Below are 136,920 nucleotides of genomic sequence, written 5' to 3'. Positions count from 1 at the left end.
GAACAGAAACACTGACACGTTGTGAGCGCTGAGGATGTGAAGCAGCGATGAGCAGTGACAGGACCAAAGCTTCTGCTGTCACCGCTGGACACTGCAAGGACAGGCTGACGACACACACACACACACACACACACACACACACACTAACTTAAGAATTTTTAGTCTAAATGCTGTGGCCCCATTAAGTGATTGTTTTGACACAATTGCTGAATCAAATAACTCACTGTGGTGTGTTAGGGTTGCTGCTGAGATGTGTTTAAGTCGTGAGGACCAAGTTCAAGTCAAGTCTCAAGTCTTCAGAAATAAACTGTCAAGATTCTTCAAGATTAAGTATTTTAAGTCTCTCAGTCCTGACCTTTAAAATAACACGGTATTTAAGCATTTTCTCTTCAAACGAGCGCTAACACGGTGCTGCGTGAAGCCTGCCTGTCACTGTGTTATTTCTGTTTGTTATTTATTCTTTGTTCTGGGGTTTTATCATATCATATCATTTATTTATTTATCGACCTGAATTCTTTTACTTTTTAGTCTTAAGCCAAATTTATAGGAAGTTAAAGGATAGAATTGCATTTTTTTCAAGTGTGTCTTAAATTTCACATGCCCATATGTGCAACCAAAGTGTCACTGCTAACTGTGATTGTTCCTACTGTCCATCGTTCTATGGCAGATTTGTAAATCTAAAAATGTGAACCTAAACTAAACAAGTCTCAAGTAGGAGTCAAGTTAGAGACGAGCCTTCATGTTTGGGTCTTCAGACTCACTCAAGTCCTGAGATGCAACATTTGTATGGGACACTGAAAGCTTCCAGCAAAGGTGAACCACAACCAATTCATTTGGAAAATCTCTGACATGACATCCGTCTTTCTGAATGCTTATCAATGTTGTTATACGTGTCATTTGGTCAGATTTGTCACTTTAGGTCTCAAACTCTGAATTGTAGTATGCAAAAGCCACTGAGAATCTAAAACAAACTCTTCAGCTGTAAGCACTTTCACCACTTTTATCTCACTGGTGTATTTCATTTGAACAGCCATGATTGTTTTTTGGTTCTTATAGCCTGCCATGCAGCTTTGCATGGGAACCTCTTGAAAAGTCTTAAAACTGATCCTGATTTTATAGACAAATTGCAGATAATGAAGGGACAAAATTACGTGTTTTGGGATTGACTGTTGGTGGGCTAATAGTTTGCAACAGGCCTTCACTGTGTTGTTTTGGAATATTTTCACCCCTGAGGGCCAAATGCTGCTGGGTGCAGCTTTAAATAGACTCTATTACTGAATACCAAAGGTCTTCCTGAGTTCAGAATTATAACATTTGGGTTTGCTGTGGGGAAGTGACATAGGGAGCTACAGAAACAGAAGAGGGGTGATGGGATGAAACCAATCTCATTGGAGTTCGAGAGTTTGACCATCAGTAATTTAACCTCTAAAGCTGAATATTCTTCACATATAGTAGCTTAATTTTATATATTTGAGGACATTTTACATCTAAAATATATTCACGTTTGTACATGAAGCATTTTGAGTACAAGAACATGAACTGTATTTCCTCTGATTAAGAATGCATAGTGTGGGAAGACAGAGTCATCACACACACTGTGCTGAATGTGGCACTGTGCTGTGTTGGTGAGTCTACCGCTGCCATTGTTGTTGTGCTCTTTGTTCCAGTTCTATCAGAGCAGATCCTTGAACAATGACCTGAGACCTTGACTCAAAAGAAACTGACTGTGTATGCGTGAATACTCTGTGTGTGTGTGTGTGCGTACGCGTGAGTGTGCTGGTTCAGGCTTCCTCTTCCATTTCCTCTTCCATGGTAGGCTGCTGCAGGATGTACCAGGTGCAAAACACACACACACACACACAAAGGGACTGTCTCTAAACACACAGAGAGAGCTGAAGGATGTACACAAGAGAAGACTGACTGAATGAATGCATACATGAATAAATGAATGAATGACCAATCAGACTTTCTGCCTGTGTGATACCAACACCTGTGTCACTCTCCTCTTCTTTTCACTTGATCTCTTCTTCTCTTAGATTAGGTAATATGTTAGATATTTTTCATTCAAAAACAAAATATTGCTGCATATTGACTAGCTTTACATGCAGGGAGAGCTGCAGCACAATATTAGATGACGTGAAATATGAAACTATCTGCATCATTATTCATGGAGCTGAAAAACTACTCACAATATTAACTCTTATAAATGATGCCCCCCAAAAATACTTGTTTATACTGTATATCAAATGCAGCAGGATGCAATTAAATGACATGTTATTAATACTGTGAATGTCAAAGACGTCAGCTGCAGTCTGAAAATGTTGACAGGTTGATTTCTGAAAAATAATCTTGTCCCCAGAGAGAAATATAAAACCAGTTTAACTAAACATTTAAATTGGCCGTTGTGAATGTCTATAAATCTTGAAGAGGACAGGGCCTTATTGTTCTCCTCTAAACAATCACTCACTGCTTCTCTTCACAGTCCTCCTGAGTGGTGAAACAGGCCCTTCAGCAGCTCTGTCTTCACTCTTTTTATACTGTTTCATGTTTGATGATTACAGACTGACAGTAGGGACACAAAGAGCTCAGGGCTTTTAGCTGCATGGACAGGAGGAATCCACGATGCTCTTATCAAAGGAAAGAACACCACTACAAACTTACATCTGAGAAAAGTCGATAGTTTTTTGATTAAAGGAAAATTGCTGATTGTTTTTACAACCTAGGCCTGATTTTGTTAGGTTGGCTGTTATTCCTTTGGGTTTTGATAGTAATTTCGCCGCTACCCTCTGCAGATGTAACAAAGATGTCCATCAGGGCAAGAAACCCAAGGCATGAGTCAGACATCTCATCCTCATGCCTCTTTTAAGGTATTGCAGAGTGCAGTTCCAGAAGCTGTATGTACACATCAAGAGATCACATCAGAAGAAAAAATTATTTTATTAATATGTCTGATGTTTTTCTATCTCCATGTTTACATTAAAGTGCTGTCTGGTTTGTCTGTTTGTGCAGGTGGTGGTTATAAAGGTGAGTCAAATGCACTGGCAGGTCATAACTCGCAATAAACACTTGAGGTGTTACTGTACTTAAATCAACTACACAACATTTGACAACAATGTAGAGGAATGGTTGGTTCAAGAAGCTGAAATGAGGGGTTGTCTGTATGATAGGTCCTCATTTAACTCCAAAAACCTAAATCAGGTAGGCAGACTGCATTATGTTCAGTGTGTTCTGCTTGTCTTGCTTGTCACAGACTGTTTAGCTTTTGGTGATGCAAACCAGTCAATGCTATTTGAACTACAAATGCAAACCAGAATGCTTCTGATATCAAAATCTTGTCCCACACCCACAGATCCTGTCTTCATGTGCAGATATCTGTTGCAGAGATTTATTTCAAGCAGGACAAAGTGGCGTTTCCAAAATGTGTAATGGCATAGAGATTTGAAATCTCAAAATTGGTGAGCTAAAAATAATTCAGCTAATCAGACATTCAGACAAAGGAGAAGAAATACCCCACTGCAGGATATCATATTTTAATTTAGTAAGGCAGGAATGTGAAACACAGTCTTTGGTTGTGTCAGTGCTACAACATTATGATCATGAATGTTTCACTATGCCATGCTGATCAGGATCACTGTGCAAGACCTGCTTGTGTACAGCTGCTGAGCAAACCTAACACTTCTGTCAGTAGTGTAACCACAGAGCAAACAAGGGAGAGAGAGCATCCACAGGAAAGCAAAGAGGAGGAAAGAGGACGGGGTTTATTCTGGTAAACACTGTCTGAAGTGATGTGCAGTGAGACGCGAGAGGAGAGAAGTAGAGGCTGCTGTTATAGATAATGTCTCTCCCCCTTCCTCTCTCTCTTTCTCTCGACTTGTGCAGGCACTGAATAATTTAAAGCTTTACAGTACAGCCGGTGATAAAGTCAACCAAAGCTAAGCTCTGACTGAGACAGAGACAGACGAAGGTAGAAGCATCACTGCTCGATATTTAACTTGCTGTGATAAGCCGAACATGCAGCGCGCATTGTCCACACAATTTCCTAGATTACCTTTTCAGATAGAGTTGCAGCATTACCTGATTACATCTTAATTCTGCATTGTCATTCAGGGGAAGCACATCATTTGAGCTGTGTCTTAACACTGCAAGAAAATGCTTCTTTGTGTTATAGTATATGTGATGTTGATATAGAGAGTCAGCTGGGATATAATGCAGGGAGGGCCTGGTCAAAAAAATATGTGACTGTGTGTTGAGAGTCTACGCAGGGGAATTATTTCCAGGAGCTTTCCAGGAAAGGAGGGTTTCAAGGTAGACTGAAACAGCAAACCTGTGTTTATACGCAATTAGGCAGTTATTTTCCTGTACTGCTACACTACACTCACACCACTACTTCAACAAGTGGAGTTTAAGGGGAGATTTTAAGGTTGAAGTTGGAACATTTTCAAAATAAAGCTGTCCGTTTGTTTACAAATCTTGGAATATCAGGTTATTCTTGAAATATAAGGACTTATTTTAATATATTTTTCTTACAAAATATTAAAATTCATTTTTGGAACATCAAGACCTTTTCTGGTAACAGCTTTAGTCTAATAAAACTGTAACTTGTTCACCCACAATAGTTCATTTATTTATGTGCATTTAGTGTGACTTCATTTCAGTTCAAAGCATCCAAAAATGAAGAAGCTCTCTTAGCATTTAGTCCAATAAATAAACAAAACAAACTCACAAAATGTCATGACAGGAAATATTCCTCCACCTATTTTCCTTACTAAACAGAAAAAAAAGTCTTGTGTGTGTGAGAGAGAGCTAGTGAAGTGGAGTGAGGGGAAAGCAGAGACTGACAGAGAGACAGAGATTAGCTGTGATAGCAGGCTAATGTGCGTTTGACCTCCTGAGTGGCTGTAAGCAGCAGATAAGCTAAAGACTCGATTGTCTGTGGACCTCCGCAGACATCCGCTGTAATTAGCTCATCTATCTGAACATGTAAAGACAGAATTTACACAGACCACCTCTCTGTGCTCCGGTGACCCCCGGGACTCCAGACGCTTGACCTCTGCAGAACAAGCTGCTGGGGTCTCAGAGAAGTTCCTATGCCTTTCCCTCCTCAGTTAATACCTCTATACATGCAAGCCACCACGCATATGGACAGAAAAAATGTCAGAGAACAATTTTTGGATGAAAAGCAGAACTATTTTAGTGAGAATGGAACAGAAGCTGGCTCAAGAGACAAGCAAGCAAATGCTATCAACACTAACTCCATCATGAAGCTGGTTTGAAACTCAGGGAGACAGAGTCACACCTAATCAGGGTTCCCACCTCCAGAAGCTGGCAGGAGCTGTATTGAGTTTGGCAGCCTGAAACGACCCAGAACACCAGGAAACAAACGGCAGAGAATCACACCTGTCCAAGAGCCGCACAGTGGGAGCTCAGGGTTCCTGTGTTCACCACAAACACATCATGAGTGCACCAAAGCACTCAAAGATGTATAAAGAACATTTATTGATATTTTATGTTTATTTTTTGTTATTATTTTTAATTGGACTTCAATGTTTATCTAATCCAGAAAGTCTGGTCTTACTAAGAGCACTGCTGGAGAGGGATCAATATTCAGTGTGTGTGTGTGTGTGTGTGTGTGTGTGTGTATGCGTGCGTCCGTGTGTGTGTGTTTCCTTTGCTTCGTTTCAAATCTAAATGCATTGGGGTATAGGCAACCAAGCACGGAAACTTTGATATGGCAATACTTATACTGAAAAATTCTTTGAAGTACTCTTGTTAGGAACCTTCTCTGGAATGAGATGAGAAGATGGGTATCAGTTTAATCTCTGTGTGTTCAGCGCAGAGATAATTCCAGGATGTGTTCAGTCTAGCTGTAGGCTATAGCTACAGAAGCACAAAGAAACCACACAAGCTTAGCTTAGTCAGAAGTGGAAAAAAAAAACAATGCCTCCAGAATTGTCTGATTTAATTGTTATCGTCTTGTATATATTTAACTTAAGCAGAAGGAGAAGAAGACCTAGTGACTTTACAAATAGTAAAGCTGGATATAGGGTTGTGCTCTAACACACATTGAACAAAGACTTTTCCTGAAAATTCTGCTTGCTGCTCACCAGCCTCAGTTACAAGGAATGGAAGAACATTTGTCCTCTGCAATAAGACAAGGTGGACCTCCCCATTGTGTCTTTCCATCACAAAGTCAATAAAGTAATGCTACTATTCTGGAGATTTTTGTTGGACGCCGTGACTTCAGACAACATCTCAAAGACCTGTCCTCATCGTGGTCATACATCGTGTCATGCAAATTGACAGTTCTGGAGTTGCTGGAATGTACCATTTTTCAGTAGCTGGGCAGATTCTCTGAACTGTCAGTTCACTTCCTAAACACATCCTGGTCCTCTGAACTGAGTGCACATGAATGAAATTAGATTGATATGTTGTCATCAAACTCTGGGGCAAATGGAAAAATCTGTATTTTCTAAATGTTTACAACCTGCTTCCTTCATGTTTGCCATAAATCTAAAAACAATCAACACACCATTTCCATTAGTTCCATGTGTCGACAAAGGTGGTTTCTGTATGAACATATGAATGTCATGCTTCTAATCTACTGCAATATCCATCTACAAACCAACTCAAATTTGTGACTCAAATTTCGAAACAAGCAGATTTTAGTTTATTTTTATATTTTTAAATCATTGTGTTTGGTATGAACTCCAGAAGCTCAGACTGATGACATACGTTGTCAAGTTACTACAAAAGAAAAGGAAAAACGACAACACAGCTTTCATAATTTAGAATGAACCAGATATACAAGAATAATATTCCTGCTCACACTGTTTTGGAAGTCATAGAGCTGATTTAGCTTTTACATTCTTCTTCAGGAGAGGACAACTGAAAGCAGCAACTAGCTAATTCACTATGTTATAACAGTTTCACCTCATCATCATCATCATCATCATCTTCATTGCCACTCTAAAATGATGAGGTTTTAAAAGCATTTTTCACTTACCTCAAATAGATAACCCAGCCCTGATGTACACTTCTACAGCACTGCTGCAAAGCTATAGAGAGACAATCCCAGTATCTCTTGGAATGGGAGGATTTTGCACCTCATGATTTATAACCAGTGCCAATGGAGGAAGTACTATGCCCTCTATAAAGTGAAGCAGAAAATAAAGGTGTTTTAGCTCAGTATGGTGGGTGGTGCAACATGTCTGAGTTAATGTAGGAGACTGGAGTTGCAACAGACAGGAGTTACCATTGCAGTTGCCATTCATGTATTTACTATCCAAGAAATACTCTGGGAAGTCATTAACTACTAAGTAACTACAACAGAAGACAGACACAGTTAGCAACTAGCTGGGGAAGATAGTGGAGCAGTTAGCAGCTCAAGAGACAGATTAACATCTTAAACAGGACCAAAGAGACCAGAGACCAAATCCAGAGCTAAAAGAGAGAGGATATTGGACTAAATTAATGATATGTTGTTTTTCCTTAACTGCCAGATGTGTAAATTGGTAACTGTTAGTAGCAAGTTTGTCAACTTAAAAGGTGAGCGTATGTCAGTGTTGTGTTCTTGACTTGTTTCTGCCTCCCCCAAGTAGTCAAGAACATTAGTTATTGCAGAAGTCAACATGTGTGCAGTATATAGCAAAACTTTGCCATTTAACATTAAAAAATGCTTGCATGGACAGCAATCTGAATTATCACCGCTAACATCCAGAATTAACAGTCTCAGCTTACAGTAGGGTTAAATGGTAAAGTCAGGCCTTGTGCATTGGAAAAGCTGCTTTTGTTCTTCACTCAGCTGTAGAGATATTTTTCCTCTCTTTTAGTACAAGACAGCATTATATGGATAGTTGGTGGTGGGCAGCGGTCTAAGAGACACCCAAATGAGCTGACATGGTCCTTCTGGGAGATAAGTATAGAATATGCCAAGGGGCAACTCACCACATTTCTGTTTATTTGTGCTGTGAAGGAAAGCTGATGATTGCTGTTTCTGTAAACACTTACCAACACTACACAAGCTAATGCTGCTGAATAAGATTATAAACAGCTCGCTCGCCTTCCTTTTCTACCTCTGACATGAACTGAATAAGCTTGCAAAACTTCAAAATGCCCACACTAATCATCATTGTGAATTCCCATTTTCTAGCCAACACAGCCCACTGCTGAGAAATGATAATAATCCCCTGTGTTGGCTTTGCTGAAATGTCTTCATCCAGCATCTAAAGCACTCTGTAAGCAAAGAAAATATAAGCATGTGCGGAAGTGCAAAGTCTGTATTTACAGAAAAGCCAAGCGACCAGTTAAGATGATTTAAATCGGTGGAATGAATATTGAGTCTGTCCTGCCAAAGGAATACAATCACACTTTGCTCCCTTTTAATTAGTTAATTAGCAATTTCTATGTAAGAGGACAAACTCACAGAGCAGATATGCTGCATGTGAGCTCCCTTACTTCTGCTTAATTGATCCCCAATTAGCCATTAATTATTTGATTACCTCATTTAGTCAGTATGTCATTGGTTTCTCTGTGAGCTCAGTCAGTGACAAGTTAGCTCTAATTAAAGGCCAGGACACTATGAGCAGGAGAAGGAGAAGCCATTTACTGGCAGGGGAGAGCAATAGATATTCATGAGATTGTTTTAATCTGTAATAAAGACCTAAATTACCAGCAGTGTTGAGAATATGAGCCTTTCTGTTGTTGTAATGTGATGCTAGTTTTCCGTACGTCTGTGCTCTTGCCAACAGCTGGACAGGATCTGTCCATCTGCCTGAAAATGGTCATTAAGGAAGAATAACGTCCTACCATGTTACTCATAATTAAAGTCAGTCATCTGTGTGTCCATAAAGGGGTGATTTCAGTCAAGGTTACATTCTGAGATGTGTGCCTGCCTCGTCAAAAGTGAAAAGAAAAGTATGCAAACTCTGGTGGTACGAAAAGGCTGACAGTTCTCAAACTGAACCCATTTAACATGCAAATGATAAAAAAAAACAGCAGAAAAAAACACATGACAACACATTAGATGGATTTTTTTCTCTGAGTAACTGTTTAAACTCATGGTGGACATAAATGGATTATGAATGTTTGCAGAAGTTTACGGGTATCTGAAGTTTACGGGTATCTGAAAGCTCAGTGGTTCAATTTAACTGTACTGTGTTGAAATGCAACATTTGCAGAGCTGAAATGATCAGTCAGTTAAGAGAAAATTATTTGGCAATTTTTTTCATTATAAATTAATTTCAGGTTTTGCCTCATTTTATGTGATCATAAAATTAATATCTTTGGGTTTTACACTGTCAACTGAACAAAACAACAGCAATCTGTAGGCAAATTTTTCCTATTTTTCAAGCCAAGTCATATCAAGTGTGTCAGCTTTCTCACATTTTATCACTAATTTATTGATTGCGAATGGATTCTGAAGAAAATCATTCAAATTCCTGTTCTTGCTGCTTTGTCAGGTACCTTTTTTTTGCCACCTGTTCTTATCCAACCCGTCTCTTCTTGCCTCTGATCCATTTTTGCATTTTGAGGTGATGTATGTTAAAGCTTGAAATTAGACAGTGTTGTAAACCTGTAATGCCTTGTGTCAAGACAACACCAACCTGTGGGTTGTAAGGATCGAAAGAACATTTCTTTTAGAATACTTTGTGGTCAAATTAATACAATAGTTACTGTAAAGGAGAGAGAAAAACATCCCATAGTCTTATGTGCAAAATGAATTCCAAAGTGGGGCTGACCCCAATCAGCTAGAAGTACCCCAATATGACATGTATTTACGTTGGTGTAACAAAACAGTCCAGCAGCTGTGATAATAACGAAGTCAGGTGACATTTTAATAGAGCAACAAATCTGTATGTGGAGGTCAGGATGTCAGCAAAATGTCAGACTTTAACACAGGAGACTGCTGTTTGTTTCCTGTTTCAACGCGCATATCAGTGTAAGTTTCTATTTCACAACTGCTCACCTTAACCATAGCAGTGTCACATCATGGATCATGGATTTAATTTACAACAGGGCAAGTTTTAGAGGACAGACAAATCACGTCCCCAGCTAGTAATAATTTCAGCTTGAGCTGAACTTCAGAATGAGGACTATGGAAAGAAAGATTACATTAAACTGTCTTAATGTTTTTTTTTGTAGCCTGTTCAGACCCCACCTGCAGAGCAAACACTGCTGTCACTGCACTAAACAAGCTGAACTTAGCTCACTTCGCTTTTCACTCAGTTATGACCTTGCCATAAAAATGTGAAAAAGCAGAAAAAAAAACAAACACAAAAGACTGCCAGTGTTTGGTTTGTTGATTCTAGGCTACTGTAGAAACATGGCAGCGTTACACGGAGGACTCTGTGGACCCACTCGCTCTGTGGATGTAAAAGTCTCACTCTGAGTATTGAAAACAGAGCGATTATTAGTTTCAGGTGATTATACACTAATGAAAACATTACAAACCTCTGATGGAACAAAATACGAGCGAGCCATGATCAGATTCTACCATTTATTACACATATTACATTCTTAAATAAAAATGCTCCACTTAACAGTTCTTGCATAGATATCTTACAATACCAATTTAGAAAAGAATTATGAAACAGACCAGTAACAAAAATAAATTTTCTTCTTCCTTAATAAAGAACATTACCATACTAACATTATATAATACAAATAATATTTTAAACACTTTGTACAGCAAAAAATTGTAAAGTAAAACAAGAGAATGCGAAAAAAAAACAAACAAAAAAAACTGAACAGAAGTGATGGTGACAGAGAAGAAGGCAGGTGTGGAGTGAAGGTTTACAGACTGAAGGATGATATGAAAGGTATGAGAGTAACGGGGCCCCTGCACGACAGGCAAGAGGGAAAATCACATCTGCTGTCTTCTCTTTTCTTGACATTTCAGCTCATCCCAGGAAATGAATAGTACTGATCCCTTAACAGTTGTGGTTTGAGTTCATTGTGTACACACACTGGATGATATTAAGGTGCTAAGATACAGCCTTCACTAAATGATTGGTCACTTATCCCAATATGTGGCATGAGGATTGACACCAAAATGCTGTCTGAGTGCTACTGTTAATTATTTTAAAGGTAAATGTCATTTTTCTTTTTAATGTGAGTCTTATTTTTGGCCATCATTCCTGTTGATTACGGGAAATATGTGGCAGATTTATTTAATTCAGTTTAAAAAAAAAAAAAACAAAAGCAAAATGAGCATATTTATAAAACTTTAAATTTAACCAAACTAACCTAAAAAAATGGTTTGGCACTTGAACCTGAAGGAAACATTTAAAGTTGTCCTGTGTCTTCTCCATCATGTCCCAGATCTTTGAAAGGCAACATAACCAACAAGAATGATGGGCAAAGGTAAGAAAATAAGACTTACATTGGCAGACAAACAGAACATAATTTTAATTTTAGGTAAATAAGTAAGTCCATCATAAATCACTTATGAAGGACTTTCATTAATGATTCACTTATATATTGACTGTAATGGTTTACAGTGTGCAGGTGATTATTTTTCATGTTTTACCCCTGAAACATAATATGAACCTAGAGCAGGGTGGCCAGATGGTTAGTCAGCCACACATCAGAATATTTTTCAGGCTTGTTGAGGATTGTAACACTTGAAATAACACATTTTTCAAGGCAGACGATCTGTGAACCTGTGAGAGTTAAAGCACAGCTTGTTTTGTTTGCGCAATAATTAATACAAGTTGACCAGCAAAAAGTACGCCTAATTCAGTTTGTTATATGAGCTGTTACACTGTTTGACAAAGCAGAGCATTTTGGTTACCAATTCTTTTGCACATACTGAGAGGGAGAACAATTAGCCAAATTCCAAGAAGTTGGTTCTTAAACTCTAAGTACCCTACAAAAATGTATTCGGCATTAGGGTCTAACTAGGCAGATAAACTGACAGAGATAGAAGAGCACCTAAAAGCATGGATCCACTGAACTAAAACAAACTGTACTCACTGGGGACATTTAGCTGGAAAGGGTGAAAAAGTTATTGCAGTCTCACCAAAGAACTGCTTGGAGCTCCCAAGCTGCATAGTTCTTGAGAATGCTTTCCAGTACAGATGGATATCTGAAGACTATGAGCATGTTCTGCCCCAGAGGGCTCTGAGCTGTGGTTTTGGTGGAGAGGGTTTGGTCAGGGTGAAGTGAAATATACAGACACAAGGAGAGGAGTAAAGATCTGTGAATCTCTTATATACTGACACAACAAGCATGGACGGACACAGTAGTTACAGACAGACAGAGTCACTCCGGGATGCCACTGATACCAAGAAAGTTTAACCAAGTCTCAGCACGACTGAATGTCTGTGAAGTACAACATATTCCCCCAGAACAACAGTGATGAAAAAGGCATTTCACTGGAGGTTTACGTTGATATGTCACTCTGATCTGTTGTGAGTGGACCTGTAATAAATGGTTCTTGGTGGCATCCTGGATGTGTAACAAATGTTAAGTGGATATTTGACAGAGTGCTCCAACAGACTATGCTAGCAGTGCGTGCACATGGAGAGTGCAATAGCTAAGTATGATCATTTAGTGCAATGTTTGCGAGAACTAAAGCAGATCTATAGAAATGCTGAAATGTCTGAGACGGTGCTGTCGCCACATACAGTTAGTTTCACACAGAGCGGTCTGTATGAAAGATCTCACGCTATTTACAAAAGCTGCCTAAAGTGACAATCCTTCTTCAGGGTGATACGGTGGAAACTGAGGCCTGGTCCCTCAAATGACTATGTTCAAACAACTGCTCATAGTCAAAGACAATGTCTGAAGACAGTTTTCACACTGGGTTTGTTGGTTCTGAGTTACTTTGCTTTCCGTCTCCTTACCCTGCTGGCCTGCTTTCACACTTGTTTACTGGTTCAGGGGTCCATTTCACAGAAGCAATTTGTGAGCACTGCTTGTGAAACATCCCAAAACTAACTCAAGAGGAAATTATCTCACCTTGCAAAGTGCAGCTTGGATGTTGCAAATTTGTTCCAATGGAGCCATTGTACGTTTGTGTAACTCCCTCACCAAAGTTCTACTGTTTTATACGAATCGTTCCCAGATTTTGACTAAACCACCAGTGTGAAAACGCCTTTGATACATCCCAAACTTCTCCTCTGGATTTCATCTGAACTCGCAACATTTGATGTTTGGGATGGCAAACTTATTTACCGATGTGATGTTGGTTTCCACAATCAATATTTCCAAAGGCTCCAGTCCACCTATGACTTTAAAATATGAGACTTAATAGCGCTATTTTCACTGTGCCTAGAAGCTAACTTAAACTAAAGCTTCATCATTCCTGCTTAAGCTGCTAGCGCCACTATACTGGGCACCCTATAAAACCATGAGAGCGTTATTTTACATTTGTGAACAATGAGTTCGGCTCCAGCTGACAGTTGCAAGAGACTGAGAATGTTATGAAGCATGAAGAGTCAGAGCATACCGGTAATTAAGATTTAATGGGACTATCACGTAAGAAAAACAATCCCTCTCCCTCCGCCTTCTAACCAATATTCTTTTTCTGTGTCTCTGCCTCGCCGCTCTTTCCTCTAAGTCTACTACATTCACAGCAGTTAACTTGCAAATATGCAAATCTTTGGGCAAAATGTGTAAAGTGTGCATTCAGCATTCCTGCAGCTGATAGTGCATGGATGACTGCTGTGGTCAGAGAAGGAGAGGATGGGGTGAGGATGGAGAGATGGAGGGAAACAAGGATGGCACTTGGGGGGTACCGTGGATTAAATATGTGTCAGAAATTTGCAGATAAATGGTAATTCACTTTATCTGTAATCCATGAGATACAATGCAGCGTCTGATTCTATAACTTGGAAACTCGTGGGTAAACGATTATTTTAAAAATTGCTTTTCATCACAGTTTTGTCTTTTTGACAAATATCTTACTGTCTCTTGGCATTTCTCTACGCTAACAGGCTCTTTTGTTTGTCCTACATGAAATCTGTCCACTGGGTATGGAGCACTCGAATGAGCCCTGCTCAAGGTCCCTGTTGTTTTTTTTCTCCAGACCACTCAGTTTCCCTGTGGCTCAGAGCTATCTCATTAGCTGAACAGCAACTAGAGAAGAGAATTCGATCGTGCTAATGCTAATCAGAACTGTGGGACAGCATCTAGCTGGCCTAGAGGAGCCTGGGAGTCGACAGGAAACCTGGAGCAACGCTGCCAGAAAACCGACTTCAACAAGCTGAAAGACATGAAGGAAATGAAATGTGAAATTATTTCTGAAATGACTTTGAGATCTGCTGGATGCCAAGAGGGATTTTAATTGAAGAGGAGAAGTATGGTTATTATTTACAGCATGCTGGCCAGCAAGGCATTTTGCTTTGCATTTTAGTTTAAGATCTAAAATGGTATTTGTTTAGAGTGTGCTTAAGGCGCATCATCGTCATTGTTTATTTAATCTCACCTAGGAATACCATGAGTTTGTAAAGAGATTGTTTTAATCCATTTTGCCTTCTCTTCCTTTTATTTTTGTGCCACAATGCATGCAACACTGATCCTGTCAGTTTTGTGTAAATTAGGTCTTCTTGAATTATTAGCAGAAAATGAGAAAATGCTAAGCAACAAGGCAAATGGGGCCCGAACGTCAGAAAAAATACTGTTCAATTCTGACATTATTGGGAAGGAGAAAAGGGAAGAGAAAATAATAAACATCTTTAAGAAAACTGTGATTTAATCTGGCAGCGAGGAGCCTGGTTTCAGCACGCTTTCATACGAAGTGCAAGTTCTGCATCACTTTGACTCAAGTCATCAAGCTCTATGACGTATATGAATGAATGAATGAATGGACGGATGAACGAATTAAGGGTCTACACAAAAATCTAATAAACATATTTTCAGGCATTGCTTAGATTAAAAGCATTTTCCATCATGTATCAACCCACATCCGTCCCACAAGGTTGCACACATGTTCGGCAGTTAAAAATCTGTAATCAACCATTTTGCTGAATCACTGCTCCCCTCACGGTATGCCCAGCGGAGACACACACATACACACATACACACATTCATGCCATCAAAAGCCTCACAAAAGTGCTACGATCCCCATCCCCCTATGATTGTACATCCTATGTAGGAGGGCTCTTTTTACATCCCATTGCATGTCTCAACATTTTGGCATGACGTTGCATCATCCAAGCTGAAGAAAACAACAGTCAATACAACATTTGTAACAGAAACCTAACAATGAAATGAAATCAAAAGTGAAACACTGGATTCATCCCAAACGTGGGTTGCTTTACGTTGCGTTTAGCCGTAGAGAGTTAGTAGAGAAAAGCTGCCGCAGGACACAGAGACCTCATATGGAGGCGGTCTCCCACTGATCTCTCCTGACTGGGGAGACTCTGCCCGGAGCTAAAGGGCAGTTCCACGCTGGAGGTTTTTGGTATCGATTGTTCGAAGCTGCACCATAAACCCCCTTGGAGGGGAATGTTTTCACTGCTTCACCTAATGAAGGCTGGCAAGGCCAACTGGCACAATGACTGGGCATGCTGGGATGTGAAATCCCTCACCAGCTTTGGGAACTCTGCACCCTCACCCTCAACCAGCCGCACCAGTCAGTAGCAGCGAGTATTAGACTGTTTGCATGTGCTACAGGGCATATAGGTGGTGGTGGGCGGATGGAGCAGCGGCATCAGTGTTGGTGTTGGCGGTGTAAGTAACGCTCTGATTTTTTTTTTTTTTTTTTTTTGCAACCAATGAACAAAGGGAACAGGCACTGTAGATGTGTGCTTGTCCCAATTTTCATGTCTGATGTATTGTTTTTTTCATTAGAGATTTTAGCATTAGTGATTACATTCAGGTCACAGATAAAAGTCACTGTTTTCATCCAACATTAAAGGTCCAGTGTGCAGTATTTAAGGCAGAAATGGAATATAAAGTTCATAATTACATTTGTATTGGTGTATAATCATATGAAAGTGAGAATTATTGTGTTTTGGTTACCTTAGAGCGCGACAGCCGTGATGGGAGAGGATGAGATGAGAGGTGTTCAGGTGGTTGCAAAGTGGAATCACACTATTAGGTGCCACTAAATCCTACACACTGGACTTTTAAGAGCAACTGTTAGCAAACCAACCCACAGGCCTTTCACACTCAAATGTATTTATTTACTTCTTTGTTTTTAAAAGTTTCTCTTATTTTCTCTTTTCCGTTTCAGTCAATTTTGCCATTTTTTTTCATTATTTGAAAGCTGGCTTGTCAGATTTCTACAGAACCTGATGGCTTCTAGATGCTATCACATTTGGATCAAGAGATTGGGATTCATCTTGATGATTCAAATCCACTTTACAGGAGAGGCAGAACAGAGAGGCCTATAGCAGATTACGGACATATTTTCAACAATGATGTGAGTTTAATAAAGGACTGCATTTTTGATGAAAACAGTGGCTTATACCATCAATTGTAATGAACAACAAAACCAGAGTCTCTGAAGTAAAAACGCTGATTAAATGAGAGGCATAAACTGTAGCGAGGGATATGTGGGAGATTGTTGGAACTGAGAACAAGCTGATTTCTCACTTCAAAGGATTTGGAATCGTTTGTTACCTCCAGCCGAGAGCTAAGATACTCTTCTACTAAACAACAGTTGCTAAATTCCTACTGTGAAAAAAGATCTGGGAGCAGAACATATAATTCCAGGCAGAGTGTGTGTTCGTGTATGTGTGTGTATGAACTGGTGTATGTGTGTGTTTGCAATAAAGCCTGCCATGCTGTGTTTTGTTTTCCAACTCTGTTCATTAGTTTAATAATTATATTTCTAAATCTTATTAGTCTTATCTCAAGAGGAGCCGTGAGCAAACTGCAGTGTAAGTCTGTGTGTGTGTGTGTGTGTGTGTGTGTGTGTGTGCGTGTTTGCTGACGAAGTACGTGTGCTTGTTCTGTATATAATGTGTAGAGCGACACAGAATTGTTTTTGTGTTGTATTTTTTCAAGTCTTTTTATGATTTTTTTTTCTTTGTGTTGTTTTTTTTTTTTGCTGTAGGAAAAAAAGCACAGGTAACATTGAAAAAAGTCAGTGCAGTCAATGGATAGGAAACAGGCAAATGTGACTGGGCCGATGAGACTGTTCCTGTCTGTTCGGCACCACCACACAAGTCGGTTGGCATTATAAGTCCCACGTGAATAACCGAAAAGCAGCTCTTCAACCTCCGTCCTTGCCCTGCAGTGCTGCCAGGAAGATGTGATTTAAGAGTCTGTGAAAACGCTCCAGGATGACTTTCAGAATCAACAAAAAGCAAAAAAATGAAATAACAGGTTTCCAGTTCTTAGCGAGTCCTCCACCTGACTCTGGTAGAGTGCGAGACGATGGAGGGTCATGCAAGGGTTTTGTTGTTCAGCTGGAGTGAATCGCAGGGCAGAAAGAGCAGCACAAAAAAAACGAAGACCTCTCTGCTTTCTGCTTTTAATATGGTCCACAAAATACAAATCCCGTTTCTGAGAGTTGGTGTGATTTTGTTTTTTTGTTCATCCATTGCTTGCTTACAGAATGCAGAAGCACAGCCGGAGCACATGGGGATTACAAGACCAACAACGTGCTTCTTTTCATCCCACACATTCTGTTGAAGTCATGTTAGACTTTCTGTTTTTTTTTTTTTCCCAAACACAATTCAGCGAGTTTTAAGACATTTTCCTCTAAGAGAGAAAAGAACCAAGTGTCATTCTTTGTAATAACAACAATAAGAAGAATTATCGTCCTCTAAGTAGAAAAAAAAAAAAAAAGGAAGAAAGTGTCGCTGCGCATTTCTGTCAGATGGCCTGCGGAGGCGGCAGGCGTCTCAGTGAAAGTGAGAGATGCGAACACCCACTGGAGGAGAGCCTGAGAGCTGCAGCGGCACCTCGCTGACCGAGGTCCCATGGGTGCATCGAAACACCCTGGGTTCGATTGTCAGCTATGCTAGAAGTCAATCTGTATGGACTCTCTCCTGCAGATTTGGCATTGTTGTTTTCTTCACATGGATTATTGAAGCTGACTGCGGCAGATGATGGTTTCTTATGTTCCGTATATGAGAACCATTAAAAAAAGAAAGAAAAAAGTTGAGTATTTGATTTTGTAAAGCTCATAATGCACAAACAACTGACTACATGAAAGTTTCCCCACTGAACTTCTCACCCAAAGTGACTCTATGGTTTAAACACACTGAATACAGAGAAAGAAAAAAGGCGGCGTAATGTTTCATCAAGCGAGTTAAGTATATGTTAGACTGGCTGTGTCCAAGGCCCCAGAGCCACGTGAGAGCAGCCGAGGTTCACCGGGATGATGCATTCAAAGACGGGTGTGTGGAGTGTTCACTATTGCGACTGTGTGAGTGTGTAATTTTAAAGAAAAACAACAAGCTAGCTACTCCTCATTTCCCTCCAATCCCCGTCTCCAATGAGAGGACCGTCAGTTTGTTCGATCTTTATGGCCCTCTCAGATGGATGCGCTGCCCAGCAGGCGTCATGGCCGCGACTGCTTTACAGACGGGGTGAGCGAGGTGGGCGGTTGGTAGACCGACTGCCCGTCCCTCTCTCTTCCTATCTCTCCTCCTCCTCCTCCTCCTCCTCCTCCTCCTCCTGCTCCTCCTCCTCTTTCTCCTCTTGATTCTTCCCTTCTCCCACGCCTTCTCTTTCTTCCCTCAGATGTGCCTCTTCATGTGCAGGGCCAGGTGGTCTGACCGAGAGAAACACCTGCGACAAGAGTGCAACAAAGAAGCTATGTCAGAAAAATTCCAAATAACATCTCATATATGCAAAAAATACATATGGAGAAGTAAATGTAAACTTCTCATTACAGTAAACGAGAGATAGGAAATGTTAACATGAAACATGATTTCATTGCAGCATCAGTGTAGCAGCAAAATACAAGACAGAACATAAAAATTAAAATACATTTAATTAAGAATAAAAGAGAAAATATCTTACATAAAGGTATATAACTGACCACGTAAAGACATGTGCAAAAGTACAATTGATCCTATTTTACTGGAGACACAAAATAACCATAATATGTCAAGTAACTGTTGCTGATCAGTGCCTCAGGCTCTGTATTTTAGTTGTGAATGGGCCACATTCCCAGGACCCCTGAAATACCCACTGGCTCTGTGTACTTCTTGGAAACTCCCCATATAACCTCAAGCCCCTTGAACTTCCTACTATGTGTATTTCCTGGAAGTCCTCCACACTTGCCACCTCCCTATACTACACATTGGCTTTGTGCATTTTCTTGAAAGTCCCACTGATCTCTCCACCATGTGCTCTGGTTTAGTTCTTTACTAAAATTTAAGTGAACACTGGTGGAGTATTTAGGTGGGAACTTTAAGATTCATGCAGAGTTGGCAGTCTAGGTGACCTATGAAGCGCTAGTGTTGGCCATTTAAGCTAACGAGCTGATGTTGACAATACTACACAATTTCAATAAATATTGAGCCCCAACAGTACACTTCCTGCTGTCTTGTTAGCCTATTCAATTAAACCAAAATGAAACATGGTGACTAAAGTGTGAATATCAGGCATGCTAAATTCAGCTTCTAATGCTGACTCAACCAGTGTGACGACCGGAGTTAGTTTGTGGTGGGAAAGATGTGGATATTGACATTTCCCCTTCAAAAGTGGTAATATGTCAAATCCCAATAATTACATTTTTAAAAGTAGTTTATATGGCAGCCACAGGTTTTGATATAGTCATATTTAACTGGATGAGTAAACCCTACTGGGAAAGTGTTATTTGAAGCCAGAGATAGAAATTGTAAGAATACAACTACAGAGATCTGAAACCACTTCATTTTAAATGTACTGTAAATTTTGGTAGTCTGTCACACCAGTGAAATCCATATGTGAAAGCTTTGACTTCAAGCTCAGTGACTTCCTAAATACGACTCAAACACAACCATAAATCACAACCAGGTCACTCCAGCTCTGCTGTCAGTTCTCAAGCTCTGAGTAGAATACTATTGTAGAGACTGTATTAGATATGCATGGTGAACATAGACACTAACGCACACAGGCTGGCAGTACTTTGTGATGTCGGGTCATTTAATTCAGCAGTTGCTGCACCTGGTGTGAAAGAGACATAAAACCAGGTGCTGGTGATGTGTAGTATGCGAATGGCAATGTCACGAGCATTTTGATTTCATTACACCATTGTGAAGACATTAAAGCTGAACATCCACAATAAAATGAATCACAAATGATATGACTGAAGGAGAGGCAAAACAAAATGCGGGTGAGAATAAAATGGGGAATTAAAAATTCAATTTGCCAGAGGCTTTATTCATTATTAATTAGTCAAGGCTATTCTGTGTGTGTGTGTGAATGAATGTGTGTGTGTGTGTGTGTGTGTGTGTAGGCAGGCTGTTGTTCTATCCAGATACAAGCAGACAGAGCTGAATGCAATAAAGTACAATAGAAATTTTGTTATGCTGCAGCAATACCTTCTGTCTTTCAGATGCCTCCACTGTGATCAATTCTCTTAAACCTTATTTTAAATCAACATAATTGCATAAAGTGTATATGCCAATCTTTGCAAAGTCCTACAAATAAATGCTTGGCTTCTTTAGTAGAGGAGTTTGTAATTCTGCGTCTTTTTCCTGGTGTGTCACATTCAATGTCACAAATGTGCAATAGGAAGAGGAAACATGATGTCAGTTATTGGGGGACAGCTTTTCACTGAGCCTGACAAATTCTAAAGAAAGAAAATGTTTCCACTGTTTGTGACATCATCAGCCTACTTGACTCCTGCTGTTTTAGTGTTTCAGTGTTGATAGTGAAAACATTAGTTGAAAACATGTAATGTATATAGAACCCTGCTCTGACATATTAATCCACACAGGGTTTATAGATTTCAAAGCATTACTGTAACCATAGTGTCAGTGCACAGTTGAACTTTGCTCTGTTGTCGAGTGTTTCCCCTCAACCTTTAGCTGGCCATGTGGTACCTACTGTACACCTTCACCAATCTGCGTGCATGTGTGTGTGTGTGTGTGCGTGTGCATGTGCATGGCTGGACAGATGGCCATGCCAGTTACTGTGTCGCTGCTGGGGGTGCAGAGCAGCCAGACCAGCTGGTAACACCCCTCCCACACCACCCCCCACTCCCCTCCTTCCCAATTCTCCTCTTTCTCTTCCTCTTAACTCTCCCTTCTTCTCCTCACTTCTTTTTTGTCCTCCTCATCACTCCTCCTCCTTCCAGCTCCATGGAAACATCAGGGGGTCCCTGCTTGATTAGGCAGGATTAATGACAGATTGCCATGTGTGTGTGTGTGTTTCCCCAGGAGAAATTGTGTCAGATTGAACATTCTATCTAATGTTAACCTCTCCATGGCTGCCACTTTTCGCCATTCTCATGGTAATATTTGGTGGGCTCCCCCACCACTACTGTGTATGTGTGTGTGTGCGCGTGTGCATCCTGGCTACGTTAAGCATGTTTCCATCCATCTTGTAATCTGAGCATCAAACAGCCTAGAGGGAAAAACTGGAAATGTGAAAACAGGATTAAAGCTGCTTTCAGACAGCGAGCAGTTGCCGCACCAACATTGGTGGACTTTGAATCAGTGGCAGCAGGGCCCAATTCCACTGCTGTCTACCTCCATCTAACGTCTGTACACTACAGACTGCTACTATTCACCTACTTTAATCTCATTATGCACCTTAAACTAGAGGAAATTGTTCACACTGTTAATAGGATGGACAAAATCTGATGATGGCATGAGATGAAATGCCAGGGGATCACCAAAGTTCACACGAGTGTCTGCACCAAATTTACTTGAGATACTGCATCTGGACTAAAGTGGTGGACCAACTGGCCAGCCCACACATCATCTCTAGTGCCACAATGCTAACTTAGTTAAAAACAAGTGGATGTAAAAAAAAAAAGTTCTCCTGGCTGAGGTGGAAAACCTGGACTACCTGGCATTGATAAAGGAAGATTTGATACAGGTTGATGGAAACAGTTAATTATGGCTCTAAATATTACATTACCCATCAGTGGTCTCTGTTGCTATAGTGAAGATGCTGGACAGAGGCCAAAGCAGAGCTGGGAAGCTTCAGTTTGATAAACACACAAACAACTCTGTGACTGGATCTTTCTTCCTTAAATTTTCCTTAATTTTCCTTAAAACTTCCTTAAAGTTTTAGAAAACAAAAAGGACCTTGTCCCTCCTCAATGTGAAGACTTTGAGGCAGAGCCCCAATAGTGACACAGCATATGTCAGTGATACTGAGCGTCCAAATGAGTTGTTGTTACGTCTGGACCTTTAAATGTTTGCATCTGTCAGTATGACTTTGCATACAAACGTCTTTGTGTTCTGTATGCATGTGTGTTGTGTGTCTGTGTACTGTGTTTGTGTGCATGTGTGTGTGTATGTGTGCCAAAAAGGAGCTAATACAGTCCCAGCTCTCGGCCAGGATTAGAAGCTTCCAGCAGGTTTCTGGAGGGTTTTATGTCTAAAACCCAAACTAGGGGAAACCCACAACAGCCAATTACACTGTCTCTAGGGCAAAAGTGTGTGTGTGTGTGTACTGTTCATCAGAAAGGTAGTGCAGCACACACACACACACACACACACACACAGAATGTATGTTAAAGCAGAGCTGGCATCTGGTGCCACTCAATTAGCTGTGACCAGGCTGCCAATAGCCAGAATCCCTTTAACTGCCAGCACTGGGGCATGAGTAAGCACACACACACATACACAACCACACACACTTCCTTGAGTGACCAAACACCAAACAGAGATGATGTAAATGGCTGCATTTATACTGCACTTTTAAACACAACACCAACAATGGGCTACCATGCAAGGTCTGACGATCCGGATCAATTTCAGGTCCCAAGTCTGGTGTGAACATGTGGAAATAGAGACTGAACTGCCAACCTGTGATCACCGGACAATGAGCTCTGCTTCCTTAGCAACAGACACACTATGTAACTTCCCTGTCACAGAGTCGATCATGAGCATATGCATCGCTGACTAAAATCTTATACCACTGGCCAGATAACATGACTTGAAAGCCAATAATAATTTCCCAACCTATTTCTGGGCAGAAATATGCATTCTTGTGGCTGCCACACAATGTGAATCCATCGGGAACTAACTTAATTTCAGATAGCATTCCTTATCTTTAAATTGACTGTTGTCTTGAACCTTTAACATTAAGGAGTTCAGATAAGAAGTCACCTGAGCTCCTCCTGTACACAGCTGCTGAAGGAGGAAATCTTTAAGAAAAGGATCACGTTGCCTCTAAACTCCAAACTGATTAGTGTGCAGTATTTTGCGTAGCTTAGCACAAAGTGTGTAAGCAGAAGGAAACTATTAGCCTAGCGCTGTTAAAGATGCCCAAGTGATCTTATTTTTGTTGTATTTTACACATCTAAAAACAGAAAACGACTTTCTATTTTGACTTGTTATGGTAGAAAAAACACAGATGTTAATAATAACAAAGGATCCGTTTTATTCAAGGGTCCCACGGGGTGTGACGGTGAGCCAGGACCACAAAACTGAAGCGGCTAAATGGAATTGATCCATTATTTTTGTTATTTATGCCTGTGATTTTCCTGCTCCGATGTGACAATATAAAACATTAATTGCCACCTTAACCATAACCATGAACCCCAAAATTGTCAAAATGATGACTTGACAAGAAGATTCTACTCTCACTTGGAAACGCAGGTCCTTGACAGATATGGTGCATCAGCGTCCAGTAAATGTTAAGCATGCTGTATGTTTACAGTTACTGTTTGTTTACCTGTCGCAGTGGTTGCACTTGAATGGCTTCGCTCCGGTGTGTTTACGGTAGTGTCGTGTCAACTCATCACTGCGGGCAAAACGCCATTCGCAGCCCTCCCATGAGCACTTATAGGGCTTCTCACCTGACAGAGAGAGAGAGAGAGAGGGGGGGGGTGAGGGGGCAGGGTGACACATTTTATTAGAATTTTCACATTTAATTTCACATGTCTAAACTACAGCTGTTCACTAATACACAGGTTACCACTCCTGGCTTTTTCCAAACTGAGACACACACACACACAGCCCAGGGGCCAGACAGGCAGACTAGTTTAACACAACAGCCATTTCAATGAGCCAATACACTCAATTAGCTGTAAATGAAGTCTTTCAGCACTGCGGCATGTTAATTCATAATCCCAAATTCACCCTGAAATGAATCTCGTTTTGTTCCTTCTATCACCACACCTCTGCCCCCCCGCCCCCCAACACACATGCGTGCACACACACACCCGGAGGTGGTTGGATCTGAAATGTAAATGAAGTTTCATCCCCCACTTCACCAGATGGGAGAAGAGATGGTCTATTGTTCTCAGCCTGTAGTTATCTCTCCATGATAGAAAGCCTTCCAGCTGTGTGTGTGTGTGTGTGTGTGTCTTTTGGCTAGAGGGGTGTGTGTTTACGTAGTGTGCATGAGCAGACTGTCCTCAGATGGGACGTGATGATGTCTGTAAATGCTTGTATGACAGTGTGTTTCTCTCTGTGGGTGTGAGTGTGTATGTGCACTCAGCAGTTAAATGCACCGTAATCATGCACTGCCCCCCCAAAATAATACCACGACAACTACTACTACTACTAGTAGTAATAATAATAATAATACAAAGAATTTTGCACATCTGTCCTGTTCCCTGTTGCTCAGTTTTCCACAGGACATCCTGAATGGTTTCTTTTTGTGTTTTTACATATAGTTGGTGTGCTTAAAGTGCTAGAACCAAAGGCAACTGGATTTCTTTTAGATTGTCTTCGCTTCTAGCACTTTAACTACCATGACCCAGATGACTGAGAATCTTTATGGACATATAGTTGGTGTGGTGATTTTGGGTATATCACTTTGTTCAAAACCTTAAGGAGCCATAGTGATTCCTGATTTAAAAAAGGGTCTATGTTGCTCCAGGTACTAATGAGAAGATGACACACATGCCAGGTAGTCCAGTTTTGCAGAGTCTGACTGCTTATCGGGTTTATCATTACCTCAGCTAAAGCTTTTTACGACTCTAGAAGGTTGTTAGAGCAGCAATCATTTTATCCTCAGTCACCATTAAACAGTAGGCTAATGCTGTTTACATCACCAAATCCAACAACAGAATGTAACCTTGAAATATGCGTGATGCTGGATGTTGTCAGGACTCCCAGTGCCTTAGTGCAGTAGACTTATTTAAATGAATAGACATGGAGTGTGATGCTGCTCATAAACCAACCAAACTGTTAATTAAATCAATTTATTTTCAAATATTTCAAATGTTGATAAAGAGGAAACACTTTAAAAACAGGCCTTTGTCCACCGCATGAACTGTTTGAACACTGTCTGAAAAACATATGCAAACCTAAGTGCTGACCCCTAATGTGTGTGTGAACTGGTGGGTGTAAACTATAACTGAGGTCCTGATGACTCATAATGGGGAGTAATACAGCAGCTTACAGTCAGTTAGCCAGATGTCCAAGCACTCCCTTTGCAGAATGATCAAACAAACTCACACTAATATATGGCAGGACCAACGAACTTTGACAAGAAAAAACAGTATTACAGTATATCCTGTTTGCAGATCTCTGTATTGCCACCCATCATTGTTTTTTTGTTCTTCAGTGATTTAAATAGGTCAGGTATCTGATGTCTCTTTCCCTGTCTGGAAAAACAACCAAGCCAATCAGAAGTTTGTTGACATCACTAGCAATTTATTCATCATCTTCCTGTAGTAGAGCCAGAACAATTATGACAAACTTGTATAAAATTAAGAAAAGTGGTGCCTAGCAACATCTAAGACAGCTTCTGTTTTGACTAAAAAGATGTTGCTTGAACAATTAGATCACTTGCTTGTGATTGGTTAGAGAAATTAAGAGTTCATCCTAAAAAGAAAACAGCAATAATGAATACAATGTCAGACAAATAACGCAGTGAATGGAAATTCGGTTTGATTACCAGGCTATGTGCCACTTTAGTTAAAAGGCAAGGTAGTGAAATGATTACACACAATAACAAAGAAGTTACTGCTGTTTTTATTTTAATTATGTGATCATGTTACACCTTCTTGAGAATATTATCATGCACTATTTGATGGAAACACACTGCTAATTTTTGAAATATGAAGATCAATGCAAAAAATTACAGTACATCTGCAGGTGCAGCTCTCTATTTTCATTTAACTGTTTATCCTTAAGTCCCCAAACCATAACATAGGCCATAAGCTTTCCATTAGCTACCAACAGGTGGAAATGCGAGCTTGCTTTTCTAAACTTTAATTGCCTAAAGTCACAATCTTGAATCATCATGACACAATAACAGAAGCTAGGAAAAGGAAAGTACACCTTCACATGGACGAATATCTGAAGCAGAGCAGTTCTGAGAGCAAGGTGATGCAATGACAAGTAAAAGATGATGCGCTACAGGAACATCCAACTGTGAATGGCGCCCCATTCCCCTCTATTTCCCCCCGGTTCCAGTGCTTCTTTGATCGGAGTCGTCTTTCATCCATAGACGCAACATGACTACAAGGTGACGCAGTTGTTCCTGCACTAAATGAATTCCAGATTATGAGCTGAGCTCTCCTGGATTTCCATATTCAAATTCTCCAGGCAAATCTCATGCAGTCAGTTGCTGATTTCCACAACAGGGATGAGGTTTTTGTTGATGTCTCACCGCTGTGGAGACAGGCCTTCGTCTGCCACCTTGTCTATAGTTTCTGATTTGAGTTCAAATATCTTCTGTTCGCGCTCAGCTCTGGATTTTTGTCATCAAGGGTTGCTTCAATGGATCTTTTTTAAAAGTTGGAACATGATCTTGGGGGTTTCTGTCCATATTATAGCAAATTTACTCAAAAAGAAACACAAAAAGCATTGGGATTTTTGATGGGCAATGCTAAATCTGCGGAGTGCTCTTTTACACATTGGGAAGCTGTCAAAGCTTCATTGTTGAATGGGTTTTTACAAAGGACTGTAAGCTTGACTACCAATTAGGTGCATCAGCTGCAGTAATGAAGGCTTTGTATTTGCCCATGCTAAAGAAGGAGGAAATCTGGTCACATATGGCAACAGGGTTTGTGTGATCACCAAAAAATCTGAGAGATACAAGCGAATCAGATGAGGTTTCTCTGCAGGGCAGCTGTGCTTTAAGTAAGTCCTTTTTATTGACGTACTCCTGTTTCTCATCAGGAGGAACCAGCTGAAGTGGTTCATACACCTAGTAACTCTAAAGTTTAGCAGGTTTTGCTGATCTAGTTCAGTGTACAAGCTTAAACCAGTTTAATTTCAGGCAACCTGACAGAACCGGCAGGCAAGGATGCCGAGAGTTGGCAGCATGGGGCTAACAGTTAATTAGCAGGAGCCCCAAGATAGACAGGTTAGCTCAGTGCGGCAGTGTGGTGCTCTCCTGTTTTGTTGTGAAATACTATAGATGACACATCCACATACTACTATTCTGACCAATGTTCACCAGAGAGAATTTTCATCAGTAAGGAGCTGGTGCAGGTTATGTTGTCTAACGTTATGTTACACGCTACAGCAACCTTGTTTTGATCTGCTCCATTTGCCTTGTTAGTTTCTGCAATACACTGTTAAGACAAATCAACAATTCCTGTATTTGTTTAAAATTAAAGGCCCTCTAGCTTTTCAATGGAAAACACACACATAATTATATCAGCAAGGATTTTATTATAAAACATATTTAGGAAAACTCATTGAAGGTTGAAGTCCCATTTTATTTATCATTTTAATGTTAAACTTTGGTGGTGGTGGTGAGAAATACAAACAGTGCTGCTACACTTCTATTTGTGGGCTCAACTGCAGCGGCTGCGGAGTTAAAAGCAACACCTAGTGGCAAAATTTGGTATACCAATCTCTTCCAGTGTTTGACTTTTCATCAAACCAGTTTGACAATTTTTACGCCAGCTCAACCGTAGCAGCTTAAAACTTAAAAATCAAACTTCCCTTTGGAGGAGAAGGACAAACTTGGAGTAAACCCAGAGAAAGACTCCAAACAAGCCAGAGAGACTTCATTTACCAGCATGTGTCAGATCACCCAGGAGTAGCTAGAAGAACTTGCTGGAGAAAGTGTTCTACAGTGTTTCACAGTTCTGGTCATTTTATTATTGTGATTATGATTGGACAAGTGAATTCAAGAATCAGTGTTCAACTCACAGTGGATTTTTGAAGCCTATATTAATACTCAAAACTTACACAGGCCTGTTCTTTTTTCACATGACAGTAGCAGTAAATATAATGTGTTGAATCTTCAGCTGTAGTAGTATGTGTGAATCCTCCTACTCACTCCACAGAGTCCCTCTCACTCAGGACTGAATACAGGACCAATATTTTCAACATACAATAGCAAACCACTTGGCAGATTATCCTGTTGGAGAAATGCTACACTCTCAACCTGTGCATGTGTATGTGTGTGATATGGGGTGAGTGGGGGCCGCAGGTGCCAGACAGGCGGCCGTTTCACACCCGTCTTCTGTAATTGGCCAGAGCACCCCATCTTCCTTCAATAGGACCCCCCCAGACACACACACACACACACACACACACATACACAGGAATGAAGCAAGGCCAGCTCGGGCCTGACGCCACCGCAACCATGACGCCAGCCAATTATAGCACCGCAAGGCAAGGATGCGTGATAAAGTCACCTAGCAACTGCGAGAAAAAAAAGAAAGGGGGGTGGGGAGAGTGAGAGTGAGTGAGTGAGTGAGTGAGCAAGAGAGAGAGAGAGAGAGAGATTAACAGGCATGGACAATCAACCAGGCACCAACCAATTATGGAAGAGTGTGATGCAGTTGCTTGGCAACCCAAGATGAATGAGCAAGTGAGAGAGAGAGAGAGAGAGCAGGTTGGATTCAGTGAGTGTAGAGGTATACAGCATGTGTGTGTGTGAAGGTCTGAGGTTACAGCAGGGTTTTTCCAGAATCCACATGAGACTATGGTGGTACCTGCTGAGGTTGGGGGTGGGGCAGAGGTTGAGGTATCAGGAGTCAAACTCAAGCTGGAGTGGCCATGCTAGTCACATAATTATACTTTACATCACATCTAGATGTTTTATATATTTTTTATATTTGAATGTATTTTTTGTTTCCAATTCCAATTCTACAACTTACATAAACAATTGCATTAAACAGGAAGCCTGCATTAAATTTTAATTAATCTGTATAAAACTGTATAAAAACATAAGTTATATGATTTTTAGGACAGGAAGTGCTTATTATTAGAGGACACTGTTTAGTGAGGATGTAGCATTTTTTAATGTTAGAATAAAATATGTTTGCAAACATTAAATGTCAGCGGGTGCATTTAAATGTCATCTAGCACTGTGAATTGTCTGAGGTTTCCACTGCTGTCTGAAAATTTAACAGGTTTTAAAAAATGTCCCTACGAAACACAAAAATCAGTTTGTGTGTAGATGATTTAAATTTGGATGTGTGGCCAAATGACTGGTTTTGAGATCATTACTGTGCTTGCTCAGACATTTCCTCTTCATCTTCTTTATTCTTCTTCTTCTGAAGAAGAAGTTTTCAGTGTTGGGTATAGTTTTATGTAGATAAATAGTGTAACAAACCTCCATTATTGTTCAGCTTAAAAATTCTGTCTAAATTCTGTCATTTTAACTTAAAACTTATTAGAAAAATTAAAAGGGTAAACAGTTATACATTTACATATAATGAGGATTCTAAAAATTTTGGAAGGAGATATGCGTATTTCCAAAATATTTGGAGTGTCCGTTTGAGCTGCAATGTACATCCAAATATTGCATCAGGTACGCTTTGCAACCGCAGAAAAACGTGCCCGCACACTGAGTCGATGCTCCCCTCAGACATTTCATTCAGTGCAGCCGTTCGAAAGAAAAACTCTCATCTTACACTCTTTCCTAAACTGCTTAGCTATTCTGCTACCTCAGATGCCAAGTATGTGATGATGTATATTGTTTTGGACCGCTGCTTGAATAAAAATGAGAATACAATTATTAGCCCTCTACGGTTTTTAGAGATCAGATTAGATCCAAAAAACAAAAAACAAAAAAACAAACACTGACTCAGAGCAGGTCTGACTGTGTGCTTTAGAGGTTTAATGAATTAATTTGTACATTTTTTAATGTTACAACTCATCCCTAATGGAGCACTTTCATACAATACTGTATAAGAAAATAAACCTGACTTCACATCACAGCTGCAGTTGAGAGACACTGTACAGAGGAACATTATCACTAACATTATATGGAATTGCAGCACATTCTCCTGACAGAACTCACTATAATGATGTTTCTAATGGCCTCCAGTGTGCACTATGTAAGTGGCAATAAGTGTATTGATGCTGTGCAGGCTTTCTGCTGTTGCTCCTCCGTACATTCTCTGCTACGTTAATCCCTCCCTACATGTATGTTCAATGATTTATGGTTATAATAACCCAAAAAGAGGATTAAACTAATTAAACCACAGTGCTGCGCTTGTAGAGAACACATCGGGAGGGAATACTCCGCCCCCACATTTTACCACACACGCACACACACACACACACCAAGTGAGGAAGCTGCAGTATCTTCAGGGTGTATTTATTTCTGTGAAAAATTCAACCTTTAAAAGCTCATCGTTGGTTAGCATGACTTGACCGTAGAATCATCAGAAGATTAAAGATACTGCAGCTAACAGCCAGGCTACCAGAAAGCTAGCTGCTCCATTCTGGATTAGTTATAATAAAGCTACAGCTATGAGTTCCCCCGGCTATGCTAGGTGCTGCCCTGGAATGTAATACTATACTTAAAGCCATGTGATGGTTGGTGGGATCGTATAAGCCTGTATCACGCTGGATTAATGATTCCAAGGTTGCTAGTATTAATACAGTGGAGGTCTAGAGGCTATGTACCGTAATCCTGGTGAACACCAAGGAAACTGCTAACAGTGGATGATGACCACTGGGGGCCATGAAGCACTCCTCATACTATAAATGATGCTGTAGTTAAAGCTAAAGTTGAATAATGCTAGCTTCCGGTGGTACCAGTCTGCACAGGCCTCATGGTGCAGATAACTGATGGATTCAGCCTCAGCCTCTGAGGCTAAGATATGTCCAATCCAGAAGGCATTTTGACATGAAAACAGATGAATGGATTTATAAGAATACAAATCTGTCGTGCACTGTTTGCGATTACTTTAAACATACTGAAGTTGCTCGAAGCAGCGATGAAAACAATTTCCAGTAACAATGTAATTCATGAGCTTTCTCTTCTAAGGTATTTTCGTGAGTTCTTTTGTGGTTACCACCTGTAAACACAAAATGTCATGCTCAAACAGACAACAGCACTGTCTGAAAAACACAGCCCCTTCACTGATGTCCAACAACTGTATAAACAAAGTGGGAGAGGTCAGACAGAAGACTCCATCATAAAACTGTCATGTAGCAAGTAATCTGAACCTGGGAAAATTTGCCAGTACATTGATTACTCTGCCAAATTAATGCCATATTTCTATTGGCCTGCCAATAATTGTGACTAATGCTAAAGTGATTGTCCTTGTGATAACTTTTTGAGATTTGTAACATTGTGCCTCATAGTATTGTAAACCACTAACTAGCATTCAATATCTTACAGTTACCTAAAATAGCAACACCTTTTTACTGTATGCCAAACAAAAAAATTGTTAAGAATAGTTTGACACAGGACTTCATACATAACAAACACAATGAAGATTTTCTGCTTGCTGTACAGACTTTATTGTGGAATTGATTAATAGGTTTAGTTTCTGAGCGAATCTGGTTTCAGAAAAATATAACAAGCTGTTGCTTATCGAATAAACTTCTTTAAGATGATGTAGGTAAACATATTTACTTTGAGTTCAGGTTACTTCATTCTGTTTGAACTGAAGAAAATTATGAATTCATCAGAATCTGCATCACTCAAATTCATCTTCATCTTCTCATGTTTCTCCTTCATTAACCCACAGCCTCTCTCCACTTGCTAACACTTTGGAAAGCTCATGGCAAACAGCCCCAGGATTAGCCCGGTGTGTGTTCTGTCTGAGGGTCACTGAGAGGCCAGCTGTAGTTAGCAGCTAAAGCTGCATGTCAGACCCAGTCCGACACGGCTGAATTAGCATTGTCATTTACTACCAGACTATCAATCATCAGGCAATTACTGAGCCACGGCCTTTTGGCACTGACGTGGTACCAAGACTCAGAGGAAATTAATAAATCTAGAGGATAATCTGAGAAGCTAAAGAGCAGAGGCCCTAATCTCTTTGACAAAACTGAAAAATCTGATGTTTACTTTGCAGATTTCTCCTGAGCTCAACACACTCACAAGGTTATGTGTGAGCTGGGTGTTATGCTTAGCCTTAGTCAGTGGTCCAGGTTTAAGCACAATGAAGTTACTACATCAACAGTAACAATGCTGTCAATTCAGACACTTGCTTTTTTTCTTAAAAACTGTAAAATCCTGAATAAAGTAATCCCCTACAACACGTGAAGTCTCACAGCCATCATCACACACTATGCGCTGTTAGACCTGTACTACAGCCAGCTCTGCCTCTTGTTCTTGTTTTGGGCTCTTCTGTCTACAGTTTCCTCTTCAGCGGTGAAACACACCATCAGTGGGACCGAGGCCACATTTTTTGGTGACTCAATACAAATGACACACATGGATACAATCCTCCAATATTGATGTGAATACCCTCAAATTATTGCTGAAAGTCAGCATTGCAATGTCATAATCATTGTTTTTTCTTATTAAATTCAAAGAGCGGTAGTACCAGAAATATTAGCATCTCAATATAGAGTAATTGTGCTGAAGGTAAAAGTAATGAATGTAATAAGGGTCTTACCAGTATGAGTCCTCTGATGTGCCTTCAGATGGGAGCTCTTGGTATAAACCTTCCTGCAGCCATTGAACTGGCACCGATGGACTCTCTTTTTGTTTTCTGGTACATCTCCTCCCAGACTTCCTCCTCCTCCCTGCTCGCTGTCACTGAGGGCTCCTCCTCGGCTTGGCGGTGACGGTAATGCTCGTGCTGCCACCAGCTTAGCCGCCCCTAACCCTACCTTCTTCGCCACAAGTTTGAGAGTTAGCGTGCCATCTGCAGACGCTGTCAGTGTTTGTGTGGTTTTGACAAGGTGGCGGCCGAGCTCTGGTGACGATGGTGGCGTTAGGGAAGTAACGGCGGCGCTAAGTTGTGCAGCACTGACTCCTGTGAGGACTTGGTCCTTAGGTGTGAGGCTTTCAGTCCCTGCCTCTGCTTGGATCTTGCTGGGGCTGGGCACCTGGAGGATTTTGGTCTGGACCTTCGGGAGAGTTACCAGTAGTGGAGGTGGGCTGGGCTGGTCAGGGAGACTGGGGAGGAGGGGGTCCATCAGATCCTCATCACTGTCACCGCCCTGCATGAAGGCAGGTGTTAACAAACAGTCCAGCTCCTCATCAAAGAGCTCAGAGAGTCGCTTGGGCTCCGTCTGTAGATACCGCTCCAACTCTAGACATGTCTGCAAGAAAAGGAAGCAAATGAACATCAGTCAGACATAGATATACTTTACACCTGTTAGTTCAGCGTTTCTGAAAACTCCAGTCACACCAACTACATATGCAAGATACTGTGCCAGTGAAATGTTTAACACAATTCTCACATACAGTACATGGCAGTGGATACGAGTAGGCAGAAATCCTACTCGTATCCACTGATTGGCCACAATCATATTTCATATTTCAGCAAACATGGCCCATTGAGTCAAGCCAAGTCAATTTTATACAGTACAGGATGGCCTTCATAATCTGACAGGCTTTGTTGCTGTTATCTCAATGCAAACACCATTACTGTTGTTGAAGCACCCATCACCACTTCAAACTTATTATGTATTGAACTTTTTACTATTGCTGACTTTGCTATGATCTAATGTTGATGGATACAGCACTCTTTAACCTCACTACATTATAATTAGGTATGATATGGTTAATATGTTGGAGGATTTTGGCAAATGATGCATTAGAGGACAAGGCACTATTTGCCTCTTACAATTTTCTCTGACAATAGTATATTCAGTAGTTTCCCCAGACTGCAGACTTTTCAGAGACTATAGTCGATATAAATTCAAATATCCACTGCAGGCTTTATATTTCTGCAGCTGTTGACCATGTCACCTGGCACACAGCAGTCCTGAGAGAATGAGGGATTTAGTCTGATTGATCGTTGCTGCCTGGCCAAGCTCTCCAGAGCCCTGAACTGTGGAAACCTTGCCTGTTTCCCTCTGCTCACCCAAATCAACCAGCCATGGAAATTATATCACAAGATAAAGGAAGGAAGGAGAGCAATATGACGGAGGGAAAGTCAAGCAAAGAAACAAAGGAAAAGGAAGAGAGATAAGGATAAAGGAACAAAGAAAAATAAGCGACCACTTCTATAGTTGTTTATTCAGTCTTTATCCAGAAGTAACACAGACATCTGTGCAATTTTTCAGCATCTATAAAGTCCAAATTTTGGCAGCAGGGCAGCATCACCACAGTGTTTGGTCTGCTGGCCTTCAGTGTTTTGGTCAAGTCCAAAGCCTTCCAAACCACCTAAAAGAACTGAGCCAGAAACCTTTAGGTCATTACTTATCAAACCAAAGGCTACTCCTCTCCTCTCTAAACTTTTTTGTTTGGTGTAATGCCTGACCCTTCTGATCCTTCCTTCGACAACTGCGACTATACTTTTGAGAGACCTTTATAGCCAATCTGAGTTCCACTTTGATCGCTCACACCTGCAGCACAAAATCTAAATCGTGCATGCGTCATCCCACAGGGTAAATAAGACACACAAAGCTGTTGCTTTTGAAAGGTTTACATTTGAGAATCAAGGGACCCTTTTGTGATTGCTTGGTTTTTATTAAGAGAGACAGCAGGTCACAGCTCTCTAACAGTCCACTCAACATTTTCTTTAAAAGGTACCTGGCTGCAGCACTATCCTGCAGCATAGTGCTTTTACTGTATCTACTTGGAAAATGAATTTCCTCCGTTTGGCCAAAGGCCTTTGGCAGCTGAAGGTTCTCATCCTGATCCTCTGGCTCTTTCCACCTCTACCATTGGAGAAAATTACAGCCGCTATACAAATGTGTTTTTCTTAGCTGCAGCTGGTTGACTCGGTCCATTCAGACAGGCCAGCGCTGGAGCTTTGCTCTGCTCAGCCTCAGTGACAAGACAGACAAACCAACACATAGTCTGAACATCTGTTGAGTGGTGATAAGCTGAACTTCCCTCTCTCCCCATTTCTCCCTTTTCTCCCTTTTCTTCTTCTATTAACATAATGTCTTTTTTCTTCAGGATGCTCATTTGCATATGAATATAAATCAAAGATATCTCTCCTGGGGTTACACTGCTTCATAAGTAAACTTGTACAGAAACACAGAAGAGGCCTAGTCAATGTCTTCTGCAAAACTGATATGATGTGAGGAAAACCTTCTGCTTAGTCTTTTGTCTAGATTGTTGCTATGATTTGTTAACACTGTTATTCCTCACAGTAATTACTGTGTGTAACATGATATCAAGTCAAGCATGCTAATGGAAGCTATTATATCTCTGTTTGAATTAGATCAGTCATTGAAAATACATCTAGAATCCAATATAGAGATTATCCAACAGACATCAGGTTATCTGAGTGGAACTTAACAAAACCAAGCAGTCAAGTGCTTTATGATGAGTACACCACTTGTGGGACACAAATAAGAATGCCTGGGGTGAAAGTCTGTTTGACCCACCCATGCACATAAGAACTCCACATGACAACTTTGTCGCTCTTTATACCTCGATCAGTGGAAACACTGAAAACATGACTATAACAATATAGTCATCTGCAATATTCATTAATATTAAAATATATCAAATTTATTTGATACATTATTTAATTAAGCTTCAGTGAAAATAAATACCTATTCTCATGCAACTGAAGTTGGTCACAGCAAAGTGGATACATTTGAAAAAAAAAAAAAAGCTTATAAGTCAACCTTGAGTACAGAATAATGTATCACAGATAGAACAATACCACCAGCTCTCAAATACTTAAATACAAGTCAATGTGCATGTGGGTAACTTGGCCATTTGGGCCAGTACTGTTAGAATGAATTTCTTTCATTTCCATTTTGTTTCACACAGCAACAGATTCAAGATACGTCTTGAGGACATAAGGGTCACAAAGAGAAGTACTATGATATATAATTTATGTAGTCTTTCTTGCTAACCTGTAGGATCCAGACTGTTGCTGCTGTTTAATTAAAAAATATATAAAATATAAGATCTTTTTCTTTCTTCTATCTAAATATTTCTCCTTATCTGTACATGTTACATTTATTATTCATCATCCTCAGACACACCTGCAGCACCACGAATATTAACTAACTAATAATATATAATAATAACTTTAATACAGTATTTACAGTGATTTCAGATGGAATACTGTATCACATACTGTATGTGCTAGGATTAGAAATCTAAAATAGAAAGATCTGTGTGTCTGCTGGCGGGGACTTGACTGATGCTAAGGATTGTGGGAGGTGGGCGGGGAGAACAGAGTGCAGAGAGAGCCTGAGGCTGTGGAAGAGGAGCGAGTGGCAATCAAACCCACGGCTGCCAGTGAACACACTACCTCTGACATCACAAGTATGACCTTCTCCTTCGTCTGTTTCTCCTACAAACCCAGAATATCAGGTAACAATGACATGTACGGCCTGCAGCATGTGTGTGTGTGTGTGTGTGTGTGTGTGTGTTTGTGTCAGTGGCTGCTGGATAACAGCTCAGACTGATAGCATGTGTAGGGCTCACCTCCTGTCCCCCTGCTCAGTCCCACACCATATGGAGAAAGGTCACATCAAAAAATAAACTCACACGCACACACAAACACGCACAGCAACACTTCTTTTCCCTTTTCACATAAAAAATATTCTTTGACTGACTGTGGGAGCATTTCAGTTGAAAGGTGAAAAACATCTGCTTCACTGACAAAGACAAAGACAGTGGCAACATAACAGAAGGAGTACAAATGTCAACTAGAGTCCAAGAGACCACTGCAGTAAGAACCATCCAATCAGAAGGCCGCAGATTCTGCTGTTGACCAATTATGGCAAGTTAGAGGAAATAACTCATAATTTTTTTTCCAAGTTTTGTTTTTTCAGTTCCAAGCAAATCCACAAAGAAATAGTGCTTTTCTCCTTTTATCTGAATCAAGTGTGTTAGTATTTATATTGGACGTCATCTGTATGTAACCATGAACCCATTTGGCCCCCGATTTGTTGATGACACAACGGTAAACTTCCAATTCAAAGAAGTGAACATTTTTTTTCAGTCTGTATGACTGAGGTGAATGTGGCATAAGGTGGAGAGGTTTGTTCCTAATTGCAATAAATAAACTTGAACTGTGATTTCACTGGATTGCAGATTCTCCATAGAAGGTCCCCTGATGCTCATGAATAATGGTGTTATTGCCTGTAGTATATCATATACCAAACACAGTGGCAATACTGTCACTCTAATGTTCATTTCCAGTTATAGAAACACTTATTGGAACTCATATTGCTTGATGTAACTGAGTATTTGTTTTACAAGTTCAAAGGCAAATGCAGAACTACCACTGAAGTAAAAGTCTGACGCTGACGGTTCGTAGCACACTGCTTTTAAATCTGTAAATATCTACATTGAAACTTTTTTTGTGCATGATTGGTTTGTGGATATATTTCATACACAGAGCTGAAGGTAAAAACAACGGAAAAAGTCTACTTTCATCCAACATCCTCTGTTGCCTCAATTAATGTTTTTTAATGTTTGATTCAATATCTCAGCTAAAACAGCTACCAGTGTGCAAGTCCTGCCTATGTGTGTGTGTGTGTGTTCTCAGCCTGCAGAGGTCCATTAATAATGAATGCAGAGAGCAGAGGGCTCTGGATGGAAACGCTAAGAGCTTTTGACAGACAAAAGATCATTGAGGACAAAGCTCAGCAAACAGACTGAAGTGGGTTCAGCAGGAGATGCTCCGTCTGTGTTTGCATGCACGCAGTAATGTGACTATTTCCAACATTTCCATTAGGACAATGGTGAAATTAAGCCATTTACGTGATTCTGTAAAGTGACACTTCCCATAATGATCTGACTAACATGTTACTGCCACAAAACATGACTGACTGAAAAACAAGAGGAACATCCACAGTTTTCTTTTACAATTATCTGCATTTTCACAAAGCGTAGAAACAAGGTCAGTGACTGATTCAGCCCATCTCATTACGTCCTACACCAATCAGTAAATGTTAAGAATGTGACATGAAGCATCCTTTTGTGACTTCCTGATTTAGCATCTTTTACTCATCATCTCAGTTTAATTCAGATTCTGAATTTGGTGTAGGTGCACAAGACAAATTTGATACTTCTGGAACCGTCCCTTTCTTTTTTCAATAAAAATCAGAAGCAAAGATTGAGTAAAATGGTTGTCTTATTTAGGGTTGTGACACCAAGGGCTTTCTCAGACTAAAATACAACTTAGAAACAGTTAAATCAGTTAATGGTTTCAACTTTTTTCTACTCATGGCATTCACAAAACCAGTACAAGTCTCCTTAAAACTCCTGATACTTCTAAACAAAGGTCTACAAACAGAAAAAGTTCTACTTCAAGTGATTTTGAGCAGCTTACCTACCATACTGTTTACCAGCTATAATAATTCATGAGTTTCCGTGTAGAGAGGACAAGTGACTCACCCTACTCCTCAGATTATGACAGACAGGTGAAGCAGCAGCAGCTCACTCAGAGGATATTTGGTGGGGATCATGTGATGTAAATCTGTACAACTGTACATCCACATTTCACACATCATCTCTGTTTTTTTTTTTGTTTTGTTTTATTTAAATTTGCTGACCAGTTTTAAATGCTGAGATCCACTCTGACATCAGCAGCCACAGTCGGTACTGGTGACGAGACAACCCAGCAAGTTTCTTTGTGCAAATCCCCAGTTGTGCACATACAAATCCAACCTAACCCAACTGCCAGAATAAGTGTCGGCATTGTATGTTTCTGCAAACCAGGGCTTATGAAATGACATACTGGTTGCTTATCTGTACTTTGTAGATATTTGGTAAAAAGAAGCAAAAAATAGTGGTATTATATTCTTTTACCTAAACATGAACAAAGTGTTGACAGATCATAACAGGTCTTCATTAATTAACACTTCCTCACATTATTGCCGTTCATTTTAATATAGCCATGCCACAGTTACATTCACGTGAAGATTCTCCATGAATAAACCGAACACAGCGGTAAACTGATGTTCCAGTGTTTAGAGTCACTTTCCCCTGAAACTGCTGCAGAAAGCTTCCTTGCGCGGATTTCATCTCCTCCGCTGTAATCCTTTCAGTTTGTTCCTGTCTCTCTTTATCTATGTGTGCATTAGTGTGTGTTTATTTTCCCTCCTTATTATACAGCTTTGGGCTTCAAATGATGTTTTTCTCTTCACTTTCTCGTACAAATAGGTCCTAATTAAAGTGCTCTGGCGTCCATAAACTGCTTTTGAAGCTCTACCTCTTGATGGATCTCGCTCTCTCCACACAGCAGGCTCTGATCGCTAATTAGCCACTCAAAAGAAAAGGCAAAAAGAGGCTCTTTATTCAGCTAATTTGCTGATGCGGCTGTGTACACGGCGGATGTGTGTGTTCGTACGAGTGAGAAGAGCATAATGACTTTTAACTGATGTGTGTGAATATGTAATGCCTCATGCTAGGGAGTGTGTACAATATCAAACGGGTGCTACTGGCAGCGAGCTGCTTCCTTTATGTCTGAACAGGCATCAGTGCTGCAGAGTGTGTTTGGTGCTTTGTTAGAAACTGAAGTGCAGTTTGTGTGAAGCTCTCTGTGATGAAACTGTCTGAGTTACTGCAGCAGCATCTGTGTGGAGTCACATCGAGTTACAACTGCCTATCGTGTAAGCTGATCAAAATAACGTCAAGCAGGATACATTAACACTCACCTAAAATACGCTAAGTCGTTCTAACATCATTTCCTCCTTATTCGCATGGTGTTCAAATTCACCGCAATTATTTTTAGCTGACATTTAAAGTGTGTATTTTTTAAATTACGCGCAATAAAAGTCAGGAGTAATGTTGCTTCCTCTAATGTACCTCATGGAGATAATACTACGCAAGTAATTAAGGATTTAAAAATGCTAGAAGCAGACACCCTTGAAAGTGGAAAATAACGACTCAACTGCAGATTTTTATACTTAAAGTGAGACAAATCTGTTTGCTTTTACTTTACTGCAGTGAAATCTGCAGATTTCCAGATGCCAAAGCAACCGAAACAGCTTCAGCGTCTAATGCTAAGCATGAAATACTCCACATGGCCTAAATGAACACGGACACCGTTGTGCTGCAGTGTTGCTTGATTGATAAGACCTTGTTCAGAGTCAGTGTGCCAGTTCATCCCAGAGGTGCTGGATGAAGCTGAGGTCAGGACTCTGTGCAGGCCAGTCAAGGCCTTCCACACCAACTGGGAAAATCACTTCTTTGTTGACCTGTTTGTGCATGGGAGACACCATCATGCTGAAACAGGAGATCCTCAAACTGGAAGCACAGCAGTGTCTAAAAGGATCATGGTATGCTATGCCATACTTAGACAAGAAAAACTGCTCTAGACCAAATGTTTACAAGCAGGGATGTTTAACATTATAGCATTTAAGCATGTAGTGCAGCACAGCCCCATAGAATTCATAAACTGTCCTCTAATGCAGCCTGAATTTCAGCTTCCTTATACACAGCTGTCATTTTAGAGACGCCAGTTTCCCCATATACACGGCAATGATTTCAGATCCAGCTGCAGATACGAGCCGGTATCATTCTGCTGGCTGGAACCGTTCATTTGAATATCCTGAAAACATCAATAAACAAACAGAAACCGAGTAAGTAGTGTGCATTTGCTTCACTGATCAAGTATATTTTCCATTGCTTCCTTCTGAGTTTATGTGACTCAGTGAAACCAGTCTCTGATCAGCTGCTTGGGTTGAGTTACAAAGAAACAGAAACAGAGACTGTTTGTTGTTGCCTGATCCAAATATTATGAGCATCACTTGTCACATGTAGTCATTTTTAGTGTTGTGGTTATTAATGTAATTAATGAATATTCTGATTGATATGTTGACAAATTTTAATCCAGTCCAGTCTTTTCCACTGTTCTCCAAATTTTTTTCTCATGACACCATCACATACATGACACTGCTGCCTACTAACAACAAGTCCTGACTAAATGCTCTTTTGCTTTGTGTGACACTCACAACAGTGATGCAGACGCTGACACATTATTGCTGCAGTGACAGGACCAACAGCGTGTTCGTGTGAACGCCTGTGTGTGTGCCGTCAGTGTGTTCAGGTATCCTCTCGCTCTTCCCTTAATTGGAAAAAGCAGCACCACAAACAGAGGAAGAGTCCTGATGTGAAAAGCAGGACAAGACTTCAATAAAAGATGTTAATGGAGAAGGTGGAAGAACAAGGCAACATCACTACAGATGAATCAAATGTCTGAGGTGTTGAAAGGGCTGACATCTAATGCAGCTGTTTTGATGATGTAACAAAATTCAGATTTCATTCTCATTGAAAATTTAAAATGGATCCAACACTTAGTTTACATGAAAACATGCTTTACAAATTTGGCATTTTTACCTGATATGCAACTTCATGATTCAAGTATATGAATATATATAAATATATTACTGTTATCATTCAAGGGCCAATTAGAAAGCAGTGAGCTCAAGAGACAAAGAAAGATAATTAGCCAATGAGAGTACGAGTACAGACTGAGCTTTACACACACACACACACACACACACACACACAAAGAGCGTCACCTCCGACCTCCAGCCTCAGCCAATGAAATTTTAATCAACAGTTTCTGATGGAGGAGAGCACTCAGACTCTCCTGCTGTGTAACTGCTCTCTCTCTCCCTCCCTCTCCATTTTCTCTCAGTCTCTCTATCTTTTCATGCCTTTGAGCACTCCCACCTCCTCCTACTCCTCCCCCCCTCTCCCCTCTATAAACACCTCCTCCCTCCTTTCTTTTCAATTCATTGCACACATTTTCACTTGCTTCTTCCTCATTCACAAAGCAAAGGTCACCTGCTCCTTTTTCTCCTCCTCTTTCCCGTTCACTTTTGTCTTGTTCACTTTCTTCTCACATTTTTCTCCACATCTCATCCCACCTTCCAGCTTCTCGGTGAAACAGATGCACCATCTAATCATTGCAGCATGATAAACTACAGCAACCATCTTACTGTTTAATATAAAATCTTTTTTTCACAAGCAGTCTCAAAGAAAAACAGTCAACTGATGATTCTTAGAGGTGACAGTGATTTACAGTACATATGAATATGAACGCTGCACTCGGCTACACAGGCAAATCACAGTCAAATGAAAAGGAAATCTATATGCAATGAAATAAACAAAAACAACCCAATGTGGATTTTTGCATGCAATTTGAATTAAAATTATTGAGCCCAGCTTGGTGATCTAAGTATTTAACATGTGACTGTCTCCCCCCTCAGAGTTTTATCTTACTTTTCAGTCGGCATATTAATCTAGATTAATTTAGGGTTAAGTCTGCTTTCTAAAACTTTTAATTTATTATCGTATATAAAATCATCGCCTTGCTGTCCACTGCAGCCAGCTGTGCTCATCTGTGATCCCAAACATCAGACACAGTTCCTCACTCACACATCATCAGCACATCATCCTGCTACGATTTCACATCAGCAAACAGTAACGTTGAAGTATTGTGCAGCCCTTGTTAGAATTATAAGCGAGCAGCTTCAGCTCACAGTCTTCTTTGTCAAATGTTAATGGTGGAGTTGGATGCAGTTTAGAGACGCAAATTCAACCTCTTCACAGGTGAATGATTAAAAACCATCTAGAAAAACTTCAGAAAAAGTGTCTGTGTGGATTTTTACTCGTGCTCTTTCCCTTTCTTTTTCAGACAAGACTGTAACAGCAGAGATGTTATCCAGAACACACTCACTCATCCTGTCTCACACACACACACACGCACACACACACACACACCTCCACACATAATTTTCACTGTCCACGGTTATTAAATACAAGGACATAAAATTAATTAACAGCTTAATCACTCACATGCACACACACACAGAAGCATACACACACACATGGAGCTCTGAAAGGACAAGGCAGGTACGGCCTTTTAATTTGAAGAATAATTTAATACTGCTTAACCAGGCTTACGGCCATCTCTCCCCCCCAACCCTCTTTCTGTGGGTGTGTGTGCGTGGGTGTGTGTGTTCAAGCTATTTCATTAACTGGCAGAATCATCTGTTCCTCTGTCTGTTGTGCTTTCTGGTAATGAAGCTACTCTCTCTCTCTCTCTCTCTCTCTGTCTGTCTCCCACTCTCTGTAGGTCATTTTTCATGTCGGACAGCCTGTCCTCTACTATGAAGCATTTGTCCAGCCTGGAAGAATGATGTGCTTGCTGTCCACGCATCACATCCAGACAGTGCAATTAATGAAAGGATCTGCTACGAAACATCCCAAACATCTGAGAGCTGCCATATGCGTGTCATGGGTTCAGAAATTCTTTCTTACTTTTACAGCTGTATGTCAAATCTCAGTGCACAAACACTGATGATCTGTTGCACTTGAAATGTTGGGTTTATTTTCTTTTAAAATTTTCTTTTAGTTTATTTTGCTTGCAAGAACTGTATTATTTTCATGTACACATACTTCCTCCTTTCGTCCTTTGACCCAGTGCGTCTTGCTGATGTTACTACTTTACTATTGTGTAACTGTGCAAATACTGTAGTGTTAGTGTATTGCAAGATGTTATTTCAACATGTTCTTGGTTTGAAATATAAGAATGTGATATAATTAATCCCCTCCTTAACTACATTGTTATTTATATTTTATAGTTATTTTATATTCTATAGCTTTTTCTGTATCTCACATCAGTGTTCTCTCTACAATGACTCTACTGGCCCATAGGGATCATTAATGCTCGGTTCTTATCTAATTTGAGGATAAAGCATTTGAATAAATCTCATCAGTGATTTTCCTCTCATGTAAATAGAGTTTTTGTCAGCCACAATGTAGCTGAGATACTTGAAGCACTGAGTGGTTTTCACTCTGAGTGCTTCTGTTAACTTCTATTCAGAGCCACAGACCAAAAGTGAATGTTAAACACTCGACTAGAGGAAAACCATTGACTCCCAAACTTAAATAAAAGTAAATGGGAGAGGTAAAGAGACACTTTCGCCAAGTGCTTTGATAGAAACTTGTCCTAATAGAAACAAAGAATGAACATAAACCACATGATGATGTTCAGCTTGGATGAAACACACCTTGTGGAACTATCTTGTAATTCATAAAAACATTCACATTTACATTTACATTTTGCACTCACATTTTTAAGGTGTTGAGCTCGGCCCCTTTCTTCCATCTCATCTTAATGCTTCAGCATACCAAGACACTTTGGACAATGCTATGCTTCCAACTTTGTGGCAACAGTTTGTTGAAGGCCCTTTTCTATTCCAGCATGACTGTGCACCAGTGCACAAAGCAAAGTCCATAAAGACATGGCAGGATGAACTTGGTGTGGAAGAGCTTGACTGGTCCACACGGAGCCCTGACCTCAACCAAAAAAATCTTCTCAGAAGAGAGGAAGCTGTAATAGTTGCAATGAGGGGGACCTACTCCATGCAATGTCATTACAGTCTCTGTTTTTAGTAATGATCAGGTATCCCAGTACTTTTCTGTATATAGTGTACTACCTCAGTAATACCTGTCCATTATAAAAAATATCTTTCTGTAGTACATATTGCCATAAATAAAAAATAGGCTTTTATCAAAGACTGAGAGAGCTCCTAGTTTTCCCATCACAACCCCCTTAACATAAGCTAGTAAACTTTTTTTGCTTTCCCATCATATATTTCTTCAGAAAAATTTGTTTTCTGAGGCTTAATTAGAAATGTCATTTTCTGAATTGAAGTCACACATCCAAATCTCTGCCTTTTAACAAAAAAAAAAAAAAATCCACTCTTGACTCAAAATGTTATTAATAATTGAAACTCTGCCTTCAGATGGCACACGCAAGCAATCGCATCATTAACACAGTGATAGAAAAAACATGCCTGTTAGTATTTGCCCCTTGGGGAAAGTCATATTTTCAGCCTTTCAGCAACTTGTAATCTGATATTGTAAATACTTAATATTTTCATAATTTATGTAACAAGTAAAACAGAAATGTGCTTTGAGAAGAGACTTGCTGACTTGCTTTTGGAAAAGGTTTAACAAATATGCTACTGCTTCAAGGTTTTGTAAGTTTAAGATGCATTATATAACTTTTTCTCATAAACATCAAATCTAATGACTCAAGGATATGTGAAATTAGTGCCAGCGTTCCTGTTACCACTGAGAGTGAACACACCAGCCCTCCCCATGCGGCTATCATCTGGCTTTCAGAACAGCAATAGATAACTATACTACCTGCAACAGTGAAAAACACAGGCCGGCAGCTGCTCTTAGCACAGGAGTACAATCTAAATGTATGCAACCTGCCTAGCATGAAATAACAGATTTCTGTCTTATGATTTACACCACAGGGTTCATTGAGCCATTAGGGCTAACACTGAACTGCTTGTTTTTTGCAAACTAAAAATATCCTCCGATGAGTGTCTGCCGCAACAACTCTCTGAGGGAAACTACAGTAATGCAACAGAGAGAGTGGAGGGGTGGAGTGTTTCTGTGTTTCTGACACAGGGAGCAGCATGTATGACTTACAGAATATGTTTGTGTGAGGAAGGTGTGCAAACTGAAGATATTTCTGGCCATGCTCAGCTTCCTACAATAAAAATACATACATTCATAACCATATAAGTCCTAATGAGTTTGGTATCGCAAACTGTAATCGTATCTGTCTGTACAAGTGTAAGGCTGAATGCAAAGAACAACTTTAAATACCAATGATGAGTGAATGGATGGATGAACAGATAAGGCCAACATTTAGTGATAGAACTTAACAAGAATATCAAATACGACTGATGTCCATATCCTATAAAACACATCAGATCCAAATGTCACGGTGCATCCATCATCACAATCCATGCACAAGTGTCACAATGGAAGGTACAAAGGACTCTCTGAAGCGTTCTGTGGAGCATCTGGTTATCAAGTCAGCCAATAAAAACGTCCCCCCACCACCAATCCAGACAAAGTGCCTATCAAGCTGCAGTCTGAACTGTCTTATACCTCTTCCTTTAAAATAATTTTTGTTAGATAAAAACACCAGCAGTAATTGTAAGTAAGTGAAATTTCTCACCAAAATTGATTGGTGGATTTGCGAGAGAAGGTAAAGTAGCTTTCAGATAGGGTTTAACTGCACTGACCTTTGAGGGGATGGAAAACCAGAGTCAGAAATGATGAAAGACATTATTATTACCTGTGTCTCAACATCCAATTTTGTATAACCCTGTCATGCCCTGCTTAACAAAAGAGATGCGGCACCGTCTGTTGTCAAGCGTCAGACAGCAAATAGTACAAATACATTCCGCTAAATAAAATGCATTAACTAAACATCCACTTAGCAATCGAGGGTGCATTTAGTCCATCCATCCACAAGCCTCGAGCACCATCTATTTGAGAGCGAGAATGAATTTTGCTGCACCACTTCTTAGCGTGACCAGGTAATACATTTGTTATCAGTACATCAGTGGGTTGCTGCATCTTCCCTTGATTCTATTTCTTCTCACAAAAAACCAAGTTATAACACATCACTGAAAGCTACTTGAGAGAATAAGAACACTGGAGCTACTGGATCTGGAGCAACATTTTAAACACAGGAAGAAGGTAGTGGAGAAAACCCAGTGTGCCGATGTTACTTTGTCGCTGTTCTGGGTCAGACTTTGATTTATCTCTGCAATGCGCACCTGGTTGTGGTAGTCATTTAGCACAAACCTGTGCATCTTGTAGTTAGGTTATATTAATGATTGGATGATGAACCCACCACAATCGGAACACTTCGTTTGTGACTACTGAAGAGATGTCCTCTAAAGGGTCTCAGTGTTGTTGTTATGGTCAGCACTTGTTTGATAGCTACATTCAGATCTTCTTCTTGTATCAAAGGGTAAAAAGACCAAACAACAGATGATATAAAACACCTGGTCACCCCTTTTGGGAAACTATCTGCAAGTTCTCAGTCTATTAAATAGCATGAGCAAAGTGTCCTGAGCACAGACTATGACCTCACAGCCACCGAAATAAATACTGGACACATTTTCACAAGTCACATTTTCCACGTATTCTGACACTAAAATGCCATTTTTCGGAAAGACAAATTAGAAGACAGATAACTTTGTTCGAGACCTATCTATGCCCCAGCAACACTAATATATAAAACCCTCAAGGGTGGCGCCATCTTGATATATTGGAAGATGAAAGGACATTCGACCTCACTTTCAGTCATCTGTGTAATAGCTGACCAAGAAGGTAATAAGATGGTTCCGTAGAGAGCATCAGCTTTCATAAAAATAATGTAAAACTTTATTATTCACTTTGACTATAGGTCACTATTTGAACTGATGTTAGTCCTTCATTCTAAATGAATGTTTGGTCAGGTATGTTGGTATATGATTGACAGCATATTTATTATTGATCAGAATGTCAGAATCACAAGTAGTGCCGCTCAGGATAATATTGACCAAAAAATGTGTAACCCTGTCTAAAGCTAATAAGCTCATATCACAAACACAAGCACGCACGCACTCACGCACGCACTCACGCACGCACTCACGCACGCACACACACACGCACACACACTAACCTCCCATATGAGGCCTCTGTCCTCTCTCTCCCTTCCTAATTGAGCATGAAAGTACCCCATAAATCGAGTTACTGCATTGTGCCTGTCTAGTCATATAAAAGTGCTTTAATGGTTTTGCTAGGAGCTCTGTTGGGAACATTAGGCAGAACTCTCCACATTCATTAGCCCATTAGCCTGTTTCAATATTGACACTGTCTCATTTGTCCCATCCCCTGTCTGTCAGGTCCGAGACACTCTGGGACCAGGTCTGAAATCTGCTCTCTGTCTCTGCTTTGGTCTGAATCAATTTGTGCTGTTCCACCTTTTGCTAACAGTTTCAACAATATTGCTTTTGGAAAAGACGTGAAGCCAAACATTGTCCAGAAACAAAATGGAAACTGGCCTGGCTAGTTTGTACAGTTTACATGTGGTTTAATCACATAATAACCAAGTGTATTGTGTTTATAAAGCTTTGTTCCCAATCATCTACTGATTTTAACTTTCTAACATTCTCTAAATCAGTGGTTCCCAACCTTTTTTATTTCTTGGAGCCCCGCCCCCAACACACCCTGATCTTTTCTTGGCATTTCCTGGTGTTTTCCCTCCTGGTATTGTTTTTATTTTGCTTAGCTTCATGCTTGCTAAAGCAAGCTCAATATCATCAAAACCAGCAAGACTGTGGTGGACTACAATGCTTCAAATATGGATGTTGCTGCAAAAGGGCACAAATTCTAAAACGTGGATGCCTCACACACATCTTCAACCCAGAAGCACAGAAGATCTTTACAATCAGCACAGTTTCAAGGTGGACCTCAAGATTAGTGTCACCAATTCAGTATCTGACCAAATGTGAAATATGGTCACAATCTGCCCTTGTGTTCCTGAGGAATGAATGAATAATGACAAGTGGGAAATTCTGTCACATGAATTTTTCAGATATAGCTTGCGAATGTCACAGTGACCTTTGACCTTTAATCACCAAAATCTAATCAGTTCATCAATTGAGAGTCCGAGTGGACACTCCTGCCAAATTTGAAGACATTCCCTCGAGGCGTTCCTGAGATATTACTTTCACAAGAATGAGACGTAATGACCGCCATCCTGGGTGTCGAGGCATAAATACTGATGCTCTGACTGGAGGATGTGGATGAGCTAGTTAGCCACCTGACAACACAGACTGAGATCACAGGTCACAGAGGTCTGGCTAAGTAGCCTACTATTTTTGAGAGATGACAAAAGAAATGTAGCCAAGTTTAAAATGGTTCTATATAAAGATAAGAAAATCATGATCCAGTATGTGTGTCAATATGATTTTAGGTAAAATTTGGCAACCCCGGAGCAGTAAAAGCCTTATGACCCCGGTTTGGGAACCCCAGCTCTAAATGTCACAGAACTCAATCATCCTGAAGACAAACAGATAGATAGATACTCCCAAGGAACTTAGTAACAGATGAGATAATCCAACTGGACTGGACCTTTTTTGTTTTACTTTTATTCAAAATGACTGTCTATCATAGCAGCCAGTGGCTCTTCAGAAGTGTAGAAATCCAGTTAGAAATCTAGATAAACAACCAATGACCTTGGTACAGGCAACCATCACACTTCATTATGTTGTTATATTCCTAAATTGAAAATGACCTGCAGTCAGAACTACAAGAACTGTTTAAAGCTACTGCATACCACAAGCGACCCTGGATTTCCCAAATGTGTCAGGTATGCCAGGTGTGTATATCTGAGTGTTGAAATCGTGCAGTCATTAAACTATGGCTTCTTGGGTTTTAATATTCTGTTCAGTCTATCAGGCATTTTGTTTTAATGAGGTACTGATCAAGCAATCTGTCTGCAGATATAGCATTCCTACAGCAAAGAGCTCTTAAAAGCACAGAGAAATAATAATAATGTAGTATAATATAATATAGGTCAGATTGCTTTTCCTACTTATCAAGATATCAAGGCATTTCAGCTTTGTAAATGTTGTATTACTGATATTTCTCAAAAGTGTGCCTCATGAAATCTCTTTAGAAATAAAATGCTAAGAGAGGACTAAAGCTGCTCCAACCTGAAATGGTGTAGCAGTCTTTTTTGTAATGCATAAAGGATATATGAATATATTCATAATATTTTCAAGGTAAATCATCATTATTACAGTGTATAATGTATGTACACAAAAAAAAGTCAAAACATAAGCACAGATAAAAAGAAGTGTGTTACAGGGATCATTTCTGTACCCGACAGCCTTACTGAATAACACTGCAATGAACTCAATGAACCCAGTGAAGTAGAACATTATGTTAATGCTGAGACATGAGACTGCATTCCTGCCAACTAGCCAGAGAGGAGACAGCATGCATGTGAATGTATGTGCACACACACTCTTCACACTTACACATACACTCACACATTATATCTTCCATTCAAATCCACCCGGGGGGGGGGGGTTCTGGCTTTATTTAGCTGTATGAAAGACACATGGTGTGTGCACAGCAGCTGGTCCAATCATGATAAGTATGCAAATTTACATTTGATTACTTTTATACTTGTGCTTTGTGGAGTGAGGTGAGTTTTACTTCAGTATCAGCTGCTGTCAGCAGGCAGTACTGCTTTGAATCCTGCTTTGGAAAATGCTGATATTACTGCTGCATTTTCTACACACTGTGACAATATGACAACACATCTATAACTATGTGTGTGTGTGTCTGAGAGAGTGTGTGTGATGGAGTACAAGTCTGTTTAAGGTCAGTCAAGCTGTGTCGAGCATGGCCTTTACCATCCCGCCCCCCTGTGGAGGGTCCTGCAGGGCAGTCTGCATTGCGTGACTGAAGTTCATGGACATTTTTTAAGTCGTATTGATGTCACAGGAAAGAAGTGAAAGCATCGTCTGTTACCATAATTCTATGACTGTACTACCCTGCTGCTCCCTGACTCACTGACTTTGTGGATGCCAGGTTCAGGTAGATAAGCTATTTATGCCACAGATACCCTCTGGATTGGTAACCCTTCTCTTGGACTGAGGAAGCAACAGTATGTAAGGTGAGAGGTGCAAAGGTCACTACAGGTTCTAAATATTGGACTAAAATGATTACCTTTAATATAAAGAAAGATCAGATCTGTTCTAAAATTCTAATAAAATAAAAGATGCTCGAGTCTAAGCCTATTTGAAATAATGTTTTAAATAAAGATCCTGTAATGATACTTTACAGTATGATATGTGAAGTTTCCAGGGTACATGCTTTAGAAAATCACAGAACTTAACCTTGACTGAATATTTGATAATTACCTTAACAGCATATTAAGATGCAGAAATGCAGATCCATACCTGTCTTGTAATGTGAAGTAAATTTTGTGAATTAATCATGGTAAGTTTATTATGGGCTATTGGTCACAACAATACAGGACTCACTTAAAGCAGAAAACAGTAACTTCAGTGAAAATAATGACTGTCTCACAATTACTGGATTGATACATAGACAAATTTACATGCCTGAAGCGGCTCTTAGAAGCTGCAAAGCACAGAGCAAAGTTGAATGATTTAGCTATTCTTAGCTCTTAGCTGAGCCTTACTAGAGGTGTGATGTTTTCTGTGATGGTGATGCTATGGGAAAGGTCATGCATAGGGTTAAATCTGTGGTGGAGCATGAATTAACTCTGTAAATGTCAAGGAAATGCACCTGTTGGTATTAGCAATTGTGATGAATCAAAGTAAAGGGGAATATCTTGGCAAGATGATGGCACTAACTGAGAGGTTAGGGGGTGGCCACAACATTAGGGATTATCCTCAGAGGACTATGAATATAAACAGTGCCATTCAGAGTTAAATACTATTGCTGCCATCAGGTCAAATTAATAATTTTTAGCTTTCCCTTTACTTACCAGTGCAGCTGAGCTTATTTACATAAAGCATTTTCAACCTGTAGTCAGTGATGGAGATATAATCACAAAAAAGCAGAAGCATATTATTAATCCTGCTTTTGCAGTTCAGTTGCAGCTCCAACTTCATATTATCATCTCCACTCTGGCAGAGAGCTCATTAGCTCACCCAGCAGTTATTTGGTGCACTGTCGCTCATCGCCCATTTCTCATTCAGTTAAATGAGGTTATTGTTGGTGACGATCGTTTAGTTTAAATGGCTGCTACTCTGAACAACAAGCTTGATTTTATCACCCACACATGAGTCTGAACACAAACAGACACCACAAGCTGTTAAATGATGTTCTGGATGATGATGGTGTTTATATATGATGTCAGCACCACTGTGCTTTGCGTGTGTGTGTGTGTGTGTGTGTGTGTGTGTGTGTCTAAGGACAGGCTGTGAACTACAGCACACATGCTAACCTTTACTTCCTGATGTATTTGTGGTATATTGATGAAGCCTGCAGTATAATACATCAGCTTAATGATTGCTCTGTGTGTTTGTGTGTGTGTGTGGGTCATGTGTGTCTGTGTGTGTGTATCACTGAAGTCAGTAGATCCAGGCGTGGAGGTCACAGCACACACACAAACTTTTGGGATCGTATATTTTATTGCAACAGATGGAGTTGATTAAATTTCCTAAACACAGCAGATAAATACATTAAAATGTTAACAACGCATCTGTTTGACCACAAACTTGACCAGAGAATTAACAGTTTTTATGTTGACACTGAAAGGATTTGAAACAGTTAGTTTCAAGTTGTGAAAGTGAGACTGTTTATCAACTTCTCTTGTGGCTTGAGCAGTGAAGGAAATAAGTATATTTACACAAGGACTGTACTTTAGTGCAATTCTGCAATTCTTCTTGCATTTCTACTCCACTATGTTTGGGAGACAAATTTCTGTACTTTTTCCTCCACTGCATTTATTTTGACTTTGTTTACTAGTTACTTTGCAGATTGCATGCTGCATCAAAGTATTTGCATTTTTAATTAAATAAAAAAAGATTAACTTAATTAAATGATTTTTTTTTAAAACATTTGGATGAAAAAAAACAAAACACTGATTAAATAAAATGGAAAAAAATGGACCTGATAATCATTCAGGCCAATAATCATTCAACAGTCTTATATGATCCTAAATGTCGAGTTGAATTAACAGATTTGGCAGTTTGAAGACTTACCACAAGTCAAAATGCTGCCCAGCAGTTAATGACGCTATGACTTTAGAACTTTGGAAAAAAATTATTTTATCCAGCGATTGTCTCGGCCAGGATCGATTGTTTGCATATACTTGATTGATGAGAACATGTTGTGGTGAAAACTGAGACAGGTTCAGTCCTGCCTTCTTTTCATAAAGCTCATTGCAAAAATCGAAATAAAATACAGGCTGTTACTGTGCTGACATAGTGCTAACAACGCTGTATTTTATTTTGATTTTTACTTTGTTTGCACACAGGCCTATTGTTAGTATGAATCCACTGGGTAAAGCTGCAGTCCAAAAATGGACGCTGCATGGCCATACATTCTGCACGCAGATCCTTGTTGCAGACCCATAATCTGGGTTTCCAAGTTCAGACAGACTGTGGAAAAGGTGTAAAAAGTTTAAGATAAAAATTGTTTTGCAGTGGGTGAATATTAGGTTGTTAAGTTAAAAATAAATACATCAGATTTTTAAAGGGACTGATGTACTCCAAAGACTCTCCACATTTCCTGTCACTCTGTACTGTCAGTTACCAAAACATAAAAGGAGAATAAAGGCTATATAAAGACATTATCAGTGTTAGTCTTTGTAGCACATCATGACTGTGTTTGATCATGAAGAAAAAGTTACATCCAAAACCCTGAAAAACCCAGAAACACAGAGATGAACGGAGGGTTAACTAAATAAAATACACTGGGAGGGATAAAAAGAGAAAAATATATCTCCTGTTCAGTCCTTTTGAAGTGCTGCAGACAGCATTTGTGTGTGTGTGCATGTCTGTGTGAGTGTTTTTGTCTGTTTGTGTGTAATCTAATCAGGATATGGAGATTACCATTAAATCGTCCGGCAGGGATTACACTCCCTTTCACCAAGCTGATTCAAAGACTGCACTTATAAATGGGGTTAACGGCTTGTTATGAGATGCTGGACTGTGTGTGTGTGTGTGTGTGTGTGTGTGTGTGTATGTCCGACGTGCCATGCCAAGCTAATCTGCACTGCTCAGAGTAATGAGAGGGCCAAAGAAAAGCAGATGAACAACACTGAGACAAAAATGAGACAAAAGATGGGAGGAGAGAGGGAAGCAGAGACACACACACACACACACACACAGAAAATGATAGAGTCTGATGCACTCACTCACCTTTCCCCTGTGTGAGGTCACATCAGCAAAATCTGTTACTCTGTATGTATGTGTGTGAGTCTGAGTAAGTGTGTGTCAGTGCACTTTCTCTGTCAGAATGTATAACACTGTGAGCTTGAGATCACACTATCTGCTATTCACTGCTATTTTACAAATCAGGATGTTCAAGTGAAATTCCCATTTCAGGCCTTTGCTCCAAATCACGTTGCTTATCAGTCGAATGTTTAAAAATACGAATACAAGGGCAGGACGATGTCTTCAGCTTAGTGACAGTTAAAGAGGATTCATGCTGATGTCACACATCTCTAAAGTCGCAAAAACACCACCTTTTAGCATGCCTACGTACACCTGTCCGTGCACCATCTCCTCTGCAGACTCTGCACTTGGTACAAACTGCTGCTCTCCTATCTCTGCAGGAGTTGCACTCCAGTGCTGTAGTTTGTGCTATAACCAAGAAAGACAACAACGAGTCCCTCATATTCTTTTGTATGACTCTCCTCATTGGGGCTTCCAGAGTTTATCTCAGTATTTGTTTAGCATGGTTCCTTTAGTGGGCTGTCAAACTGTGGCCCATTGAGAACCATAGGAAGAAATATAGTATTAAGATTGTGTTCTCAAGCAAGAATGTTGTCCCATTGCCGTAATCAGCTAATTTCCACTGTAAGTCACCATCATAAACAATCAGAGTGACCAAAGACAGTTTCAAGGTATCTCAGCACATCAGGCAGCACAAAGCACATGCTGTGGCCATAACACTATTGAAGCGCAGGTGAGTCTAATAAAATAAAAAAAATATTGGTCCTGTACTGTGCTCAGCTGATGCTAAACAGATCCTCCAGATGCCGTTACTCATCTATTTGAGGAGGTGGGAGGGTTTTGCGGTTGCAGTTTTTTGTTGTGATTGCTTGCTGAAGCTTTTCCTGCACTTATCAAAAGCAGAGCTAACACAGAGAGTGTGCAGAGGATCTGCTGATGTGTATCAGAGGCACAGAGTCAACAATGCTGCTGACCAGCCATTGATGCTGTTTGGTGAATTGAAACAAAGTGAAGCAGAGAGAGAAGCTTTAAAACAGCACTGGAGCCAAGGAGAAAATCATTGGTCTGCAGCTCAGCTGTGAGTGCACTTCAAACAGAGCACACTGTCTCATCAGGAGCCACTCGGCTGATACCAATACAGCTCATCATTTAAAGGAAAACAAGAAAAGTCACAGTTCATGTGCCACATAGACCTCTGTGCAGTGCAAACCCTAGAAACCCAAACAATCCCACTTCAGTTTGAGCACATTTTATGTAAAACTGTCACTTATTTTCACTACAGCAAAGCACATCTGTGCACACATCTGCGTCCTGACTCACAAAAAAGCTTCATTACACAACATCACCTGGCAGACACATGCTGCTGCTAGATGCTTAATAACAGAGAAAAACAGACTTTCCACTCACTTTTCACATAGTTGCATTTTGGCTAAAAATGCATTAGAAACTTATTTCGTTGCTAACAAAACATACATAAGCAGCATTTCCATATCGTTCTGTTGCACCGCTCTGTTTTACAGCCTGAGGTTACACTGACAGCATTTCTAACAGAAACAACACTGATGAAGCTCTTATGAACAGACACAGATTAAACTGATAATATTTCCAGCTGACAATGGGTAAATCATGATGATTTTCTAAAACGTTCCTTTAGCAGAAATTAAAAAAAAAAAACATCTTCCAAAAGTGCATATAGTGATGAAGAGATGCCCTGATGGTAAAGAGAGTTGCATGAATAGATAATGACTTTTCTGCACGATCACAGCAATAGACCAGAAAATGAAATTCTCATTTTGTCTCTTTGAACTGAAAACACACACCCAAACACTCTCTCTGCTTGACGTGTAACACTGATCATAAATAAATGCATAACGAATGAAGTCATCTCTTATACACACACGCACATGCACACACACACACAGTCTCCCAACTGGCTTCGTTTCACACACACACACACAGTCACGCATGCTCACACTACACAATGACCTCATCCCTCACATCATCCCTCCTCCACCCTATCTCACACACACACATATACGCACACCCTCATATATTGAAAGGGTCAATCCATTAAGACACAACAGCAGCTGATCCCTTCCTTTGTGTTCTGCTTGTTTAAATTCATCAATTCATTTCATTGCCTGTAACAGATTAATGTAAATTTATCAAAGGGAACCAAGTCATATCAAGATTATTAAGTGACTTATTATATTCTGCATTGTAACATGAAATCATTACACTTATGACAGTCACAGGAAGAGACACTAAAAATCACAGCCACAACAGAGGAAATGCACAGACTAAATGCACCACCAAGGTTCAAAACATCCGAATCACACGCGACAATTTAAGATGTGTAAATTTATATGACTCCAAGAAGATCAAACATCCTGAAACAGAAGAAACAAATTCACCAAACAATGTCTTTGTTTTGTATTGTTCTAGAGAGAGAGAGAGTAAACAAGTCTATGAGGGTCTCATAAAGGAAGAAAAAAAAACAATTTTCAACTTTCATTACTTTCCAAGGCTCCTTGGTTTTTCACAAATATCCTCAGAAACTAAAACAATAAATTGAACTTCAACAGCAACTCATTCACCAATGCACATTAAGCATATAATACAAATGTAGAATTACTGCAGGCTTCAGTTCACCTATGAGTTTATATGAAGGAGAGATTTACTTTAGTCAGTGAAAAGCCCTCCAAAGGATAGATGAACAACAGTATGTGTGTGTCTGTGTGTGCACACACGTGTACACACATGACTCCAGGCGGGCTTCTACTGTCATCACACCTTTTTTTTTTACACCAGGGTCTCTCTCTCTCTCTCTCTCTCTCTCTCTCTCCTACTCTTTGTCTCTCTCTCCTTTACCTCCAGAGATCCTGGTATTTTGAGGAAACCACTGATCTCATTGGCCTTGCTGGAAAGAAAAGTGGGTGTACACATGACTCATACATGCCTCTTTGTGTGTTTGTGTGTGTGTGTGCACACTGGTGTGTGTGCATGTACCTGATGAAGTCCTCTCTGCATTAGAAAGTTGTCTTGGGGGTAAAAGAGAAACACCCTCTATTTCTCCACATTGCCATGTCCAGCAGTTCAACCTTAAATAATTCAGATGTCTCCCTCCTTCCTCTGACACACACCCACACACATGCGCGCGCACACACACACACACACACACACACACACACACACACAAATTGTGTCTACAGTTGGCATCAAAGTGAAGTTTGCTTTTCATCCAGCTGGAAACTGAAGCCATGTCCATGCTAATGCGCATAAATCTGAAAATGCATGCATTTTGTCTTTGCTGTGGGCTGTCAGTTACACTCTCTGTGGACACACTGGTCTCGTGTTGCTTTGTGGACTAGGACAACCATCCCAGTTACAGTGAATGAGTGATTTAAAATGGGCCTGCAACTACTATTATTGTCTTTATTTGAAAAATCTGCAGATATTTTTCTCGATTCTCTAGTGAATTGTTTGTCTGTAAAATGGGGAAATCGATATGATTTTTTATATTACTTTCAAATTTTATCCAACAGTCCATAATGAAAACATATTATATATTGTGTAATATACCTTCACATATGATCTGGGGTTTTTTTGGGGTTTTTTTTTAGGTTGAACAAGATATTTGAGATCAGAAACACATAATAAATGTGCTGTCTTTAATATATAATCATTGATATTCTTTGTGTTTTTATGGTGCCCCACCTGCTAAGAATAAAGAAGTGAGTCACACCAGGGTCTCAAACAGCCCAACAGCCCAGAAACTAGCCTAGGTTAGGGGGTGGCATTTATGACACCCAGTCTAATCACCATGTCTTATTTGTGCAGTAATCTACAAATAAAAAAAGCAGAAAGATACACCTTGCTAATAACAGCACCTGTTCTGTTCAGATACATTGGAATACAAAATAGCAGAGACAGAGGCAGCAGAATAGAGTTTCAAGATACTTAAACAAGTTAAACTGTCTGTTTCCTATTTTTCCATCTAAAAAGTGTGTGTGTGTGGGGGGGGGGTGGTATAAATATTCCTTTATCTGTTTCTTTATTTTTTAGAAAATCATAACCGCTGTTCAACATGTAAGCCACATTTTTAAATTGACTTACACACCTTTTAGCACATTGTCTTTCTTTGCTTTGTCTCTGCTCATGTCTGTGAACACATTCATATGGATCGGGAGCACATTTCTACACACACATACACACACACACACACACAGACTGCAGCACTGGTCTATTCCCTCAGGTATTCCTGGCAACATTGTGGATTAAAATAGCTTACGACCCACATATCCCAGTATTGTAGTCATGGCACTGCTGGGGTAGACACCACAACCATTTGTCCACATATAGCAGCACCTACCTGGCCTGATTTAGAAAAACTTGCATAACAAACAAGTATGACATATATTGAAAATTGCCGACCTGATGAGTCACAATTCAAACAATCATGATTAATTGTGCTATTATAATTATGGAGAAAAGACACTGGAGAAGGCCTGAAAGAACCAAAGTCTGATTGGTGCTGACTTTAGTCAGAGGCTGAACTGCCAATTTAACACAAATTGTACATTTACATACATGTACATTTTTGTACAGTGACAACAAAGACTCTTATATTATCTTAAATGACCCTGCAATCAAAAAAACAACTTTCAAAATTTACTTTGCTCTCTGTGTGAACCTATTTACTGTGTAAAAGCAGCCATAGCCTAACTTTTTAGCATTGCTTACAGCATGTTGCTGCTAACCAGCAGTTTTCTTCCTCTAACATGTCCCAGTTATTTGTCCCAGTGACAAACTCTGAGAAAAACAGATCCAAAGGGTACAACCACAGGGAACTTTAAGTAAAACTTAAAGTTTCCACAAGTAAAACCTCAATGTTCTACCATACACTGATATCATAAACAACAGTCTGCTCCCAACTTCGTAGTAACAGTTTGGGGAAGACCTTTTCATTTCCTGTCAACAAATCTAGCTTTGGGTATCTGTTGACTCTGTTCTCTGTCACTGCATTTCTATCTCTCTGTCTCTGAGACAAAGAACTGCGTCGGCAGACTTGTGAAGAAAAACAGGACAAATTCCCAAGGTCATCCTCCTCCACTGCACATGACCCATTTATTTGGTCCCACTCTGCATGCACGCACACACACACACACACACACACACACACACACCAACCATGCATGTACAAAGGCACATTGGAACGCTGGCACACTTCGTCCTCACTGTAACTGTGTTTCACACACACACACAAAGGCACACATGCACACACCCACTCAATGTATTATGCTCAAATGCCCTAAAACATTGTGACATTGCTGATGAAACTCTTTAGCAGGTGCTGGCTTCATACAGACATGCTTTGACTGTGTCTCTGAGAAGGGTTTGGCAATAGTTCAACATTATTACATTTTGGCATTATTCATTGTGATGACATGATTATATAGTGTCAGTTTACACTTGTTTTATGTTACACATCTGAAAAGTTTTATCTGGTGTAATACATACAGTAAGAGTGAATCAGTCTTCCGTGCATTTATCCAATCATGATTTATGCAGCTTTGGGAAAAACTGTCCTTTTTTCATCAGTTAGACAAGGATGAAGTTTATCCAAAAGGACTAATCTGATAAAAACTCTGAGCCATTTTTTTCCCATCTTTTTTTTTTTTTTTTTTCGGAAAAGGTCATGTTGGTCATTATTGAGATAGACATGTAAACTTATTAGGATTAAAAGTAGCTATAATTTATTTTGTGTAGCTGTTTGACGGACTTTATACTGAGTATGGTATAATCTTACACATGCGCACATGTGTGTGTGTGTGTGTGTGTGTGTGTGTGTGTGTATCCTGGATGGTGTACTGCCAGCTGTAGACACTGCCAAGCTAGGACACACACTCACACACACACTCACTTCCTCTGCCTCTGTCAACATCCTTTGCACACTGTGAATGATGTCATTACCGAAATACGGCACATAGCTGTGCCCTGGTGGCTGTTGGTTCAGCACAGGAGCTAAGAACTAAAGAGACAGGAAATATGTGTGTTTTGGACCAGGTGTGCCGATATGAAACAAATCTGCAACTGAACAAAGTGTGTGAAATATGAATCCGTGTAAAACAGTCATAACAAGACAACATTATAAAAAGAGCTACAGTAACTCTTGTGGTACACTGTGACATTTCAAAGCTGAATATGTTTTGTTCTCCTGCCAAACATACCATGATTTTGTCCATCTCCCTTTTTGGCAGTAATGAATGAGAAGAAGAGAAAAAAAATAGGAAGCAGATCCTAAAGTGTCATTGTTTGGAAAATATGTTTCCATCAGTCATTATTGCATCTTTTTGATATATTTAAGTTTTTTTTTAAACTTCTAACTTTTCCATTCATTTTTTTTTAATTGTACTAAATGCACATAAACAAAAGGATGTTCAGGGGAGAACAGAGGGCAAAGATGGAGGGAGAAGAAAAAAAAGACAGACAGGGGTGGGGGGTGGGGGTGGGAGGGTTGGATGGATGCCAGGTCACAAGGCTTTATCCCTGAGCCAATCGGTCTGCAAACACTGGCTCAGCAGGATGTCGAGACACAAACACACACAGCACACCTGTGTGTGTGTGTGTGTGTGTGTGTGTGTGTCATCACTGCTGAGCCTGAGCTCACCAAGAGGATTTCTCTTAAAAAAAGAGATATCCAAAAATCAAACAATCAATATCTGTTGTCAAACTCCCCAAATACAAGTATATTTGACCAGCATACCCAATCTCATAACAGAAAGTAGAGGAATTATAAATTAAGATACATACAAGATATTATCCATTGTATGCATATTATACATAGATACAACTTCTTAAGACCTGCTGAGCAAATATCATCAGTCAAAAATAGTTCACTGTCCTATAAGCATTAAAAGTATGATGATTGTTTAGATCTGTTCAGACTGAAGTGCTTCCCTGACATAGAATCTATATGGGGAGCTTGGGATTTTAATTAAATGTAAAAGTGCCAAAGTACAAAGTCAAAGACTGTACAAAATACAGTCGTTGAAAGATGAGGTCTGTCACTCTGGAAAGTGGAATAGCACAGGAGATGTTGCATGTTTCCTGTGAAACAGTTAACACTCCTTCACAGTAATATTAATAGCTTTCAAAGGTTAGCATTGTCCTCAGTTTGCAATTGGTCGGGAACACAGACTTTTTCAGCCAACAGTAAGCTTGAATCAGATAATGAATTAAATTAATAATCAATTATAGATTAGTCATTACAGCTCTCTAGTCCACCAAAATTGAACTCTATATGCTAGTTTTGCTATGCTTCCATAAGCAAATCCTCTGCATCTTGCAGTGTTTCCATTGGTTCATCATGCTGTTGTCACTCAGCTTTGAGTTGGAATTAGTTTTAGCTTAATATTGGTGATAACTCTCGGGATTTAAACTGTTGGAAACATAGCATCTTCCCTGATATATGACAATAGAATTAGCAACAAAATTATCAGATTTTAACACCAAATCCAGGTGACTGATCTACTCTGCTAACTTAGAAGACACATCATGTAAATTAGACAGCTCTGCAGTCGTGTCGTTGGAAGCTTCACTTTTGGTCGAGCTGTGACACCAGTTTGCCCATCTTTATAGTCCTTGCTAAGCTAGAATAACCACCTTCCTCTACTGAAGCCACTTTTCTCATTTGACAGCTTGTATTGCAGTAAACAAGCATATTTCCTACAATGTTAGACTTTAATCAATATGTGTATAAGAGACACAATAGGATGATACACTACACAATAGTTCATATCCACTGTGTGCCTGAAGCATGAAGAGACGAATGGGTAAATCTCCTTGTAAACTGTAGTAATCAGGCTCCATGGTGAAGAGCGCTGGAGAGTTGCCCTCCATAGAAAACCACTCATGTTGAAAGATCAGGACTATGGCTTTCACAGTATAAGCTCTCTCCATCACAAGTGCAGTTCATTTGTTCTGCTTTCCTGCCGTGGCAGTCTGACTGCTCACTTTCTTATCTAATCTCTGCCACCGTAGACTGAACGCCTTATTCACTTACTGAATTATGTGTTCTCGGGCGAGTGTGTGCGTGTGTTAGACTCAAGTGATTTCAAATTATGAGGAACAGACAATAACTGTGTGTGTTTGGGACAATGATAAAAAGAAAATGAATGAATGCAGTGACTAGAGTTGCACGTAGTGAGGAGAATATTGGCACAAGCTTCCACACTGCAAGAAGTGAAGAAGGATGTTTGCGACTAAAGCCTTTCATTTTAACACATCTGACTTTTACAGCTTTGAATGTTTTTCATTGGGCTGTAATATCAAAAATATAGTTCTCTAAGTTATGACTAAGGCAAAATTTGGGTTCCTCATAATTATGTGCTTAGAAATCATATTGTAAGCATCCATCCACCCAGTTTTTACAAAGCTTTTCATGTTCAGGGTCGCAGTGGGCTGTTAGTCAGTCCCAGCACGCAGTGGGCAAGAGGCAAGTCACCCTGGACAGGTTGCCATTCAATCACAGAGCTGACACATTGAGGCTGACTCAACTTCTACTAATCGACCTGAACCTAGTGGGTACAGTTCAAAATGAAATTACAAGCAGCTCAGAGGTAAAGAAAAAGAAAATCTCCGTTAATGATATGGGTCATTTCTGACAGCTTCATGAGGAGAAGCGTCAACAAACCATGAGAAAAAAATCAGCAAAACCATCTTAGCTGGTGGTTCTAAATCTAAAATAAGATCAGTTGTAACACAAATACAACTGAGTGAGCTGAGCAGCAATATGTCAGGTTTATATAACATGTTTCATTTGTTAATAAACCTCTGCTTTAGGCTTCATTTCCATGAATCTGACAGTGTGGAGTAACCACCTTGGTGTAACCCACAAATGTTCTTAAATCGAAAGCACAGTAGTTTTTTTCTGGTTTGCGGGCAATGCAGCAACACTAGTATTGTTCAAGTGGAAGCTCTGACCTATTGGTGACACTAAATGAAAAGTCAGAAGATCACCAGTGTTACTAGTATTCATCCATTAGGGTGGAGGGCTATATCAAACTTCATAGCAGTCCATATTGTAGTAATTACAATATTTCACTTTCGACCAAAGACAAACATTACAGTCCTTAGAAGTGTTGAAGCCTTGTGAGAGCCCCATTCTCAGAACCCATCAGCTATCATCTGTCAACAGTTTAGCCTCTGAGGGTAAGGGCCAATGTTCTGGGGGATCTGGTGTAGCCAGCATCCATCTGGACAATGGCTATTCAGGCCAACCTACCTCCCCTGTGCGCCAGTCACTGATTACAGTCTGATTAGCAATCTTTATAGCCAATAGCTGTTGGCTGATGACAATTTTGCTGTGAAAATGCAAATAATTTTTAACAAAAAGCTAACATTAAGATTATGATTAAGACTACATTAAATGAGAAAAGCGGCTAATGTATTCCACTTAAAAAGCTGTAACCAGCATTTTGTAATTTTTACAAAATAAGTTAAATAAAGTTTTCATTCATTTAACTGGTTGATTAAATGCTTTATTGTTCAAGTGCTAGAGATATGTTGTAATACTGCCATACGACAACTGTAGTAGTAAGCAACCGTAGTAGTAAAAGTTCCTGTTGATGTTTTCAGGAAACTTGATAAATTCAGTTTTAAGTTCCCTTTTAAAGGTGTGTTTTCTGACATTTGGATCAGTTGTTACATAATCAGTGGCTTCAGTCTTTCGTGTCTTCATCTCTCTGTCTGTCTTTCCCTTTGCGACTTTTCTGTCTGTCTCTTTCCTCCTCTTCTCTTCATTCCATTGTTTTTCTCCATAGTCTTCTTATTTTTTTGCCCTCTGCTGTGACTATGAGGAAGCAGCTGTGCACCACAGACAATTACATAACTCTGTGCGTGTGTGTGTCTATGTGCATGTCTGTGGTAACACAGGACGGATGGCAACGGAGACAAAAATATGGAAAAAAAGCTCTAACTTTCACCTGAATTTGTTCATCTTACCTCATGTATTGTGTCTGCTGGTGTTTTCTTTCTCTCCCATCCTTCTCTCCATCCCTACATACAGAGTTACTGGGCCATGAAATGTGAAAAACTGCAGCATGCATGGCAATTCATTATCTTGTCAAACTTCCCAGGGCCAGCCTCAAGCCAGGAGAGAGAGAGAGAGAAAGAGAGAGTAAGAGAGAGAGAGAGAGAGAGAGAGAGAGAGAGAGGACTCAGTTCATGCAGGTCCCTGCAGTAGGTTAACAGGTTACCAAAGAGAAGATGGGAAGGGGAAACAATAGACACTGCACATGAGAAGCTGCACAGCCAGACTAGTACATTATTACTGTTATGATCAACATCTTGGTTGGTCAAATAGCGGTGCCAAAACCAGCTAAACCAAACAAAACCCAATTTAAATTATGAAACTTGATAGCTTTTTGCATCCCTTTGCAATAAACTGTTTTAATATGCATCATGGAATTTTACGTCAGTCAGTGGAAAATGTGACAGATTAAAGAATTCAATAATAAAAATAATTTAACCTATATGGCGGTCCAATAAGCTCGATAAGTCGTGTAGTTGGGCTGAGTCATGTGCTTTTGATGACTGAGTTTAGGCAGTTTATGCACCTCTTCTCTGTACCTCAGGGAAAGGTTTTGGTTGTGTTTGACCTGGGATTTTAACAGTCGTTTTGAACTGGATGATTTAGTGTAAAACATAAGAGTGATTGGTGGTCTATGAGCAATTCTTTTTCAGAAATACTCTGAGGATTGGACAGATGGTTGATGGTGTTGGTGCAAAAACATAAACTTTGGCTGGGACAATACTGTCAGAATGCACTCTTGAAAAAGATGCAAGGCTGTAGTTTGCAGGCTTGCCAGGCCTAATAGAGACACTCTAGTAACACGGAGCTGGTTGGTCTAGCGTCGTGCTGTAATGACACCGCACCAAATAAATCAATCAGCTTGAAAAGTACTACAGACACACAGAGTACGTAAATTAAGAGACAAAAAGAGAGAGTGAGAGAATGAGCTAGTTTAAAGTACTGCTACCTGCATGCAGTGACTATTTACAGTGTAAATGCAGATCTGTATTCACAACAACCACATGACAACCACCACTGCTTCAGTTTCACCTCTATCAACCCTTTGTTTTCACTGTCTCTATTTTTCCAATCAGACTTTGGCAGGGCTCTGCTTTGAACTAAATGGATTATATCTAATTGGGATGTCTGGGTTTGCCATTTTATCCTTGGACACTCAACACACACACACGCGCAAATCCCTAAAGCCCATCACATCATTCCAAACCTGCAAAGATGCAGCAATTATATGCAGAACATGGGCTTGGTCTGTCAGAGGCAACAAGGCTGATAGACAGGCGAGAAAGAGAGCGAGAGAGGGAGAGAGAGAGTGTGTGTGTGTGTGTGTTTTCCACATGTTTAGTCATGATGCAAAGCAGCTGATAAAAGAAGCCTGTACAAGGAAACAAAGACCAGGAGCATGATGCAGGGACAGACAGGAAAGATAAATGACACACACAGATCTGGTTGTTTGTTTGTGTGTATGTGTGTGTGTGTGTGTGAGTGTATGTGTGCGAGTGTGTGTTGCTCTAGTCCGTCTGACAGCAAACGGCCAATTACTGTCGAAAGTGGCGGGATGAGTCCTGCCAGACCATAGCTTTCCATTAGTGCATGCCAGCCAAGCATGTGTGTATTTGTGTGTGTGTGTGTGTGTGCGTGTGTGAGATGGAGTGAATGAGAGAATAGAGGGAGACAGAAGGAGCAAGACTGGAAAAAGTGTGGGTGTGCCTGGTCTCAGTGCATGTGTGTGTGTGTTTGTCTCTATTGCCTCTCTGTCCCCACTAGTGCAGATAAATTAGAGAAAAGACATTTTGTCTTCTCAGTGTTGTCCTGTTCACAATAGCCCAACATTTTCCACTAGAGTAGGACACCAAATACACTACTGTTATGGGTGCCGATCGAATTACGTCAGCACTACTGAGTACCTATTCACATTAAATCAACTAGTGTCAAATTTCATTACCTGTAAAAGAGAGAGCAAACCACCCTTGCAGCTATGCTACACTTTATTCACTCGATGCTTACGCTGATATTCTTACTCCAACCCTAACTAATCCACACTCGTTATGCCTAAACCTAACCAATCCAACCAACGAAGCACAAGCACGGTAAGTCGAGTTATTCCTTCACCATCCTTGGAAAAAAAAACACAACAGCCGCAGTTAACATCACCATGGCTGCAGCCAGCATTGCGATTGTTCATGGAGAGCTGAGTGCTCCTTCAACTACAAAACTAAAATAGAGACATCAACACCCTCATTTATTTAACTAGCTAGCTTGATAAGTTTTTGTTGGAGATAAATGGGCTTTATTCACAAACACTCAGCCGCTGATTGTTGGTCGACACCATGTGAGATTTTTTTGTATGTCTAAAACCTGTAATATTATTTCTGGGGAAATAGTATGCAAATACCATTTTAGTGACAACAACAACATGACCAGGTGATACCTTCTTCTTTGGATACTGACTACAGAGACAAAAGCAGGCTAGACACTGCCATGATCTATAGCTGGCCTCGACTGTTTCTTATTTATGTTCCTTTTGACTGTCATATTTTTATTTAATTCAATACTGTACTAATATTTCATTAGTTTTTTCTTTTTAGTTCAGCTATCCAGGTTCAGTAAAGTTCACAGTAAAATCAGTTTCTCCATCTCCCAGGTCTTTGAGCAACTTCCTCCTTTGAAGTAATGTGTTGCACCATATTAGATGACTTTTTCTTCACAACTGAAACTACATTTTTGTTATTACACAGAGAGTAAAGTACAAAAAAAGATACTGTTACCAAATTATTCTAGGGACCGGTATTGGTATGTGAATGGTAGTCCCTATTTTCTATGCAGAAAAACAAGCTTATAAAAACTGGCATTATTAGGGGTAAAATAATCCTATATCAAGCAGATATACCTTAGACAAATCATGCTTTGGAAGATGGTTATGGCTAAGCTGCCTTTTTACACATCCTACAACAACGAAGCAACGTTAGAATTCATTAGCAGTCATATTTCTGCCCACTTGATGAATGCAAGCACAAGACTCACTCTCTTAGTTGTTCTGCTTTGGCCTCCACCAGCTCCTTAAATAACAACTGGACGTTCTGCTTTTTTCACCAGCTAATCACTGACTGTCTGTCTGTCTGCCTGTCTGTCTGTCTACTGTTTGGTGCTAAGCATTTAGTACATGTACAGTGACTTATCTAAGTTCATTTGGTGAAAACGTCAACTGGAAACACTGACTGGACCACACAGCAAATGTCTCATAAAGCCAAGACTACAAGGTGCAACTAATTTGATTCACTGTTAATATAAAAAATACTGAAGGAGTAAGACAGCTTGAAAGCTAGTGAATCACAACTTTTCTGGCATTCAGCTACCAGTTACCCCCTGTTTCACGTGTCTGTGTTAAGCTAAGCTAAACATATCATGGACCAGTCTCTGTACTGGACATGCAGATATAGTACTGGTAACCACCATCTCATTTTATTGCAACTAGTTGCAGTCAAGCTAACAAATAACAGGGATCCAAATGAACAACAAACTCTGAGAATTTGAGCATGTCATTTTAGCCACTGACACAAAGCAGGTACCGTCATTCAATTTTGGTACAAGTACTGCGAGCACTGCTGTCAAATTTCAAGTGATACCTTAGTACCTACCAATACTCTCAGTTTGGTGAGGCAGCACGTGCATTAGGCTGAAACATGTAAAACTGTTGTCTGCAAATGAAAGTGCAAATAAACAGAGTGGAATTACATTTTCCTCTTGTCTGCATTACTGTCTCTAGGCACCAATTTAAACAGCTTTTCCAGCCATTCTGTGGAAAATGAGACTTGACATCAAAACCTGAAACTCTATGAAACCTCTCAATCAATTAACAATATGCTTACAGACAGAAAAAAAATGGGCTACAGGGGATAAAACTATGTGCCTAAAAATAGGACAAGGCAGTATGAATTTGTGTCAGTAAGACAGTCAGGGAGGAGAAATGCAGTCTGGGTGTCATTCAGGCCTATAAAAATACACACATGGAAGAACCTCTACAGATACCCACAGTGGTCCCACCCAGCACCATCCGAGTAGATGCTGTCCCATGCAGGAAGTCTTGCAGGGACTTTGGGTCAATACCAAACATTACATAGCAAGTGGACGCGCACTATAACACACATTCACACATGGAACTGAAGATGGCTTCCAATTAACAGCCTCCATTTATCAAGTTCAAGGGCAGAAACTTGAGGGAAAATATTTGTGTCACCTGCTTCTTTATTATTAAATTATTATTGACAATAAAATTACCAAACGTGTACTATATAATGAACTGTTTAAAATCGCTGCTTCACATTGCGACACTTTCATTTTATCCTTAAAAATACAAAACTTCCACTTTTTTTCTTCCCACAGACCACGTGTGTTTTGTAAATGGTCCACCTAAAATCATCATGATTTCCCGTTCATCTGTTTCAATACAAGCACAGTAAAGATTTACACCACAGACAGTCTGTGGGCTCTCGTGCAGACTCAAGTAAATGTTCTATAGTGGGTGATAATGCATAATTCAGCAGGATTATCTGCAAACAAACAGTGGCAGATGCGGATATATTATTTAAGGGGAAGTCACTAGCTATTAGACATGTGTCCATCTTCCATGACCTGTGTGCGTGCGTGTGTGTGTGTGTTTGAATCCAAACATATCAGGCCGACAGGCTCGTCTATCGATCTGATCAGTCGCACCAAAAACCATCTCCATCTCCTTCAATTACAGGGCAAAACATTTACACCTTAGTGGAAAGTTGAAGCAAATGTTTTAAACCCTACAACACTGTCAAACTTTTCCTATTCACGTGACGGTAAAATATGCATCAAATAAGTTACTTAAAGGCATAAAACAGCTAAATTTGATTCTCGTGCCATCAACGTGGGGCCCTAAATGTTGCTCATTCTCTGCTTGGTAAAATCCTCTTATCGCCAAACCGTCAAGTTTAAAATTTCTTCTGCTTATTATCTGCTTTTTGGACTTTTATCCAGTAATAATAGGTATTACCATTAAGCGATGCATGAGATAAAAGAGCTGAATTTGATCCTTATCAGACCAAAGTGAAAACCTCTAATCCCCAAAACGTCAACCTATAAGGAAAAGCAACATTTTCAGTTTCAGTCTTTTCCAGCTGCATTTAAAAGGTTTAAAAGGTTTTATTTAAACTCTGAATATCATCATAGGGGATTTCTCAGGACAACGGCGTCACGCTCCTGCTTTTACATTAATGATTAAAGGGTGTTAATTAACCCCTAAGTATGCTCAATATACATTTAAGCGGTCTATCGTTCATAGTAAGGGACGTGTGCGTAAAGATAAGATCTTCATACGCATTTTTAAGGCTGTTTGACCATTAGAGTTTTTAATGCGTAAATCTCAATCTGTATTCTCTCCCTTCTCCTCCCCCTTCTCCGCGTGTGTGTCTGTGTGTGTGTGTGTGTGTGTGTGTGTGTGTTGTCTCCTGTCAACGGACCTCGCCGTGCTCCATGTGAGCAAAAAAAAAAAAAAAAAGAAAAAAAGAAAAAAAGAAAAAAAAGACGCAACTACACTGGGCTGCTGCTGCCGCTCTGGAGCGCTCTCATGCAAAACACTTAAAACACACTCAGAAAACACCAACCAGCGCACACATGACATTTCATCTCAGTTTGTAACCCCATCAAAAAGAAGAAAAGAAACGCATCATATCCGACCTGCTGCCAGTTCTCCTCCAGGGAAGGCATCGCAGAGAAATAACCAGTGTCATGTACGAGTTGGAGTTCCTGGAAAATACTGTAATTCGCCAACACATCCATGCTTGATGCAAAAAACAGGAAAACTCAGTAAAGTCCTGAATCCAAACGATAAAACGTACTTCTTCTTTCCTCTTCTCAGACTTGTCAAATAAAAAAACAAATGCTGGAAAAATCCCAGCTGGTGCAAATGAGCGCACCTGAGCACTTTAATTAAAAAAAGAAAGAAGCTAATAGGAAAGAAAAAGAGTTGCTTATTTTATCTTTGTCAATGCAATCCCCGCTCCTCTCTGCTTGCTCTGTCACGCCTCTCTCCTCAGTCCGGGCTCTGGGGGTGCCAGATCTATTTCCGCATTGCCAGATTGCCAGTCGGTCTCCGTACAAGCTGCCAGGTTGCCAGGTTTGCTACTCCAGCAGCAGACTGGACCCCGTTGCAATCCAGGCGACCGGCGCGAGAGGGGAGGGAGGCATGGGAGGAGCCACCCGTCAATCAATTTCATGCGTGACCTAATAAGGTAAATAGGGTTGATGATGTCACTGACGTCCAATTAAGGAGGCGCTGAGACTGGATGAGTGGGCGGGGCTTTCCGGAATGCAGAGACGCTATTGGCTTCAGGAGGCTGTCAGTCCGGCCGTAGATGGCGGTGAGGAGTGAGTTATTTTTAGAGGACTATAAAGCACCAGCAGCGTTCCTGTCTCAGTCATAACAAGCTGCGCAGGCAGAGAGGAGAGAAACCGCGGAACACCACGGAAGAAACAGCGACTAATTCACCTAACAGTCGTCCCAATGTGCAGAAAGAATGAGCTGAGTGTCAGAAGCAGCAGCGGTGGGGATGTTGGAGATATGTCGTTGTGCTGTTTGTCTCATGTGTGGCCGCTTCACCGCAGAGACTCCTCCATGTGGTTTCCATGTGGTGATGTCTGCGGAGAGCAGGGACGCAGTGGAGGAAGAGATCCTCCCACCTGTTCGGTTTACAAGAGTTCACCTTCCCCTTTTAGTCCATTTGAGAAATAAATCCACATTCCTTTTTCAGTTTTATTTTGTTTGCAACACTTTTAATATAAGCTGCTCTGTTGCAAAATGTCGCTGTATAAACTAACAAAGTACTGTGCAGTTATAGTGGTGGAAGAGGACTTGGGGAAAAAAATACTTCATAATAGACATAAAGTATTTGGTGCTTTTTATTCATTTTTTGTTTGTTTACCAATATGTTAGAGACTTACAGAGACAGATTATAAAAAATGCACCCCTCTTTGTCCATTGTTGCTGTAACTTCCTGGCATCTGAGCAACATCAGCTCTTCTAGCTTTGGTGTTCATAGTGATGACGCTTGCTAGGTGTGTTCAAACGAGCCTCATTTTACATCACTGCATCTAACAAGTTATTTTTGTCAATTACTGAGTCCTAAAAATCTCATTTTCCTCTTCTGCCAGTTAAAGTCTGAATTCTTTCCAAAACAATTTGGTGTATTTATTTTGTAAAATGAAATGTCTGGGGGAAAATAACATCACTGAGTTTTCTTTTCTTTTCTAGCGATGTGTTTGATATGAACAGATGATCACTGAGTTTTTAAGCAGTCCTGACCTGACTCCTGAGGACACGGACAGACATGATGGTTCCTCTATTTGGTTTGTTTAGAGGTTCATAAACCCTTTTAAAGGATCAGATGTCAGATGTTTTTGCTGTATTCTCATCCTTCCTCATTTCCTCTTCTTTCCTATCTTCATTGCACTTCTTCTTTTCTTTTGCTTTCACTTTCATCCATTTCTTTTTCTTTCTTTGGGTTTTATTTCTCACTTGCTTCTTTTTTTTTATACAGTCCACTACTACAGTATACAGTATTATAGTGAAGTCATCAGAAACCTTCTACTTTTTTATCACCTCAGTTCTGAAACCTAAATCCACCTCTGACATTCTTAATGTGACTCGCATCCAGCTGCTCTTGCAAATTACATTAATTGGATTAATGAGGATGCAATAAATAAAGGTCAACATTTGAAACTCAGATGTGATGTCCCAGACAACACTGGTCTAATTCTGACAGAAGCTGGACAGTGATGCATCTTGACACTTTGTTCTGACATTGAACAGAAAGCTTGACTACTGATGGAGGTGGTGTTATGAAATGTCAAAATGTCACTGGAGAGTCTGCTGCTTGTAACTCCATTTCCTGCTCAAGTTCAATAAAAGTTGAGAAAAGAAATCATTAACTTGTCTTAAATAGGCTTAAATATTTTAGGTGTACTTGTGTGAATCTGAATAAAGTAATTGCTATATAGTAAATTAATTTGTTGCACACCACACAACAAATAACTGAAGGACTAGATCCAATGTTGCCAAAATAGGTTTCAAAACAAGTATTTGGGTGTGATACCAGTCTGTCTGTCCACTGTGTGCTTGCACCTATTTGCCTCCCATGTGACGGCCACGTGATGTGCAGCCCACACTGAGAAGTTGTTGGGTTAACACTTGCTTTGTGTTGTTGTGTGCTTGAGTGTCTCCCTCTTTCTCTCCCTCAGCTTCTCCTCCGTGTGGTGTGTCCATCCCTGGGGGACATGCTGCGGGTCTCCGAGGACAACAAGGGCCAGATGGCTTCTAGATCGACTGTTCAGGACATTTTCCCCATTGATTTTTACAGCTCAGTCTGCCACTGGAGAAACACAGGAAGGAAGAGAGTAAGGAGGAGGGAATGGTGAAAGTGTGTGTGTGTGTCTGTTATGGGGGTGGGGGGTTGGATCAATACCACTGATTGCTTATAAGAGGCCCTTTACACAGTCACATGCAACATCCTGATGAGATTCAATATTAAACATTAGAAGAAAACAATCATTGTCATGTTTCATACTCAGAGAGTCAGGAGATCAGCTCCTCCTTGTTCTCCTTCTCCTACTACTGGTTCTCGTCCTATGACTCATCCAAGTCCTTCTCTATCATGAATACTATTTGTCGTCATCCTCCTGATCCAACTACTATTACTACCCCTCCCACTACAGACATCTCCTCCTCATAGTCCTCCTCCTCATTATAGTCCTCTGAATACTGCTGCTTTTCCTACTGCTAGTCCTAGTTCTACTACTCATTCTCCTGCTCCTACTAGTCCTCCACCTTATTCTGCTACTCCTGCTCTTTGTTCGTCTTTTACCCTCAGCTCTGCTCATTTTCTTTCTGTCTCGTCTCTTGTTGTAAATAACAGTTGAGAAAATTATTAGAAGGACACTAAGAGGAAGAGACACAGAGAGAGAAAGGGGAGACAGACGGAAGAAATTTTACAGTAAAATGGATCTCCAGTGTAATTCCATGTTTTCGGTTTCTGGCTAAAACCACTGAACACCTTGAGAAGAAAATAGAAAAGCTGTGTGTGTGTGTGTGTGTGTGTGTGTGTGTGTGTGTGTGTGTGTGTGTGTGTTGTAATCTTATTATTGTGTTGTGTTGTTTTGGCTCAGAGAAGGCCTAGAGAGAGAGAGAGAGAGTGGGAGGAGAAATGGGTGGAGGAAGAGGAGAGGAATTTTATCAGTGTTTCCATCGTGAATCAGGGCTGGATGGTACGATGGAACTTGGGATGACATTTCTGGTTATTTCTGTTCAAGAATACTGTGCCTCATATTTTGCACATATTTGTATTAGTCTGTTTTTTGTCTTGTATGTGGTTAATATGTAGGAAACCTATTTAAATATGGGCACATGGTACAAAATATAACCTTCTTGGTAGCAGTGAAGGTACAGTTTTGATCACAAGGAGGATGAAAGGTCAAGTAGAAATAACCTGCTACTACTCCCATAAACTCTTAAAACCATCCTGGTTTCAATACTGCTTTTAGAGTATTCATGTTTGCACATGCTTATATCCGGGCTTATCCTGTTTTTGACAAATATGCTGGCTTGGTTACAAGGAGACTGTAGCATGTACACATCTTGTCCAGGTTTCTTATCGCTGTCTCCGTTCAGGTGCAGCTATCAGCTTTTTAATCTTCAAGACATATGAGTGCGCATCCAAGAGCTTTCTTCAGTTCCACTGGTTGGTGCAGAGCCCCAGGTTATGTGAATGTTTCATTTACAATTCTCATACTCAATTGTTATTATTATTTCTGTCTTGAGAAAACCAACAGTTGGAGGAAAGGGTGTTTAGATACAATATGTGAGGAGCTGACTGAAGAGATCTGAGGCAATCAGAGTGTTTTGTAGTCAGGATGGTGGCAGGCTGAGCATATTTAATGCTCGACTCTCTCTACTATAAGCTGTGTGGAAACTGATGCAGCTGGGAACAGACCCTGAGACTGTAAACAGACAACACTTAACAGCTGTTTCCATCCACATGCACACTGTTTTCAGTCGTGATAATCAAAAGGAGCACATATTGAATGACTCAGGACAACATTCAGTATGGCAAGCAGAGTTTGGTTAGAGTCCAGGAAATCATCCATCCAAAGCATTTTGTCAAGTCAATTTAGGATGCGACAGAGGAACAATGCTGAATTCAGATACGGTGGTGGATGGAGACATGGGCAACAAAGGCTGTAAAGTCTGCAGAGAGAGTCAAGTGATCTTCAGTAGCTCTGCAGTGAAACCTGAATGATAAAAGCCACGTCAAAGAAATAAATATGTCAGGTTTTGCACCCTCACAGCAAGAGGGTTCTAGGTTCAAATCCCGTTCTGGGACCTTCTGTGTGGAGTTTGCATGTTCTCCCTGTGCCTGTGTGGGTTTTCTCCAGCTTCCTCCCACAGTCCCAAAAACATGCACATTAGGTTAACTGGCTACTCTACATTGGCCCTCAGTGTGGGTGTGTGATTGTCTGTCTTTGTGCGTCAGCCCTGCAATTGACTGGTGACCAGTCCAGGCTGAACCCCACCTCTCACCAGTAGTCAGCTGGGATAGGCTCCAGCCATCCCATGTTTGCATCTTGTACATACAAGAAATTTACAGATTACAATGGCAACATTTCTAATACATGTTTATTATAAAATATATGTAAAGAAGGTGGATCCAGGAGGATGACTGAGCAGCTTGAGGTGTTGCCAAGTGGCATCTCTGAGAGAGAAAGACCCACACAGCTTGGTGGCTTGTGGGAAACAGAAACAAAAACAACAGAGGTAAGAGAAATGCAGGGGTTCTTCAAAAATTTATACTTTTACTCTGTTAAGCAGGACAAACATGGAGTACAGGTATTTGGGTTAAAAGATTCATTGAGACCACTCCACTGAAATGATAATGGTAACAGGTGTGAGGCCTGAACTGACTGGAGAATAAGTACTAATTGAAAGTTAAGCTGAAAAAAATTAGTTTTTAAAGAATTGAGCAAAACAGTTCAGACTGTCAAGTAACTGAACCATCAATCCTGTGGGCTTGGGTTGTTAGTACATCATGCATATAAATATATCCAATAATCAATGCGAGGGCAAACCTTAAAAAAGTTTAGAAGATATAAAAACTGGAGCATCTGAGCTTACAGACTGGAATGCATATAACCCAGGGTCAAGGTGTACAAGACACCAGAAAACACACAAACTCTCAGTCACTCTGTGACCCTGACAGACGGAGGCGACACAGAGTCCATGTTCTGCTGTGTGAACCACAGCTGGATCACTGAAGTGCACATCAGGTTGCAGCAGAAAATTTCAGTCTGACCGAGAGAAACAGAGGTGAAACCACAAGCTGTGAACCATGAGCAACCAAAAGGTTTGAAAATAACACAGGGATAGTTTCTTACACAGCACAGTAACAGCAATGGAAAACAACTAAAATAGTGTTCAGTAGGCCTGTTATAATTGTAAATTATATCCCTGGGCTTTCTTAGTGCATCTTGACTGGGTCTGACAAGGCAAAAGTTTGCTTTTTACTTTTACATATTGGTTAAATTGGGGCCAAACATTAAAATATTTTGTACACAATCTAACTTTTAGACACCTCTGACTGTAATAAAACAATAGAATAGAAAAGACCAACTTTGGAAATCAGTGGAGGATTTTTGTTGGCCCATCTGACAGCTTATTAAAACATTAAAACACACACAAAATCTTTTGTTAACGACACATTTTACATTGTGTGACCATCAATTAAGCATGCGTGTGATTTAAGCATGTGTGTGTTAGTTCTTCTTGTGTTAGAACATACCAAATACTCACACACAGCATTAAAGGCAAAGATACATTCAGTCTCCCATTCGCAAACACACAGTAACAGCTGCCTTCTTACCACTAAATAGAACTCGTTTCCCAGCCTCCACTTGTTAAACATGTAGCTGTGATATTTCCTGTCTCTTCTCCTCCTCCTTTCTTTTCTGTGATATTTTTAATAATGGAGAGGAAGAAGCAATATATCCTTGAGCTGAGGGAGTGATACAGGGTTAAGCAGATTCTGCCGCTAATTGCGCTTTCTGGTTTTTAATAAAGAAAAACCACACGCCTGCAGGCCTATGTGTGTGTGTGTGTGTGTGTGTGTGTGTGTTTTCAAAGCAGCACCAAACGTGAGCAAATGTTTGAAAAGTAAAATATTATGGTCCTGCAAATCCTTGTCCAGAACTGATATTGTGATTTTTCTCTGTTTTTTTTTTTAAAAAAATCATTTCGCATTTTTTGATAACTGACTCAAAGGGGTGTGCAGCTGCAACTATTGCTCATAGCATTGCTTTTTAAGATTAAAATCAAAAAAGTGTCGTTAATGGTCCACACTCAAGTGATTCACTTTAAACTAAGTGTTTTTCTATTGTGATACAAACAGGTGAAGGATTGATTTCATGCATATTTGTATCACTAAATAACACAAGATGGCATTACTTATGTGTCCACTGTACAACCAGAGTGTATGAGGAAGAAATGTTTTTATTGAAGGTTTGCAAGCATGATGAATCTCACAAAATTCATCACTAACTGTGTAAACTCCATTTCATCATTCCATTATCTACTAGCTTACACTAGCTGGCTGTTGCTACAGGGCTCGAGTGATTTAAGACTCCAATTGCAGGAATAAAAATTTGTGGGTCTTAATGTTTGTTTTTGTGTGGGTTGCAATGTAGCCACAGTCTCACCTGAAGGGAATCCTAAGAAACAAGTAGGGAGTAAGGCAAGTGTGGGAAAGGAAAAGCCCTGAAACTGAATGGTGGGTGGATGTTGGACCGTTAAAGAGCCCATGGAGACATTATGTTTTTTATGAAGCCGTAAAACAAAAGGCTGCTGCCTTTCCCTTCATCCCGTCATCACAATGACCTTCGTTTGATGATCAACCCTCGTCACTGGCTCCTTAAAGGCCTGGGTAATGGATGTTTATACATGCTAGACATATACTCCCACAAATAACCACATCATCACCCTTAGACGGCCACGGTGCGCTGGGCAATAATCTGCCTCAGGCTCCAGGGTTTTATGATTGACAGAAGTGAATAAATCTTCTCATTTGGATATGCTGTGACAGGAATTAATTACCAGGCAATTGTGTCTAACATATTAATTTAGAGGAGATTATACAATGCATTAGCCCGACACTTATTAAGCATGGTTATGTACGCCTGCGTTTGTGTATTGAAATCGCACAGGCGGAAAATTCAGTCCAATTTGCCATGCTTGGCTCTCGTTAACACACTGCTGTGTCTCTGAAACCCTCCCTCCTCCCTCACATCCTGTTCCTTCTCTCCTTCTCCTCTACTCTCTGTTCTGTCTCTATTCTCGTTCATCATCTGGTTTCCTATATCTGAGCAATACGAGTTTGGTCTAACCCTGAGGTTCAAACTGGTTCCATATGCAGAAATACATTTTGGCAAAGCTTGTGGAAAGAAAATGGAAAGAAATACTATTTTGTTCCTTCTTTCAAAAACAGCCTATATTTTCTTGCTTGGAGCTGTCATTATATTTCTTACAGAAGGCAGACATCATCTAAACTAACCATCTCTATATGTTCATGGTAGAAAATTATGGTATGCAGATGAAACAAAATCATGTAAATATATTTCTGCTTATTTTTGGAATTTGGAATATACCAGACAATATATTGCAAAACCTCAAAATGTTATCAAGTATTGTATTGTCCTTTATTTCTATTCAAAATATCTTCTTTTTGTCTTCTGTTTTGTTTTAACTCTCAGCAATAACGTAAAATACCACTACCCCACTAATGTTGATAAAAAACTCACTAAAGTTTATAAGGGATCTTTTGAGGAGTTGGACTGGAAATCACACAGTGACATTGATCAAACTGCAAGACAGTCGACCAGAGTTTCTGGTATCCACCCAATCAGCCAGCAGCCAGATCACTGGTCACCCAGACCAGATCTGGCAGTAACTTCACCTGATTCTCAAGTTACTCAAACTGGACATAATCTGTCTGTCAAACACAACAGCTTCCAACTTTGAAAAGCTCATATAATTTGTTTTAAATTTGTAATAGTTGGTTGCCAAACCAAAACAGAAGCTCTTGACTGCACTGAGTTTTGGTGACATTGTCAGAAAGTTTAGAGCTAAATATCCACAATGTTGCTGCTACTATGACTCACATCTACAGAATCAGATAATATTAAGAAATAAAACATGAAATCCTGCAGAATAAACTGATATAGCATATGCAAAGCACATTGTGACATTGTGTGCATTGATTGTGACCAGGATTTATGCTATCACTGTCCCCTGAAGCATTTTGTTCCAAAGAATAGAGAAAAGTCATGTTGTATGACGTCTAACAAATGGAGCTGAAGTTTAATGTGTATGTATCTTCAGTATATATGTATGTATGTATGTATGCATGTATGTATGTATGTATGTATGTATGTACTGTATGTATGCATGTATGTATGTATGTATGTATGTACTGTATGTATGTATGTATGTATGTATGTATGTATGTATGTATGTATGTATGTATGTATGTATATATGTATGTATGTATGTATGTACTGTATGTATGTATGTATGCATGTATGTATGCATGTATGTATGCATGTATGTATGTATGTATTTATTTAGCTAGGAAGGTCCTGCTGAGATATGACATCTCTTCTTCCGGTCCTGGTCAAGATGGCACAGTATAAGAAATTTTACATATAAACAATCACATAAATAACAATTTAAAACACACAGAACACATAAAAACAGGAGAAACAGTAAAGAAGAGAGGCATACAGGTCATACCACTGATAACCATAATGCATTCCACCAGTCACTGTAAACTGATGTTCTGCTGGTTTTTGTGTTCACTTCTAAACAACTGACAAACAAATGAAGGTATAATTGGAGGCTCTGCTCATGCTGAGAGACGACTGCTGCATCACTGAATAGATTAGCTGTTTGCAGACCGTTGCTATGGTGGTGTACTCTACTGGGATGTGTGTACGCGTGTGTTTAGTGTTTTTCAGTTGCCTATTATGGAACTGAATGCTTGTTGTTCCCAAAGTATTCCTCCATGTGTATGTGTTCTGGTTTTGGTGCATTTCGCTGTACTTTTTGTGTGAGTGTGAGTTTTCTGTCTGTCTGTGTGTTTGTGTGTGTGTGTGTATGTTTTCCCGTCTCTGCGTGTCCCTGGTGTGTTGCTAGTAAAGCGTGGCGTGTTGCTCTAACAGGCTTGTCCTCCATTAATGGCTCAGCACTGGGCTTAAAACTGGGAGGGAGGAGAGAGGAGGGACGATGGACACACACACACACACGCAATTTTTAAATTCTACTTGGATCTAGTTTAAAAATAACAGTGGGACCTCACTGCAGCTAAGTGTTGCAGTTACCTTTTCTGTGTTTGCAGGTGATGGACGACAAAAGCTGATCAAACGTACCACCCTTCAGGGGCAAGAACTGTCACTAAAAGTATCATCATATGAAGAAATTTGTTAAGCTTTGTTAAGATTTAGACATAATTACTGTATATCATGATATAATTTGTTTTAGCCACAGACAAACAAATTAGCAATATCTCAGCTACTTACAAGAAATATATATCCTTTCTTTCCTCTCATAATCTTCCTGTCATCCTTTTCATAAACCATGAGATCCTGATTCAAACAATGCCACACCAATGCAAATCTGGTACATGTTGAATTTAGTAAGTAATTAGCAAGTAAGACTCAGGTTACAGGCCTACAGCTGGAAAGCTAAATGGTCCTGAGCAGGGGTGGCCTCACTTTTCCCTCGAAGGGCCAAATCTGCACTGTAAAACCCTCTTAATGGTGGGCCATGGCCAAAAGCAAACACTTATTGTGTTGTATTGTTGCAAATGCAAAATGGGACGAGAAAAAGTTCCTTAAGCTGACAGACCTCCTGTGCAAAGTGTCACTCTGTGTGCGATGCTCAGAGAGTATATGTTAGGGAACCTACATATATGATTTTAACTCTATTAAACAAATTCACATAAAGTTTTTCAGAGTTCGTTTTTTTTTTTCTGAAGAGACAAGTTGTAACTTATGGTAGACCAACACTGGTCTGAAGACTGTGAGCACTATTGCCTCACAGCAAGAGGGTTCAAGGTTCAAACCCTTCTGTGTGGAGTTCTCCCATGTGTGCATGTTCTCCCTGTGCCAGCGTGGGTTTTCTTCTGGCTTCCCCTCACAGTCCCAAAAACATGCACATTAGGTTAATTGGCAACTCTACATCGTACATTGCCCTTAGGTGTGAGTGTGTGCGTGTGTGGTTGTCTGTCTTTGTGTGTCAGCCCTGCGATTGACTGACGACCAGTCCAGGTTGAACCCCGCTTCTCATCTGTAGTCAGCTGGGATAGACTCCAGCCCCCCACGACCCTGAAGGATAAACGATACAGAAAATGGATGACGAATGTTTTGGCAAGTTTTATCCAGAATGTCAGATTTTTGAGTAAACCCATCAAACCTAACAATTTTTCCCGAAAAATAACCACAAAGAATAAATAGATGTAAATGAATGTTCACAGAATCAAAATGATCTATGAAAAAAGTTGAATTGGTCAAATTCAAAGAGTATTGATTTTAGATTTTGTCTTATGATTGAATCTTAACACTAAGCTAGGCTAAACATCTCTTTGTACAGTACAGGTGAAACTATGATCCATCATCCATCTGACTCTGGGTAAGACGAAAACCAAGCCTGTTTCCCCAATTTCCCAGCATGTCCCTTTTAAAGCTTCTTTAATTGTCAGACTTTTGTCTCTCCCTGCTTTCTGATCCTTCAAAGCTGGTTGTACTGTGCCGCTGTCCATAATAAAGGCCAGTGAGAAAGGAAAGCAACACACATATAAATACTGTATATACAGTATACTGTGGTGCCTCGGGTCAGTTACTGTTAATCCTGTTTTTTCAGACTGTGAGGAAGCTGTCAGTCAGACAGGACAGTTCATCGCACCATTAAACACACGCTGCTGATTCTGTGTCTCTGTGAATGTATGAGACTGGTGTAACTGGTGAGGGCTTGATGAGGAAGAGGAGGTGTTATCATTCTCGTGATGTTTTTTGAGGGGAGAGAAGTGAGACGAAGCAGTGGCAGAGACATGAATAACCTTTTGCTTTTACTTTTTTAAACTACTAAACAGATTTGTTTTCACAGTTGCAAACATGAATAGACTTTCTAAAAGGTTAAAATATTTGACTATGACAGTCACTCTCTCTTGGCTTAAAGGTGGCACTGAAAAGCAGAAATGTGCTGTGAATGAAGAAACAGCTAACAGTGCAGCTTCAAATGGGAGTTGTGTTTCTGTGAATGTTCTGATGTTAATTTGGGTTATTACATTTATGTTTTGCTCTGTAATTCCTTAGTGTTTTGTAAACAGAGCTAAATAAACTGTACATATTTGTTTGCCCATTTTGTCTGTTTATATGTACATGTAAATTGAACTCCCACACTGGTGGTTTGGTTTACTCCAGTAAGCTCCTGAGAGGGTATTTAAGGGGCAGTTGTATGTTGTTTAACATACAATAATGCCCACATAAGGGGCGAGTTAATCTTTGCCAGAGTCTTTTTCCCATCCTTATGTACAAGCCATATATACATCAGAATTATACATAATAATACTTTTAGGGAAAAAATGAAAACCATACATAAATATATCTCTGAAAACAAATTTAATACATGTTAGAAGCAGATTGCCTTACAAAAAAGGTGGAGCAATGACAGAAGAGAAAAAAGAGAGAACACAGTAGGGAAGAAAGTGCTTGTCAGAAAGATGAATCCTAGAAGACAGACTAAGAGGAGGAGGACAAGAAGGGGAAAATCCAGAGACGGAGAGAAAGAGACAACTGGAGGAGAGAAAGAATTCGACCCTTTTCTCCTCTAACCCTGGCTCACACACACACTTTCCAAAGGTTAATGTGATGCTAATGTGGCCTATATTGAAAGGGTGGTCATTATTTTCAGACCTTTGCTTTGGAGCTCACCTGTGTATAAAAACTGTTTGCAGAGGCTGAACAAGTGTTCACAACCTTCACTCAACTAAAAGTGGAAACCTTACAATACAAAAAATAATAATTCAGGGTGTTTACCAAACCAGCTTCTAGTTGGTTCACTTGGTGTTCAAGTCAGAAAACAATATTCAGTATTATTATTTTTTAAAATTATCATCAACAACAAATTCCATGCAAAGATGAGTATCAATAATGGTTCTACTAATATGTGTAGCCAAAGCATATGTTCTCTATGTCCCAGTAACATAGAGAACATGAGCACCTGAAATGATTTTGGGACTCACAACACCAAGCAATGACACAAGGAGATAAAGTTCAATGGTTTAATCAAAACTATATCTAAGTATTTACTCAAAAACACAGTACTTGAAATGTCCAAAGCGTTAAGAGTGAAAACAAGGTGTATGGTCAAGAAGGCAGGGTAAAACAGGTGATCCAGGAATCCTGGGAAGAAACAGGAAAATCAGAGAGATTCAAGGAGGCCACAAGGAGGAGCTGGGCACAGTGGAACAGAAGAGGGAGACTGAAGGCAAAATGTTAGATATCTCCAGAAGGCAAATATCACAAAGAGAGCACAAAAATATTAAGACTGATGCTGATACCACAGCAACAGACAGAACAATCTGGCAGAAATGTAATGGAAGAGCCAGTCTTTCATACAGCAGGCAGGAGGTGTAATTGATTGCAGGCAAAGAACCACAGGTGTGTGGGTGAGGATGCAGCAGGAGAAGGTAAGTAACCACGCCCAGCTCCAGACAGACACACAGTGCCAGTGAACTTAACTGCTCTTGCAAGTTTCTTGTGAACTTTTCTTTTCTCTTATAATATTTTATCTTATTTTATTTTATTTATTTATGTTTTTCTTTTTTTTGAAGATAGAGCTGATGTGTGGGAAACCTTGAAACAACTGGGTTTGCAGTACCATTAACTTCAAGGTTACTGCTTCTATAGCTATCATATTTATATGCATTTTAACCCCCCCTGCTTATTTTTAAGCTGTTACACCAAAAAAAAAAAAAACAACTTTATCAGCGGGAAGCACTTGTGATAGCTTGATATTTTGGAGCCTTTGCAGCCTGTCCTGTGGAACTGAACCTTGTTACCAGAGTATATCAGTCACCAGAAGTTCACTGATGCCTTGACCATAGTTGAATGTATCAGCAAGGGCCATGAGACTGAGTACAGGGCTACGGTGGACAGCTTTGTCAAATGGTGTGAGCAACACCATCTGCAGCTACATGTGACGAAGACCAAGGAGCTGGTAGTGGACCTGAGGAGGACCAAGGTTCTGAGGCACTCATCTTTATCCAATTGACCGCGGTGGACACAGGAGAGGAATAAAAATACTTGGGATTGTACATAGACAATAAACTGGACTGGACTAAGAAATCTGACGCTGTCTACAAAAAGGTCCAGAGCCTCCTCTGGTTCCTAAGGAGGCTGAGGTTGTTTAACATCTGCTGGACAATGCTGAGGATGTTTTATGAGTCTGTGGTGGTCAGTGCTATCCTGTTTGCAGGGGCACCAGGTTGAGGGTAGTGGATGCCAACACACTCAATAAACTGATTTGGAAAGCCAGTGATGTCATGGAGCTGGACTCTCTGATGGTGGTGTCAGAGAGGAGGATGCTGTTCAAATTACATGCTATCTTGGACAGTATCTTACACACACTCCACAATGTCCTGGTGAGACGCAGGAGTTCCTTCAGTGACAGACTGATTTCACCACGATGCTCCACAGAGTGGCACAGGAAGTCATTCCTGCCTCCTTTGGAGTGTCAGACACTCTGAGTCAATAGACTGTGACACTGGTCCTCAATCGTACCCTCTGCAGTTTTCACTGTGTTATATAAATGTTAAATGTTATATTTATTTTTATATTCTGAAAACACTCTTATTAAGATAGATAGATAGATAGATAGATAGATAGATAGATAGATAGATAGATAGATAGATAGATAGATAGATAGATAGATTACCAACCTTAATACTTCATTGACTGTGTGAAAGGAAGCCTTTTCACTGTGTCATTTCCTTTGAGGTATTGATTTATCCAGACCATAATTGCTCCAGTGTTTGAGTTTTGCACTGCAGGATTAAAAGATGGTGGTTCTTGATCCAGGGTCTTTGCCTCTAGGCCGTGAATCTGGTGGCATTTTCCTCTCAGTTAACCAGCCTTTAAACGCTGTTATTACCCATAACTTTTTTTTTCATGTTAATTCCATGTCTTTCTGGCTGGGTGAGATCTGTTAATGAGTGGTGCAATACCATGGCCTTAGGAATATTTGAGCAGCGTACAGTGCAAATGTTTTCTCTTTGATTCTCATCTGAATTTAAAGACAATATGTGAAAATTCTGTTTGAGTCAGATTGTTTTTCTCAAAAGCATCACCTCAGAAAATCAGGTCAGTGCAAAGAAATTCAAAATCAAATCCTATAATCATGTCCTATTAGGAAATTATAATAGCTCCTCCATAGTGCAGGTCCAACTGGTTTGGAACTCTGCAGTGAAGCTTTTAACAAAACCTGGATCACCATTTCACCATTTCCTAGTTAACTTTAGGGTGTTAGGGCATTACTATTTCCTCATCAACCTACTCTACTTGCTGCTCTGCTCTAGCCTGCTGCTAGATGGCATTCTCATGGGATTTCTAGACTTAAAGTCAAGTCATATTTTGTTATAGCCAGACTTTTTATATTCAGTCCTGCTGGCAACCTGGCTGCTTAACATAAAGGTTGGTGACATTAGGAAGCTAGTATTTCTACAGTTTAAATCACCTTTGCTTCTGGCTAGTTGATTTACTACCTGTTACTTTTCTGTTACAGCTCCTAATATCCTGTCTGTTTTTGGTTGCACCATGCATGATATCTACAAAGCACAAAATGTGTTGGCATGGACAAATTTACATTATGTGTGTTCTGCAGAGCAGACAACAGAGGAAATGGAGGTCATCTGAAAGACTACATTTTTGTCCACGCTTGAGGTACAGACTGACAGCCATGATAACCAACTGTTGTCAGCACACTTATCAGCTCTCACCTCCTCTGTGTTTGACAGTTGATATTTTAATCATCAAATTTGCATGTGGTGTCAGCTTTCAAGCCCCTTCCCAATAAGCGAATCAAATGCTAGCATAACATGCCTAAATGATCATCTTGGAGGCATATCTTGTGACAAGGCACACTGGAAGTATCTGACTTCACTCCAAAGATAACACAGACAAGTTTGGTAGGGACAATTGTGTCAGCCTAAAATATCGGTAGTGACATGTCCATACCGCCCATATGCAAACCCATGCCTTTTAACATATTGTGGTGTTATTGAACACTTGTCGTGCCAGGAAACGATGCTTTGTTGCCCTGTTTTGTCACTAATGGATGCATAGAAGTGATGCAATAAAAATTCTTGTTGATGGTTTCACATTATTTTGAATGTAAGAATAGAAGCACAGCTTTAAGGGCTCAGTAGAGTCAATGATAAAATGTCCTCAGTGCAGAGACTGTTGTGGTTGAGGTTGAGCTTAAGTGGATTGTGCTGTTGGTGTCATATCTCATCTACTGTGGAGCAACTAACTCCAAAATTAATGAAAAACCAAATCAAACCAAAAATATCTAAAAATCCAGTTTTTATGTCTTTCTTCCAAGATAATAAGTTTATCGTGCCAATTCATAGTCAGCGCCCTCTCCTGGCACATCTAGATTGCTTATAGTTAACTCAGCTGTGCCCAGTTGTTCACTGAATCCTCATTTGCTTAATATTATAATCTCTGTTTTGTGTTTTGTGGGCATCTAATTGAATTGCTTTGATGTATCTATTTGTATTTCTGATGGCAGAGAGGAGAGAGACCTGCAGTTATTAATGAAGTGTTTTATTGTGGGAGAGGACACTAATTGCTAACTTAGAGCCAGTTAGTGTTGGATGCTAATTGTGAAGAACAGCAGAACTAACTGGGGAATAGAAAACTAGGTTAAATCACAGCATAATTTGAATGAAGATAAATATGAGCCAGAAATGCACACAGGGTTGTTGACTTGAATTATGAAACCTGAAATAACAACACCAGATATACAGCAGCATTTCAAACTGGAAAGCGAGGTGAATGAACGTATGATAGACCGCTGTGAGTCAGCTGGAAAGAGTGATTTCCTCAGTAAAACAGAAGACCTGAAGAAAGCAGTAAGTGAAGAGAGGAATAAAATTACATACAGGGTGAAATAACTGACAGTGACACAGAAAAGTGTGACAAGACGTAAGTGTGTGTTGTACCAGTTTGTTAGCCGTGAGGAGACATTGACTGAGAAACGGTAGAGACAAACAACATATGCCCCTCTTAGGTCTCTCAACAATGTCATGAGTTTGAAACTATACTTTTCAACAAAATCTGAATATGAGCTGGCCTGTCATAATTGCTTAGATATTGAATATAAGTCAAAAGTTGGTCAGAGGATAGATGAAGTGGTGGTGAAAGACGGAGATGAGAGAGTTGATGTGCTGATGATAGTGAGGGACCCTTATGTTGAGTCTGATGAACAATGAATGATAACTCTTATACCTGAAGTATTTTTGCTCAGTTTTGGCCAGCATTTGCACTCTAAACTGAATGAACTGAAACCAAAACCAATCTCAATGCACAGTTGGCGATACAAGGGGATGCCGGACGCGCACAATCACCCAGTTGAGGGAGATAACGAGTGCTTGAGATATCCTTTTTTGCCATTGACAACAGAGCCATTCAGCATATGTTAGGATTTGTTAGTAGCAGCACAACCTATGCTGTGACAGCACTATTACATCCTCTACACATGAATGTTAAAAGAAAAAAAGAAATGTTTTGTGCTGGCAGAAGCTATTGTTTTCCTACGCAGAGAGACATTAAGCATTGTGGCAGCGCCACCTCTGCCACTCAGGCCTCCCCACTTTATTCAAGGTTCAATCAACCTTTGATGTTCCTTGCAGATGAACTTTCAATGCCTACTCAGAGAGTAACAGCCTGAATGTGACCCCTGATAAACAAAAAGCCCATTCTCTGTCTTTCAGAATTCTCTGAACTGTAAAGAAAACCACCATAAATTCATACCGTGATCTTTGTAGGAGGCCTATACCATGGCTCAATGCCAGCAGTCAGAAAGGGCTACCAGCTTTGTAATTAGGAAAACAGTGAACAGTGGTACTTTCCTGCTACCCAGATCACACTGGTGTCATGAACCTGCTCTACTCCTACCTCTACTTGTGTGCTGTGCAACCCTCTGTGTAGTGTACACTGCTCATATAGATAATTATGTCTAGAGGGCCCAAGGCATGAGCTGAAGATGAACATGATTCCTGTATTGAGTGTTTACTTTAGGATGATGAGCAGATTCGTCCTACTGACCCTCAGCCCTGTCAAGGACAGCCTGCAGCCTTTGCAGAAGAAGGAACCTGAAACAGACACAGCTGCAGACTCTGTATAAGAGCAGTCCTCATCATGATCTGTTTCCCTTTCTCCCTGCAGCTTTGTGTCACTTCTCAGGGTTTCCTAAGCTTGGGAAAAGGGGGCTTCCCAGTGTGACTGTCCCTGGGGCTTCCAGATGCTAATTCTGTGTTGACATGCTAGCTGGAGAATGCAGCCTCTCTCTAGCAACAACTCGAACGCTTAACATCTCCAGGCTGTTGGTCTCATTCATCTTTGTTTTCCTTGAATACATTAATGGAGAGCCTCATTTTGAAAAAAAAAAAAATACTATTTTGGCACCTTTCACCTTTCACCTTCACCCCATCTGACTTCTCTAAATTGAGAATTCAGAACTATTGGCACCTTGACTCGGTGAGCTGGCTGTGCAAAAGTGTTAGGACTATTCACCAGGTTGGGGAAGCATCATCAGCACTGACATTAGCAGCTGCCATCTCACAGCCTCTGAACTATAAAGACTGCTGCAGTTCAAAGACTGTGCCTCCATAAACAGATCTTTTGGAAGGGGGTGATGGGAGAGTTGGAGAGAATATTTGAGAGAAATTAGGTGAAGGAGAAAAAGGGCAAAGCTGCCAAACAAAAAAAGAAATCCCACTGGCAGCACAAGGGAGTGGCTGTGTTGCTTTTGTATCTCACATTAACTTACCCTTCCTTCCTTTCCTCTGTTTCTGTTACATCTCTACCAGTCTGACTAAACATTGTTTCACATTTAATTAGACACTTAAGACAATAAAAGCAAACTATTTCACTGAAATTAATGAAAAATAAATAAGGCCAATGAACCTTATGCATTCTTAAAGTCATGTTTAGGTTAAATCAGGTAGCACAGGTGTATTTTCAATATTAATAAAGAAGCATGATCCTCTCTTTTTAATGATATCTTCCTGCTACCACAAGCAGTTTGCTCAAGTCCATAATGTACAATGTAACTTTTTTTCTTGAACCCACTGGCTTATTGTGTAACAGACTTTAAACTGAGATGACACCACAAAGAGAAATATGCGAATCAGCCACAATATTAAACCATGGATGGGTGAAGCGAATAATTAGTCATTTGTTTACAATGCAAGGTTCAACAGGAAAACCTTGGGTTCTGTCAATCATGTAGATGATTGTAACTGCACAGAAAAGACAGGGGGAAAAAAGAACCAGATAGGAGCAGAGTTTCTGACAAGTGCTGAGTTCAGGGAGAGGCTGAACTGACTTCGAACACACAGAGACACACACACATACACACCCTCTCGCCTGCCCCTACTAGCAAACTTAAAGCTAATGTATAATAAAGTGATGAATCAATACTCGTACCAGAAATAAACATATGAATAAACATATTTGATCCTGTGATCAAACTTCTGGGAGTAACGCAAAATGAAATAGAAATTAGCTTACTTTTGATCTTGAATCACTTAAAATAACTTAATCTAAACCTAATTTCTAACTTAAAATAAAAAACACAAAATCTTTATTTTGCTGTGATTCAGCATTTAGTGGTTATATACAGTAATGCCTCCATGTTCATTTCATCCTCATCCATTGTGTTTTTCTTTGCAAATATTTAGGTTTTCATTGTTAATGGCCTCAATGTTTCTGAAGCTATCGCTGTACTGGACTCACAGAGATGAAGCCAATATCAGTCTTCTCATCTGTTTCTGCCTTTGTAAGCCAGCAAACAAGCATATTCAGAAAAATATCAGAAAAAACAGCCCATATGCACAGTATAACAATACTTGTATGTGCCTGCATGAGGCTTCAGCAGCTGTGAGAAGAAAGTGGGATTAACAAAGCTGATTTAAAAGGATTAGAGGGCCTGAAAGAAAAACAGAGGACCACCAGGACACCTTCTGATGCACATGGGCAGAAGCACATACACACACATACAAATGTCAAGTATCCCATAATCCTTTTCAAGTGCATTGTCACAACTTGTTTGCTTCCCATATTCATTGCGATTCAATCCATAAAAGCCAATGCAGTTGACAGATACGAGAGCAGAGGAAGAGGAGGACAACACACATGGAAAGATTACTGTAAAGAACAAAAAACTAAAATCAATGTGACTGGAAATGGTGCAAAATGATCACAGGTAGAACAATCGTTGCTGATATGACTCTCGAAGAATTTTACTGGCCTGAACTCAGCTGCAACACCTTAGGGATGAACTGGAACCCCGAATGTGAGCTAGGCCTTATCACCCAACATCAGACCTCACTTAAGCTCTTGTGGCTGAATGGAAACAAATCCCTGCAGCCAGGTTCATTGGATTAGATGATGTTATTCTGTACCTCATAACACCAGAATGAAAAGTGGGAGAACTCACTTGGTCATGCCTACATTGTTGAACCCCCCCACCCCCACCCCCCTCCAAAGACTGGACATGTGTTATCAGGATGAAACCTCCTGAAAGGATTTAGGGTAAAGAACACATGACTTTAAAAACCACTGACATTAACTGTCAGGAAAATGTAAATGCTTCTCAGTCTTTTACCAGTTCATAATGTTACTGTATATGCTCTTATTGTCATCCACCACTTGATGATGAGTTGATATTGAATTAAAACTGAGGTGTTTCTTAAGTATTGCTCATATAATTTTTATGAACAATATGATTATGTGGTTTGTATGCTCAACAAAGGTTGTTTTTTTTACACACTGTTGCCAGGCAACATGGCATTGTTGGTGCCCCTCTTTGTGGTTTTTGTACTCACCTGTCTGGGCAAAAGAGGCTCTGCAGCAGAACGACCTCGCACTGAAGGTAAAAGTTCCTCATGCAGCAAATGTAAAAATCAGACGATTGACTGTAGAAGACTCAAAAATTAAATTGGAAAGTCTAATTGCTGATGATCACTTTTGCAGGCTGCACCCAAACTGCATCCAAAAGTAAAAGTTTAAAGTGTGCAAGGCTTTGACTCCATGCAGACTATAAGTGATGAATATGAGTACTTGTGTTTCAGGACTTGAACTAAATTTAAATTCAATTTTCAAAAAGTTTTAAGTGTAAGTACCTATGACATGGTGTAGAGGTCACAATTCTCTGTGAAGCTTCTGTGGATTGCTGAATATTTAGTTTTGCAATCTATTACGGTAAATCAAAAATTTGTTAATAGCTACACAAAGAGACACTGATGCATAAAGAAAAAAGCACATTTTTGTAATTGCCAGATGCAAACGTATTTTTTTCTTTTGGCAAACAGCAGCTGCACTGCCGTCAAAAAGTAAAAATCCTTGAGTATTTGAAACCCACAGAGTCAAATCCAGATGATTTTCACTCTCAAGATTAGGGTTTAATGTAACTTTCATTTTCTTTTCCAAATGTGTTCCTAGTTGATAAGATGTTGTATATATTGATTCACAGGAAATGTACCTGACTGAAGTGTGGTACCTGCAGCTTAAAGCCACGCTAGCATACTATATATTTACACACACACACACTCACTGACTCTCCTCATTGGCCAACTGCTGCTTGACAACCAGGGGGGACCTGAGGGAAAATCTTCTCATTGCCATGGCTACAGGGACCAGGGATGACGGCGACGGTATTAATTATTTTAGCATGGGGAGCGACTGAGGTGGGATGGCAATGGAGTGCCAGTGGTAATTAACCACTGCCTGCTCTCACGTGTCACTTCCTGTGCCTGGGGTGTGTAAGCAGGAGGTCGTGATGTTCTCCTGTAATTACTGCATGTTTCAGTTTCTTGTCTTTTCTCTCATTAGTTTGATTGCTTGACTAAAATGATCAGCAGTGAAACCGTTTGAACGGGTTTGGATGTCAGTTTTCCTGTTTGATTGCTTTTTATTTTCTTGTTTTCCATATTTCTTTAACTTTTCTTTTTTATTATTAAGCTGTGTTAGCATTTCAGTGTTTTTGCACCTAGCACACCTTTGTCTTGAGCAAGATTTCACTCAAGTATAATGTGAGCTGGCTGCACATCGTGCTTCCATGGTCATTCTTCATTTTCAATGAGTGTGTTTGTCTCTGTCTGTTTGGCATTGGCACACAAACAAACAATAAGCCAATAAATAAATAAATAAAAAGTATGCCTTGTACAGTTTATGTATTTTAGCTCACACTAACTGGAAAAATAGATTTCCTTTAATTACAGGTCCTAATAATGTGCACATATTAATTCAAAGCTCATTGTTGATATATTCAAACCATAATGAGAAAGTTCATTAATCTTTAGGTGTGGGACAACTGTGCACTTTAAAGGAATAGTTCAACATGTTTGGAGATATGCTTCTTCATTTTCTTTCTGAGAGATGACTGATAACACTATCATGTCTATCCATTCAGTACGAAGCAGAAGCCAGACGGACATCAGCTTAGCTCAGTATAAAGAAAGAAAACGGCTAGCTTCGCCAGTGTCAGAAAATATTAGGATGTAGTGCAGCTATTAAATTATTAAACTATTTGAAGTGCGAGCACTTTAAAACAATTTTAAAAATCAAAGCAGCTTTGTAATACTAAACATACTAATGATTAACATACTAATGTCTTATCTAAGTACATGAATTCTTGAGTTCAGGCTAAAACATATTAGATTAGATTAGATTAGATTAGATTAGATTAGATTAGATTAGATTAGATTAGCAGGGTACAGGTACAAAGCCAACAAAATGCAGTTAACATCTCACCAGAAGTGCAAGAACTGTATTATTTACACACAAGTGTAAGATGTTTGTACCTTATTTGAAGAAATTTCCTCTAGGTATTCCTGAGATATACTCTCAAGAATGGGGCAAAAGGACAGATGTATTTATGTATGGACGACCCAAAAACAGAATGCCTTCAGCCACGGCTATCGCAGGTATGAAGGCATAAAATATGTCAGGTGATGTAGTATAAGAGTGAAAAAGTCCTTGCCAAGAGAAGGTTGCCATGGATTGATGGATTAAACCCAGGACATTCACCCAGGAGACCAGTGTTTGTGTCCATTATGAAACCAAAAGTCAGCATTCACTTATTGTAGCTCATGCCCATTAGTTAACTTGTAATGTATTTAAGTTACTTGATGCATGTGACATCACTTTTCCTTAAACCTGGAAGTAGTTTTTTGTCTAAACCCACCTACATTGCAACCACTTCACAATGTTAACCACATGTTGGTTATTGTTACCACGATCATGAGTTCATGGACTTCATCCTTAATCCTTTCCTGTACTTCCAAAAAGCATAAAAAATGCAAAAAGCTTAAAATGCATACACATGACATGTACACAAATGTCATCTTTAAGATTTGATGATAGGTTATGAGTCATTCTGTGCATAAGCGTGTGTACCCATCCATTTCACTGAAGCCACAGCATATTTTTAGATCTGATGTGATATGAGTGATGACACTGGCATTTAAATCTTTGTGAGCTCAGGAGAAGATTTTTCCCGTAAGACGATGAGATCATTCCTCCAACAGAGAACACTTGCTCTGCTCCAAAATGTTTTATTCAGAGATGACATCATTTTGCTGGAAGACTTTGCTTCTTCAATGAAGGTCATGTGAAGCACTAACCAGGCTGAGTGCAGAGAGTGTGTGCCTGTGAAAAACAGCAAAATTTTCAAGTCCTCCAAAATTCAGTTTTCCAGTTTGTCCTTCTGGTGATTTTGTCTAAACTTCTATGAAGCAAAAATGTTATTGCACATACTGTATCCACCTACCCATCAACACACACACACATATGGGCTTTCCACATGGGTAGACACTACACGAACACACATGACCAGTTGCCACTCTGAAGCTCTCCAGTGTGCAGCCTGAAAGTTCTCAAACCACTTTCCGCCTCCTCACCTCCTGTCTGTAGTCCATCTCCATGTATCCTTCCATATTAAAATCCACACATCACTCATTTGTCCTTCTTTCTTTCCACTGTCTCTTCTCTCTGTTTGTGAGGTGCTGGTATGCGAATTTCTCCTGGGAATAAAAACTTGTGGAAAGCTCATTTGTGGCTTTTAGTGTATCTGTAAATGTGGAAGGAAGTGATGGAAGGATTGAGGAAGAAAGAGCAGAAGATTGAAAGTAAAAGATTTGAGTTTAAGGGTGTTGAACAGAAATGCATCATAAAAGATTGGTTTGCATGTTTTAGATGCACAGACTGAACAAGATGAAGAGTCTACAGCCATGCTAGTGGCTCAGTGATGCAGTTCATTTATTATGTATATATATATGAGCTTAGCATTTTAGCGTGCTAAAATTTGCCAATCAGCAAAAAACACAAAGTACAACTGAGGCTGACTGTACTGTAGATCAATGCAAATGACAGTCACCTCAAGAAAAAGTCTAAAAATTTACAAAGCAACATCTGAAGTTCTAAAATTTCATATGATTTCTAGACATCAGACAAAAGAGTAAGACTCTATCACTATCTGTATAATGTATCTGATATAAAACTGCATTTTAAGTTCATGGGTGAAAAGCTTGTGCGGGATTATGTCCTTGTCTCTACTAACTTTTTCCGGTTGGTCTGGTCACTGTCTCCTGGTTGAAGCGATATGGATTGCATTGTTATGTTATTATCAGGTTTAATATATCCTTATTTAGATGTAGCAGCTTCAAGACCAAACACAGCTCCTCAACTGTAGAACTGAGAAAAAGATACTGAGGCTTTGAGCTTGAAAGCAGTTACAAACATTATTGGCAGCTGAAGTGGTTATTTAGCACACACAGGGGGAAATGGTAAAAGGTGGCAGACTGAAAACTGCTGATATAAATTTTTGGTTCACTTTAAATTCTTTTCTTGGTAGAAAATTATCTGCTTAACACTCAACCTTCCAAAAATAAAGAAATAAAAGCAATGTATATGTAATTTATTATTTATTTGTACTGAAATGCATGTCCTCTAATGAAAACTGACAGTTGTTGATGTCCTCTGAACCGTCCACCAACACACTGAGGTGTTTAGATCAGGACATCAAACACACTCCACATGGAGTTTCCTTATCTCTCCTCTCAGCTGCTCCTCTATCGGCTCTGCACCATCTGTCGTTCATTTGAATAAATGCCACAGGTAGTTAGCTTGTATTTTTTTTATATCTCTGCCTGAATATCTGCCATGGGTCTTTTGGATTTTGTCTTCATGCCTGAACACTCAGAGGAAGACACTATCAGGAAATAAAACGACCATCTGCTCCTTTTCCTCAGATGCATATGAACACACATGTACATCACACAGTAAAACACATGTACAGTGGTGGCAGCACTGATTTACAGTTATTAATAACCAGGACTTATACCACTCAGTATCAAATCTGTCAAATCTGGCTTTGGATGACTGAGAATTTTATTTACAGGGAGTTTCATGTTCATGGATTACTGCATTGGCAAAATGGGCACATGCAGCCCTGGAGCCAACAGGAGCCCTGATCTTACTATTAATGTGAAAAGTTTTTTGTTTTTTTAAATATCTGAGTAAATGTGAATGTAGACTTGTGGTATGATTTTAACATTCTTCACCTAACAGACTGAACATGTCTGAAGGGTCCATTTTGCAGACATCCAGAGTTAAAAAACTATGAACAAGGATGACGCAGAGACACCTGAACATGCTGTCACTCATGGCCTTTCAAGCACAAATCATCTGGGAGGTGGACTCTGACAACCTGATTAATGGCTTCTCTTCCAAGAGCGCCTGAAGAAAGCTTTAGAAAGCGTATCTCTCACTCACATTTTGTGTAGCTGTGGCTGTCACTTTGTGCAACATTTGATGTTATTTGTTTCTCACAGTTTTATTTAAATTATGGTGTGTGTTTTGACTCCTAAAGGTGTATATACCTTGCTTAGGAAGCAGACCTGGCAGCATGGCACTGTGCTTGGGAAGGCAGCACATAGTGCATGTCTAACCTATCTGCGTAGTCATAATAATCCATGCTCATGTTGTTTCTTGATTAAGGTGCAAAGGTAGTATGTTTGTGTAGTTTCACTATTAACCTGCTATGCTTTCTCTATCACTGTCATGCTTCTCATTTACCACTTAGATTTCACTCTTTGTTTGGCTGAACTGATTTCTGAATTGCCAAGTAAACTGACGCGGATCATCAAATTAAGAGCCTTATCACGCTTAGACTTTTGATATGTGACATTAAGCTGTCTGATTTGGAAGCAGAAACAAGTTCATCCCTTCTTCCTTCTCATCTTCATTGCTTTTGCAAATGGTGACTTTTGGCTAAAGTCTGAACTGCAGTACAGTTACATGTAGTCTCACTACCTTCAAGCTGTTGTATGTTAAAAATTCCTTAAAAAATGTCTGCACTGGATGTAATTGAGTGTGTTTGTGTGTGTGTGTGTGCCTGCTGTGATGAAACACAGGCTACAAAATCTGCTTGTTGGAAGGATGGCTGGAGGTTAAAGAAGAATTTGAAACAGAAGACAGACGTTTTTTAATTCCATATGAGCTGAGGCAAGCGTACTATAATTTTTTTTTTCTTTGCTGTTGTCCCTCAGGACGTCACCATTGAAATCTGTTTGTGTGTGTGTGTGTGTGTGTGTGTGCATGTGCAGCCACCTGCTGAGCAGCGCATAGAAACTAGACTGGGATTTTGGCGTCAATACTTCAGGGTCTGTCTGATAAGCTTGGCCTGAGGGGAGAAAAGAAACGAAAATAACAACCCAGAGATGGAGAGAGCTTTACTGTCAAGGAAAGAAAAAATATGCTCAGGGTCCAAGATGACAAGACAGCACAACAGTGCAACTACAGTTAGGTAGGTTCCCAAATGTTCAGCTCATTTCAGTTATTATTGTATTTTTCTCATTGTGGGAGAAAAAAGATAAATAAAAATTAACTTTTACATTCTTATTGTTGTTTTTTTTCCTTTTTTTTCAACCATATTGAAATTGCTGTAGCACAGCAGACAGATCCTCCATGTTAAACAAATCAGTCAGTTGCTCTCCAAATTTCGAGCTACTTGCTATTACACAACACACGACTCTGTCGGGAAATAAATCTGTTTTATGATATACAAGGTTTATTTAAGGTTATATGTGTAAGAACAGCTTGGTTAGGTTAGCCACAGAGCTTAATTTGGGTTAAAATAACTATAACCTTTTTGTTATTAGTTTAGGCAAACACAGTTTTCCCTAAACAAATTATGGAACAATCTTTTGCCAATTTTCAATGTTCAAATAAAAAACGTTTGAGTCTTAGACCGGTCTAACGGCTAACTGTAGCAAATGAACGCTGCACCCTGCTGCTCTGACTGCAGACATAATGTCGTCACTGCTCTCTTGTTGTGCTCACTGTAGACAAAACATAACTAAACTCCAGACTGGAGCCACATACTGTCCACACATCATCTATAATTCTATGATTTTGCATCACTTAATGAAAGACTTACATTTCAAATTTGCAGGTCAGGTTTAAACATATGAAGATACTTTTGTCAAATAAAAATAGCTTGACTTTAACCACAGGATTATATACTGAAACAGGAAATGTGATGTAAAACCAAAACCATGACCTGTGAGGCTAGTGATAATTCTCATTATGATTGACTCCTTGAAATTGTGCACTCATTTGATTTAGTGTCAGTGTAACTAAAGGCTGAATAATGCAGCTGTATAACACTGATTACCGTTTGTTAAACACAACAAAAAAGTGTCCAATGCATCAAATATTAGGCTTCCTTCAGTTGTATTGCATATGGATGGCCTTTATGTGCAGAAGCTCTCAGATGGGACTGAACCACAGGCCTGCTGGTGTGATACTTGTAAAATGGACACACTGTCATGATCAAAAAAGAAAAAAAAAAATAGTAAAAAGAGGTGTCAACAGACTGAAACACTTCAATCTGTGAAGTGATTTTTAATTTCCACCTATACTTTAATCTACCTCAGTAATGTGGATGATCTGAGTATGGAGGGACAGTGTGTGTGGGGGTGTGTGTATGTGTGTTTCAGCGGGTGGGTGTGATACTGAATAATTCAACTGTTCTGCCCAAATTCTGTGGTGAAGCCAGGCAGAAAGAGGACAGCATGCAGTGTGTGTGTGTGTGTGTGTGTGTGTGTGTGTGTGTGGAGGGGCAGCAGAGAAGGTCAGACATGTTGGGGGGGATTTAAATGGGATTTCTTTTCCTTCAGCTTTAAAAAAGGTGCAGTGAGACATAACACTGAAACTGGGTCAAGGAAATGGGTGAAGGTGAGTGTACCCCCAACAAAACACGCACAAAACACAAGCGCACACACACAAACACACACACACACATACACAGGAGATCTGGAGAAAGCCCACAGAGTGATAGAGAGATCACCCTGAAAATGGTCTCTGTTTTTTTCTGGTTTAAAAATGACACACGCCCTGTTTAACTTTGTTTTTGCTTCGAGACACTGAAACAACAGAAACTCTACTCAGCATAAACTGGCAGAATTTATGTCTTAGATGCTGAACATCAGACTAACCAATCTCTGAGGTATGTTTTTTTGTGGAGGATATTTTTTGTAGTGTAGCTCAGCCTAAAAGCTATTACCTCAGTTCATTTTCAGTTTTTGTGTGTCCCTCATCTGTCATGTACAATGCAGTAATGTAATAATGCATTTTCCCTGTTACCTAGCCAACAGTATCCATGGATGCAGCTACAAATGTTTGTGGGGCTTTCTCTTTTGTGCATATGCTTTGTGATCTCATAAAAAAAAGAGGAGACAAGCTCTTGTTGAACACACCAGGAAGCAAATCAAGCTTACCTGTGTTCTGTACTAAATCAACTGTTTTGTTGATGAAAAGGGAGATCAGGACTGAGAGGACACAGAGGACCAGAGTTGGTGATGTGACATCCAGACAGAGGGTTTGGCATTATGGAGCCAGCAGTCAGAGGAGACCACCAGGAGATTAACCTCAAGTCTCCTTTACTGCAGCTTTATTTTGTCAGACAACAGCAGTTTGACTGATGTATTAGGTCAGGTTATCACAGAGAGCAGATTGATTAGCATTAGAGTTATCAGACTGTCTTGTCCCACTCCTGAACTTGGTGACCAAAATCAGATGGGGGGTACACACTGATAGAAGTAACACGTAACAGTAATATATTACTAGCAGTAATGAAGTAATACAGTTTAACACATGGCTAATAGGACTTCAGCAATACTAGATTTACCATGTCAAGTAGCATATTATTGCCCCGAAATTAAGTGTTTGTTCAAGAATTCACCCACATCATGCTCTTCCACCAGGGTATGGTGGGAGTAGGGTAGAGTTTATAACTGTGCAATTTAATATTTTCAAACAAACTCATAACTTGTAATATGGAATATTTTACATTGTAACTTGCCGAGCACTGGTGTGGCTGTAGCCTCATTGCAGTTGTCCATGGAGTGTGACTGAAAACACATCAAACTAGAGTCATTGTACCTCTGCCAAAGCCATTAGTCAACTCTTCTATGATGTGCAGATCTGCATGCACAACTACTATATGTCTGGATATATTTCCAGAAGTATTATGTCAAAATATGGTTGTATGTAGCTGAAGCATCTGCATCGCCTTTCAGTCATCACTCATGACCAGCTAGAAGTGTGTGGTAGTACCTCCAGATATCCTGCATGTGCCTGTCCTTCTTCTTCATCTTCTTTTTCTTCCTAGTGGGCTTGTAGTCCCCTAGCTAATAGCAGTGTGCAGGGTTTGAGATTGGTCTACAGGCTGAAAACATACTGGCCAGGTTAAATCTTTGTCTCGGTCTCTCTCTTCTGCTCTGTCTGTGTCACGGAGGTGGAGCTACATGAAAAGTCAGACTCTCACTAAACTTAGTGGACTTTATCCTCAGGGGACCATGGAAGTCTGTACAAAATATGATAATGTATTCAGCTGTTCAGATATTTCAGTCTGGACCGACTGACCAGTTGACTGCACATCCATGCTGATAGCGTGGCTAAAAATGAGTATATGTTACCTATACATCAAAACAATAAAAAGTTACATTTGTCGTGCTTGCTGTGTGTACCTGTTTACCAACAACATGTTTGTGTGTGTGTATGTGTGTGTATTAGTATGTGTTTTCCTCTGTGTGTGTGTGTGTGTGTGTGTGTGTGTGTGTGTGTGACAGTGACAAATGGTAGCAGTCTCCAGTTCATCAGTGAAGTGGCTGCTGCTTTGTGTGGCTGATAATAAGTAACAATAACGGCTATGAAACTTGTAATTACATCGTGCATTTCATAACCACGTCCTGAGCTCGTTACACAGCGAGATTTGTTTTTAAGTCACGTTAACATCATCACTTCTGTGGCACTGACAAATGGCCGAGCATGCACAACACTCAGCATGGGCAGCATCAGCACAAGGTCTAATTCAATTTAGTCCAAATTTGTTCTAGCGAGCTGCTCATTAAGTTGGAGGTTTGTTTGTCTTCAGAAAACATTAGCTGAAAGTAGATCTATAAGCTGTAATTGAACTCCTGTGTAAACCAGGCAAACACAAACTCATCATTCAGTGTAATGACTTTCATCCATTTCACTGATAGTAATAGATAAGACAAACAGGAGGGGACACTGGCATATGAAGATAATTAATGTCTCCTCAGAAAATAGTTCAGTGGTCAAAAACTCCTGCTGAACTGTACGTGTCATCGCCTCCTACAAGCTCTTGTCTTCTCAAACAAATTAAATTAGGGGAGTTAGCAAGCTATTAAAAAGACAATCTGGGAGTTTCTCTTTCTTCACAGATGGATTACATGTCCAAAAAAGTTTTCAGGCTCTGAAAGTTCAGCAGTAAAGCAAAGTGACTGCAAAAACCCAAACGACAAAGCATTAACAATCCAGTGTACTGTGGTAACCCTGTAACATGCACACACCAAGTGTGAAATCATGCCCAGTTCACCGACAAGAATGAAAATTCCTGTCACACATTCTTTATTTTTAAAGATTTACAGTCAGGCACAAGTTAACAGCCTGACAAGGTGTATTGAGGAGGGAGTCTCGAAGTAATGCCTCAGTTTGTTATTTAAGGAACAGATCACCAAAAAATGAAAATTCACTCACTGTGTACTCATGTCTTTAAAGATTTTTCAGTCACAAAAATATTTCTGGAGTATCAAAGCTTAACAGCACTGCAGTATTCTCCTAAAAAACTGAAGCAGCTGGGGACTTAAAACAAGATGTTTAACTGAATGCTGCTATGCTTTGCTGTGAAGCTTTAGAAACGTTTGGGGGATTAGTGTGGTTTTGAGTAGATAAATGATAAATGATGGAATTTTCCTTTTTTTGATGACATGTTTTCTACAGCTACAACATAAAAACAATAGCATATTTTCAAACATGTTAACAAAATGAAACAACAGAATGCATATTTACTCTATATCACGTCGGTGTCTTCTAAAATGGGGTCAGCCATAAAATACAGCAATGACATTTTGGAAATGAAGTTGTATGCACTTGCAGGTCTTTAGCCATACACAGGACAGAAGTTTTCCTTCTTCCGCTAGATTTGCTAAGCTAGGCTAAACATAGCTTTATTTGTGACCTCACAGCATACGTGACTTGCTGCTTGAAAAATGAACACTGTGGGTTGTATCTTCACATGTGTTTTCATGATCTTTCTGACATGTTTCTAAGTTTGGTGGAGGGATGTTTATCACCACGGTTGCTTCTAGAGATTGGACTTCTCTCCTGACATTTTTATGTACACACTGCCTTTGAAGAGTGATTCTCACCAACACGGCCTCAATTCATTTACAGTCCTTTCAGAGTTACCAGGCAGCAAAGATTTTATCTGACAAGTATGGACAACTCTTGCAAACTCTCCCTTGCTGCCGTCTCCTGCCACCACGAGCAACAATCACAAGACCAGAAAACTTTAAGTTGGGAATGACAGTTAAGTGCACATTGGCTTCACCAGCCTCTCTCTCATAAGTAGAGTTCCACCCTCTGGTCTATCAGCAGTGAAAACTAGACTGCATTTAAATTATATTCACTGCCTTTCGCTGAAGTGAATCATTCTATGCTATCACAGATTAGTTTAAACAGGGATAAATTTCTGCCTGAAGTGGTCTTTTTTCTCTTTTAATATTTTCTATTAAGCGATAGCCTTATAAGTTCTCTCTTTCTTTCTCTCCCTCTTGATGGCAGGTGAAATGCCTTTAAAACAGAGAGCTGAGGGCTTACTTTATTGCTTTTTAATCTTGGAACACTTTTGTCTTGACTACGACTTTACATACTCTACATGAAAAAGAAGAAAGAGAGCACATTATATTAATGATACTGAACAGACACTATATAGACACACTTCTTTATCGGGCTGTATTTCAGGGGTTGGGCTCAACCCCTTACTTCCAGTGAAGGGAAATCTTAATGTTTCAGCATACCAAGACATTTTGGACAACGCTATGGTGCCAACTTTGTGGCAACAGTTTGGGGAAGGCCCTTTTCTATTCCAGCATGAGTTTGACTGGCCCACACCGAACTCTGACCTCAACCCCATCCATCACCTTTGGGATGAACTGGAACGAACGCTGTGAGTCAGACCTTTTTATCCAACATCAGTGTCTGACCTCACAAATGCTCTGCTGCGTGAATGGGCAAAAGTTCCCACAGAAACTCTCCAAAATCTTGTGGAAAATCTTCCCAGAAGTGTGGAAGCTGTTACAGCTCCAAAGCTGTCTATGTGTTTGGAATGTGATGTCATTAAGATCAATATTGGTGTAATGGTAAGGTGTCCCAATACTTTTGTCAATGTAATGTATGTAGGTTGTTGTAATTTACTGTTATTGTTAATAAGTGCACACACACAGCACCACACACACGCCTCATTTCCTTATGTTACTCAGCACTATTTGCAATATATACTAGAGCCACCAGTAAGGCCCATTAATCTGTTAGACCAACCCCCCTCTCTCAAGCAGCTGTGTGTCTGTTTGTATTGATCTCTGCTGCTCTCTGTGTCCATTAGTGACCCAGGAGGCAGACGTTCTGTCTGTCTGAAGTGTGTGTGCCTCGGTATGGAGGTTTATCACACACTCATCAAACACTGCAGATTGGGGGCTCACATGGAAAATGTCACAGTTTTGTACATCTTTTCTTGAGTCAACCATATTGTAAAAATCTTACAGATGGGAATGCAAATGAGCATGATATTGATATTGTTCCATCTAATAGGCATCACTTAAGCTGAAAAAAATCTATTGAGGTATGAGCAACGATGACAGACAATTTCATTCCATCATACCAAGCCAAAGTTACAGAAACTAGAATTATTTTTTCTCTGACTTTCCTTGTCTCTGTAATCTTATTCCTGACAGCATGACAGATTGTTATAACAGAAAGGGTTTTCTGCACAGTGCGTACCATAGAAGAAGAGGTGCTGGGAACTGCAACATGAACTTGAAAACTTGTGGAAATGACTCCTCACTCAGTGAAAAGTTCACGACAGTTCAGGCGCATGAGCCTGATGAAGCGGTGAGTGAAACCCGCTGCTCTTGCCAGTGTTAATCCTGGATTATATACTTTTATGGAGTGTGCCCAGAGAGCATGTACACCAACCTCAAGCTCAGTGAGTGTTTCTATAAGTAAATGTATCTTACAAGGGGCTCTCAACCAGAAACAAGAGACCCCTCTTAAGTGGACATGATGTTTTTCCTTGACCTAATCACTTGTATCGACCAACTTCCGTATTTATCTGAATGCACCAGTAGTTTGAGTATGTGTGTGTGTGTGTGAGCAAGAGAGTGAGTTAGGTTCAGCACTTAAAACACAGCAAATATGCAGAGCGGATACAAGAAGCTCATTAAAGTTTGATGCTCTCCTCTCTCTATTGCTCTTATCCAAGCTAATGGAGGCTAATTAGTGCTTACACATACACACTATCGTTAATGGGGAGTAACAAAATCTTTTCTCTTGATTCAGATGACTCTTAGTGCTTCCTGCAGTGGAGCACATAAATGAATAAATAAATAAAAATTAGTTCTCAGTGCCAGAACTGCACCCAATAAGCTCTGTGCTCAGACAAATGGAACCAGGATGTGCAGATGTTTTCTGAAAACCAAGCAACTGTGTTTGACACAGAGGAGTTTTACCAGAATTTTAACAACAGAAATGTAGCTGCAATCCAAAAGTCTCTTCTCCTGAAGTAGAGCTTTTTGATGGTCCATGTGGGTACCATGGGGAGCTGAATTCCTTCATGTGTGACTTACCGTTGGGATGAAAAGAAAAACGCCTTTTAATCATTTTAAATCCCACCCCCAGTAATATATGCATCTCTTTAGCATTGCAAAAAAATAAATAAATAAAAAAAGGAAAAAATAATGTCTTTGTGTTTATGTATCAAAACTAACCATGTTTTGTCTTGCAAAAAATATGACACAGTGTCAACTAGTAACATCATGCTATCCCCTCAACTCAAACTTCAACAGAGCTAAGATTCATCAGTTAGCTAGCCAGTAGCAGCATGGTATGTCAGTATGTTCCTTTTGCCTGAATACTGTGGTTATGGGCCTGCTGGCTAGAATATATTCACTTTGAGGAAGTGGTATGTGCGACATTTTGACTACTTCAATGGGCTTCATCTCTCTCTGACACTGCTATCCTGGCAGCATACACCGTTAGTGAAACATAAGCAATATGTAAACAGTGAAACCCACCCATCCATCCATTTTCTGTATCATTAACCCTTCAGAGCCGTGGGGGAACTGCAGCCTATCCCTGCTGATGACAGGCAATAGGCGGGATACACCCTGGACTGGTCTCCAGTCAGTCGCAGGGCTGATACACAAAGACAGACAAATTTGACATAGGTGTCGGACTGTGTAATTTTCAATGTCATGTGACACACAGGCCCCAAAAGTCTTTTCAATCTAACCTTTATTTGTGAAAGAATCAGCGACGAAAAGGTGGCCGCTCTTTTTTTGTGCTTGACAATCCCTTTGAAAAGATTTATTTCACCATGTTTGGTTGATCCATTCAGTCAGTTAACATTTGGTCTTAAAGTCTCAAAGAGACACAGGATTAAATCGTTTTATTTCCATTGAAGTTACCCATAAGAGGTCTTTGGATATGTATTCACATTTGAATTTAAGATTTAAGGTGGTTTTCAGTTACTTCATCTGTTTTTCTCTGTCTGTCTTCTGCAAGAAGATCTTGTCATATGATTTGATAAAATTGTCCAGGCAGAAGTTTCACCATCCCTCATGTCTACTTGGAGAGCCCAGACCTGAAACGTCCTGGTTAGGAAAACAAATCATTTTAGATCTTGTTTGACAATTTCTCAGAAACACTGGACACATCTTTTCTGCCTGTCCTTCTTTTCGTCTTCCTGCCTTTGTCCCATCTTTCACCCTGACTTTAAAGTTTTTGCAGCCTAGGTTTTTCAAACAATGAAGCATCAGTCTCCCATCCAGCTATTTCCCTCTCATTACTGGAATTACTGTCATTTTCTCTTCTAACTTGCCACAATGTAAAGATTGCACGCAGCAGATGAGCTCATCTCTGTGTCTCCACTGATGGATACGTGTCTACATACAAGTCTTATTCACTATTGTGTTCTGTTTTGTTTTCACCTTGTTAGTGATCCCTTGTTACAAATATATCATTTTTAAACAACATTATTGATCGTTACATCCTTTATGCACCCACGTTTTTCCACCTTTAGCTTGACGTTCACCCAAAACATGCTGTAAGGTCTTTTGCATTTGCTCGCATAACCAAAAACTAGGCGTAATTACTGCATGTTTACAGCTATTCTGATTGATATGAAATCAGAAAGTAACATTTTTTTAAATTAAATTTATTTTGTATTCTAGCTTAGAGGTTGGATGGATTTTGTTGACCAGGCTGGCCAAAGAAAGACTTGCACTTCTGCTGCATTCAATTTATTTAGAAAGCATGAAAATCTTTTAATTAACACGTATCATCTAAATGTCAAGCCAATTTTTAAATGTCACAAATGGAAATTGGATTTGTTTCCATACAATGCAAATACAGTGCATATATTTATGACATTCAAAAAGCTTTTTCATCATTTCTTTCTTCCTCAAATTTTTAAATCATTGGACCCAACACACTGGCTATTTACCTTATAATGATGTTAGTTAGATAGACAGGCATTGTCTATGATGTGGAAAATAAAGGAAAAATATGAAAAACATTCTCATCACATTTCATCCCAGCACTCAGATATTTTTCTCAAATCATCCACAGACATACAGCTCAGGTTTGTGCCTCTTATGGGTTTGGAGTTGATATGTTGTGACAGGACTGTGATTGTCTCAGACAAACACAATGAAACTTTCTGACTACACAGGAAGGATTCACTGTTCACTTCTCTTTCGTTTTGTCTAAACCATCTGTCCTTCCCCTTCATTCATGGCTTTTGTTTTCTCTAATTCCACTAAATTTGAACTGATTGTGTTTCACCGCTGAGCAGGTTGAATAGGTTTAGCTCTCTCTTCATTAGCCTCACTAATCCAGGATTTCTAAATCCTGCAGAGAGGCCCCCCTCTCTCTTCACGTGTAAAGCGGTTTAACTCAATGAAGCCTTACAACCGTGGCGATTATGTGAATCTGAGCCACACAGTCTAAACACCAGCTAATCACAATCTTTAACAGTAGACAGTAGTTGTGTCCTGTCCTGGTACATTCATTTTCCACAAACTGGTCTTACGAGCACTTGACATTACGTGATCTGCAAATTGACTTCATTTATGTACCCTTGTGCTTATATACCAAAGTTCTTTACCCTAATGAGGGCCATGTTGTTATCATGCCAAGTCCTTTTTTCACTACATGGTATGTTTTGGCTCAAATTGTCCTGTACACGAACACACATGGTGACAGCAGAAGATAGTCACTTAATTAGGATATTTCTCATATTTGCAAAGTAGACTTGTACTCTCACATTTATATATGTGGTGTTATGGCTCTGTTGGTCACCAGCTTAATCATACAGGACCTCAAAAACGTTTTTATCTGAAACCTGTCCACTGAGGACAGCTGCAGTGTCGGAGCTCTTCTGTACATAGCTTGTCCATTACTCAGTGACCTTCACATTAATTGATTTATCATGTTCATATCCAAAAAAAACCCAAAAACAAACAAACAAAAAAAACAGCCTTACACAGACGGACTCCTGTTACGCACTATTTACATGGAGCATATGAAAAGTTCATATCCCTCAGTGTATTTTTGTTTGAGATAAGATGAGCTTCATCCTCTCACCCTCCCTTCATTCGTTTGTCTGCATCCTTTTTCTCCCCATAAATGTGTTTGCAATGCTAGATTTCAACGGAACCATTATTTCTTATCAATCCAGTACTCATATTGGTTCTACTTGATATTTTTGAAGAGATAAAAAGAAAAAAAAATAACAACAGAATTGTGCTGTACACAAATTACTCCCACTAGCTGACAATGTAAAGGGTTTTGGGCTTCTCTTTGGTTTGGACCAACAGTAGTAGAGGAAGGAGTGGGTTGGTTCATAGTAGCTCCAACTATAACAAAAAATTAGCAAAATCTTTCAATGGGTTAATAAATTCAACATGACCATTAAACCAGCATTATATAAGACATTAATCATCAACTCCTGTTCGCATCATTTAGTTAACTTTGTGTTTGAGCTCCAACCTACTAGCTTACATAACATACCTTTTCTAATGACAGATCAATTACAAGCTCGTCTTTTGAAAACTGTGCATTTCTATGTTTGTGTGTGATGCACTTTTGCTCGGTGTTTAGACAGATTGCTCATGTTTCTGTCCTAACCAACAAACTACTTGTTACGCTTGCAGCAGCAAACATTGTCAGCATTGACCGTGGTGATATGTAACCACAACATAGGAGCTTATCGGTACTTTGGTCTTTAATAATTCAGTCCCAGTGCATGTTTAATACATGAGGTTCGGTACCCATCTCTAGTGATATTATTATATATTATGCCTGTGTGCTGACTGCCCATTGGTGGCAGTAACATGCCAACACTGGAGCAATACACCAGCAAAAGTAAAGAAGAACAAGATTACTAGCTAGTAATCATACATGTTAACAATACAGAATTAAACAAGAAGAAACATCACTTGTGTTCAGTAAAATATCCAGCAATAGCACATGAAAAATAATGTTGCCACAACAAAGACATTTTGCAGACGTCCAATGACATCTTGTCAGTTTAGTTTTGGGGGCTGTTTTAGTAAGAGCATATGAAATATTGTACATGATGACATCTCTGAAGGAGCATTGGGGACACACGCACATCTGACAAGCAGGAGGACTTACTTTTACTTCTTTTTCACCTCCCATCCATTTTTCTTCTTTTTTTGTACTCTCTTCACTCCTCCGCACTCTGCACCTCCTCTTCTTTTTTCCTGTCCTTTCTGGACCGCCCTTCCTCCTCCTCCTCCCCCTCCTTCTTTCATCTGTCTCTCCCTCTCCCTTCCCTCAGCAGCCTGTAACGCAATTCAAGGTGACGAGTTCACATCGTCTTCTAGGGAGCCCTTCTCTCCTGACCTACTTTCACTGAGTCCTACACTGCAGCGCACTTACCAACACACACACACACACACACAGGCCTATATGAAGTTGTAAAATGCATTCATGATTATGCAGGAATTAATGTAGTTTTTATTTTAAGTACCTTCTACCAACCACTGTTTTGCCTATGCAGCACTATGCAGAACAGACTGTAATGCTACTTTGCAAAGTAACCTGAATGTGAGTATGTAATCTCATGTAAGCATCTCTTATCCACAAATGCGACTGAACATGAAACTGAAAACATTACCACATCTGTGAACATTCCTTTCCAAGTTGCTTCAGATAGATTTTCATCAGCAGTAGTGGTTGTTTAACAATGAGGATTGCTACGCACATCTTTTATGACAGGAAGTACATACTGTGATCTTAAAATATGAAGTCTCGCTATCTTCAAAGCAGTCTGGAAGTCCAATAATGTCATTGTATTAATGTCCAAAGTAATTGCATGTTGAAGTCTAAAGTGATACTGAAAAAATAATTACACAACAACTTTGAGAAAATAAACAGGTAAAGAAAATGACAGTTACTCTCAACAAAATGATAAAGCTGTATTTGTGATCATGCTTTTTAAAATATACAATTTCTTTAGATTAGATTTTTAGAAAATGCCAGGCACAGTCATTCAATATTTTTTTCAAGAGAGTCCTGGCTGAAAGAAGCAGCAAGAGGCTAGAGGTAAGCTATAGCCAAAAAAAAAAAAGGTATCTAAATCAGTTTTTAGCAATTATACAAGCATACTACTAAATGCCAGGGGGATAGATAGGGAAAGATAAAGAACTTTATAACAAGTGTGCTAATCTAAAGAACAGAAAAGTGATGCAGAAGAGCAAAATATAAAGTAGCCCTTCTGTTTCCTGAAAAATGAAAACTGGAATCATTGCGTCTGCATGTAGTGTAACTTGTAACTGCTAGTGCATGAAACCAAATAACAGGAGATCAGATTTATACAAAAGCTTTAATCCAAGCTAAATCAGGCTACAGGGTAAATGTACGCTCTTGTCAACAACCTCCCTCCTTCAGCATTTCTCTGCTCCAGCGGGGACTAGCCTCTACACATCGGAGCTCGGTGCCTGAGGGACTGCCAGGGCAGAAAAAGCTTTTGCTGGCTGGCAACAGCAGCAGCAGAGACACAGCGATACCAGTCTGCAGCAGACAGGCCGAACCAGGCTAAACCCTGCTGGCAGCGGGATGCGTAGTGAAACGCACTGACCTGGAATCTGGGATGTTAGACTAACACTGCTAAATGATTCATTGGAAACAATGTCGATTAGAGCGACACCTTCATCTTTATTTGATATCAAGGCCAAGGAGAGCGGGGGTGGAAAAGAATGGATAGAGAAAGAGGCAAAATTACACAGCTCTAGTCTAAATCTCCCAAGCATCAGGGGGAGATGTGAGTGTGGAATGTGTAAGAGTGTAGTCAGCTTAAGCAGGGCGCTTGATCCAGACTGCTCCAGGTCTTCAGCAGTTCACACTGACCACATTACAGGACCGTGGTTTAACAAAGAAAGTGCACCAGCTGACAGCGATAGGTTGTGGGTTTACTACGAAGCTTCCATTGTGAATGTGGGCAGGTTTATTAATGTGAAAACACTGTGATGATGGAAGATAGGCTGCTAGTACCGTTTGTAGACTTCACATTCCAAAATATGAGTTGGATAATCCAAACAAATAATTATTTAACAGTTATTTTTTATTTATATTTTATTATTTATTTTTTATTTTTTTTATTTATATTGTTTAACAATCTTACTATTTTAAATGTGTGCTCAGACAGAATAAGAAACAAAGGATAATTTAGAGATTGCAGTAACTCATTCTGTTGATTGACTTTCTGTGTCGGCACTAATTCACAGAAAGCATATATAAACTGAATGTGTCTTGTCATTTATGTATAAACTTATATGATCAATCATCATCACAGAGAGCTGGTCAAGAGAAAATCTTAGCCCAAAGCGTGGATGGCAAAGTAAATGTTATTACCAGCACACCAAAAGAAAAGGTGACATTTCTGTCCTTTTGAGACATTCACACTGAATGTGAAGGGAAATTTTGCATTTGATTTCTCTCTTTATTTCCTGAATTTGTGGATTTAAAGCTGGGACATGTTTCTATGGGCTCAACGTAGACAATGTTGTGCCTATGATGCTATTAATACACTTGGATGGATTGTATTTGTATGAAGTTTATGTTTTTCACTCTACCTGATAGGAGTTGGATCAGCCAGTTCTCGTGCTTGATGCAGAGGTTTGCATGACATTTTCTTGTCATCTCAATGGAGGCGTTTGAGTGTTACAGTAAGTGTTACTAATAATTTCAAAATAAATGATGAAACAAAAAAATGGAGGGAATGAATGTCAATCATGGATCATGCTATAAGATTTTGCTCAATATGACAGCCTCTGTGGTTTGTGAGAAAACCCTTTTAATTTGTCGAAAGTGCACTCCTGGTCCTTCTGACTGAGCTCCAGGCCAGCAGAGGCGATGAACGTGGCACAGAGGCAGCGCTGGTGTGGGTCGCAGCTGCAAACAAGGCCAACCAGCCGCAAGAAAACTGGCAGCCAGCAACACCAGCTGGCAACAACCACATCCAAACACACACACAAACAATTTTCAACAAAACTGTGCACGGGGCGGGTGTGTGTATGTTCATGCACAGTTTCTATTGGGTGTCTAGCATGCACCCAGCATGCTGAAGGCAAAGTGTGACTACATGCCAGAGTATGGACACTGAATATGTGTGCAGCACTGAATGACAGACAGACAAACAGAGAGCGGGGGAGGGGAGGGGGAATAAGTGGAAACTGTCGCCTTCTCTCTGTATCAGTCTCCAGGAAGATTTCAGCACTTCACTGTCTGATTCCTCCCTCTTGTCATTCTGTCCACACTAATGTGAATATTTGAAATCACATCTTCTTTTTTTTTCTCTCTGTCTATTTTGGCTTTTCATCCAAACAAATGGGAGATAAAAATGCTCTTCAGCATGGAAGTGTCTGAGAATAAATCACCAGTCTCACATTGTGTTGTGAATGAGGAAAACTGGGATTTCTCGAACTCCAGTGCAATAAACAGTCAGAGATGTGAAGGATATCTTCTGTAATATGTTCTTCTGAACAACAGTGCATTCAGCAGAGCCAAATAAATGTTAAAATAATTAAATGAACTCAAATGTTTATCCTTCACATTTATAAATCATCATAATCTTAACACAATATTAAAATAATACTGCAAAAAAATATCTTATACAAAAACACAAAACACAAAGAGTAAAAGAGTAGTAAAAGAGTGCTCAGACTGATTGTGGTGCAGAATGTATGTAAAACAATTGCTTAAAAGTTTCAAGGAAAGATGCAAGTTGATATGAACAGATGCAGATTCTCTCAAAGTGCAAAGGCAAATAATCAAAAGAAGGAGAGACACTCTACAGAGTAATAAAAGTGTATTTTGTCCTGTTTTGATCAAAGTGAAGGGGAACTGAACCCCACACAGCAAACCAGATGCACACTAACCAAAAACAGTCTTTAGAGATCAAACCTCCCATGTTCTAATAACTTTAAGGAAATTAAACAAGTGTATAGTTCTTTACTGACTATACTGACTAAGATGAGCATCACATGATGATTATTCTCTGCCTACACACACACACACAGCTCACTGAGAACACCCTGAACTTGAACAAATGACAAAGCTAATTACATGAGATTTGATTTGATGCAGTGAAGCCACAGATTGAACAAACAAGCAGGTCTGCTTGGCTCATATCTGCTGATAATACAGCAGCATCCGCTGAGCCACTCATAATACCTCAGCAGACACACACACACACACACACACACACAGACACATGTTCACATATGCACACAGGCTGGCAGATTCACAAAGGCTTAATGTGAAAACACCAAAACAAGACAAAACCAAAACAAAGTTTTGGAGGCATAGAGAAGTAGCAGGATGAAATGAAACAGTGCAAAAGGAAACTCAATTTGACATAATGTTGACTTTTATATGAAGTCGACTGAGACATTTTTTCAGCCAAAAACAAAGGAAAGAAAAGTAAAACTGTTTTTTGTCTGTGTAGGTAGAGGGGTCTGCTCATTGTAGAACAGATTAGGTAAAAGCAGATAAGCAAAAAGTGATTTTGGATTTTTGTTTTTTTTGTAAGTGTATGTTGGAGCACCACCATTCATGAACTCCAGATCTCGTCTTTCCCACACCAAATATCACACAGATATGGTGTGCATGAAGAGGAACTATTCACAGGCTGATCATTTGGTAGTGTCTCTCTCTGTGTGTGTGTGTGTGTGTGTGTGCATACATGGTAAGGAAATGCAGCTGTGAAACAATAAATAAGCTGCATTTTTAAATAGCCCAGCTTAACAAAAAAAACCCTCAAAAAAATAATATGAGGGAGTGAGTCAGAGTTACAGCAGGTACAATTGAGTTCCAGAGCTGGGGAGCAGAGCATTCGGCTGCGTTGTAGCAAGGCGGGCAGGACGGACAGCAAGATGGAGGGAGGAGGAGGATCTGAGGGTGCGGGAGGGTGTGGCAATATGGAGGAGGTCAGAGAGATATGGCGGGGTGAGGTTGTGGATGGCCTTAAAGGTGAGGAGAAGTATTTTATAGTTGATTTGGTGTGTGGTGGGAAGTCAGTGGAGCTGTTGTAAATGGATATGATGTGATGGGTGGAGGCGGTGTGTGTGATGATACGGGACCGGTTGTAGTTTATGGAGGGTTTTTTGTGGGAGGCCAAACAAGAGGGAGTTGCAATTGCCTAAGTGGGAGGTGACAAGGATGTGAACAAGAATGGCAGTGGAGTGAGGAGTGAGAGAAGGACAGAGACAGTTGATGTTATGGAGATGGAAGTATGAGGACCGGCTAACACTATTGATATGGGAGGTGAAGGAGAGAGTGCTGTCGAGGATGAATGTGGTGGTCAGTCAGTGCATGGGAAACACTTACTATTGGCTTTCAATCAGATGATTTTGTTCATAAGTTCTTTTTTGCATTATTCGGCCTTCTCAGTTTCAGTGAGGGGGATTCTTAAGGCTACAACATCTGATTATATTTTGGACAACAGTGTGACAGTGTGACACACAACAGTGTGACAACGTGACACTGGCCCCATGCACAGAGCCAGGTCAATGAAGACGTTTGGTTCAGGCATGATCTCTCTCTCTGTCCATCTTTCAAACACTTTCGCAGATGACAGCAAGAGAGACAAAGCAAAGCCAGTGAAAAGGGGTGTGTGTGTGTGTGTGTGTGGGGGGGGGGTATACCATAGTGGTTACATAACTTAATATAATATCATATATCATAATACAGTCAGCAATACCTCTCAGCAATACTGCGTTAGTAGTGGTTCCACACAGATTTCAGGTGCTGCTGAATGATGTCGTTAGGTGGTGATGCAAACTACTACAGTTAAAGATCCGTATGTTGTTGTTGGACACATGTCAGGGTGTGATAAGAGAATTATCTAAAATGATTAGCTTTTAAAAGCCTATAAAGTTCTACAATTGTTATTCAGCTTTTTTGCAACAGGATTTTGCTTGTGGCATGGCAATAGTCCGCAGCCCAGGGATCGGGAACCTCTGACCTGATAAATCGTTGATCAAACAAAAAATTAATCTTTATCCATTTCTTGTTGGTTTAATCTTATCCACAGGCCACACAACGCAGGTAGTGTGACCATATGGAAGTTAGTTTGTAGCATTTTACTGAGGTGAATAACAGCAGATCATGTGATGGAGGAACAAAACCCAAACGGGAGGCAGATAAAGACTGTTCACTGGAAAGGTTGTCTGTCCCCCTGGGTGCAACTTTTACACACACCCACCCACCCACACACACACACACACACACCCACACACACACACACACACACAGTCACCTCATTTTTTGGGACGGTTTGTGAGAGAGATTTGTCAGATTTGCTGCATTCACACCTCTCATCAACACAACAAATTTCTGTGATGAAAGTGACTCTGACTCTTGATGCCCACCTCCTCCTCTTTCTCACCTTCTTTTCATCACTTCCTCCTTTCCTTCTTCACTTCATCCCACACTCCCATCCCTCTCTTTCTTGTCTTTTTGCTCCTTCACTGCCCTCCCTTTTCTTCCCTCCATCCCACCTCCTTCATTTCTCCCCCCTTACTTGTCTCTTTTTTCAGTTCCTCTCCTTAAGCGTTTTTAGGTTACCTCGTCCTTATCTTTTCTTTTGTCCTGCTCCTTCTCCTCTTCATCCCCTTCGCTTCTTTTCTTCCACTCCTCCTCCTCTTTCCAGCCTTCTACTCCCTCAGCCACGAGTCCTCGTTGGCAGTTTCTTAACCTCCTCCACTACCTTTCTCTCTTCTCATCTTCCCCCTCAATTCTTGATGTTCCTCGCCTTGTCTTATTGTTGTTCTTCTTTAAGTGCTCCTGCCTTTCCTCTTCCTCTTCCTCTCCCCCACTGCCTCTAGTTCTTAACCTTTCTTCTGACTTCCTTTTCCTTTTTCACTTCCTCACCTGTGCCCTTTCTTTTCAGTGTCTCTCCTCCTCACCTTTACTTCTTTTTGTCCTTTTCCGCCCCTCATCGTTCTTGTTTGACTCACCTCTTTTCTTCCACTCTTTCTCCGTCTTTTTCTCCATCTCCATCTCTTTATTTTTGTCCTCCTCCCTCTTTGGCTGGCTAGAACTCATCACCCTCCTCTCTCTCAATCTCCACCTTTCCTCACCCTCCCCCTCACTTTCTCCTGTTCCTCACCTCGTCAAAGTTTGTGTTCTTCTCCGTCACTTTACGCCTTTCCCCAGCTTTGCTTCCTCCTTCCTGAAACACACAGCTGCAACTCATGAAGTTACATAATGCATAAACTTATCATCTAGCTCTCTTCTTCCTCCTCCTCCTCTTCCTCTTTCTCACATAATCAGACATGGAGAGGAAACTGTCAAACAAGCAACACTGTTAGTTCTAAAAGCTGTACACTGGTTTGGTTACATATTACATGAAAGCGCCTCCTACAAAAGTGTTTGAATATGGAAATAACTGCTTTGTGTTGTCTTCAGTATAATGAGCTCCCTGTGTGCCACTGCCACATCTGGGCCATTAATAAAGAATGGGTGATGAGGGGGAGGGAGGGGAAGGAGAAGAGGGTGCTGGGTGGAAAAATAGAGGACACATGAAACACAAAGAAATACAGCCGACAGCGATGCCACACTTTGAAGCATCTCCCAGTGGGTGTGTGTGTCTCCTGGTGTGTGTGTTTGTGTGTGTGCGTGTGTGTTGATAAGATAAGGTAGAACAAACACACACACATGCACACACACACAGCACCCTCAAATGCAGAATAAACAACAGTTTGTCACTGTCAACTGCTAAATTCACAGAGGCAACTGACTCCATGCAAGTAAAAGTTCCCAAAAAGATAGCACCCATACACACACACACACACACACACACACACAGTCGTGTTGCCATCACTTTTGGGGACATTACATAGACTCACATTCATTTCCTAGAGGCTTTTCCTCTATCCCTTGTTTCTTACAGCTGGATGTGGTAAGACTGGAGAAACCAGCAAGAGTCGCTAAATTCTAATAGTATGCAAGTGAAAGAAATCCCTGCATATCATAAAGCCACTATTGAAGGTGGAATATTTTCCTCTGTTTTCTTTTGTAAAGTCCAATTTTTTTGCACTTAGAGTTATCATTAAACTTTTTTTATTTAGTCTTCATCATGTCAAGCATATAGAAGGTGGTGACAGCATGCTGTCTATATTTTGGAAATGGAAGAATTCAAGAAGAATCATTGCCATGCTTAGCTCTGTAGAGTTCCTCTTGTCCAGCAGTCATCTGTCAGTATTCACCATCTCAACCTTTCACTGTGAGACAGAAGATCTCCCTCGATCTCTCTCTCTGTCTCTCTCTCTCTCTCTCTCTCTCTCTCTGTGTGTGTGTGTGTGTGTGTGTGTGTGTGTGTGTGTGTAGCTCCTTCCCAGCATGTACAGTATCCAATTAAAGCCCAGAACCCAATTTACATTCTGCTGCTGCTGCGGCCAGGTGGCTGAGGGGAATGGAGCAAGGGAGAGAAGTGGCTGAGAGGGAGATAAAGTCCTCTCTTCTAATTAAAACTGAAACAAGACTTCAGTCTGAAGGTGCAGGGCACTTTCTCTCCAAGGCTTTATCTAGGTCAGCATGGTTGTAAAGTGACATTCAGTAATACAACCAACAGGGGTATTTGAGCTCAAATTTAAATTAGAATCAGAATGAGTCTCTTGCTCTGTAGTGAAGCCAAAAATCTGATTCATAAACAAGCATCACCAACATACAGTGAGATACATACATTCATTTCTACTGCAATTCGTTGCGTAACTTTTTAACGAACACCAGTTTACTAAAACTCTGACGTCAGTTAATGCAATAATAATAATAATAATACAGTTACCAGTGAAAATTATTTATTCTGATTGGCTGGAAAATGTGCTTTAAGTTTTACTGATCAAACAGTATAACTGGACATGTGTGACAGACATGTGCAGTTCAAAATGAATGCATCACTGGTAAACAGTTTTAATAATATTGTGTAGCCTGATGCAGCACTATTCTCTGTGCTTAGGTTTGAAATTTGAGAACATATGTCTCTGTCTTTCCTCATTTCCCAACAAACACTGTTTTGTCAGTTTGTCAGGATTGTTGGCTCTGGGTGTGTTGTGTCCTGGAGCCAATCCAGAGCTGAGCTGGGCAGGGCTGTTCAAGTAGCCTCCTCCTTACTCACCTGCGATGCTGAATGACATTCTCTTCCTTATAAGGAAGGTTTATAAGGACCTGCTCTCTCATTTCACCTTTGTCAGATTGTACCAACTGTTCATGTTAACTTCCTAAGTTTCTGCCTGCACGCCCAGCTCAAGCCCTGATTCAGTTCTGGATCGCATCTCTGGAAATCATCCCTGGACTCGTTCACCTCATGGATCTGCAAACTGTTTGCTGTGACCACTAGCATTCACCAGCTGTCCTGCCACCATCTTAGACTTTCCTCTATGGGGGCACCTTTTATTATCACCATTTTGCACCAATTTTGGCACTTTTTGTTACTGTCTCTTCTAAATTCCTTGTTATGTGTTAGTAAATTATTTAAAACCTTTTGGAGTTAAGTAAAAACCTTTTGAACTGTAATCCCTGGTGGTAGCAGTCCATGACCCATTGTGTCAAACATGACACAATGGGTCATTACACAGCTTCTAAATTGTTAAACAAAATAGCTTACTTGTCTTCCTCTTCAGCACCATGGACAGCAACATTTCAAAGCTGTAACTTTAAGACTGTTCACAGCAATTCTCATTGAAAATCTCCTCAGTACTCTTTCACTTTAAATTATGAAACAGTGGTGATTAAACGCTCCAGGAAATTCTGATCTTGTCAAGTTACATGACATGCATCAACATGCGACGGGTCTCCCATCAGAGAGCCTGCTGTGAGTGAATGTTTTGTTTTGCAGCTGGCTTCCTGTGTCATCACTGTTTTAACATAATGAACAAATATCTGTCAGGACTTCAGCTGGTTTTCACCCTGTGATCAAATCTGCTTTCCGCTCTGTGTATGTGTGTCTAAACGGCTGTGTACTCTACTTAAAAAGCCACAGTGCTGTATTATTTATCAGCCTGGGGAGAGGTGCTGTTCGCATCTCATCTCTCACCCCTCATGTGTTCTGATTGTCTCTGCTAATTCTGGCTTGTTTAGGCAGGTGAGATGCAAATGCAGTTGCTCTGATTTGCATTTTCTCAGAAGAAAAGTGGAGGAGAAAGAGGAAATCGTTTGTTATAAATAAGCTTTGCTATTGTGGGTTGCATGCCACTCATCTACTTTGTTTTTTTACTGAAACATATCATTGTCTCATCATTACCATAGGGCAGTGACCCCCAGTCAGAGGTGGGTTTACCTCAGCGGGTAACCCAGAATAATGGAGTAAGGAGGTGTTGCTCAGATCTGCATATAGCTTAACTCAATTTAAAAATCTAAAAGATTTTTATTTGATTAGAAATATACCTTCACACTTTACTTGTGTTTATTTGGAAAGTAAACACAGAAATAGGATTAGAAATAGATCTGAGGCTGATCTAAAAGTTAGGGTTGCTTTTCCATTAAACACTGTAGAGGAAGAGGATGCAAATAGGTGATTTACTTCAGGGTCAGTCTAACCCAAAACAGTGGAACGCATGACTGAAATATGGCATCTATGAACTGATTCAGTGGAGAGATGCACGAATAATGAAAGATGTTAAGTATTACACCTGAGTGAGTCATGGGGGTGGATTTTACTGTTTTTTGTTACATCTGTGATTTCTGTGCAAACTTGATCATGTGGCCTAAATCTCAATCTACCCATGAAAGAATAGTGTGAAACCCCAGTTTTAAGAATAACTTTCTTATCTGGATGCTTAATATGTCAAACAAAAGCAGCTATGCTCTTGTAAACTATTTAGCATTCAGAACAAGTTTGTACATATTGCAGAAACTCAAAGATATAAACCAGGTCTGCCATGTGAATGTGTGTGTGTGTGTGTGCATGCGTGCGTGTGTGTGCACTGTTGACAGGGTAACAAATCTACTTTGATTTTACAAGACAGATTGGTGACCATGTTAAAATCTATTCAGGTGCTGAAACACGCTGATGTGTTGTTACCAGGTTCCCTTCTCACTTTTTTCTCGTCTGTGTGAGTTATGATCACACCCCTGCGAACACAACTATACGCAGACATCCCATATGCACACAAACACACCTCAGCCTTGGTCAAAGCCCCATATGGCAGTAAATCGTCTTTTATGAGCAGGACTTGATGAAAGCGTCTCCCTGGACACTGGTTTTTTTTGCCCTCTGGCAGGCTGTTGGTTTATTTCTCTACACACCACTGCCTTTATGTGCCATCTCTATCATTCTGCTCTGACAAGGACCAGATACAAGCAATAGATCACATCAAATGTTTATGAATTATTCAGATTTGGCCAAAAGCAGGTGCACAGCCTGATGTTTAAAGTTTAAGAATTTTGAAATTTCATACTGTTATTGTTAAACTGAAAATATATCAAAAGTTGTATGGACCTTGATGTTGTGAACAATTCTGTCAGAGCCTCTAATTCACAGATACAATGCTTGGACATACTATTTTGTTACTGTCCTTGATAGTGATACTGGCACTAAAAAGACCCAACAAAACACTGACTGACCTGGCAGACAGATGCTGTGTGTGATGATGAAGCCTGATTATTCCTCTGTGCCACAAAGCTCCATTCATGACCAGACATACCAAAAACAAATCAGTGAGCCACTGCACCGGCTTACATATTCCATCACTGCTATGAATATTCACAGTGTGTGTATTCATTACTATGAATACATAGCCTGCCTAGAAGAACTCATTATATCACCAAACTGGATTAATCCACTACCCACTGTGCTATTTCCTTGTATTTGAGTAAGATGCACTAAAAAGCTACAGCAGCAGCTGCTTTAGGAAATTATTGAACTCTTTTTTTTAAATGATTTATTTATATGTCAGCTGTTATTTAGAAATTGACATTTACAGCAGGAAACAGTGGGCTTAAGCCCACAGACTGGGTGATGTCAGAGTGGAAACCATTTGTCCATTAAACGCGTAAGGCTCAAGCTGAAATGTTCAGGGACGAGGTAATGTATTAGAGCTTTATTCACATTATCTTCATGTTTGCCAACTTCTGTCCTCACTCTATGACTCTCTGCTGGAAGTTATAGCTACAGGCCACCAAATGAAATGCATTGTTAACCTGAATGCAATTACAAGTTTCTCCATTTGAACATTGTTGGAAACATGTGGGATAATGTAAGTACACAACAAAATATAGAAAAAAAGGTCTAGTTGTTTTATTTTACATTTTTGCATTTTACTGCGGAAATACAAAGTGTTACATCTTTAATCCACAAGCTGATTGACAGGAGGTTGATCTACACCCTTCAGTCGTGTCATGTATGAAATACTGTAAGAATCCCAGACATTGTTTTACAAATTTCACCCCTTTTAATCCTTTTTTACTTATGTTCAGGCAATCTTTCTGACTTTTTATCGACTAAACAATTAAGTAATAGAAGGGTTCATCAATAATAAAAGCAGTTGCAGCCAGAGTATATTTACCTTAAAGCTTATTCTGGCTGATTAGATCTCTGCTCAGGTTGCATTAAACGGTCACCAGACTGCTCTGTCCTGCTTTAATAGATGCAACAAAGCTGTGTTTGAGGGAAATGTACATCAAGCACAGTCTGTATCACCTACACAATCCTTGGAAGAGGTCTAGTCAGGCACAATTTTACTTACAAGTAACTTATTTCACAACTCCTGGATTGTTTTTCAATTGAAAATCATCTAAAGGATATTTCCTGAAGGAAATTGGGTCAATATTATAGTTACCAACTGGTGATGTAACTAATACAGCTGCAATGGATCTGGTAATTTCACTTATCTGGTCTGCCTTAAGTGATTACCATTTGTCATAGCTGTGACAACATTTTGTTCACAATGTACAGCAGTGTGCATGTCACTTGGAAAACCTGAGCTCCCCACTGTGCTCTCTCTGCTGATGTGACAACTCTGAGAAGGAAGACGGGAAAGAGGACAATGCAGGAGAGAAGAGGCTGACGGAGACAGAGGGGCCTGCAGTCCCCAGAGACTCAGACGAGCTCTCAGAGAGGAGAAAGAGATAAAGAGGGGACAGCATGATGGAGATGGAGGCTGATAAACGGAGAGTTTGGGGGTATGAGGGAAGGAGTTGATTAAAGGAAGAAAAGGGAGCAGTGTGGAACAGATACATTTGGAAAATAGGGGGGGAAAAAGTGGCCCTAAAACATTTTTAGGGCACTCCTCTTTCTTCTTCTTTAATTTGCCAGCAGCTCTCTCTGACATTGGCCCAGGGGTGTAAAATAATGGTGCTTTGTCTCTTTCACTCTCTTTCTCCCTCTGCTGCTCTAACAGACCTCTGAACAGAGGTCAACCTTAACAATACTGTTACTGACAGGGACAGAGATTGTAGAAATAAATCCTTAATGAAAAAAAAAAAACTAACCCATCCTCCACCTTCACTTGATGTATGCCTTGTTCTGCTGATGTTCAGCACTGTTATGTGCTGCAAATGAAGGTGGAAATTCAGTTGTGATTAGGTGCTATAGAAATAAATTGAATTGAACTGAATGAATTCACATATTCATATACAGAAACTGCACGGTCAGTGAGTTTCAATCTTTGCACTGAAGTAAATAAAAAATGTAAATCAACAAAGGGATTCTTAATTTTGACCTCTAGAAGGACTGGACCATCCTGTTTCCAGATGTCAGAATCACCATCCACATTTCCAGTTTGCTGATTTAAAACTCTGGTCAGTCGTCGTGATCACTGGGTGGCTATTTAGTTCAGTCAGTGAACTAGTGCTTAGGATGTCACTGATTCCTTCAGATGACCAGATCTGTCCATCAAAGAGACTCAAACTGATGTTGCGTTCAGGTGATCCTCTTCAACTTGTAAATCTGGAAATTGACACGTTTGCCGCCAGGAATTAGCATTTAAATCAGAGGCAGTGCATGCAGCAAAAGCAGCATCAGAAAATGAGCAACAACAAAGGACTCTTCCTCTGTCTCAATACCAGGTGTGACACAATGTGTATGTGAACTTTGGAGGCTACAAGTGCCAGCATATGCCGCCATTTGCACCTGTGTGTGTGTGTGTGTGTGTGTAAGGAGGCATCCACACTGAAGCGGAGCAATTTGGTTGTTGTGATGCGTGACCTGTCACAACATGAGGCAAGCAGAAAAGCCTTGGGCTGGAGTTGCAATCCAGTCCTTTTTATCCCATTCTCACAGTGCCCCCAGCCTCTGATTTCAACCAAATTATTCCATGATGCCTATAAATCGTATATGTAATAGCTTTGTGGTGAAGGCAGGATGTTTTCAGCACTGGTTGGAGGCACACAGGGACTTGGTTCTGCCTGCCTTTGGAGGGCTTTTAAATATGTCGACATTCCAGTGCAGTACCTTGCTGTACACGGTTTAAATATACACTTATGGTATTATATTTAAAATTATATAATGTCTGATTTTGTCTGTTTGAGGTTTAGTGATGCATTTTGTTTTATACCTTCAGTGTTTTTGTTTCTGTTATGGAAGGTTTTCAAACGAATTAGTAAGGTACTATGTGTTCGGTAGCTACAAAGCCAGCCATTTGGACTATACGTACTAATTTGGTTTTATGATCCTGAACCCTGTTTGACCATAGGTTACACGACTGAATCTGTGAGATTCTGCAATCAGTAACATTATCCAACCCAATATGACTCCAAAGTGTGTGTAATACACACATCGGTCCACTGTGCTATAGTGCCACATTTAGCCAAGAACAGTCAATTCAGACATTCAGTCATTCCACAGTCAAATTAAGATTAAATATGTAACACAGCAATATAGCTGCTGACTTACACTTTTACTTGTTCCAAGGTGTGTAGGATTCTGGGGGGTGTATTAGCAGAAATAAAATATAAAATGAATAAATATGTTTTCATTTGTGTATAATACCTGGAACTAGAAATTGTGTTTTTGCTACTTTAGAATTAGCCATTTATATCTACGAGGGAGCAGGTCCTGTTCCACGGAGTCCATTATGTTGCATTGCCAGGTTTCTGCAGAATCCCAAATAGACAAAGCAAACACTGGCTCTAGAGAGGGCTTTTCAAGGTCCTGAACCTACTACCTTCCATGACTGCTCACTAACCTACGTTTTGCACTGTTAGCCCATGCATTGGCTCCCTTTTTCTGTCTGAGAATGATACACTCGCTCACCTCCTAACCATGACATCTTCAGACTGCACTACAGCCTCCCCTCTGGCTGAGAAATTCTGGCCTCCTCTTCCATCTCCCATGTTGTCATGTAGGCCCCACAGCTCACTGTCAGCGCTCTGTCACAGCTCCTGGATTCCACCAGCCTTCCCCGGGAGCTCCTCCTTCCCCAGGGCTCACTGCTCCCCACCGCCCCACGATTGACTCCTGCCTCCTTTTCTGTTCACCCTTCTCCATCCATTCCATCATCACAGACAGAGTTTTTACACTGACCAGTCCTGTTCCAACCATACTCATTGTTTTGGATTCTGAACCATGCAGGAAAACAATCTGTGGGGCCTTTGTCCTTTCCAGGTGCTGTGACTTAATGGAAAAGATTCTCAGCATCTTCGCTGGACATACAGCTAAAACAACGTTCTCAGTCAGACCTCTGAAATACTAAACGTGACTTCAGAGAACTCTTTGACTTGTAGCCTTCACACCTGGCTGCAGGTAACCTGCACAGCTTGCAACATGTAGCTTTTATTGATAACTTTAACCTCCTATGGAAACATTCAGTCTTCTTCCCTCATCCTTGACTCATGAGTCTTCAGCAATTTTAGATTTCATTTTCAGCGAAAAATTTAGAGAAATTAATTTATGAGTAGCTAATTGGTTTTCCAACCTTAAACTTAAAGAAACTCTTTTTAACTCTTTTTTTATGTTCAGCCATTGGAGTTGCATATGACCTGTGCTTTATTAACAATATATTTGAAACTGTCTTGGACAGTTGACTTACATGAATACAATTGCTAGCACTTGTTCTATTCTATCCATTCATGTCTCTCTTCTCTATGTTTCTGTAGTGTTTCTCAGCCTTCTCTCTCTCTTCATCTTCCTCTTGTTCTGTGCAAACTTGGCAATGGGTCAACACATTTTATACAGTAGGGAAACTATTCCTTTGAGTCTCTCCCTCCCACTCTCTTTGTTTTAGTAAAGGCTAATTGGGCCTCTCATTAACAGTATAGCAACCTTCAGCTGGTAATGATGTGGAACTTTTTGATTTGGCTGCAAGCTCACCAGAGGAGTTGGGAAGTTTGTCTGCAATGCTGGGATCAAATTAGGGAGGTGTAGACGCCATGCTGAGGGGGAAGTGCTGTTTCGCTGTACAATTTGTTGTGTTTGCTGTTTGCTTGCTGCCATTAAAGCGTCCCCAGAGGAATTTCACTGAGATGCATTATGCAGGTTGCCCTTTAACACAGACACTTTTCAATTCTGCACAGCCTACACCAGTCAAATGAAGGTTCTTTATGTTAAAATAGAACTGACCACTGCCTTTTTTCACTACAAGTAAATGGAAAGGTACAAAAGGGGTAGCAACAATGTGACCCATTCATTACATCTGAGGTTTATGAAATTTTAGGTTCTCATATGTTCTCAGCAGGACTCCCCTAAGCTGAGACAACTGTGGCTAAAATCAGATGTCCATGTGTCCATAATGCATTAGAAATACAAATAATATCAAAACAACGGCACTTCATTTGTGAAGGAGATCTATTTCTGCATTTTCAGTTGATTGATGGAGTGAGATTTGATAATGCACACATACACACATCTTGTCATTCTCACTGTGTGTTATTCTGCTTTTATTCTGCAATTATTTTCTCAGATTTTCTGAGAGTCAATCTGCTGCTTCATCTTCACCTTGATGGACTTCACCTGCAGCCACCTAATCCACCTGTCCCTTTGGCCCAGTCCAGTCCTTTGTAGTCATCCAGATCATTCTAGTTCACCCATATGAGCTGCTTCCCCATTCAACATCAATCAGTATCATCAGAATAAGTTCACCTTATCAAATGCCTCGCTATTCTGCCTCTGGGTTTGTGTCTTTTCCCAGAATCCTGTTAACATAGAGAATTTGATCACCGATTGATTGCTGACCATGATGTCAAAAATCACCATCATTTTGAAAAGCCCAGTTTTTAAGTTTTTAAGTTTTTTTTTAGGGATGAAAAGCCAAAACAGAAAAGAAAAACAAAATTTTCGGTGTATCTAAATTATGGGAGACATGATATTTACAGACCCCAAAGCTCCTCTGAATGAAAACAGACCAACTGCAATGCTCAATCCAAAACAGCTCTCTTTATTATTCCCTAATATGAAAACCTACAGTACAGTCTGTTGTGTTACCCAGACATCCATCTGTTTATAGAGCTGTGCTGATGGTGATGTGAAGTCTGTTAACACCCATCACACACTTCAGTGTGAGCACTCTTCAGAAAATGACTGGATGCCCTTCTGCCCACTCAGACTGTCAGCTGTAATGGCATTTAACCACCCAGCTGAATGGACCTGTGTGCGAGTGACTCTGCAGGTGTGTGTATGTGTGTGTATCAGTTTGTGGATACAGTGGCAGTATTTTCAAATATTTATTACATGTAATACTGTCATTCTGTCGTCAGGGAACATATATGAAGTGGTTCTTGACCTTTTAGGCCAATAGAAATGAAACCAGCAGCCTATTCATGTCCTTTTTTATTGTGTGAAGCATATTGTATCTTTCTGCCTTCATTGTTACTTGACATTTGGCAGTTTATTCTTAAGAGGTCATGTCATAGTGTTCAATGTGAATGTCTGAGACACTGAAAAGATTTTTTTATTGATGGATTTTTTTTTTATCCATTTCTATTTAAGTATTATTTTTTTCCAAAACTTTGTGTCAAAATAAAATAAATAAATAAATAAAAAACATGCAGCTGCTATAATTGTGGTAGTTTTACGATCTCTGTTGTTGTCTGTAAAGACCAATAAAAAAAGACACTGCAGATGTAATTAATGGTAGTTTGTTTGTGTTAGTAACCTGAACATGTTGTTCATTTAACAATATGAAATATACACAGTTTAACATTATTAAATGTTTACATTGTGTTACATTATGTTACATTATGTGCATTATGTTACATTATTAAATTTAACATTATTATCTAGTACAAATTTGCTTAATACTTTGTTGGCTGTTTGAGGACAACTTCCTGATGATGAACTGGGAAATGTTTGACTGTATAATAAGACAGAGGCTGCTTGAATGCGCCATTAGTTTTGGCTCCTGTGAGATTAGACAGTCAGAGGAGGTAGAAGAGGTCCAGCTGAGGCCTTATGTTCCCTAAAGGATAAAACTTTGTGGTTCCACAGCTGGGACGTGACAGTGGTTGTCCTTCAGCTGACAATATCTTTACTTATTTTTCTGTGGTTTACAAAATTAAAGTCACAGGGGCAGATTTAAAAAAAAAAGTGAGAGAAACTAAGGATGAAGAGTAGTGATCAAGATGGACTGGAAAAACTGAGCCTTGTGCGAGAGCACTGAACTTCAGCTGAATACTAAACTCTGCTCTGAAATGGAAATCAAATATATTTTAAGATACTCTCCTCGTGGCTTCAATCAGTGACAATTCTGATTTGACTTGTAAAACATTTAAAATGAAACATTAAAATGGCAACAACAGCTTATGAATCAAGAAAAGAACAACTGAAATTATGTAACAATTATTGATCTCCACAACTACTGGCCCACACTAAAACATACTGTGTCCATCTTGGGCTTATCAACTCAAATCCTGTCTCCTAGATATGCCATTTATATACGTCTGGCAACTGGCAAGTGTCAATAACTGTTTCACGGTTATTAGATGATTCCCCTGGTTAATGTGAGGAAAAGATCGCAGGATGTTTCCACTTTTTCACCATTTATCATCTTTTTCTCATTTAATACCGTAATACAGTACATAAACCTGACTTTTAAGAGGTTTATAAGTAATTACTCAAGAAATCAGAATGTTTGCCCCTCCCCTCTCCCTTTGGTGAACACATTTCATGAGCTCCGGTGGAGTCGTTTTCATGATGATGAAGGTTGTTGAAGTTGCTGGACACCTGCAGTGCAGAATATCCTTTTATGACACCATTAACATAATGCTGGTCATTAATATGGAAAACTCCGAGATGCATGTAACAAGCAATAAATCAAAAAAAGTCCTTGAGAGGTTGAGCTGCTGAGAGTCTTTCCTTCAACACACTTCAAAACACTTCACAGGGTTTGAGGTGGCTACTTGAAGCTTTTTTACCTTCTGGGTTCACACACATCTTGTTGCACAGCATAAAAGCATTCACTTTTGGGAATTGCTTCTCAGTCTTAATAAATACATTTCCTCTGGTTTGCTGCTTAGTTGGCCTGCAGAGGGGTTAGAAAGAAAAGGTAGCACAAATTCTTTGATTAGTCTCTCTGCAGTTCACATAAAATCCTAAATCAAACTTAAGACCAAAGCTTTTAGAGGCAGTATGTTGGTCCATTGAAATGATCTTGATACAGTGGTATGAAAAAGTTTGGGCACCCCTGATCATTTTCAGGATTTTCCTTTATAAATCATTGGTTGTTTGAATCAGCAATTTCAGTTAAATATATCATATAGCAGACAAACACAGTGATATTTCAGAAGTGAAATGAAGTTTATAGGATTAACAGAAAGTGTGCAACAATTACTTAAACAACATTAGGCAGGTGCATAAATTTGGGCACCACAACAGAAAAATGACATCAATATTTCGTAGATCCTCCTTTTGCAGAAATAACAGCCTCTAAACGCTTCCTATAGCTTCCAATGAGGGTCTGGAGTCTGGTTGAAGGTATTTTTGACCATTCTTCTTTACAAAAAATCTCCAGTTCAGTCAGGTTTGATGGTTTCCGAGCATGGACAGCCCGCTTTAAATCACACCACAGATTTTCAATAATGTTCAGGTCTGGGGACTGAGATGGCCATTCCAGAACGTTGTAGTTGTTCCTCTGCATGAATGCCTTTGTAGAGTTTGAGCAGTGTTTGGGGTCGTTGTCTTGTTGAAGTATCCAGCCCCAGCGCAACTTCAACTTTGTCACTGATTCTTGAACATTGTTGGCAAGAATCTGCTGATACTGACTGGAATCCATGCGACCATCAACTTTTACAAGATTGCCAGTACCTGCACTGGCCACACAGCCCCACAGCATGATGGAACCACCACCAAATTTTACTGTGGGTAGCAAGTGTTTGTCTTGGAATGCTGTGTTCTTCTTCCGCCATGCATACCGCCCCTTGTTATGTCCAAATAACTCAATTTCACATTCATCAGTCCACAGCACCTTATTCCAAAAGGAAGCTGGCTTGTCCAAATGTGCTTTAGCATACCTCAAGCGACTCTGTTTGTGGCATGTGCGTAGAAAAGGCTTCCGCCGCATTACTCTCCCATACAGCATCTCCTTGTGCAAAGTGCGCTGAATAGTTGAACGATGCACAGTGACACCATCTGCAGCAAGATCATGTTGTAGGTCTTTGGAGCTGGTCTGTGGGTTGAGTTTGACCGTTCTCACCATTCCTCGCCTCTGCTTATCAGAGATTTTTCTTGGCCTGCCACTCCGGGCCTTAACTAGGACTGTGCCTGTGGTCTTCCATTTCCTCACTATGTTCCTCACAGTGGAAACTGACAGCTTAAATCTCTGAGCCAGCTTTTTGTATCCTTCCCCTAAATCATGATGTTGGACAATCTTTGTTTTCAGGTCATTTAAGAGTTGTTTTGAGGCTCCCATGTTGCCACTCCTCAGAGAAGATGCAAAAGGGAGAACAACTTGCTACTGGCCACCTGAAATACCCTTTCTCATGATCGGATTCACCTGTGTATGTAGGTCAAGGGTCAATGAGCTTACCAAACAAACTTTGTGTTCCAATAATTAGTGCTAAAGGTACTCAAATCAATAAAACAACAAGGGTGCCCAAATTTATGCACCTGCCTAATGTTGTTTAAGTAATTGTTGCACACTTTCTGTTAATCCTATAAACTTCATTTCACTTCTGAAATATCACTGTGTTTGTCTGCTATATGATATATTTAACTGAAATTGCTGATCTGAACAACCAATGATTTATAAAGGAAAATCCTGAAAATGATCAGGGGTGCCCAAACTTTTTCATACCACTGTATAATAATAATCAGAAACATAATTTTTTGACATATTGTATACCAAAATCTGGTGCACACATTAGTTTTTGTTGCTGATTGATCCAAACAGTAGACTACATCCTCCATTAAAACAATCTCTCACTTTGTAAGTTTGTAGCTGAAACTCTCTGACCTGCTCATTGTCACAGGAACAGCATGTGTGCATTACACTTGATAAGAACTGATTGTTTGAACTTATTGATTGTTAGATACATGCTGATCTTTAGTGATTTGCCCTTGAAAAATACTTTAAAAACCCACAAAGCCAGAGCAAACAGTTGACATAGGAACATGCCTCCAAATCCACTGTTTCATTGTGTGTGTGTGTGTGTGTGTGTGTGTGTGTGTGTGTGTGTGTGTGTGTGTGTGTGTGTGTGTGTGTGTGTGTGTTTGTGTGTGTTTTTCTATCATGGCCATTTGCAGTTTCTCATTCCCTGTAGATTTTTAACATTTCCCCCTGACCTTTACAAAATGACCGGGAAATGGGAGGTGTATTCATTTCCCTTCTCTCATTGTTGCTTCCTTCTCTAAATTATCATTTGACCTTCACTGCTGTCCGATTTCCTCACGACAGTTCAGTGAGTAGGCTTGAGTGCAGTCGAGACACATAAAGTTGACAGACTGGACTTCAGGCATTTACTGCAAAAATGTAAATAACAAATAAAATGCATTGATGTACATACTGATGTGCGGTATCTATAATAGTATATACCTTACTCACATTTTAATACACATAACACAGATATATATATATTTTTTTATTACCAATTTTAAAGATGCAGTCACTTTACTTCATTTCAGTCAGTAATTTCATGTCCTTATGAGAAACAATTGTTCAACTCATATAGTCTCAGTCAAGGTAACTTGTGGCAGTAAATTACTGGTAGCTGATTTGTAGCTCAGCAGAGTGACTTCTTCTCTGTTTTTGGATGGAATTCGTTCGACACTGTGCCACCGTAATGTCAGCATGATGTAGTAACACTGTCTTACCTGGGCATGGTGCAAAAAAGGACAGTTACAACTGCATCATGTCAGAGAACATAACCAAAGAACATGGAATAACATGAGTATAAATTGGTCTTTGTTTTAAAGAGGAGCTCTACCATGTTGTACTTGTAACCATCACCCTGAACTGGTCACTGGTCAATCACAGGGCTGACATGCAAAGACAGACGATAACACACACTCACACCTGGGGTCAATGTAGATTAGCCAATGTAGATTAGCCTAACCTAACCTAATGTGCATGTTTTGGGGATTGTGGGAGGAAGCTGGAGTACCTGGAGAAAACCCACACAGACACTGGGAGAACATGCAAACTCCACACAGAAGGGAACAGACCATCACATCAATGTGCCACAGTGGGCCTATTCAGTACAGGAAATATTCAATCAATACAATTAACTTAATTAATTACAGAAATAAAAATTGCAATTGTTTTAGTTCTCACATTAGAATTAAACGGGAGGCACTGAGTGGTAAAATAAATATGTTAGCTTAAAAATTTGCAGCTTTTTTTTGTTCTTTCATATATGTCATATATGTATACATATATATTTTTATTTGTTTCACAGCTTTCCATTATAACAACCTGACTGAAGTGGGTGTCACGCATTCGGTCCATTGTGGGCAAAGGAAGAGTCAAATGATGCACCCAACAGCCCCTTAGGTTTTGTTGAGCCAGCTTACAAAAAGAAAGCTTTGCTGTGTCCAGGGTGCTTTGTAGCATCCACCTCAGAGTAACTGCACATTGTTACAAAATGAGTTTACAAAGTGAGAAATTCCAAAGAGCAACTCCAACAATACTTCGACTAATGAGTTTTGGCTTGTGGCCTTCACGGGGTCACCAGTTTGAAAACAATGCTGTTAGCATTTTATACAGTATCAGATGAGATCTCAAATCACTGACTCAACTCATGACTCACAGTAGTCACACAGACAGACTGCACTTTATTTTCGCTGACTTAAATGACTTAGATTGCAAAAACATTATCAAAGCATTTTGAATAATATGTTGTAATCTTAGGATTCAGTGACAGTTAAACTCCTGGTGTAATGTCATTGTAAAGAAAAATGTAAGATAACGCTAACTACATTCTACTTTAACATCATTGTTCTTAAAACTATCTTGAGATGCCACATCAGCTGTATTAGATGTTAGTTGTGTTTTTTACATGTTGCACTGTCTTTTATAATCAGCATAACTGTGACTTTAAATCCTAATTCATTAACCTGTGGGTATGAGTTACATTTATATAAATAGCCATTGTTGTTAACGCAGAGCCAACATGGAGGCTTGGAACTGCATTTGTTGACATTTGCTACCTGCTGTTTTGAATTGTGATCAGGATTTATTTCCTTGTGATGCCCTCTGTGCCCAACCCCATCATTACCAGTATGACCCAGCACATCTCATATTCTGGTGAGCAGTAAAGAAACACCACTGGCATTAACACATTCCTCTGCAGATACACAAGAGCACACGTTCAAGTTCTTACAAATGCAAGCAGCACACACATCTCCCCGGCAACTGTGTAGAACTCCTCTCCTCTCTCTTGTTCTGCCTCCTATAATATATTTTCAGGCTGTTGTGTCTGCACCCACAGGAATCATGTAATAACAGCTTGTCAAGGCTTTTTGTGCTGGGAAACATTTGCATATTCAAATGTGTTGAGGAGTGAAGCTTGCCATGGCTGATTCTCTAATGTGCATATTCACGTAGCTGGTTTGTGTGCATGTTCTGCACAGCTAATGGACGCATCAGGCCAACCGCTTTCAGTTTTGTTCCGATTTTCACAATGAAATAAAACAAAGAGAGCTTGTCGGAAATTGTGTGGATCACCTGAATATTTATGCTTGTGTTTGTGTAAGTCTGAATTCCCTCATACTCATGCACAAATACATTTCTGATTTACAGCCCATTTATTTCCTGCCAAGAGACACTATCAGCCTACAAATAAAAGATAATGGACGCCAAGTAAATGCTGGGTGCACTGAGAGCATTCCAACTCTGCAGCTTTATCACATCCACACACACAGATGTAGAGATTTCCTTTAAGGGCTTTTCAAATCCCGCCAAAAACATATTTTACCACTTGGCCTCAGTGGTTTACACTCATGCAGCTACTTCCAGTTTTATTTGCAATTTAAGGTTTTCAGATAACCATCTCTGAGACTTCTGCCATTTTATTTGTAGCATTCAAATAATTCTCAATGACATTTAAAAGTCAAGAGCAATGTTTTCCCTTTTCAGAGACATAGTCAATGTACCCAGACTAAACTACTAACAGAGACCTTTATCAGAATAAATGAGACATCGCTTCTAAAATCACAAACTGCTGCTGAGTTTTTCAGCAGCAGCAAGTAAAGCTTGAGCCCTGAATTCCATTTCCTCTACTGTTTTGGAAGAAACCTCAGCAGCAGATATGACAAAAACTGCAAATAAAGTTAAAATGTGGTTACATATTGTGTACAATGTGTTTTGCAATTAGGGTGAAATAACCTGTGAACTGCTCAGAGTTAGAAGTTGGTCAGTTATCATTCACTTTCCATGTGAATGTTCTATAAACACCTCATATGAGTGTCACCTGCATATGGTAAGCAAAAGGTCTGGTAACATGGACCTGCAGCCTCTTGTGTTAAGGGACCTGTACACAGCAGCACTTCCTCCTTAAAGGTACTTTTATACTGTGGCAAAAATTATTGTCTCTATTTACACAAACATTCACTACACTGGCTGAACAGATAATGAATTTGAAACTTCTGTTCTTATTTCTCTTCTTCTTGATATCATACAGCATACAACAATATAATCACAACAATGTTTTTTTTAATCTAAGTTACATTGACTGAAGTGGACACAAACAGACATGGCCTTGTGTTTCCAAGAAAAAAAAATGAATCAGTTTGTGCTTTTTCCACTGACTTTGTGAGCAAACATGCTGTGCTTAAAATTAATTATATGCCAGCTTATACATTGCTATATACATTTGGCCTTGTTGTATCAAGTTTGGCTAATACTAACTGAACTGTATCTATTTTAAACGGGATAGAGGAGGGGTAAAAAAAAACAAATGGATAAAATCAGACCACAAGGAGCCAAGTGTGTCAGCATAACCTCAATGGGCTGGCTGCTTCAGTTATAGTCTGTCAGGGCTTTGGAAGCTGCTTTAAATGGACTTGTCAATGAGAAAACACAAAATACCCAACATTTATATTGGTTAAGGCTGAAATATGGGAAGCAATGAGCCTTTCATAAACCCAATTGCTCTCCTAGTGTTGAGTCATCAAACACATTAATGACAATTTCAATACATTCATTAGTGTGTGTTCACACACACACACACACAATAACAGTTCTAATATTTTTACTCTAATTGTAATGGGTGATGTGACTCGTGGCTGTTTAGAGCTATTGACTGGAGCTAAAGACGCACTGTTTGTTTAAGTCATCATTAGTACAACCTTCAATAAGGGTCATTGGCAGAAAGTGTAACACTGATTAGTCATTGTGTGTATGTGTGTGTGTGTGTGTGCGTGTGTATGTGTGTCTGTGTGTCTATGTGCAATGTGCTTGAGAAATAGTATGAAAGAGAGCAAAACGAGTGTGAAAAAACTCCTAATTGTTTTATTTATATTGTTTTATCTGTCTATATAAAAGACTGTGATGCAAATAATTTTAAAAACATTTTTATGTCACACAGAGTTTTAAATAAGTATATTCAGATTACTTTCCAAAAGGTCCCTTTTCACATGAGATGCCAGAAATGCAGCTAAACAGTTTAAACTCTCCTGCCTCCTCCTTTTTCTGTTTGAAGAGATCAGCATTAGTACTATTATCTGATAAAGACAGGATTGGATGGATAAGACAGAAACCAGAGACCAGAAACTTCAGCAGCTCAGAGCTCCAATGTTATATGTGACTCATTATTGTGTGTTAAAATAGACAAAAATCTGTATGTTTAGGGGGCAAATGCACAAGTATGAAAGAGTCATTTGAAATTAACAGCAGCCTGTGAATGGTGCATCCATGCAGTGAGTATTGGACGGGTTGATGTTGATGTCCTGAGTGAAGGGGAGAAATGTCAATCATTTGTGTATACAGCCTATTCATGTTAAGGTTACAACATCACATACATGGGACATACGTGTACTGTATTAAAATGGAATAATGCCAGCTTGGATATGATGGATGGGATGCCATGTATCGGGTTACATGTATAGACTAGAGAAAATCTGATCAATACTTGAGTGGTTTTACATGGAAGACCTTGACCTGAATCGATTCAGTGACATTTTTATCAGGTTCCATGCACAATGCATTAATGTTTTATCATTATTAAAATCTGGAGACAGAAGTGGGTGCCCACTTGCAGAATTGCTTTCTGTTAAAATGGTCGAAGTAACCTTATTTACAGCAGCTTTCTTCGTAAGAAGACAACACTGAAACATCTAAATAATGTCTATATTTTGTTTCACATTCATGCAGGTCTGGTGTTGTCCTCATCTTTGACAGCTGTTTCCGCTAGTGACAAAATGTAAACAAGTGGCAGTCAGCTCTCTGAAGCTGTACAGGTGATCATGAGTTGACTTCAGTCTGCATATTTCTTAGACAGATGGGAAAACCTTTAAGCTAATTGAACCCAACAACCATAACCACGGTTTCTCTGCCGACTAAAAATTATGTTTTTCCTTGCATTTGATACACTGCTTGGCCATAAATACAGTAACCTTCAGCCCTGACAGCCAGTGTTTATGCTGATGACACCGGCATCTAGCAAAGCCAGAAAGCTTCTGTGTGAAGCTGAGGCCAGAACACCATGCTACGGTTGCCCTTGGTGGTGCATGCAACAAATTGGAAGCTCTTGTTTGATTTCACAGAAAAATGCTACTCCGGAGTCACAGTTTACATCACTTGTTCAGTTCCTATATAAAAAGTAGAACCGCATTATTCTGAACACGCATTTGTTCAACTTTTGAGCTGATGATTCATGACTTCTGTGCTCATCTAAGCCTTGGAGGGACTCTAACTGTCGGTCACCTATGTTTATGTAGAAAATGAATGGGACTTTTACTTCTGGTACCCTGGATGCCTGAAATAACTCCTCCTCCTCCTCCTTTGCCACCACAGAGTAAGTTACATCATCTAAAAGCTTCCTGCTCCGTCCTCACTCTGCCTGTGATGTTTTCTGCCCCGTGAACTCCACAACCCTGATCTTTCTTTCAGCTCCTTTGCTTCCTCCATCATTATTCTTCTCCCTCTTCCATGTCCCAGTTCTCTCTCCATTGCTCTGTTCTCCTTTCCCTCCACCCCCCCTCCTCTGTCTCTCTGTCGCCTCAGGAAGAATTCAGCACCAACTGACAGTCTGATTTAGTTCCAATACCAACCTCCCATCTCTCTTTCTCTCTCTCTGTCTCTCCCTCTCTATTTCTCTCTAGAGAGAGGGTGTCGCACATAAATCTCCTCTGTAGCCATCTATTACCTTCTACGTTCGAGCCCTGACCTAATTCCTCCCCGTCTCCAATGTGTCAGTAGGTCCAGGATATAGTGGTGCCAGTGTAGTCCGTCTCCCTCTCCAGACTAAGTCTCCTTTGTGTTTTATGGTTAATAATTTTACTAACACTATCTCATATTACCTCACACCACTAATGTGATATGACAAATTGCCCATATATTGTTCATTTGCCTAATCCCCACTTGTTTTTCTCTCTGGAGGTAATCAGAAGCAGTGTGTGACTCTAAAATGAAGACAAAATATATCTCTTTCACTCTTATTGAAAAATTTGGCATCTGTACTTTAGCCGGATGATAAAAGGGCACAACTTCAGCCATTTTTAAGAGGTCATTATCATTCCTCACAAGAGCAAGATTTATTTTCAGTCTCATTCCTAAACTATGCTGCAATCCTTTGGGTCTAAAGTGGAATTTACCTCCAGTCACTGACAAGAATCTATTTCTATCACAGAATCACCAGCACATTCACAGGCCGATATATTAGGGCATAGTTAGAATCTCTGGTCCCCCAGAAACAGGTCACTTGAGGCCCCAAAACAGTAAATAACACCAGGCCTGGAGGTCCAGAACTGGATGTGGTCCTTTTCTCACCATAGAGGTGCTGATGACTTCCCATGCCATTACTTTTATTGCACTTCTGAGACTGCATACACAATTCTAATTAATTAAACAATTCATTTTAATTAACAAGTCGTCATCATTTAATCAGAAAAGCTTGCTGGCTCAGTAGTTAACATTGTCCCATCATAAAACAGAGACATGCAGGTGAGAGAAGGTGAAAAATCTTTTATTAGCACAAACTGAATATAATAAACAACAACAACAACAATCATGCAGAACAACAACAGAAACAACACAACAACACAGAAAAAGAGACAAGAGAAAGGCACTTTGTGGTTCTACAGCACAAAAAGTGCAAGAGAATTTGTATATGTGAAGAGCGTGGCAGAAAAGAGATTTAGATTGGGATTGAGATTGGAGATTTAGACAACGACAAAGAACATAGAAATGTGAAATATCTACTAGGAATATTTTGCATCAAAACTAACCAACAACAATGGAAATTTGTGCCAGTATGCTCCAGTATGTAAATTTGAGATAGGGGCATATTGTCACATAAAAATAAAACAATTAAATCAACAGATGTTTACTTCAGTCCAAGCAGAACATGAACTAGCAACACAGTGTGTAAAAGCCTTTGGAGTTGCTGTTAAGTGGATAGCTGTTTATCCTGTTTTCAGTCTTTATGCTCAGCTAAGCTAATTGGCTGCTGGTTGCAGCTTCATATCTAATGTACAATACCGATCTTCTCATATAATTCTTAGTAAATATGATTCTCAGAATGTTGAACTATTCCTTTAAGCAGGTGTAAAATGTTGTCAGATGTGTGGATGGATTTTCCAACCAGGTTTCATGTCTTTGTAATTAACTTCCTCTTGCTGTTAGACTAACTTTAAACACAGGGTACTCCACACTGAGATCCAATTTGAGCCCTAAA

At 39.9% G+C, this 136,920-nt stretch overlaps 1 protein-coding gene across 1 annotated transcript; it reads right to left on the bottom strand.

The window, feature by feature from the left end:
* Positions 1–15,659: 15,659 nt before the first annotated feature.
* On the bottom strand, positions 15,660–70,300 carry klf7b (Kruppel-like factor 7b). Its single transcript, XM_046403781.1, has 4 exons — positions 69,844–70,300; positions 32,798–33,449; positions 23,746–23,869; positions 15,660–18,690 (listed from the first exon to the last, which is right to left on the bottom strand). Exons 1-4 carry the CDS (start codon positions 69,943–69,945, stop codon positions 18,639–18,641), a joined length of 930 nt encoding a protein of 309 aa, XP_046259737.1. The 5' UTR covers positions 69,946–70,300; the 3' UTR covers positions 15,660–18,638.
* Positions 70,301–136,920: the final 66,620 nt, after the last annotated feature.

Source organism: Scatophagus argus, chromosome 11 (genome assembly GCF_020382885.2).
Source record: "Scatophagus argus isolate fScaArg1 chromosome 11, fScaArg1.pri, whole genome shotgun sequence".
NCBI classification, from domain to species: Eukaryota; Metazoa; Chordata; class Actinopteri; family Scatophagidae; genus Scatophagus; species Scatophagus argus.
This window is presented reverse-complemented; position numbering and strand designations above follow the sequence as displayed.

Excerpts from the sequence above, each read along its gene's own strand:
- klf7b (XM_046403781.1), bottom strand. The coding sequence starts at position 69,945 with ATGGATGTGTTGGCGAATTACAGTATTTTCCAGGAACTCCAACTCGTA. Across the intron at positions 33,450-69,843 it reads TGGAGGAGAACTGGCAGCAG|ACATGTCTAGAGTTGGAGCG; the intron begins GTCGGATATGAT and ends CTTTTCTTGCAG. Across the intron at positions 23,870-32,797 it reads ACATCAGAGGACTCATACTG|GTGAGAAGCCCTATAAGTGC; the intron begins GTAAGACCCTTA and ends TCTCTCTGTCAG.